The sequence below is a fragment of the Sciurus carolinensis genome, chromosome 1 (assembly GCF_902686445.1).
Source record: "Sciurus carolinensis chromosome 1, mSciCar1.2, whole genome shotgun sequence".
In the NCBI taxonomy this organism is placed as follows: domain Eukaryota; kingdom Metazoa; phylum Chordata; class Mammalia; order Rodentia; family Sciuridae; genus Sciurus; species Sciurus carolinensis.
Window position 1 is genome coordinate 190,766,638 of NC_062213.1, and position 138,587 is coordinate 190,905,224.

Genomic DNA, 138,587 nt, shown 5'->3' on the forward strand with positions numbered 1-138,587 from the left:
GAATGCAAAATGCACACATTCACATACTTACATATACATAAATATATACATATATGTTTCCTTTACAAAGCTTCAAAGGTTGCATTACCAGCATGCAAACCTCTTTTTCCATGGAAATGCCTAATACTGACAAGGAATGTCTAAAATACTTAGAGACATATTTCCAAAAAACTGGACTCTTCTCTTCTTGGCTCTTAGGGAATTTTCCTGACAAACTTCTACCAATGATCACTTAAAAAAAAAAAAAAAAAAAGTTTACACCCACATTGGTAATACACATTTAAAACGTACTAATAAAATGGCCAGCTCGAATTAAGAAAAATGAGAAGAAAAAAAGAATCCCACAATAAAATCTAGACCCTTACAAGGTGGAGTTTAGCTTTTTGTATTCTTTTTCAGCCATATAATGTTGCATCACTTTAAATCAGAAGCAGCATATCATCCAAGATATTTGCAAATAATATGTCACGTTTCCCAGCTGCTATCTTTAAATGCAATTTGTACTAATCTGAGTTCTAGTTCAAAAGCATCTGGACGATCCTGAGGGTTTGCGGCCAGCATTTCTTTAATCAGTTGTTTCATTCGCCCATTCATAGACTTTTTCTTCACAGGAATTAGAAGTTCCATTTTGGGATTTTCCAAAAGTGCCTCCCCAACTGGCACAATTTCAGTTCCTTGTTTTACATAACTCCCCAAGAGTTCCTTTTTTGTCTCTGTGTCTATGAAGGTGATCCTTTCCAGCATGGCCCAGATGATAATCCCCAGGGCAAAGATGTCAGCTTTTGCTGTATAGTGTCCCTCCCATACTTCAGGAGCCATGTAGAAATCTGTTCCACATGCCGTGGAAAGGAAACACTTGTTTACGCTGACAGGTTCTTCTGGGTTCTGCCCAGAGGCTGAACAAACTTTACTTAGACCAAAATCGGCCACTTTCAATGTGGGTTCCAAGTCACTGGTATCCAACCTGCTTTGAGAAATCAGGATGTTGTCTGGCTTCAGATCCCGGTGGATGATCTGGTTTTTATGCAAGAAGGCCAGGGCACTGCTCAGCTGAAGCATGAAGCTGGTGTTAGTTTTCCGATTGGGTTTCCTGGACAACAGATACTCATTCATATCTCCTCCGTCACAAAAATCCATCACAAACCACAAATAATAGGCGCTTCTGGGATCAAAGGCAATTTCTCCTTTTAATGAAGTCTCTACAAGCTGTAAGGGGACAAATGGATCACAATAATTTAACAGGTTATGTAATTTAATTATAGAAAAATAATAACTGATTCCAAGATTGAGTCTTCAGATTTTGTTTTGTTTTTGCAATGCTGAGCATTGAACCCAGGGCCTCATGCATGCTACTACACTGGGCTTTACCCAGTGGTCTTCAAGTCTTCAGTTTTAAGTGGAAATTCCATTTTTTTTCCTTTTATTTTTGTGATGCTAGGGATTGAACCCAGGGGCACTCTAACCCTGAGCTATATCCCACCCTTTTTTTTTGAATCAGTGTATTGCTTAGTTGCTGAAGAAGGCCTTAAACTTGTGATCCTCCTGCCTCATCTCTGGAGTAGCTGGGATTACAGGTGTGAGCCACCTTGCCTGGCTGTCAGGAATATTTTATTTGGTCAGTGCTTTCATATGTGTTTTAAACTTGAGTACTTCAAACTATCACTTTGTCCCTAATAAATACATATCAAATCTCCATGCCAAGAGGCAAAACTTTATTTTATTTTTTGGTACTGGGGATTGAACTCAGGGGCACTTGACCACTGAGCCACATCCCCAGCCCTATTTTATTTAGAGACAGGGTCTCACTGGGTTACTTAGCACCTCCCTTTTGCTAAGGCTAGCTTTCAACTTGTGATCCTCCTGCCTCAGCTTCCTGAGCCCCTGTGATTATAGGTGTGCGCCACTATACCTGGTGCAAAACTTTATTTTAAGCAGTTTTATTTTGAAAAGCTATGGCCTACGTTTTCTGTACATGTCAATGGAGCTGAACCCTACCCTTCACCTGGCTTATCATTTTATGAAAAGACCATAGTGCTTTAAAAACATTTGTTGCTTGGTGTCCTTTTCAGACCTATGGGTTTAAGAAAAAAAATAAAAATAAAGAGTTGTTGAAGAATGAGTGAATTGGGGCTGGGGTTGTGACTCAGTGGTAGAGTACTTTGCCTAGCATGTGCATCACATATAAATAAATGAATAAAACAAAGGTCCATCAATATCTAAAAAAAAAAAGTGAATGAACTGATAACTTTGCATTTAAATCTACTGATACTTCTTGTCATTTGGGCCTGCAGGAGCACAGAACACCCTTCCATGCCATCCCCCTCACAGCAAACCCCAGCAATTGCATTAGACTGCAGATGTCTCTTTTGCATGTGTTTTCCCTGTTACATGGGTTTGCCAGTGAGACCCAGAAAATGAACAAACAGAAAGATACAGATCACACTATTATTTACCAGGTGGTTTCCTAAACAGTGTTGAACAATGCAGAGTCCCAGTATTCAAATGGTTTAGAGAAAGGCCAGACAGCAAATATTTTAGACTTGGTAAGCATCATGCATTCTTTCTTCTTTCTTTCCTGTCCTTTTTTTCACAAGTCTTAAAAAATGTAAAAACTATTTTTAGTATCCAGGCTATAAGAAAACAGCTATGGGCCTCTAGTTTATAGCTACAGAAATACTGTACCTGACCTACTTATTTTCATGGGGTGGGGGATATTAGCCACTGGTTCTCTTGCCTAAAGTCCTTCAATGGTTTCCTTGTTCTTTCAAAATATAGTCCAAACTCTTTAACATGGGCTATAGGACGTTGTATGTTCTGGCTTCTGCTGACCCTTTTAGCATCCTCTCAAACAGTTCTTCTCTTTGTACACTACAGAATTACTATCTTCTTTCAGTTCTTAAAATGCTTCATGCTTTTTGTTTTAATACCTTAGTATGTAGTTTTTTCTGCCTGGGAAGCTTTTTTCAATCACTAATCTTGCTAATGACTACTGACTCTACAAGTTTTTTTTTTTTTTTCTAATTTTTTTTAACCCCACCTATTTTTTTTAAATTTATTTTTATGTGGTGCTCAACCCACTGCCTCACACATGCTAGGCAAGCATTCTATGACTGAGCCACAACCCCAGCCCTGACTCTACAAGTTTTAATTAAACATTTCATAATTCTTGAACCCCAGGATCATGTCAGGTTCCCTATTATATTTTCCTTTACATCCTATAAATGTCTCATCCTTGACATTTACCATATTTATACAGACTGGTCACTAAGTTCCTATGCATGGGACTGTATCCTCTGTTAATTGTTAAGTTCTCCTAGGCAAGGTTTCTAGCTATTATAACTGATTAAGGAAGACTGGAAAAACATGGAGAAAAATTAATATTTTTATAAAGAATGTAGAAGACCATGCATAAGGAATCTGTGGTCACACTACAAATTTATTTGTCTTTACTGGTCGTAAATATTGGTTGTTTTTACTACTAGATATCACTTTTTTGCTAGATATGTTGATGAATGTGTGGTAAACTACATAAATCCATAGAAAAGACAATTAAAATACAGGTCCCTATTACTGAGTACTTCCTATGAGCCAAGTATTATTTCTGTAGCATCTCTAATTTTTCTTGTTTTTTGGTACTGGAGATTGAACCCAGGGGTGCTTGAGGCACTTTACCACAAGCTACATCCCCAGTCCTTTTTTTTTTTGAGACAGGGTCTCATTAAGTTGCTGAGGATGCCCTTGAATTTTCCATCTTCCTGCCTCAGCCTCTTGAGTCACTAGGATTATGGGTGCGAGCCACCATGCCCGGTTCATCTCTAATTTTGACAACTCCCATGCAAAGTAAAAATTATTTCTACTATTTTACATATGAAGAAACAGATGTTTGGAAAAGTTGGGTTATTTGTCCAAGATCATTCTGACAGTAAAAAGTGCCAGGAGGTCTGTTAGGCTTTAAAAAAAGAGGCTGGGTGTGGTGGTATATGTCTGTAATCCCAGTCACTTTGAGAGGCTGAGGCAGGAGGATTGCAAGTTTAAAAGCTAGTCTCAGAAACTTGGTGAGGCCCTAAGCAAATCAGTGAGATCCAGTCTCAAAGAAAAAAAAAGAAAAGATAAAGGGCCAGGGCCAGGGATGTGGTTCAGTGGTTAAGTGCCTCTAGGTTCAATCCCCAGTACCACCACCCAAACCCCCAAAAGAGAAAAGAAGATTTACTAAACAAAAAGGCAATTTAGATTTAAAAAACTCATTAAGTCTGGTAGTACTTTACATCTTAAAACCTTGAAAGACCAGCTAATGCCTAGTTACTATAATGGTTGCTATCTGGATTTAGCACTAAGGTAAATGTTTAAATGTCTTTGCTTTTCCACCCAAAAGAGATTATTTCCTTTTAGTTTCTAAAACTCAAAGTTCTGCAAAGCGCTATCCACTTTTAAGAGGAAATGTGGTTTGCCTAGCATTTGTGAAGTCCTAAATTCAATCTCCAATACCACACACATACAAAAAGGGAATGTACTAAGAATGTTTCCAGTATTTTTTTTATCAATGCAACTTATATAATAAGCACTTTTAGAAAAGCCAACAATAAAATGAATAGAGGCCAAACAGTTGTGTTAATTCACTGTGCTGAGAAAACTGCAGTGTATAAAGTGCTAAGTTGCAATAGATATTCTTCAGAATGTTTGTTCACCATACAATACTTGCAAGTTTTCAATTAGACATATCAATTTTTTTTGTCATTCCTAGTCCAAAGGTTTTGTTGTTTTAAACACACTTTAATTTTTTATTTTAAAAGTCATATTTTTTTGTTTTTTATTGGTACATTATAATTACACATAATAGTGGAATTCATTGTTACATATTTGTACATGTCATGATATAACAATATAATTTGGTCAATATCGTTCCCCAATATTAAACACACTTTTTTTTTTTTTTTTTTTAAAAACACACTTTTAAATGGTAAAAGTCTGGTGGTCAATTCTGAATGTAGATATACTCGAGGAAAGTTGTTTCCTTTTCTAAGAGACTGGCCTGAAGAAATTCTGCTCTGCTCTTTAGCTATGCCTAACTTTCTTAACTATCTTTTCTATTCAGTGATTAGAGAGCTCTAAGAGATTTTGACTTTGGTAGAAGTCAACCTTAAAAAAAAAAATGCTTTTCAATTTTCCTATGCTACAAAAGAATAATCTGGAAGAGAGCATAAAGCTTTAGTTATCAGATAGTTTTAGCTAAACCAGGTGCAGTACTGCACACATGTAATCCCAACAACTCCAGAGGCTGAGCCAGGAGAATTACAAGTTCATGGCCAGCCTCAGTAATTTCAAGAGGCCCTAAGCAACTTAGCTAGACCCTGACTCAAAATTAAAAAATCAAAAGGTCTAGGGATGTGGTTCAGTGGTTGAGTGCCCTGGTTTCAACCCCTGGTATGGAAAAAAAAAATTAAAAAATAGAAGTCTGCTAAGTTCGGCTCCCAATCTGACACATGCTAGGTAGGTGACTGTGGATAAGTTCATTATTCTAAACCTTAATGTCTTTATTTGTAATAAAGATAAACTACCTCATAGGATTGCTTTGAGAAACTTTCCTTAAAGCACTCAAGCACAGAGCATGGAACCAAGTAGGGACCCAAATGTTAGCTACTGCACTGTTAATAACATTCAGGTGAGAAATCACATGCTTCATAAAAATTAACTGGAATTGCATGGGTTAGAAACCACATAACCCTCCAAAACATCAAAGGTTTATATTTATAACCATGATTTATAAAAGAGTTGTCCAATTACCTATGGGTATTGCTATTGGTGGGGAGATTTTCCTTTTTTTCAGTCTTAGGTTCTAAGAAAAGTTATTTCAAAAAAGTGAACTTATTAAACTAGTCTCAAGCATTTCTCCAGTTTCTATCTTGCCCTATTCCTATGCAGACTGGCAAGTACCATAGTGTAACAGGTGGCTTATGTTATTTTTAGGTATGTGCATCACAAGTTTAAATAAAACCTTGTTTTAAAGCAAACATCTATTCTTGGCAGATCTCTATCAACTCCTAACTATAAAACATCTGCATTTAAAGGGAGAAGTTCATCTGACCCTTTCATTCCTCTTCTTGGTGACCGATGTTATGTTCATATCTTTTCTATTTCCCATCCAATAATACATACCTGTAAGTAAAGGGAAGAATTAGAGCCATGGGACATCTTTTGCACCATCCCATCTTTTTGCAGGATGCATTCCTCCAGGTGAATCACATTTGGATGTTGGCTCTTGATACTGCTTAGTGCCCAGAATTCACGAAGTGCTAGTTCAACATTTTCAGGTGCGTGGCATCGAATTTTCTTCACTGCCACCCGTGCAGAGGTCTTTCTGATGACTGCTTCATACACAACACCGTAACTACCTCGGCCTACCTCCCGTATTAGATCGTACTTTGGCTGGCTACTCACCATCTTCAAGGTCGAGGTTTCTGGAAAAATCAATAAAGTGCTCTATTGAAATTAGGTACATCTACTGGCTGTGTTTCTTCTTGTATAGAGGGATTTATTTATCATCTGGCTTATTATCTGTAGTGCTTAAGGATATTTTCTATACTTTGGGCAAATCTAACTCTAATAATAAAGCTAACATTTAGGTAGTACTTACCATATAATAGGAACTGTTTCAAACACATTATAATATTATATTCATTTAATCCTCACATTATGGTCATTTTAGAAGAAATTAAAGCCCAGAGATATTAAGTAAAATCCCAAGGTCAAATAGCTAGTAACTGGTTATCCTGGACTTTGAAATCTGACCATCTGGGTCAGACATCCATGATTCTGACCACTGAACTATACTGCTTCTTCTATGAGCTGCTTGAAAATGTGATTGTTAAAAATAAATCCCCAAATTCAGCATTTTTACTTACTGATCATGAAAAAACAAACAGGAAGGCAAAATCCCAGTCTCTCCTTAAGACTAACCTACACACAAAAGATCATGAAACAGCAAAAACAGAAAACCCTCACAGTTAGAAATACAAACACCAGGCTTATGTTTTGGGACTGAAAGTGAACCAGATCATTTACAGAACTGAAAATGTTTTTATTATTTAAAAATAAATAGCCAAACCATATATGTTCATTTTTATTTGTTTCTTATATTATTTCCTTATTTCTTGCAAAATAAATGAAAATAAAGTTTGTGGAGAAGAGCTGTTTTTTAAAAAATAAGGCTACTAAGAATATGGCTACCTGCCCGGCTCTGTGGCGAACACCTGTAATCCCAGCGGCTTGGGAGGCTGAGGCAGGAGGATCGTGAGTTCAAAGCCAGCCTCAGCAACTTAGTGAGGCCCTAAGCAACTCAATGAGACCCTGTCTCATAAATAAAATACAAAAAAGGGCTGGGGATGTGGCTTAGTGATTAAGTGCCAGTGGGTTCAATCCCTGGTACCAAAGAAACAAAAAATAAAAATAATAATAAAAAAAGAATATGGATACCTTTTTTATTATTGTTAACAATAGCTATTTAGTTCTAGGTCATTTTTGCCAAAACAAACAAACAAACAAACAAACAATCCTACACATCAAGGGGAATTCTGACAACGTTCTTTTGAATTCGACTTGATAAATCTTTTAAAAGCAGGAGCAAAGGCCCTGCACACACATGCTCATGTATTGAATAGAAAAAGTTCAAAGCGTACCTTCTCACTCCCCATTCTCATTTGTAGGTTGTCACCATGGGCAAGGAAGATAACCTGAGATTGTACGATATTTATCTTGTACAACTGGGGAAACAAAAATCGACTGACTCTGGAGGCTGAGAAGTAGGAAACAGCCCCTTTATATCTACAGGGCAGATCTGGGGACGAGAACGCCTGCTTCTGCGACGCCCCAAGTCCGCTTCCTCAACCTGGGCAGCACCCTTCCAATCCCTCTCCGCCCTGGAGGCCGATTTCCTGCCCGGCACTGGGGCAGGCAGGCTTCTGCGCTGCGACCGCCGATGCGGCGCGTCCCCAGCGGCTCGCTCTCGGAGGCAGCCCTCCTCTCCCGCTGGGTGCAGTGACCCCCTAGGAAGCGGCCCCTTCCTGAATCAGGAACGAGGAAGGCGGCTTGAAATCCCCGCAACCCCGGGTCCAGAGAGCGCGCGGGCGCACGCCGTGCGAACCGAGGTGACTTACGCTGGCATCTCCCGGGCCCTCCTGCCTGCCGTGCTCACCCAGCGCTGGACGCCGGCCGGCCGGGCCATACACCTGCTGGTGCCGGGGGAGGGCCGGCCGGGGCCAGAGGTGCTGCCCGACGCGGCGGCTCGGGCCACGCTCCTGGCTAAGGATCGGGCCGTCCCCTCCGCGGCCGCGACCCGATGAGACCCTGCGGGGATCCTCCCGGGGCCCTGCGCCCCCGGAGCCGATCCCGCGGCGGCCTGCACTCCTCGGGGCTGCGGGCGGAGCGCCGGGGCCCGGGGAGTGGCCCTGGCGTGAGAGGAGGCCGCTGCCGGGGCCGGTGGCCTGAAGCGCGGGCCTTGCCCGCGATGACTCCGCTGTCAGGTCTGTGACAGGCCTGCGGGGAGGAGAGGCGCGTGCGGGGCCGGCGGCTCTGCGGCGGGACCTCCGTGCCGCGCCGAAGCGCCTGCTTTACCTCAGGGTAGCCGCCGCCGCTGCTCCCTCTCACGGGCTCTGCAGGCCGCCATTATCGGGCAGCTCGCGCCTCCGCCGCCGCCGCCTCCAGTCAGAGGCCGGCGCGCGCCCCCGTGGTGCGCGCAGACACACCCCCTCACGCCGGCGGCCCCGCCTCCCTCCGGCTTTCCGTAGCGCGCCGCGCCGCCGAGCGCCGCCTACGGGGCGAGCGCCGCCTGCTGGGCGCGCGCCCGGGGCCCGCTCCCCGCTCCCAGCTCCCCGTCGCTGCGCTCGGGTCCTGCGGCTGTGCGGAGCCCGGCGTCGCCCGAGGTGTGCGCGCTGCGGAGCACACCACTGGTGCCCCTCCCCGCAGGGGTGGTCGGCCCGGGAGACCGCTCCACGCCCGGCTCTGTCACCCGCAGCCGCTGCGGGCGCGCACGGCCCGCGGTCCCGGGAAGGGTCTGCGGCGGCGGGTCGCGGCCTAGCGGTGCGCGCGCCCGGGCCTGCCCGCCCCCTTCCGACCTACCGAGCTGCGGGCTGGCGTGCGGGGGTCGCTGGGGTGGGACTCCTGGTGCATCTTCCTCCGCTCCGGCCGACGGCACCTGGGGAACGCGGAGCTTTGCAGCGGGCTCGCGGGGAGGCGAGGCCCAAGCTGGGAGGCCTGGCGGGCGCCCCGCCGGGAGGGAGGCTGCACCTTTTGTCCGAGTCACTGAGCCATGTTTGCGGGCGGCGCAGTTGCCGAGGCGGCGGCGCGGGGCTGGGTGCGATCATCTGGGCAGACGCCGTCCCCTGCTCCGCCGGCGCGGTGGTATCTCCCTTAAAGAAGCCGGCGCCTCATTGTTCGCCGGCCGCTGGGAGTCGGGGCGCCCTGCCGGGCGCGGGAGGGAGGGCGCGGAGGCGGCCGCACCTGGCTGCAGCGCGCGCCAAGCCCGGCCTGGCGGGCTCTGGGAAAGGGTCCGGATCCAGCTGGGACGGCGCGCAGAGTCTGGCCACGGTCTGCCAGGACGGCCGTCCAGGGGACGAGCAGTCCGGGGGCGCTTGGCCGCCGGAGTCCTCCGGCCACCCCACATCTGTCAATCAGACCCCGGCATGCGGCCGGCCTGACAGCCAGCCCGGGCGGGCAGCCACTCAGACACCTGGACCGCTCGGCCATCCCCTAGTTACCCAGATCAGTGAACATCCTCCAGAGGAGTGTCCGCTCCTTCCCCGATTTTCCTGCTCCCACGGCTTGTGAGGAAGGTGGTTCTGGTTCCCAGTTCTGCCTAGGGCATAATGTGCAGAAGAATTCCTTCACTGCTCTCAGGATCTACCATTTTATTTTTTGTCGTCCATGTATGGCCCTCTGAGTCTGAGACTGGGTTAGGTCTTTTTGTAAATCATCTCTCTCAAGCCTAACCAAACCCACCAGGGCAGGCTTTGTTACTAACCCTAATTTTACAGAGAAAGAAGCCGACTTCTGCCTCATTTGACCAAAAGGAGTCAGTTTTGAATACCCACTTCCCTGGTGCAATAACTCCCACCTACCACCCAATAAACCGCATGCAGCAGCAAGAAACACCCCAACGTGGTGTCCTCTGTTCTGATTTTTGTCCTCAGTGCCTCCTTATACCCGTCTTCACCTGTTTGCTGGAAATACTCCAGCCAAAACTTGTTTCCTGCCCTGGAAAGTAGGTGGTGGCGGTGGTGGGATTATGGAAAACTCTGTAGACTGCTAGTTGGGTACTAGTGTGGCTTATTGATGGGAATCGGGCTGATCACTTGATCAGAGTGGCCTTTTCCTTTTGTCTGTCTCAGTCATTAAATATCATCGGCGCTTCTCCTCTCAAGCTCTCTCAAGCTGGCTGCAGAACAGTTAAAATCCCTCCCTCCACAAGATAGGCAGACTCTAGAGTCTGAGGTAGATTTAACTGTTGTGGAGCCTGAAACTTAAAATAATTGGGGATGTCCAACACATCGTTGGGACATTTGAAAGGGTCTCTGCAAGTGAGGACTCTGAAGCTTCAGTTTTATTAGCTTCAGAGTGAATCTGTCCCTGCTTATTATGGAATATCATTGTTTTGTTATTTGCTTTCTTCTAGACAAGAATTCCTGGGGACAAGAACCTTGTCTGTGATTCATCTCTGCAGCCTCCTCAATCTGATATGGTATAAAAAAAATGTATCTGAGGCCAGCATCTCACACTTTGCTGGTGAGAAGGCAAAATGATAAAATTTCTCAAGAAAACTTGGCAGATAAAACCATGTTACATATGTATTTACCCTTTGACCCAATAACCCTAGGTCAACTCTTAGACTTCTTGGAACTTATCCTAGCGACATACGCTAAAATACAGAAATACTTGTGCATTATGGCATTAGTTAATAGCAAATGATTGAAAACTGCTCCTATGTCTGATAATAAAGAACTAGTTTAATGTAGTACATACATAGAGTGGAGTACTATGCAGTCATAAAAAGATATAGGGAAGATTCATCTACCAATCATATTAATATGGTGTGATCTTCATATATATTGTTAGATGAAATAAGCAAGTTGTATATTAGTGCTTATAGTGTGCTTGATACCTTCTGTTTGTGGAATGGGGAGACAAATGTATTAATTACTCATATTTAAAAAGACAATGGAATATATCCCAAGTGTTGGGAGTTATCGACGAACCAAAACTGCTCCCCTTTACATCTAACTAACACCAAGTTTCTAAAAATGGTTGCCTACGTGCAGGGTGTAGATAAGGATGGAAATGAGACATTATAGTTACTATTCTGGAGACTTGCAAATGTTTTTGCATATTTATAAAATATTTCAAAAAGGGATAAAACACTACATGAAAATTAAAAACATGAAAACATGAAAATGAACTGTTTGTCTGTCAGAGTGGTGGCATAGCTACACCAAGGAAATCATTTCACATGACTGTAGAAGTATTTTGACTATATCTCCTATGAGATGTAGTCCAAGAACAACTAAATCAGCATAGAAATAAAATTGTATTGGTTAGCTTTATTCTTGCTATTTTAAAAACACATTTTAGTTGTTGATGGATTTTTATTTCTTATTTATATGCAGTGCTGAGAATTGAACCCAGTTCCTCACATGTGTGAGGCAAGCGCTTTACCACTAAGTTACAACCCCAGCCCATGATATTGCTGTTTTGAAACTATGATATTGTGAGATAAAGCAAATAAATAATTATGTTAATGGCATTGAGAACCTTGATTTTTCAGTATATGAGAAAAAGTTCCAAGTATAAAAGAAGCTTAAGGTAAATTTATATCTGAATTAGATAGTGGTATAAAATATACATTTTTCTTTTAAAAATGTGTTTTTCAGCTCTACTGGATAGGCCCACAAACAATGACCAACTCAGTAGTAATGTACACTCTTCAGGAACAGATTTGGACTCTAAGAACCATTTTCTAGTTTAAAAAAAAAAAAAAAAAAACAGAAAATCAAGTCTTTGATAAATGTCAGATTCCAGATATGGAACAGGAAAGATGAATTTGGGTCATCTTGTACCTGGAAGCCAGGAAACTATCATGACCAAGGAACCAATTCAAGGGGTTCCCCACTGACCAAAGATGGAAAAATTTAAACACTAAGAGAAAAAGAATTGCTTCAGTAGATTATAACACATAAAACTTGTAAAATCCATTAACTTATAATTACTTAAGGAAAGCAACTCATTTGTTACCACCAGCACAAGGGGAAATAATTACTTTTCTGGCTTGTTAGGTATAGTATTCCTGGCAACCAAATAGTAGGTAAGAAAGGGTTACTTCTGTAGAAGAATTCCAACTTGTGAACAAAGAAGAAATGATAGGACCATAAAAGCAGTTTTTCAAATGGTGATGAAATAATGATCTTTAAATGATGCTAAAACAGTTGGGTGAAAGTTTTGGGGGAACTTTGTAGAGTTTAGGCTGATGTTTGCTAAATCACTTAGCTGGGGATATAGTTGTCTCCGTGAGATATTCTTGCCTAAAAAAATGAAAGAATCCAAGCCTATCCAGCCAAAATCTGATTACCTGTTCAGAAGAAATATGGAGGATAGACAGAGACCACAATCAGGCAAACTCTAAATGTGGGACCTCCTATAGGACAAGCCTGGTTTCTCCAACACAATCAGGGCATTAAGTTACAAAGGGAAAGTAGAGTGTCAAAACCTGAAGCTCGACAGACTCATCAAATGCCGTGATGTCATTTGGATCTGGATTCTAGTGAACCAACAGTCAAACATCTTTGGGACACGTTAAGCAATTTGAAGACAAACTGGTAGATTGAATTCATGGTGCTTGTGGAAGTGAGTCTTGGACTGGTGCAGCACTCTGACACAGGTCGGATGGAATCAGGCCTGGATGTACTTTAAAATACTCCACAAGCAGCACAGAAAGGGGAAGATTGGCAAAATAGTGATCGTTGTTAAAACATAGTTATGGGTACATGAGGTTCATTATACCATTCTACTTTTGTGTGTTTGAATTTTTTCTAAAAGAAAAAGACAATCGGGCTGGGGAGATAGCTCAGTCGGTAGAGTGCTTGCCTTGCATGCACAAGGCCCTGGGTTCGATCCCCAGCACCGCAAAAAGAAAAAAAAAAAAAAAAAAAAAAGAAAAAGACAATCGTTCAAAACATGAAATCCCTGGTTTGGCCAAGTAGGAACTTAGACGTAGCAATCCTGCCCTCTTGTGGCAGATTGCATCAGTGCAGTGGGGGCCTATGCTTTAGTAAAGCAGGTCTGAATTCCCAGGTAAGATCAAGTCCCTTTTTTTATCTCACAAGAACCCAAGAAGTGAATAAGACTAGCATAACACTTTACAGCTGAAGAAATGGAGACTCGGAAGGACTCAGTAACTGAGGTTACCAGTAAGTCAGTGGCAGAGCTATGCTCCTGGAACCTTTGAATTCCAGGTCCCAAGCCCAATAAATGACTGAAGCTTTCTTTATCTAGCCACAAGAACAGTCACCTGGGGCAAATGGAAATGCTCCCAGTTGGAATGGATCCACAGGAATCAGGTTGTCAAGGAGTCATTTCACACATAAACTGTACATAAATTAGTAGAAGTAGGTAATACAAATAAATGTTTATATTCAGAGATGGTCACCTCCAGCTTGGTACCCAGGTGAGGCCAGTGGGGATGGTTCCCTTTGTCATCTCCTCTAAGGTGATGCCGCACCCTTGTTCTGGGGCTTGAGAGACTCTGGAGCAAGGGCAGGGGTTCTCTCTTGGGCAGGAAGGGGCTTGTGGGGCTGGATGTCCTTGGCCTGCATGCAGAAGCTTCTCTCTGGGTGTTCCTTGATTGGCCACCCATATAAGGCTCGCCTTCCTGTCCCACAAAGTGATTGACCAGTAGAACAAGAAGAGAGCTGGGCCATGTTCAGAGTATGACAATGTCAGGATCCTAGGAAACTGTTTTTTTTTTTTTTTCAAATTTTAAAATTCTTTTTAGAGATGCATGATAGCAGAGTGTACTTTGACATACATACATGAAGTACAACTTCTAATTAGGATCCTATTCTCGTGGTTGTACATGATGTGGAGTTACACTGGTCATGTATTCATACTATGAACACAGGAAAGTTATGTCCGATTTATTCTATTGTCTCTCCCGTTCCCATCCTCCATTCCTTCTCTTCATTCCCCTTTGTCTAATCCAGTGAACTTCTGTTCTTTCCCCTATTGTGTTAGCATCTGCATATCAGACAGAACATTCAGCCTTTGTTTTTTTTGGGATTGGTTTATTTCACTTAGCATGGTAGTCTCCAAGTTGCTTCCATTTACTGGCAAATGCCATGATTTCATTCTTCTTTATGGCAGATAATATTCCATTGTGTATATATACCACATTTTCTTTATCCATATCAACCTAGGTGTTGAAGGACACCTAGGTTGGTTCCATAGCTTAGCTATTGTGAATTGAGCTGCTGTAAACATTAGTGTGGCTGCATCCTACTAGTATACTGATTTTTTTTTCTTCTTTTATTTATTTATTTTTTTGGTACCAAGAATTGAACTCAGGGGCACTTAACCACTGAGCCACATCCCCAGTCCTTTTTAATGTTTTATTTAGAGACAGGGACTCACTGAGTTGCTTAGTGCCTTGCTAGGTTGCTGAGGCTGGCTTTGAACTTGCGATCCTCCTGGCTCAGCCTCCCAAACTGCTGGGATTACAGGCATGCGCCACTGAGCTCGCCTATAGTATGCTGGTTTTGAATCCTTTGGATATATACTAAGGAAAGGGATAACTGGGTCAAATGGCTGTACTCTTCCAAGTTTTCTGAGGAATCTCCATAGTGCTTTCTAGAGTGGTTGCACCAAGATCCTGGGAACCTGTAAAATGCACCCCCAAAACTAATCAAAGCTTCCATGTGGCTTTGAGACTGGAAGGGAAATGAATCGCAGCCTTGTATCCAAAAGAAGAAAATGGGTTGGAAATGGAATGTTCACTAATGACTGGCACAACTTACTCGATGCATCAGCTGCCTCTATGCCCATTAGCCAACGTGGGAAGTATCTATGGGACAGAAAGTTGAGAACCGTGGGAGAGTCGCATCTGTCTCCCTGGAAAGGGGAAATGGAACTTTTCCCTATGAAGAAGGGCTCTGCGCTGCTCTATGTAATAAAATGAGCTTCTTTTGAGTCTGAAAAAAAAGTTAATATTCATATTTCTTCCTGTGCCAGGCTCTGTGCAAAGTGCGGTCTGTTGGTGACCTCAGGACGTCTGCAGTTGCCCCCTGAGGCATGAACTACTCACCTATGACTGAGGAAACCCACGTCCTAAGACAGAGGACTCATCCAAAGTCACCTTGCTTGGAAATGTCAGAACTGGGACTTGAACTCGGGTCTGGTTCCAATACATATGTGGTACGTTGATGTGGGGGTTTGCCTTTTGTTTTCGAGAGGGGATCTTGCTCTGTTGCCCAGGCTGGACTCTGAACTCCTGAGCTCAAGGGACCCCCCTACCTCAGTCTCCTGAGTAGCTGGGATGGTACAGGTGCCTGCCACCCCTCCTGGTTCCATGTGGGATGTTTGTTTGTCAGTGTGTGTTTAGAGCTGGAAAAGTTTATTTGGGGTTGACCATTTCAGAAATCCCAGTCCATAGATGGCCGACTCCATTCCTTGGGGCCTGAGATGAGGCAGAACATCATGGTGGAAGTATATGGTGGAGGAAAACAGCTCAGGACTTGGAGGCAGGAAGCACAGAAGTATGCTTTCTAAAACTTTATTCGTAGAGCAGTTTGTAGAAAAATTGAGTGGGAATTACAGAGAGTTCCCATATACCCCAGTCCCCAAGGCACATGTTAGTTCCCGTTCCCGCCAGACTGCTAACTGCTCTGTAGAAATTCTGGAGGTCTCATTGCTTTGTTAGGGACCTAGTATCCTCAGAGCCAGTCAGGAGGTGTTGACAAAGTGCCCCAATAAAATGATGAAGGACAAGTGGCTGGGCCTGCCAGTTAGTGTTGAGGGAGCAGCTCCTCCTCAGTGTGCCCTGCTCCCTCCCAGCCCCAGAGCCCCAGCCCCATCTCTGCAGCTGTCTGCAAAGTGAGGGGTTCTGACTACTCATCTCTAAGGCGCTTTCCAGCTCTGGCCTTTGGTTCTTCAGTCTGCCCCTCCCCTGTGCTTGTACCCCAAAGTCTGAATGTCTATTTCTGGTGCAGCCCCCAGACAAGTGAAGCAGGGGCCCAAACAGGTCGTGTGCCAGATTCAGCGTTAGCTTTGGAAGGGTCCCGGTGACAGCCGGAGCAGATGGTCACGGCCCAGCTCTGCATCTCCCGACATGGCTCCAAGAGGTGCTGGGAGTGTCCCCATCTGAAAACCACAGCGATGAAGGGTTAAAGGCTGCAAGGGAGGGTCCCAAGGGCGTCCCAGACAGAGGAGGCAATGACTCCTCAGCAGGTTCTGAGAGGCTTGGGCCTCCTCCGACCTTTCTGTCTTCTCTGGATGTTTCTGTCATAAGGACAGGATTTCAACTCCAGTTGACTTCAATGGAATGCTTGGTACACGTGCCTGAGAAGAATGGAGATGGGAGGGCTAGCTTCAGGAAGGGTTTAATTCAATGGCTCATATGTCTCGAGTTAGTATCCTCTCTTCCACCTCAAATGATTTGACCTCTCTTAAGGCTAGTATATTAATCAGTTTTTCATTACAGTAGCAGAATACCTGAGGCAGGTTACTTTATAAATAAAAGAGGTTTATTTTGTCTCATGATTCTGGAGACACAAGGGTATGGCACCGGCTCTAGTGAGGACCCCCCTGGGCTGCATCACATCTTGGTAGAAGTGCATGGGTAATTTTGTGTTTTTCCTTTTGTGACTGGCTTCCTTCACTTAGCATAATGTCTTCAAGTTTCATTCATGCTAGAGAAGGTATCAGAATTTCATTCCTTTTAAGGTGGAATAATATTTCATTTTATGTTCATACCACATTGTACTTATCCTTCCATCCACTGATTTTTGTTTATCCATTTATTCCTCTCCAGAAACACCACCCTCCAGGAGCTGCAATATGTTTGGCTACCTGGAAGCTTCCAGAACTCTGTCCTTTGAGTTTTGTCTTTTCTTTTCTTTTTTTTTTTTCTTGATTCATTGTACACATATAGGGTACAACTTTTCATTTCTCTGGTTGTACACGAAGTAGAGTCACACCATTTGTGTAATCATACATGTACATACAGTAATGATGTTTTTCTCATTCCATTAATCTTTCCTTCCCCCGACCCCTCGTTTCCCTCTACACAATCCATCTTTCCTCCATTCTTCCATTACCCCCTTCCCCCTGTTATGTATCATCATCCACTTATCAGAGAAAACATTTGGCCTTTGGTTTTTTGGGATTGGCTTATTTCACTTAGCATGATATTCTCCAACTCCATTCATTTACCTGCAAATGCCATCATTTTATTCTTCTTTGTGGCTGAGTAATATTCCATCATGTATATATACCACAGTTTCGTTATCCATTCATCTATTGAAGGGCATCTCGGTTGGTTCCATGTCCTTTGGATTTTTATGGAGGCTACATTCATCAGACTTCAAAATCTCTGCTTTCTAGGGAGGACAGCCTGAGGTACCAGGATACTTTCTGATAGTCATTTGGCTTCCCGTGCCAGTCTTGAGGCACACGTGGTCTAGTTTCCTAACTGCTCCTTTTTCTCTGTATTTCCTGAGCCTGACACTGCTCTGTGATCGAATCTGACTCTGTGGCTTGGTTATTGTCAGTCCCTTGATGAGAGGTGAGGTCCCTCTTAGCGTGCGTGCTCAGAGTCAGCGCTCTGACGTTGCAAAGTGAATCCCAACTCCCTGTCGCCGTGACTTCTCCCAGAGGAGCACAGCCCCGTGTGTCCTCAGGCCCTTTGGACTCCTTGTGGAGGTGCCCTTCTGCACCACTGGGTCATCCGGGGAGTCCCGCAGAACCCCGGGCTGGGAGGGCAGGTGCTGGAGCTCAGTGGACTGGTTCCACCGTGCACCCAGCGCTCGCTCTTCCCACTGCACACCTGTTCACTGCTGGCCGGCCGCACGGTCCTGTAGGTCCTGTAAGAAGCCCATCTGTCCATGTGGACCAAGAACCGTCTCAACAGCCAGTCCCACTTCCGAGAGTCTAGCATGAGGAACAAAATGTGACATTCAATGTAGCGTTATTGATGACGAGGAATTACGAGCAAAATATGTGCTAACAGTACACTTGGCCCTCTGTGGCCGCGGATTCAACCAAAATATTTGAAAAAGTTCCAAAAGCCACGCTTCAAGCACTATGCTGAGCCCTCGTGAATGCAGTGACGTGCCTGCAGACCCTTTGGGAGCCGCCTGCTGGCCTCCTCCCAGCTCCGAATTTCTCCCTTGTCCCTAGACGCTCTGCAGTCAGGCCTCCGACGGCTGCATCCGTACTGAACACGTCCAGAGTGTCCAGGGTTTTTCCTTGTCTTTCTCCCATGTGACACTGTCGACGTGTCACTTAGGTTGCATTAGGGATCACACATAACGTAGAGATGGCCTCGGGTACAGCGAGGACATGCCTAGGTCACCCGCGAACACTATGCCCTTTTACCTAAGGGACCTGAGATCCGCAGGGTGTGGCATCCCCGGGGATCCTGGATCCCATCCCTCTGATGCCAAGGGGTCATAGGGCCACAGCATCAAGCAGCCCTTAAAGCACGGGCATCCTCAAAGGAGCAGAGCTGTTCGTACAGCAAGATCAGTTTGTCCGGAAAACTCACCGAGGCTGGTGGAAGCCAGAGGGGGCGGGTGGTCATTGCCTGGGACGGGCGGACACCTTCCGAAGCAATGGGAGTGTTCTGCTTGTACCCAGTGGCAGTTACAAGGTGGCCGAGTGATAGAAATGCACCCAACTCACCCTTGGTGCTGCTGCGGTCCCTCTGTGTGATTTAGACCTCCGTGTCAAGGAGCAGTCCTGTGACCAGGACCCGAGGGCCGGGGCAATGGCAGCCCCCGGAGGGAAGAGCGAGGCCCGGAGCGGAGCCCTGACCCGCACGTGGCAGAGCCTCAGTTAAAACCTCCAGAACGGGGACAGGAAAGCGCTGGTGACAGGTCAGCTGAAAGGAAGAAGGCCCGCCGTTCTAGAGCGTTCCAGCGAACTGCGCAGGGGCGCTGTGGGAGGGAAGGGACGGAGGCACTCGGCTGCGTGCAGCCTGGGCTGCCGTCGGTATGCGCTGCGGGGGCTGAACCCAGGGCTCAGTAAGCCTCTTCTCTGAGCCCATCCCAGCCCTAGGCGGGGGCATTAGAAGGGATGGTTTCTAGGACTACTTTGGTGCATATCAATTTTCCATTTGTCCAGTGTCCTGTGTGCGACTTCACTTGGAAATAGCAGCCGACAGGCGCGGTGTGTGGTTACTCCACGCCGGGCCCTCTCGCTGCGGAAATGCACTTTACACAGCAGCTTATGTAATCGCGACACCAACCTGTCAATAGGTGTTCTTACCCATTTTACAGATGGAGAAACTAAGGCAATAGACGTTAAGGAACCCGCCAGAGGCCACACAGCATTAAGTGGCAGACCAGGAAGGTGGCCCATGAGCAGCCTGGGTCCAGAGGCTGCAGGCTAACCACTGTCACACTGCTCCTCAAAAGTGCATGTCAAAAGCCTTGATCTGGGGCTGGGGAGATAGCTCAGTTGGTAGAGTGCTTGCCTTGCAAGCACAAGGCCCTGGGTTCAATCCCCAGCACCGCAAAAAAAAAAAAAAGCCTTGATCTGAGGCCTTGGTGACAGGCGAGGCCAGGACCAATGCGCTTCTCTGCCCTCCGCTCCCTGTGATCGGCCCTGGCTCCTGGGAGACTCCAGAAGTGAAGCACCTCTGGAGCTGAGGGCCGGAGGCCGGGCGAGTACTGAGCTGAGACTCCCTGGGCAGGAACAGATGTCCCGACATCCGATGCCCGGCTCCAGGAGCCTGGGGAGGGCCCCTCTTCCAGACTGGCCCTGTCCCTGCCCCCTGGGGTTGTCACAAGACCTGAGCCAAAGGGCTGGGTCCTGCCTGTCCTGGGAAAGCCAGCTTCCTGGAAGCCGGCCCCCCCCCGCCCTCCCCCAGGCAGCGGTTCCTGGAAGTTCAGGGATCTGCGCTGCGGAGCGAGGGGTGTGGGGCGCCAGGCCTGAGCGCCTGTATTCGGAGGGGAGAAGACAAGGGCTGATGTCGCTGGCGGACAGGACTGGAGTGTCCCCTTCACGGCTCACCTGTGGCCTGGGTCAAGTTACCCGCCTTCTCAGGAGCCTCACTTTCCCCAAATATAAAATGAGACACTGAAAGATCCGCAAGGCGAGCCATAGGATCGAGTGCAACTCTGTCCCTACAGCCGGGTGCCCGAAAGCCCTCAAAACAAGGGAGCCATGTCTCATCCTGCCACCCTCCTCCTCCTGGGGACACAGAGGCTCTGAGAGGGGCCGAGGGCCTGGAGTCTTGGCCCAGTTGTTAATACCCACGCCCACCAGCTTCGGAGTGAGCCTTCCAAAGGCCAGGTGCAGAGGCGGGAGGGCGGGGCGGGAACAGGTGGCAGGGCAGGACAAGGAGCCGCCGCCGGCCTCCTCGGGGTGGGAGCAGGCCTCCCCAGCCTCCGCAGAGACCTGGCCCCTCTCCCAGACACCCTCCACCTGCAGGCCAGGGCCTGGGGAGGTGTGAAATTCCTGTGTGAAGTCAGACTCGGGGCAGGCGGCATCTCAATCCCCTTCCAGGGATCCAGTGCCCAAGAGAGCAGGCCCTGCTGGGCACCCGGAGGGGACGAATCCGCTCCTGGAATTGTGGGCTGTCCAGGTAGACGGGGCTCAGGGAGCCCTAACCTGTCTCAAGTGGTCTTGAACTTGGCCTCTGGACTCAGACCAGAGTGACCAGGAAAACCTGTGTCAGAGCTCTGGCGGGGAGTGCAGCCACCCCAGCCCCAGCCCCAGCCCCAGGAGAACAGAAGTAATACCGCGGCTTTCCTTTGGCTGCCGAGAGAGCAAGTGAAATCACGTGGGCCCGGGAATTAGCATGCAGGTGGTCCCACCTGGCGGGCACGCACGGCTTCTTCACGCGTCTCCCCGCAGGAGTGGTGGAACAGGGCTCCTGGGGCTTCCCTCTCCTCCCCACTGAGCCAACAGTCACACTGGACAGTGCTTCTTTGTTTTCTTATATCAATATTTTAAAAAGGAGTAGCCCTTCATTATTGATAATATTAAATATCATTTACTGAAGCCTCAAGATCAAAAGAACACCTTGCCAGGTGGTTCCACTTGCATGTAATTGCAGTAACTCTGGAGGCTGAGGCAGGAGGATCACAATGGGAGCCTTGCTAAGTTGGTGAGGCCCTAAACAACTTGGTGAGACCCTGTCTCAAAGTAAAAAATACCAAGGACTGGGGATGTAGCTCAGTGGTAGAGCACCCCGGGTTCAGTCCAGTGCCAACCCCCTCCCCACATGCCTTCTGTGCATCATCTCATTTAAACTTCACAACACTCCCATGACATAGTAATTATTGTTCCATTTTAAGCCAAGGAAAGCGAGTCCTAGAGCAAACGAATCAGTCTGAAGTTCATCACTGCAGTAGGCTCCTCCTGAGAACACGCAGGGATCAAGGTGGCCGCATCCCAAACTTGCTGTGCGGGGACTCATGAATCTCAGCTGGGTAGAGCTCGGTGGGGGCAGTTCGTGTCGTCTCCCCATGGATTCTGCCAGGGTGGCTGAGGTCGGGAGCTTCCTGAGAGCTCATTCATTCATGTGACCGGATCTGTGGAGCTGTCAGCTGGACTATCTCCCTGCAGCATCTCTGTGTGACCACCGTGTAGTCCTTGGGTCTTAGGTCTGAGCTCATCTGACTTTTCCTCTCCGACCTTCAGACTATTTTCTTTAACCCTGGGGGTTGATCCAGTGATGCTTTCCCACTGAGTTACAGTCCCAGCCCTTTTTTTTTCTTTCTTTCTTTCTTTTTAATATTTTGATACAGAACCATGCTAAATTGCTTAGGGCCTTGCTAAGTTTCTGGGGCTGGCCTTGAACTTTCGATCCTCTTGCCTCAGCCTCCTGAGTTGCTGGGATTAGAGGTGTACATCACTGCACCCAGCTATCTTGTGTGGTTTGGTTTTGTTTTAGTACTGGGGATTTAACCCAGGGGTGATTAACTACTGAACCACGTCCCTAACCCTTTTAATTTTATTTATTTATTTATTTTTTTTAAATTTGAGACAGGGTCTTGCAGAGTTGCTCAGGGCCTCACTAAGTTGCGGAGGCTGGCCTTGAACCTATGATCCTCCTGCCTCAGCCTCCTGACTCTGGCCACTGTCTGCTTTTCTTGATAGCATTTGTTACATCGGAAATCATCTTTACTTCTTTTTCGATCTGTTTTATTCCACCAGAACATAATCTCCATGAAGAAAACATGAACTGTCCTCTCCTGCTTGCTCTTTATCTCCAGTGCCTAGAACAGTGCCTGGCACATAGTAGGTGTTCAACAAACACTTATTTAATTGACTTGAGAATCAGCACAGTTGATTGAATTGGTCACTGACGATCATTTTTTTGTTTTGCTTTGCTTTTTACTTATTAACTGATATTTTAATAGACATCTTGAAGCTGGGGTGGCAGTTCAGTGGCAGAACGCTTGCGTAGCACGTGTGAGGCCCTGGGTTCATTCCTCAGCAACACGTAAAATATATATATATATATATATATATATATAAATAAGCATATTGTGTCCATCTACAGCTAAAAATGTTTTTAAAATAAACATCTCAGGGAGTCAGTATATCCAGGGGTTTTGGAGGAAGGTTTTGGGGTGAGACTTGAGTTTCTCTCTCACCTCTGCCGTCCACTACCTTTGTGATGTTGGCCCGTATATTTAACTTCCCTGCATCTCAGTTTCCTTATTTGAAAGGTTCGTTTTGAGGCCCGAATAAAAACAAGGCATGCGCAGTGCTTGGCGCCGGGCCCCTGCTGCGGCCGTGGCCGCCCTCGGCGCCGGCTGGGTGCCGCTCGCCCTGGGTGCCGTCCAGGTGTGGGCTGCCGCCCTCCACAGCAGCCTGTCGGCCGTTACTCCACCAGTGCTCGCTCTGCGGGAAGTTCACTGAGTTGCACGCTCACTTGTGTACTTTTTGTATCAGGGTTATGGTTGTTTAAAGATCCACTGAGCAAGGTGAGCCTCATGCAGTAGGAACCTGCATCATTACCATTTTGCAGATGAGTAAACTGAGGTTCAGAGAGGTTCCGTCGCTGGCTCAAGATCACAGAGTAAACGCTGGGCAGAGGGTCTGGAACCTGGACTCTTCACCACCGCTTCCGTCCTGCTCCCTGCCTGGCATGTTGGAGCGCCCATCCAGCAGAGCTTTTATTATTAACATCCAACCTTTCTGTTCTTTTAAAATTTTTCTTCTATTTTATTTTATTATTTATTTTTTTTTTTTTGCGGTACTGGGGATCGAACTCAGGGCCTTGTGCTTCTGAGGCAAGCACTCTACCAGCTGAGCTATCTCCCCAGCCCTCTTCTATTTTAAATAATGCTTTATAGTATACTTTGGGCATTTTTTGGTTTTATCTGCTTTCCAATGATCTCCTTTGGATGGTGTCCCAAGGGTGAAATTAACTGGGAGAACTGGAGCCCAGGGAGCTGAGGTGCCTTGCTGAAGGTCACATTTAAGCAGTGGTGGTTGAAGCAGGGTTGCCCTGTGCGGTTGTATAGGTTGTTCACCTCACAAGGGCTGTGGGCTTCCCAAAGGAGGTCCACTAGGAATTCAGCCTTGGTCAGGGTGCGAATGGCCAGGGCTTGGAACGCCAGGAGGAAAGAATGAGATGGATGTGATGGGGAAGTGGTGGGAAGCCTATGTCAGTGGCACTGAGAAGCAAGAAAGAGGGTATTAGAAGCCAAGTGGGTTGGATCTTCACTCACCCACAAATATAAGCTAAGCTCCTACTGAATGCAGGTGCTGTTCCACTGCGGTACGGCCCTGAACTGACCCATCTGACCCCTACTTTCATTGATGGACGCTTTCTGGCATGGCTGGGGAAGATAGTTGAAGAACAAAGAAGTGGAGCAAAGCAGTGATGGACTGTACTAAACACAGGAAGGAACCAAACAGGTGCCGAGCCCAGGAGGGAGGCTGGGCACGCACCCCACGGAGGGGGTCGGAGGCTTCGGTGAAGAGCTGACATCTCAGCTGACAAGGCAAAGACTTTTAGGCAGAGCACACGGCATGTGCAAAGGCCCTGGGACTTTTATTTTGTGTACCAGGGATTGAACAGGAGCGCTTAACCAAGCCACATCCCCAGCCCTTTATATACATTATTGGAAACAGGTCTCACTGAGTTGCTTAGGGCCTCGCTGAGTTGCTGAGGCTGACTTTGAACTCACAATCCTCCTGCCTCAGCCTCCCAAGTCACTGGGATCACAGATGTGCACCCCCATGCCCTGCCCGAAGGCCCTGAGGTAGGATGCTGGCTTTCAAAGCCAGGCAGAAAAGGGTTTTGAAGGACCATGAGTTCAGAGTCACTACGGACAGTCGAGAAAGGGTTCTTCCCCCTCTGCTCGTTCTCTCCTGTCACCCCAGATTGTCGCCGAGCACCCCAATTCCTCCTTCCTCATCCTCTCACGTCCGTCCCGCCTTGCCTGCCTTCCTAGGCTGGGGTGGTCAGGCAGCGCGGGCTCCTGGGACCACGCAGCGCTCAGACCTGGGCTCAGGTCCCAGCCCTGCCATCCGTGCGCCCCGGGCTGCTTCCCGGCCTGTGAGGGCAACGCTACCCGCTGGGGTTTCAGAGTCAAACGGGGGCGGCACGCGGTGGGTGTCTGACAAGCCACAGCACCGGCCCTCTCCTTAGCTGTCACAGGGGCTTGACTTGTTTTCCCTGAAGCTCTTTATATTTGGGCAGCAGAGAGGCGGTAAAGTTCCGGGGTGACCACTGGCTCCTGGCTAGCTCTCAGGGGGCCAAGCCCCCACCTACCCCATTCCTCAGACTTTTAAAGAGAGTTTAATTCACAACCTAACTCCCGTCATTAACCGAGGGCCTATGACGCGCCAGCCAGTGCGCCAAGCGACTCCTGTACGTTCTTTCCTGTCATCCTTGTGACACCCCCCAGGGAAGTTCTGTGGTTATCTTTGTGTTACGTTCAGGAAACTGAGGCTTAGAAAAGTGAATTGACCGATTAACAGTCACTTGTCTAGCTAAGGGAGGAAACTGACCCCAGAGCCCACATTTTTCTGTACCCAAAACCTCTGTGCCCAGTCTCCAGGCTGTCCTGCCTCACGGCCACCTGGCCCAGGTCAGGAGAGTCTGCGGACTTCGTTTCCTGTGCCACTAGAAGCGCAGAGTTCCATGATGGACGGGCCTCCGAGTCCGGCCTCGGCGGAGGAAGCTGGGAGGTCTGCGACTTGGGGTGGCCCAGACCTTGCCCAGAGCTGGAGGCCTCCCCGGAGCAACAGGACCCGGCAGAAGGCGAAGCTGAGTCACCGAGTATTTATAGACCGGCCTCTCCTCTCCTCTCCTCGGCGTGGCCAGGACTTATCAGGTTCACTTGGGGCTCAGAGGGTGACAACCTGTTTATCATCCAAGGTCCCCAAGCAAGCTGTTGAGACATCCTCTGAGAACGAGGTCTGGAGGCCTGCGGCGTTAGGACCTGACCTGACCCCACGTCCACCCACGCTGGGCAACCCTCCCCACGCCCGTTGTTCCGCCTTCTTCCAAATATGCGGCCCCTCCTCAACCACCCCTACCCAGGGCAGGCTGGCCTCCGGTCAAAATGGGGCGGAGGTGCCGCTTCTTCCAGGAAGACATCCTGGACTGACCTGGGAAGGTGACAGCCTTCCCTGGCCCTGCTGTTCCTAGGGAGTGAAACTTGACATTGGTCAGATGGTTAAATCAACCATAAGACTCGGACCTTCTCTGGAAGGTACCCAGGATTGAACCCAGGGGCTCTCGACCGCTGAGCCACGTCCCCAGCTCTTTTAAATATTTTATTTAGAGCCAGGGTCTCACTGAATTGATTAGGGACTTGCTAAATTGCGGAAGCTGGTTTTGAACTTATGATCCTCCTGTGTCAGCCTCCCAAGCCACTGTGAGTGCAGCACCACATCCTGCAAGAGTTTCAACTTCATCTTTTCAGTCCTCACTATATGTATATATGTATAAAATATACGTGTTATATTTGTATGTATGATATTTGTGTACGTATATATATTATGTACATATATATTATATATGCATATTATATTTATGTGATATATATCATTTTTTCTTTCTCTTTTTTTTGTATCCAAACCAATCAACTAAAATCCGTCTTTATTTTTAGTGATTCTTTTTTTTTTATTTTTTTAATTTTATTGTAAGCAAATGGGATACATGTTGCTTCTCTGTTTGTACATGGCTCTTTCTCTTTTTTGTAGTGGGGATGGAACCCCAGGGGCACTTTACCACCAAGCTATATTCCCAGCCCTTTTCACCTTTGAGACAGTCTTGCCAAGTTGCTGAGGCTGGCCTCAAACTTGCCATCCTCCTGTCTCAGCCTCCCAAGTCACTGGGATCACAGGCCACCACACCCCACCCTCCCAATAACTTTATAAATTATTTATTATTAATTTGGTATCTATAGACAAGGAAATTGAAGCTTGGAGCAGTTAAGTAACTTGCCCAAGACCACCAGCTAGTAAGTAGCAGGGCCAGGCTCAAAATCTGGATCTTCCTTGACTCCAGAGTCCAGCCAGGCAGCAGGTGAACTTGGGCAAGACACTTTCCCCTGAAGCCTCAGTTTCTTTGTCTGTAAAATGGAGACACTGCTACCAAAGTCCCTGGTGCTTCCCACCCCACCCCCTCACAGTTGTAGAACTGAATAGGCCTGGTAAACAGTAGGCGCCCCACTGATGCTATCTCCACCCCTTCAACTTGTAGAATCAGTAAATTATCTTGTTCGGAGCTGCTGAGGACAAATCAGCCAGGACATTCCTTCCTCTGAACTTCAGGGACTTGAACCCAGGCCCCAGGCTACTCCAGCCCCCACTGTCCCACTGCCCCAACCCTGCTTCTCCCTAAGAGCCGGCTGTGAGGGCCGGGGCAGGGGAGGGCGGGAGGAGCGGGAGTCGGGGCGAGGGTGGCAGGGCGCAGAGGCACAGTAGACTGGCCTGGCTGTCCCTCAGGGGAGCTATTTTGGACGGGGCTGGCCTCCAGGAAGCTGGAACCCGAGGTGTCAGTGCCGAGTTAACAGAGCGGCCCCTGGGGCCAGATTTAGTGGTTGAGCCCTGACCCCAGATGGCGGTGCGGAAGCAGGCACAGAGCCACACTGCCTTCTGGGATTCCTGCCTTGGTTCCGAGTGCGCCCTGCTCCGCCCCGCCAGCTCCAAGCCTCCTCCCCAGGGCAGTTGGGAGCAGAGCCCCTAACTCGGGTCAGACAGGTCTGGGCTCAAGGCTTGGATTGGATGTTCCATTCAATACTGTGTGACCTTGGGCAAGGCACTTAATGTTGTGTCCTGAGGGTTCTGATGGTTAATTGGGGTCCCCCACCCGCTTAGGGCTTGGTGAGGGCAGGGCTAGTTAGTTCTCCTGTCCTCACCTCCCTGCAGGGGCCTGTACGCCCCCTGCCCCCAGGCCTTGACCTGGCTGCTCCAGGGGCCCTGGGGCTCACAGCACTTCCAGAAACTCTGATCCTAAGTCCCTTGGCCTTCTGGCCAGGGCCCATCTCAGACAGAGGTGAGGCCCAGCCTGGCTGCAGCCGAGCTCAGGTTTCTTGCTGGGGCTCATGAAAGGGCTTGGTTCAGGAGCCCGGGCTCTTTGGGTTCTGATCCATGGCAATAGAGCCTTTGAACAGTTGGGGATTTCTTTCCAACCATTTTTTTCTGCCTATACCACATTTATATACCTACCCATATAATTTTAAAAATAGAACAGGATCAGATGGCATTTAATTGGCCTGATTTTTTCTACGTGTGCTTAGTGATCTATCTCTCTGACATCTGACAGCTTTCTCTATTAGTGTTCAATGTGGAAAGCTTCCTGGAACTTTTTTAAACTGGAGGAATATTCATGTATGTATGTGTGTGTGTGTGTGTATGTATTTTTCCACATGGACAGTTGGAAAGCTTACTGGGATTTGCTTGTTTTATTATTTAGTAAACCTTTTCTTCAAGTATAGTTAAGTGTATGATTCAAGGCATTCTCACTAATTAGTGCACCTGGATAACCCACACCTGGCTCTAGAAACGGACCCGCTCCACACTCCCAGAGCCCACCAGGGCGACCACTGTCCTGACTTCCGGTAGCTTGGCTTAGTTGGCCTTTTTTGAACACCACATAAACAGAATCATACTCTTTGATCAACATTCTGTTTATGAGATTCATACACGTGGCAATGTTTGTTTATTCTCATTCTGTATAGTATTCCACTGTGTGGTCACATAGCCGTTTATCTGTCCTATCGATGGAAATGTGGGTCACTTCCAATGTTTTGCTACTACAAACAGCATTGCAAAAACCATCTTTGTACATAAATAGATCTGCATATCTGAATCTATCTATCCATCTGTCTATCTCTGCCACCTTTCTAGTTTGACGGGCTAGATTCCTGAGAGTCACCTGCTGAAGCACAAATTGGAATATGTTACATTTTGACTTTATCAAATGGCACCCTGACCCAAGCTCTAGAGGAGGCAGTGCCCCCGTCCCTACAGCCCCGCCCTCCACCTGTGATATTTTTGTCAATCTGATAGAAAAATCAGATTTTATTGCACTTTTAATGTGACTTATCACTCCAGCGAGGACAAGCACCTGCAGGTTTCGTTTTGGTCCGGGGGGCTTCGGCATGCCGTCTTTTCTGAATTGACTTTCTGTGTCCCTCACTGGGCCTGAAGATCTGCTTGCTCGTGGACAGGGACACTTGGTCTTTCCACGTGCTTCTGATGCTCCCTCCCTGCTGGTTACTTGTCTTTTAGCTTTGTTTATGGAGCAACTGCTGGTTTAAATATAGTCTGTTTTCTCTCCTGCTCCTTGTTTATGATCTGGATAGTCCCGGAGGGTGTGTGTGGCAACCTCTAGGTTCAAGTTGAGGGGGGTGGAGAAGGGCAGCCGCTGGGCCCCCGCAAGACTGTCTCTCTGGGGTACAAACAAAGGAGCACCCGGTCAGTGGGAGCCCCTGAGCTGGAGTTTGTCTCGGAGCCGTCTCTGGTCCAGTTTCCAGGTCTTCCCAGGGCCCTCAGGCACCCCTGCTCAGGGTCTCCCCTCAGTGGGGACAGTCTCTCACTTGGCCCTGGGGCCAGGAAGGGGGGTGCGGGGGGGGGCAGGGTCAGTGGGGGGGGCAGGAGAGGGAGGCCTAAGGACAACAGCTAGGCAGCCCCGCTCGCTCTCTAGATAGGGTTCGAACCCCTGGAGTTTAATGCCTGTATCTGTCTGCTGCAGCTGACATCACAAAATACACAGATTAGACGAATTCAACACTAGAAATTTACCTATCAGTTCTGGAGTCCGGGAAGTCCAAGATCAGGGTGCCGGCAAGGTGGACCTCATGCCGGGGCCTCTGGTCTTGGCTTGTGGGAGGCTGCCATCTTGCTTTGTGCTGATCACAGAGCCCCGCCTTGGTGTGTGTGCAGGAGGGAGAAGGGGCAAGTTCCTTTTGATAAGGCCACTAATCCCAGAGGACCAGGGTCCTTCTTCATAACCTCAACTAACCCTACTTACCCCAAAGGTCCCATCTTTACCTTCCATCATGCTGGGAAAGGTCTTCCACACAGGATTTCTGGAGCACTCAGTCCCCCGGAAGTCTAGCTTGGGGGGAGTCACCAGAGTGCTCTGTGAAGTGGCAGTGTTAACGGTACCGACTCCATGCTTAATAAGTCAATACCCACCTAGGACAGACTGTGATTGCCAGGCTCAGAGAAGGTCCTCAGTAATCCGTGCCTCCTCACGCTGCGCCAGGGCGGGTCTTCCATCCCAGGAGAATCCAGAGTTGGAATGGTGGTGGCTGCCTTCTGGGCTAGATCATAAAAGGCACTGCCATTCCGTCTTGCTCTTTTGGATCCCTTGCTCTGAGAAAAGCCGGGTGCCATGTCACGAGGATGCTCAAGTGGCCCTGTGGGGAGGTGCCTGGGCTGAGGCCTCCCACCAACTTGCCAACCCTGTGTGCGCCATCTTGGAAGCAGATCCTCCAGCTCAGTCAAACCCTCTGATAAAGATCCCCACAGCCCTAGCCCACATCATGACCATAACCTCCTTAGAAAACCTGAGCCAGAGCCACCTGGCTGAGCTGCTCTTGAACCCCTGAGCCACAGAAACTGTGTAGGATAATAAATGTTAATTTTTTTAAATTGGGGATCGAATTCAGGGATGCTTTACCACCGAGTTGCATCCCCAGCCCTCTTTTTATTTTTTATTTTGAGATAGGGTCTCGCTAAGTTGCTTAGGGCCATGCTACACTGCACTGCTGAGGCTGACCTTGAACTTGCCATCCTCCCAGCCTCGACCTCCCAAGTTGCTGGGATCACAGGTGTGCGCCACCATACTAATAAATGTTGATTTATTGAATGTTGATTAAATAAATGCTGATTTTTGGTTTCAGCTGCCATGTTTTGGGGTAATTTGTTATGCAACAATAGATAATCCATAGATGGCAGGCAGGGTGGCACCTACCTGTGGTCACAGCTGCTTGGGAGGCTGAGGCAAGAGGATCATTTGAGCCCAAGAGTTTAAGGCCAATCTGGGCAACATAGCAAGACAAAGTCTGAGGAAAAAGGAAAAAAGACAAAGTCCACAGGCCACAGAGTTATCCACAGAAACTGCCCCGAGGGTGGTGGTCACTCCCTGGACTCTGCTGGGCATGTGCCTGGCAAATGGTCCCGCCTCTGTGTCGTCAGTTCTCAGCGAGGGAGAGGGTGCCGGGGAGACGGTCACCCAGACCTAGACTCCCAGGGTAGAAAGGCCCAGAGCGACCGTCGCTGTGCCCCGCTCTCACTTACAGATGAGCGACTGGCACACACAGGTCCACCCTCCCTGGACCTCGGAGCGGAGACCTGGCCTCAGATCAGCTGGTCCTCGGGCGGGTGGCCTCCTGGTCGTTGCTCCGTGCTCTGAGGGTCTCAGCTAGGTGTGGCCCTGCCTCTTGGTTCACACAGCACGTTCACCGTGTTATTTCGGGACCCTCAAAGCGGAGCCCCCTCCAGACCTATTGGCTCTCATGTCCCCAGGACATTCTTTTTCTCTAAAGTCTTCACAGCTTCCCAAAGTCCTTGGAGCTGACCACAGTGCCGTCTAGACCTGGGGACAGTGGGAGGAGGCCGGGCGTCTCCTGGCCCAGGCCTTGAACGACGAGGTCCCGGGACACTCTGCTCCCTTCTGGGGCACGTGAACCAGGCCCGGTAGACCTTGTCCTGGCACCTGGGGCTGCATCATGCCCCAGACCCCATGGATCTGCCTCTGCCAACTGCCCTGGTTTTAGCCACTGGATCAAATGACTTGGGTTAGGTCCTGTGATTTGGGAAGGTTCTTCAATGAAGATGGCATCCAAACACATGGCAGAGATCTTGGCCCCTAGGAAAAGCAGAATCTGTGCCACCCACCCCCATACCTGAGGGGAAGCCAGAGCAGAGGCCAGGCGGACGCCAGCCTCCAGGGGCCGCAGGGGGTGCGGGGAGAGCAGGCACGCGCAGGTGAAAAAGATCCGCTTGCTGATGTGCCTGGGATGTCCCTGGGAAGCCTTTCAACCACCCGGAACCTTGTGTGTGGGAGAGGAGAAGACGGTGAGTTATTTCCTCTCCAGAATCACCACCCCTGGGGCTGCGTCATCACGGGCAAGTCCCTGCCCCCGACCCGGCCACCAGGGACAGGGAAGGACCCTAGGGATGATCGTCTCCTGCAGTTGTTCCATTTGGCAGATGAAGGAACCGAAGGTGGGTGTGGCTGCCAGCATCGCGTTGCCAGTGTCCACAGAGAGGGAGCTGGAGTCCAGGCCCCAGGCCAGGGTTCTACCCCGAACCCAGAGGTCTCAAAATCTCAGGTTTCCGAAAAGTCCCTCCTGTAGTGACAATCAAAATCAGCATAGACGTAGGGGTTAAACAGCCTATTCCAGCCGGTGCGATGCGGTGTGCACGCCTGTGATCCCAGCGACTTGGGAGGCTGAGGCAGGAGGATCACAAGTTCAAAGTCAGCCTCAGCAACTCAGCAAGACCCTGTCTCAGAATTAAAAAGAGAAAGGACTCGGGTTGTGGCTCAGTGGTTAAGCACCCCTGGGTTCAATCCCTGATACCAAAAAAAAAAAAGAAAGAAAAGAAAAGAAGTTGGGCTTCTTTTGTTCAGTGTGATAATAGCACAGAGACCATGTAAAAAAAAGTCGTCAGAAATGCACGCGGAAGTATTTACATGTCAGATGAGTGTCTGACATTTGCTTTAAAAATATTTCAGAAAAAAGAAAGTCCCTTGTGGTATAGATGGAATCAGTTTGGGAAATGTTGAAAGAGTCGAAGTGGCTTGGGTTACAGGAGTGCATCAGCCTATGCTCTCTTTTATATGATTGAAATTTTCATTAACAAACAGTAAAAACAAACTGTTTACATAAATAGAATTGCAGAGAGGGCGACAGTAAAATGTAGTGATTGAGAGCCCTGGTCCGGACACAGCACTGGTATTCTAGTCTCTTCACTGGCCCTAGCCTTACTGCATTTCTGATACCCGGTGATGGAGATGGTTTACGACTCTCTGGTTCTGATTCTGCTTCTGTCACTCATTGCTGGTGAACATCAGCTGAGTGACTTAACCTCTCTGAACTTCTGTAACTCAGCTGCAAAACAGGAAAAACCATGATCCCTGCTTGAGTTATTTGGAGGACTAGACTGCAGGAAGAATGGACAGGACTTAGCACAAGGCCCAGCACATAATAAGCACTCAATAAATGCTTTAGTGGAGGAGCGCAGGTTTAGGAATCAGGCTACTTGGATGTGAACACACACTGGTTTTTTTTCTGTCACTTGTGTGACTTCGGCCAAGCCAATTAACTCTCTGTACCTCATTTCCTCTTGGGGAAAGAAAAAAAAAACCAAACAAACAAAGATCCTCATGCCTTCCCTACAGGGCTGTTGGGAGGATTAAATGACCAGAAGTGTTCTGATGCCCGGGCGGACCACGTGGGCACTTCCCTGCTGTACCTCTGGACTTGCGGCAGCGCGGTCTTGCCAACGCCCAGGCTGGAGTCGATCCCACTGTCCATTTGCTGGGCACCTGGGCTGCCAAGTGCGGCTGGAGAAAGTCAACAGGACCACGTGCATGGCCCCTTGCAGTGCCGGCTTGTGCTGGGACAAAGCAAGGACCTTCTGCCCCTGACGGCCCTCCGCCTTCTCCACGCCTCCTCCTGCGTCCCACGTCCCACGCTGGAGGGTCCAGACCTTCTCCACCATCCCCTCTTGCTGCTCTGGGCACTGCTTAGCCTGGGACGGTGACCTCAGTCGCCCTTCCTCCACCTCCCAGCGCTCCGGCCTCCCTTCCCTCCCTTCCTCAAAGGTCCCAGTGTCCCTCTCCTTCCCAAGGCTTTAGATTTTACTCCCTCACCCCCACCCGGGCTCCAGTACTTTCTTTGCACTGTTTGTACCGCCTCAAAAAATCTTGCTCAAACACCTCTCCCAAATCTGACCGCCACCCAGGTCCGCCCTTATAGGAAAGTGTGCGGGACCTCCCCAAAGAGACAAGGACCAGCCAGCCCGTGGTCACAAGGGCTGAGCGGCCAGCCTCAGGAAGGGAAGGGAAGGGGAGAGGGGAGGGGGCAGCCCTGGAGGAGGAGGAGGGCCCTGCTCTGTCCCAGCACACTCTCACCCCGCCGCTCCTAAGAACCCCAGATGCATAGAGACCGTCTTTGGATCTTTGCGCTCAGTCTTCAGAGTCCCGGTGGCGAGTGGAACTCACAGGCAGAACTGGAGACAGGACAGCTGGACTGGCTGGGTGTGCAGAAGAGGAGGGGGCCCTGAAGGGATGGATGCTCAGCTTCCTGCTCGGTGCACATGGGCGGCTGGTAGTGTCGCCCACTGAGGCAGGAGACAAGAAAATAGTCAAGAGTTACAGGTTGGATAAATCGGCAGCACAGTGGTGGCGTCAGTGACCCGGGACTTTTTATAGTTCCCCTCTGCCATCTCTGAGAGTTGACACCTTCCTCAGACCTGAGCCCTCATGGATGCAAAATGGCTGCCTGCCCTCTCGGGACCCGTTCAAAGGCATTAGTGAACTTTCTTCTTGCTTTATTTTTGGGAGGGGTGGGATACCAGGATTGAACCCACGGGTGCTTAACCACTGAGCCACATCCCCAGTCGTTTTATATTTTATTTAGAGCCAGGGTCTCACTGAATTGCTTTGGGCCTCACTAAGTTGCTGATTTTGGACTCACAATCCTCCTGCCTCAGCCTCCCCATCCACTGGCATTACAGGCGTGCTCCACCGAGCCGGCCTTGCATACTCATTTTTATCAAGGAGGAAAGAATTGAATTTTAGCCAACAGACTTCTCCTCTCTCTCTCTCATCGGTCGTAACTACATCCTTAGGCAAAAGGGAGTGGGAATTACCACCTTAGGCTTCCAGTCTTTGCGACTTAACCCGGTGGCAGTCAGAAGCCCACCTTCCTGGGGCACAGGGCTGTCAATGTCTGAAGAGTCCTGGGGGCCTGTGAGCAGGAGGAAGCGATGGTCTCTGCTCACTGTTCACCTTCTTCCTACCCCTGGCTGGCTAGCAGGGTCGACTTGCCCCAACACAGCAGAGCCCGGAGGAGCTCGGGCTCGGGCTCCAGAGGCAAGCTCTTGGATTCACGTCCCAGAGCCACTTCTTGCTGTGTGACCTTACACAGTTGGTTTACCTCTCTGTGCTTGAGTTTCCTCCCCTGTGGAGTGGGAATACGGTGGTTCCTATATTGCAGGTTGGTGAGATGATGAAATGAAATAACGCCTCAAAGTGCTTAGTGCTGGGTGTGCGCGTGGTAAGCGATCGCCAGAAACCAGCCTCCTCAAAACTGCCCAGTTGTGTTCAAGATCTCCCCTTTCCATGCCTGGTTCCTCTTCGCCTCCCCTTCCTTTCCCTTCCCGAGGTTGGCTGCTCAGCCTGTGACTGACCTGCTAGTTCTTGCCTCGGGGCCTGGTCGCTCTCTTTCTGGAGGTCCTGCACACTCTTCCCATGAGTTGCCAGACCTCCTAGACACCCTGGGGCCAGAGGCCGCTGCTCCGTCTTCTGCCTGGCACCGTAGACCAGGTGACCCAAGGTGCCTGCATGAAATCCTACCTTAAAAACAGCCATCGGGCCAGGTGCGGTGGCGCACGCCTGTCATCCCAGCAGCTCAGGAGGCTGAGGCAGGAGGATCTCAAGTTCAAAGCCAGCCTCAGCAGCTTAGCAAGGCCCTAAGCAACTCAGCGAGACGAGTCTCTAAAATTTGAAATAGGGCTGGGGATGTGGCTCAGTGGTTAAGTGTCCTGGATTCATCCCGGGCACAAAAAAACAAGACAAAACCCAGCCACTCGACCTGCTGTAACGACTTCTGCCTGCCGACATGAAAAATGTCCTACAAAACGTGAAGAAATTTAAGATTCGTGCATGGAGCCAAGGGGAGCTGGCTGAGGGCTCAGTTCAGGCAGCGCTGCACGGCACTGCGAGATCATTCCCATCTGTCCCCCTTCCTGAACTATGAGCATCTAAGAGAGGGAAATGGATCGCTCATCCTTCTGTCACCTTGGTGCCTGCTGTATACTTAACACTCAGAAAAATGCCTGATGATGAATGAATAAGGCTCCGGCCTCTCCACTTCCTTTCTAAGCAACTTTTTTCTTCTTCTTTGTTTTGTACGGGGTGCTTAACACTTAAGCCACATCTCCAACCCTTTTTATTTTTTATTTTGAGACAGGATCTCATAAAGTTGCTTAGGGCCTCACTAAGTGGCTGAGGCTGGCCTTGAACTTGTGATCCTCCTGTCTGAGCCTCCCAAGTCACTGGGATTACAGGTGTGCGCTATCCCACCGGGCTTCTAAATGACATTGAACAAGATCCTTTTCTCCTCTTGACCTGTTTTAAAAATCTGTCAAATGAGGGACTGGGCTATGTCTCAAGGGAGCCCTTTCAGTGTAAGTGCTATATGTAGGCAAGGGATGGAGGGACAGGTTGCCTGGGGTGGCGTCTCCAAGGTCTTCGACAGAATGCTCAGAATGCTCAGACTACGCTCAGGTCTGAGGCAGAGGGACGGGCGGAGAGACAGGGCTGCCCTGATCCCTCTTCTTGGGAATTGCTCATGACTGTAGGAGAGGGGCTGGAATCTAGGTCCATTAGGTGGGTGACGGGGCACTATTAACCCCTTGTGTCCCAGTGGCCCACTCTCTGGGTTCCATCCCCTGGTTTAGCAGCCTAGCCAGGGGGAGACCAATTTCTGCAGGAAACTCTGGGTACCCAACCCTCCCCTAAGCCTGCCTCCGAACAGGCTGTTCTTGTTTACGCCCCCCGTCCCAGGGGAACAGCGATTGCTCATCCCCGCCTGTGATTTGAGAGCGCCAAGTCTTTCAGGCCTGGAGGAAACTCAAGCCCGCCAGCCGCTTGGCATTGGAATGCTCAGCTGGCCCTCCTGGGGCTCATGTGACTGCAGCCCAGCTATAAATACCAGAGGGGCCTCAGCCCAGGACAGAATTCGGGCGCCAGGAGGAGAAAGCAGAGAGGATCCCAGCGAGCTGGTGTTTGGTGGCAAAGGCCAGACCCCCCAGGTCCGCAGAGAGCAGGCGGCGCTCCGACGGTATGGATTATAAGTCAAGCCTGATCCAGGATGGGAACCCCATGGAGAACCTGGAGAAGCAGCTGATCTGCCCCATCTGCCTGGAGATGTTCACCAAGCCGGTGGTGATCCTGCCCTGCCAGCACAACCTCTGCCGGAAGTGTGCCCATGACGTCTTCCAGGTCGGTGCCGGACCTGGCCTGTCCTGGGGCCCCAGGTGGTTCCTTTCCGCTGAGCCGAGGACCTTTCCAGTCAGGACTGGCTCTTTCTCCTCCAAAGGGAAGCTGAGCAGAGGGCTCAGAACTGGGCGGAGGGTGCTGGGGTGGCTCTGGCGCCCCGGGCCTTCTCCATGACGCAACTCCCCTCCCAGCCTGCCCCAGCTCCTGTTGACTCTTCAGGCAAGAGTCAAATGCCTCCAGCGATAAGTGGGGGAGGCCAGCGGGAGGAGAGAGAAACCAGACCCCTGGGGCCGCAGCCAGCCCTGGTGGCAGGGGGCCCAGAGCTTTGGGAGGAGGGTGACAGGCAGGCCCTGGCGGTAGAGGCATCTTCCCTTGGAGGTTGTCTGGTACAATATGGGGGCAGGAGGGGCTTCATCTCCCTGAGAAAGAGAGGTAGATGTCCTGGCTGGGAGGCAGGAGTCGGAGCACCCAGGGCCACTGTGCGAAACGCTGCGGCTCTGTCACCTTTAAGTGGTGGTCCTAGGAGCTCGCTGCAGTCATAAGGCCCATCTCATGGATGGGCAAACTGAGGCATAGAGAGGTAAGGCTGCTTGCCCAACGTCACGCAGAATACACGCGACTTGAACCCAGGTCTGCCGGCTCCGGGATGGATGGGCTGCCGGGAGCGCAGGTCCTCTGGTTTGCCGGGAGCCTCGGGGGTGAGCGGGGGAAGGCTAGGAGACCAGGAAGGGGGCCACTGAGGAGCAAGCCCAGGTCTCACCTCTGCCTTGGCCACCTGCAGGCTGCAAATCCCTACTGGACCAACCGGGGAAGCTCGGTGTCCATGTCTGGTGGTCGTTTCCGCTGCCCCTCCTGTCGCCACGAGGTGATCATGGATCGTCACGGGGTGTACGGGCTGCAGAGGAACCTGCTGGTGGAGAACATCATCGACATCTACAAGCAGGAGTGCTCCAGGTCAGCGCGGGGCGCCGGCCGCCTCCCTCGGGCCTGGCATCCAGGCTCCCTCCCCCTCTGCCCCTCAGGAGGCAGCTCAGAGCCACCCCTTCCTCAGGCAGGAGTAGCTCCCCCCATGCTGGCCCTCCAGCTGGCCAGTGCCTGGAGGGGCCCAGAGACTAGGCTGCCCTCTTGGGGGATACGGAGACGGAGATGGGGGAAAGGTGAGAGGTTAGGAAAGGGGACAGGAGCCAGCCATGTGGCCCTGGGTGGCAGAGAAAGCCCCGTGAGGACATGGCCAGCTGTGCATGGTAGCCAGGGTGCTTCTCCCGCCCTGCGCTGGGCACCGGGAAGGCTCCATCTAGGCGCCTCACGGACCGGGCCTGCCATTTATTCTCCCCATTCCATGGGAATCTGAGGCTCCCAGAGGCAAAGTCGGCACCCAGGGTTCCCAGCTGGGCAGCTGGGTCAGCCTCAGGCAGGACTTGGGAGTGGGGGCGTTGCACAGTGTCAGGCCTCAACGTGGACAGAGGCACAGCTGTGGGGAGAGCTTTTTGGAAAAGGATGTCCTGGCTGGGGTGCAGCTCGGTGGTGGAGCGTGCGCTTGGCGTGCGGAAGGCAGGGTTCAAGCCCACCAAGGAGAAAGGTCACCAGTTCACTCTGACCAACTGGCCGCAGGTCTTTATGGTCCAAAACCTTATCCATGCCCACAGGAGAGAGGCCAGGCCCAGTGGGGGAAAACTGCTCTGCAGGATGGTACATGCTCTTCTGCTTCTGTTACTAAGGCATTGGGACCTCTTGGTGAGGATTTGGGGTTTCATTTTCCCAGTCTGCACAAGGGGTCAGATGGCAAGATCCGTTACTATAGCTGGGCACAGTGGCCACACTGTAATCCAGAGTCTCAGGAGGCTGAGGCAGGAGGATAACAAGTTCAAGGCCAACCTCAGCAATTTAGCAAGGTTCTGAGCATCTTAGTGAAAACTTGTCTCAAAATAAAAAATAAAAAGAGCTGGGGATGTGGCTCAGTGGTGATGTGGCTCATTGGTAAAGTGCCTCTGGGTTCAATCCCCAGTATAAAAAAAAAAGAGAGGAGAGAAAAAATCTATTATTGTGATAGTCAAATAGGATATTGATGGGAAATGTTAAAAATCAAATATTCGTTGAGAATGTACTATGTGCAGGCACCGTACTCAATGCTTTTTATACTGTGTAATCCTCATAGTAACCCTCTAAGGAATTCTTATTTCCATGAGGAAATGGATGGTCAGAGAGGGTTAGAGGTTTGTCCAAGGTCACACAGCTAATAAGGGGTAAATTTGAGAGAGGGTGTGACTGATTCCACCATGAATATTCTTAACTCTTGGGCTATCTTGACCCTGGCATTGCTAGAACTCAATGCTACAACAATACAAACATATTGTTGATGAATAAAATTATAAGACAATCGATATTGCACCAAACACCTGGTCCACCCAGCACGGACCCATGAGGAGCATGTCCTGTCTGAACCCTTTGAGGCCTTTGCATAGTTGGGTAACGACGGCTGCCCTCACAGAGGGTCTGCCCGGGCCCCGCGCAGCATGTTCTTACACAGCTTCTGCCAGGATCAGTAGATCTGAGAGAGACTGAGGCTCTGAGAGGTGAACTCACTTGTCCAAACCCACACCGAATAAGCGGCAGAACAATCTGGACTTGAATCCAGATGTTGAAACCTAAGCCCCTGGAAGGGAGGCGACCCCCCGGGATCCTGCCTCACCTCTGCACTGCCGTCCTGAGGCTCCTTTCCCAGGGCGTGGGGACAGGTGGCAAAGGCGGACCCTGCCAGCGTGGAGACCCTAGGCTCAAAGATGCAAAAAGACAAGTCTGGAAAGACTCTTAGTCCAGGACTGGAGGGGACAAGAGAGCCTGGGTGTGACCAGCCAGTCACGCAAGGCTGTTGGAAGGTGAGGCGTTGACCCGGACAGGGGACAGTCATCGTTTGACGTGGGTGGGGTCCCGTGATGCTAGGGGCTGGGAACCCGAGGTGGCCCAGCCTGCATGAGAGCCTGGTCAGGCTGGAGCCGTAAGGCCTACACTCGAAACGTCCAGTCTAGGCTGGGAAATGGCCAACTGTACCCAGTGAGAGGTGCACAGAACATGCCAGAAGCCCTAAGTGGACCAGGCAATGAAGGCCGTCTAAGAATGTGTTAGAGAGGAACGAGGAAGCGGCCGCTCTGGACCCTGGAGAGACTCTGGGAGCCGAGTCGAGGCTGTGCCGGGTGCTGAGGACGCTGGGCCACCCCTCGCTGAGTGTGTGACTGGGGCACGCAGCCTCCTCTCCGGGCCTCAGGCTGTGCCTATTGATTTATTCTTTCTTCCTGGATTGAATCCCACCTCCGCCATGCCGGGTGCTCCACGCTGTAGGTTCAGGGATGAAGTGAACAGGCCGGCTTCTAGGCTTGGATGGAGGATACAGTCTGGAGAAGCAAATATAGAAATAAATGAGGCCACCAGTATAAACTGCTTAGTTCCAAGCCCAGTCCGCAGTCACCAGGAGCGGCAGTGACTATAATTAGAGCTAAGGCGCTCTAGCCTCCCTTGCCCTGACAGGCGGGTGACCTTGGGCAAGTCCATTCACTTGGGGTGGGGTATGTTTCCTCTCCTCCAAACCATGTCCAGGTGAACTCTCTGGAGTTCTGTGACCTTCCTGTGTCCTCTGCATTGGCAGAGCCCCAAGCCGAGCCCAGCTGTCCAGTTTGAGTGCTAGGATGTGGGGATAGGTTTGGTGACATTGTTTCCCTGTCTGGGCCTCCTTGATTGCAGCCAGGGGAGCAGACAGGGACTGGGACTCCCCTGAACTGTGACTCTTCCCCCTCCAGCCGGCCCCTGCAGAAGGGCAACCACCCCATGTGCAAGGAACACGAAGATGAGAAGATCAACATCTACTGCCTCACGTGTGAGGTGCCCACGTGTTCCATGTGCAAGGTGTTCGGAGCCCACCAGGCCTGCGAGGTGGCCCCGCTGCAGAGTGTCTTCCAGGGACAAAAGGTACTGGCTCCAGCCGCCGCTACCCCTAGATGATTCAGGAGGTGGATTTGATCCTCGCTGATCTGCTGAGCAGGCCTTTTAGGAATAGTGCCTCTGGAGGGACTTCCCAGTCCGCAGGGACATCAGCCCTTGCCTTCCTGGGGGAGGTGGCTGAGCTCATGGGTTATACTTAGAAGCACTTGAGAGCCCCTGGGTGTGGCCACAGGGAGAAGCCAGACCCCACCGCCAGGACACCAGGCCCTCTCAGGCCATGGCTTCTCCATCCTGGGTACTTCGGGCCCCAGATATCTTCACCTGAGCCTCACCTCTCCCAGACTCCATGTTCCCCCTCCAACGGGAGGCAGTTTAGAGCCGTCTCCTTGGGACCCCTGCCTCCCCGACTACCCTGTCCTTACCGTAAGCTGCAGCCCCTCTTTCCGTACTCTTTCTTCCCCATTTCCCATTCTTCTCTTGGTCTCTCTCTTTTAGAACTTTCCAACTCTATTTTCTCAGTAACTAGTCTCTCTTCAGCTAGTACCTTGCTGTGTGTTTTGGGCAGTTCAGCTGCCTTCTCTGGGCCTCATCTGTAAAATAAGGGGTGCAGTATCTCTCTGATAGTCTCTTCTCTGGACCCGAGTGGCACTCCAGAAAAGCTAGAGACCCTTTCCCGCAGAGAGGGCAATGAGGGTGCCGGGTTGCTGGGCCAGGCCTGAGTCTGTTTCTGCCTCTGACTCCTGATTCCCATCCCCTCCTCCCACCTAGACTGAACTGAGTAACTGCATCTCCATGCTGGTGGCGGGGAACGACCGGGTGCAGACCATCATCACTCAGCTGGAGGACTCCTGTCGAGTGACCAAGGTGAGGGAACACAGCAGCCCTGCCTGGAGGTTTGAAGTCCCCAATAAAACTGGCCTCTGGGGAAGACTCGCCCCTGGGTCGTGAATAAAGGCTGCAGCTCGGAGCCCCGGGTAGTCCATAGGGACGGCAGGGGAGGGACTAAGCCATCCCTCTGCTCACTCAGCAAATGCCTCGTGAGCACAGCTGCGTCAGGCATGATCAGGACAGACCTGGTTCCCGACCAGGGAGTGCCCGCCAATCATCCCCAGCAGTTATTCAGTACTAATAATTTTTAGAACACTGTTCTCCAGTGTGCGGTGAACCAAAGCTCTCGAACTTTAGAGGCACCCCACTCTCCCCGGGATCTGGTGAAAACTCAGGCTCTGAATCAGTAGGTCTGGAGGGAAGCCCGGGACTCCGCGTTTCCAACAAGCTCCCAGGGTTTGCCCAAGTTGTGAGGCCTCCGGACCACACTTTGAGTAGCACGGCTACAGAGGGCAGAGGGGAACGTTGCCATCCCTAAAGGAGCATCCAGGATTCCGGTCTCCCCTTGAGGCGGGGTGCTGGAGATGAGCCGGGGAAGGGGCCTTGTAACTGTTAGTGGATGAAAAGTTGTGGGTAGGGTGGGTTCAAAGGAAGGAGGAGGACAAGGTTGTCACTGTAAGCTCAGGTGGGCTCGGTGGCGGGACCAAATGTCAGTTCGGCGGGCTTGGCAGGCACAGTTAGTGGCCAAATAAAATCAAACAAAAAGTGGCCAGAGCAAGCTTTATTGGAATTTGGCTCTCGGGCGAAATTCCCAGACCCCCGGGGTATAGGGACCCGGAGAAAATCGCACGTGGCCCTGGCTGCCCAGGGTTCTTATAGAATGGGATGGGAGGGGGTCCTGTTGAGTGACAGATAGGTGTGAAGGGTCAGTGGAACTTTCCATCCACCTCGCTGCTAACTTTCTGGTCACCTTTTGGTGGGCTGGTCTTTGTTCCAGCTGCTCAGCTGTGCCCCCTACAGTCGCCTAATTTCCCACCTAACAATCACCCCTGAGAGGTTCCAGTCTGAGAGGTGTGACCTACCGTCATATCCATTCTGCAGAGCAGGTAGCTAAGGCGTGGCGTCTTGGAGAGAAGGGAGTGTGCCCCTCCTCTAGGGAGGCTGCTGGGGAGGCTGGCTTCCACCTCGCCAGGACCGGAGCGAGGTGGACCTTCCTGACTCCAGCCTCAGCCCCAACCCAATGTAGAGGGAAACGTGTGACTTGGGGCCCGAGAGGCGTTGCCCTCTGTGACCTGAGTCTCTAGCTGTCCTCCGTGATACCAGCCTCCACATCTGCGAGACCCTACTGGGTCTTCCTTCTCATTGTCCTTCCTTGTGCTTCTGTCAGATGGGGATGTCATGAAGCCTCATCCAGCTTGAGATTGTTGGCTCCTGGGCACACCTGTCCCAGGACGGTAGGTAGGAGGACGCCACAGGATGTGACTCTGGGATTTCTGTCCCCAGGAGAACAGTCACCAGGTGAAGGAAGCGTTGAGCCAGAAGTTTGACACCCTGTACGCCATCCTGGACGAGAAGAAGAGTGAGTTGCTGCAGCGGATCACGCAGGAGCAGGAGGAGAAGCTGGGCTTCATTGAGGCCCTCATCCAGCAGTACCGCGAGCAGCTCGGCAAGTCCACCAAGCTGGTGGAGACGGCCATCCAGTCCCTGGACGAGCCGGGTGGGGCCACGTTCCTCCTGGTGAGTGGGACTCAGAAGTCCCAGGCAGGTTCAGGGTGTGCCTCACTCACAGGCCCTTGGACAAGTCATTTAAACCGGAGAGCCTCAGTTTTCTCATTTGTAAAATGGGCACGCAACAAACTACTTTCCTCTTGCTGATTTTATCAGGATGAATAAGAGGACGGTTGTGAATGGACTTTGGAAGCTACAACATTCAGGGTTCCACATAGAGGCAATTAACTGAGCACCTACTATAGGACAGGTGCTGAGGTGGAAACATGGACAGGCTCAGCCCTGACCCAGAAGAACTTGTTGGGGGTGTGACAGAAAAGTCTTGGCCAAGAGACTTCAGAGTTCCAGTGCATTAAAAATCCCCTCGGGGGCTGGGGAGATAGCTCAGCTGGTAGAGTGCTTGCCTTGCAAGCACAAGGTCCTGAGTTCGATCCCCAGTACCACCAAAAAAAAAAAAAAAAAAAAAAATCCCCTCGGCTCCTGTGGGCCAGCCTTTTGCTGGACTTTGTATCTGGAAAGGTGACGAGGCCACTTCTGTTTGGGAGACTTAGGTTTTAGGAGGATTTGGACTGTTACCTTGAGAATCCAGGCTTCCTGCCAGGAAAACAGGAGGGCCAAGGGTGCTGACCAAGACGTGTGCAGACCCTAGACAGAGGGGAAAATCCAGGTTCTGATCAGCGCAGGTGGGGAGCGGGCCACAGCGGGGCTAGGGAAGGGCACCCAGCGCCCATCTGCAACGCCCGGTCACCGTTTCTGCACACTCCCTGGGGTCACTCCTGCTGCAGCCCTGACCCTCTGTTCTCTCTTACCCCACAGAGTGCCAAGCAACTCATCAAAAGGTCAGTGTCTCCCTGGGGCCGCTGGCCTCATCCCTCCACTGAGCAGGGCCTCTGATGCCTGTCCAGGGGACCCTGTGCACTAGGCCTGCAGGGAGGGGTCCCGGCTGCCCTCCCGGTCTTCTCAGCCCTTCCTCCCATCTGCATGAGGCTGGAGAGGAGATGCTCCGCCCCCGGGGGCGGGCTCACCGAAGTGGGGGCGTGAGCCTGGCCTGGAGCTGCACTGCTCCACGCGGCCCCGCACCGAGCCTCCCCGGCTCACCCTGCCTCTCTCCCTCGCAGCATCGTGGAAGCTTCCAAGGGCTGCCAGCTAGGGAAGATAGAGCAGGGCTTTGAGAACATGGACTACTTTACTGTGGACCTCGAACACATAGCGGACACGCTGAGGGCCATCGACTTTGGGACAGGTAAAGAGGGGGTGGTGCCACTTGTCTGTCTGCTTGACCCTGAAAGCCAGCATCTCTCTCCCGCCAAGCCACACTAACAAAGGCCCCCCGCCACAGCTATCAAGCCAAACTCATGCAGTCGACTCCTAGATGAGTCCAGAGCCCAGCACAGTGCCTGGGAAGTAATCGTTGTGCAACGAATTATTTATGGATCCGGAGATCATAAGTGTACGGAATCAGACAGACCTGAGTTTAAATCACGATTCTGCCATTTGTGTGTCATCTGTGTGACCCTTGACAGAACCCCCCTCCCCACCCCTTTGAGTTTCATTTTCTAACTTTAAGAACTAGAGTGAAGTCGGGTGTGGTGGCGCACACTTGTAATCCCAGCGACTTGGGAGGCTGAGGCAGGAGGATTGCAAGTTCAAGGTCAACTTCAGCAATTTAGCAAGACTCTGTCTCAAGAAAAAAAAAAAAAAAAAAAAAAAAAAAGAAGGTGGGGGACTGGGGATGTGGTTAAGTTCCCCTGAGTTCAATTCCTGGTGCCAAAAAAAGGTCCCCAAACTGAAACACCAATGGACTTGGATCCATCCCTTGCTGTAGATGACCCCTGGCTCCAAGGTTTAACCCCTGAGCTGAGGTGTTCAGGAGTGGGTCCTACGTGTGAACATAACCTGTGAAGCCTTCAGTGCCCTTTGTAACTTCTCTCAGCCTCAGTTGCCTCACAGGTAAAATGGGAGAACAATAGCTACCAACAGCCACCGTCCACTAAGCCTATCATTCAGTACAACTCTATGAGATAGGCTCTATTATCATCTCTATTTTGTAGTGAAGGAAACGAAAACTCAGAGAGGGTAAGCAAGTTGTTCAAGGCCACACAGCTAGCAAGTAGTCCACTGAGATCCCACTGCGGGTCATCTGGCTCTCAGGACCCTCATAAGGATATACGACATGTGTACACAGTGCTTAGCACAACTTGGCTTGGCAAACAGTAAGTCCCCAGCGAAAGCTACTGGGAGCAGTGGTTTTGATAACAATTAAACAACAAACTCCCTGGCTTGCACATGAATCCCATGTGCAATTGGCTGGAATTTTGACTGTGATTTTTTCGAGGCATTTGGGGTTTTTTGTTTGTTTGTTTGGTACTGGGGATTGAACCCAGGGGTGCTTAACCAGTGAACCGCTTCCCCAGCTAGTTCATTCATTTTATTTTGAGACAGGCTCTTACTAAGTTGCTCAGGGCCTGGCTAAATTGCTAAGTCTGGTCTCCAACTTGCCATCCTCCTGTCTCGGCCTTCAGAGTTGCTGGTGTTACAGGTGCGCACCACACACCAGGCTTCGGAGGCATTTTGGAGACACTTCTGGCAAATGCAGACGGTGCAACCCCTCAGGGGTCCCCCAGGATTAAGGAGGTGTCATGGTGGTGAGGGGGGCACGTGTTCCCTGTTTGGAGAGCTCGAAGGTGACACCCCAGGATGACAAAATGGGGTCACAGCTTGCAGCTTGGTCACTGTCCCTCTGTGCTGAGTGTTAGGAGCAGAGCTGGCCCCAGACCTGCTTCCCTTCTCACATCCTCCCCTCTGTGGGCTGAGGAATGAGGACAATGTCGGGGTCCTGAGCAAGCAGATTTCAAAGGCGAGTGACTTGGTCTTCAAGGACTCTGATCCCTGAGAATGAGGAGTCTGTCCTGTGCTCCCCAGGCAAAGGCTGTCTGTCTGAGATGTGCAGAAGCACGCACGAGGGCTGCTTCTCCCAAGTCCCCGTGGCCACAGGCCACCAGCAATAAACACTGTGACTGGAGGGGGAGGAAAGAGCCCAGAGGAGGCAGGAACCCGGGCAGGGCCTGGCGAGCTGGCCCCGGGTTTCTGCTGTCTCTGGGTGGACCTCAGAGCCTGAGCAGGGGGAGAGGTGCTCGCTAGCCTGGCTCCCTGCCGGCAGCTGCTCACGGAAACCAACCCCAGCCCAACACAATGGTCTCTGTCACAGATGACGACGAGGAAGAGTTCACGGAAGATGAGGAAGAGCAGGAAGAGGAAGTGTCCACAGAAGGGAAAGAGGCAGGTGAGAAGCCCGGTGTCTCCATCCATCCCTTCCGTACCAGCATGAGGTACCTACCACACGCAGAGTGCTACACTAGACCTTGGGGGTGACACCTGGTTCTATTCCCAATGTGTGTCTCGAACCCATTAAGGGTAACCAGCCAGGCTCAGTGGCGCACGCCTGTAATCCCAGAGACTCGGAGGCTGAGGCAGGAGGATCTCAAGTTTGAGACCAGCCTCAGTCATCTGCAATTTGGCAATGCCCTCAGGAAATTAGCAAGACCCTGTCTCAAAATAAAATATAAAGAAAAATTTAAAAGGACTGGGGTTGTAACCCTGGGTTCAATTCCCAGTACCAAACAAATAAAACCCCAAACTTATTCATCATAGAAGGCTTCCCTTTTATAGCTAAGTGACCCTCCTCAATGGAAAGTAATACTACACAGAGAGGGAAAAGACAAGGGGCCATAAACTAGGCTGGGCCCCCTGAGATATATTAATTGGGCAGAGTAGTGCTCAAAGGTTTTGAAAATTCATTGCTAACATTTTAAAAATTAGGAGATATTTATTTTATTTTTTTGCATACCTATGATCAAACAGAAGGCCTCACACATGCTAGGTGAGTGCTCTACCACTGAGCTGCACCCCAGCCCTTCTTAAGTTTTATTTTGAGTCAGAGTCTTGCTAAATTGTTGAGGCTGGCCTTGAACTTGTGATCCTCCTGCCTCAGCCTCCCGAGTTGCTGGGATTACAGGTGTGCGCCATTGCACTGGGTTCCATTTGGTTTTAAAAGGGAGAAACCAGGAAGGAAATGTGGCTCGATGGTTTTATTTCTAAGTCACTGCATTTCTTAGCCCTGGGTCCCTCTGAGTCCCTATCTCACCATGTGACTCTTTTTTTTTTTTAATTTCAGGACACCAGTAAGGAGCTGGATGAGTGAGAGACCCTCTGGATGCAGAGAGACTGGGGACGGGGACAGGCCCACCTACCTTGGTGACAGGCCTGGATGGGAGGGGTCGGGGCCCCGAGGGGCAATAGGGAAGTGTGTCTTCTCTCTGCTCAGAGAGCAGGGACTGGCCTAGGACCCACTGCTATGTCCAGCAGCGACTGAACCAGAATCGAAATCCTGCTTAAAACAACCACAAAGGACACTTTTCTATTGGTGCAAAATGAAGTATTTTGTACATTTTTAAAATGTGATTTTTTTTTTTTGTATATACTTGTATATGTATGCCAATTTGGTGCTTTTTGTAAAGGAACTTTTGTACGATAATGCCTGATGGTCAGAAAGAGGGGGAGAAAGCTAGGCTGATGGAGCCACCCCCGTCCTTCCTTCCTGGGGAGCCTGGGCAGCCCTCAGGGGCCTAGGAAGGGACAATGTACTGTATTTCAGGTCCCATCCTCACCTTGGTGGGGGCCAAGTTCGTGGTCTATGTTGTTTTAATAAATGCACACCGCTCTCTTCCTGTTATGACAAACCCTCTGAGTTTTCTTTCATTCAGCCTCACTTCCCTGGAGAGTTCAGCCAGACTTGTACCCACCAAAGAAGGGCTTTTTTTCTAATGTGGTGGGGGGTCCTGGGGATTGAACCCAAGGATATTGCAATCCTCCTGCCTCGGCCTCCCAGTTAGCTGGGATGACAAGCGTGTGCCACCACCCCTGGTTAAGAAGGGCCTTTCGACCAGCATTTCCAGTGTGAGTTCATGGAAATCTGGCCCTGAGATGATCCTCGCAGAACAGGTTCGGTGTATTGTTTCTCTGGTTCACCAGAAAACAGGCCTGAGAAAAAGTCCGGATGTAGCTGAGCGTGTGGTGCACACCGGCAACCCCGCAGCTGTGGAGGATCACAAGTTCAAAGCCAGCCTCAGCAATTTAGCAAGGCCCTGAGCATTTCATTGAAACCCTGTCTCTAAATAAAATATAAAAAGAGCCAGGGATGTGACTCAGTGGTTAAGTGCCCCTGAGTTCAATCCCTGGTACAAAAAAAAAAAAAAAAGTCTGAATCCTTTAGCTGGCAGTCAAGTCCAAGGGTAGACAGAATAAAGGAAGATGGAAGCAAGCAGATGAAGAGGCACATGCACAGGGAGGCTGCACCACCAGTGGGCCACAGCACACCAAAGCCCCGGCAGTTGCTTGGTCTGGGATGTTCCCAGGAGGCCACATTGAAAGCTGCAGGGCCCCCTGGGGCAGCTAGAAGGCGTCCCATTGCTCACACCCTGTGTGAGGCTAGCCTCCAGTCTAGAAGTGGTGGCAGGAGTCCAAGCCTCCCTGGTCCAGTTGGAACTGGCTCGGAACTGTTGGGTTCCGTGGCCGAGGGCCTTGGCACACCACCAACCCGCGACCTCAAAGTTACGAACGCTGCGGAATCTGACCAGCTTTCAGACGCACACACACAGTGGCCAGGTGAGGTCCGGAGCAGTCCTGCCGTAAAGGAAGACGATGAACTTCAGAGAGCACGGTCTTGTCCGAGATGCCTGGGGGCCTGCCTGACCCTGAGTCTCTCATTGCTTTTGCCTCTCATTGCTTTTTTGGTGGGTTGGATAAGTTAACCCATCAACCCCCAACTTAGCTGCTCAAATGAGTCCTCCAGAACTAGTCGATGATGGAACTCCCTTTAGGAGCCTGCGCTAGACCTTCCCACCTCCACCCACTTCCTAAGGTTAACTTGGTCCCTAACTCGGAATTCCAAGGAATTGGTCTCATTTCTAGTCCTTTCTCAATATTTTAATTTTTAAAAATTTGTGTAGCACACACATAAGAGCATCAAAGTAGTTACAAGGTTAATGGAACCTGGGTTATAAGGTAAAAGGAAACCGTGTTACTAACACTCAGGCCAAGGCAGAACACTGCCAGCCCCCAGGGCTGTCCTGTCTCCCTCCAGCAGAGTTCCTCCTACCTGAGATCAGACCCTGTCCTTTTTCAGACAATCATTCACTTGATTTTCTTGAGTTTTATCTCCCAAAGTATCTTCCCACAGAAGACCAAAAGAATTTGAAGCTAGAAAGACATCGTGCCCTTGAAATCGCAAGAATCAGTCATAACCTGGGTACATTCTGTCTCCAGATGGCCTCTCCAAGTTACTGATTACATGGGAAGCAGACATTTCAGTCCCATATCTGTAACTTATGGGGGCAGGTGGAGGTCAGGTAAAGCTCTGCAGTCAGTTCCTTTAAATTCCAGGAAGAGCTGAGTGTGGTGGCCCACACCTGTAATTCCAGCGACTAGGGAGGCTGAGACAGGAGGATGGTAAATCGAGGTCGGTCTCAGCAACTTAGTGAGGTTCTGTTTCAAAATAAAAAATGAAAAGGTCTGGGGATGTGGCTCTGTGATAAAGTGCCCCAGGGTTAAATCCTTAGTAGGAAAAAAAAAAAGATATCTGTTCATTGCAAATAAGAGGATTCCTCATTTGCCAAACAAAAGGCTTTTCCTGTCCTTGCAAATTTGAACAGTTGAGACTGGTGTGTTCTTTCTTTGTTGCTGTTTTGGGTGTTGGGGATCCAAGCCAAGACTTCTTCTCACTTGCTAGGCAAGCGCTGGACCGCTGAGTTTCATCCCAGCCCCTAAGGAAGGAGTCTTTTTTTTTTTTTTTTGGGTAAGGAAGGATTCTTGATCCGCAAACTTTCTTTAAGATCCTGTTGCAAGAGAGGAAAGCTGACTTGGGGGGTTCTTCCATGCATCTCGAATACAGTTCCATAGGCTGCTGCATCAGAATCACCAGGAAAGTTTTTTTCCCCCTAAATCTTTAATTTTGGGAAATTTTTTAAATATCAAAAAGTAGAAAGAATAGAATAGTGTACTCCCACGTACCCATCACTCACTTTCTTTTCTTTCTTTCTTTCTTTTTTTTTTTTTTTGGTATTGGGGACTGAACCCAGGGGCATTTTACCACTGAGCCCTTTTTATCTTTTTATTTTGAGGCAGGGTTTGCTAAGTAACTAAGACTGGTCTTGAACTTGCGATTCTCTTGTCTCAGCATTCCTAGTCACTGAATTACAGGCATGCCTCAGCATTCCTAGTCACTGAATTACAGGCATGCACCAAAGCGCCCGTCTGAAGTTTTGATTAATGACCTTTTTGGTTAGTTGAACTCTTGCAAATTGATTACAATGCATTCTGAGGATATGGGGGTGGGGGACCAACCTGGAACTCAGTTTCACTGTTACACTCTCACAACAGGCTTCTTTGCTGCATAAACCCAGCAAGCAATTGATTCTGCAGTAGAAACCAGCTCTGGGTGTCTATACAATTCAACTCTAATACTATCTGCCTGGAGGACTCAGTCCCTCCAAGACTACCCTTCCCCCCATTTAGATGTCAATCACAAGCCCCAAATTGTTTTCACCTGTACTTCTGACCGCTGACTATAAATTGGGGTTCCCACATCTGCTCCTTGAGTTTGATTAATTTGAGCAGATTTACATTTACCAGTTTACTATAAAGGATGTTACAAAGGATACAGCAGATGCCATAGCAGTCCAATTTATGTTTTGAATATAGCCCTTATGCCACTGTGATTGACTTTTTTTTTTTTCTTTTTGGTGCTGGGGATTGAACCCAGGGCCTTGTGCATGCAAGACAGGCACTCTACCAACTGAGCTATCTCCCCAGCCCTGTGATTGATTTTTAAAACAGACAAGTTTCTTTCTCTTCCTCTCTCCCTGCTCCTCCCTAATCTCAGGGGAAATAGGATTACCTTTCTTCCCCATTTAGGCAGATTTTTCTGTCCTTGAGCACACACCCTCCATAGGAATGAAGTAATCCAGACTTTGGGGATGGCACCAGAAGAGCTCAGGAATGACTGACTCCCAAATTAACAAGTGAATTAACAACTCCAACAGAGAACACATGAAATGTAGTTTTAAATCACCTCTTTAAAAGCCCTTGTTCCTGCAGAATCACAGCCCCTGGGACTGGAGTCCCCTGTGCTCCTTTACTAGCAAAGCAATAAATCTTTATTCTTTTTCTTAAAACCATGTCCTCGTTATTGGATTGGCATCAGGGACAAGGACCGAGCTTTTGGTAACACAGAGACACACAGGGCAAGGCGTGTGGGAAGGGGTTCTGAGTTTCCACGCCTTCTCCAAGCACGCACCCTCTAGGAGTCTCCAAGTGTTTGGTTATCTGGAAGCTTCCTGAATCCTGTCCTTTGGGGTTTTATGGAGACTGTTTTATAAGCATGATGAAAGCCTGCATAACCATGTAGAAATATGATTGAGCAAAATAGTAGTGAACTGGAGTTTTGAGATGAGATTAGATTCCCCACCTCACCAATTTCCTTCTGGGTTCTTGTATCGCAAATTTTGAAGAATAATCTCTGCGGACAATCAAGGAAGGAAGAGTAAAAGGAGCAGGATTTACTTAAGCGAGAAGAGAGAACTCCCCTCGTGCGGGAGGGGGCCTGGTAGCAGAAAAACCCATTTCGGTGTGTAGCTTAGGAGTTTACATATGGTTCTGGGTAGAGCTTGGAGCAAAATCTATGTAGAACAGGCCCTGAAAAAGTGTCAAGGCTAAGGCCTCCCCACGACCTCCAGGAGTTCACCCCCATCTTCCGTTTTCCACCTCTGAGGCAAAGGAGTTGGCTGGAGGTGTTCCCACAGGGGCGCCTCAAGGTCTTTTACATTTGAAATAGGTCTCGATGGTGCTCATTAATATGTCTGCCGGGTAGCTTCCGGGTGTGTTCCTGTGTTTGAATAAGATTTACCATTGATATTATCTTTTTTTGTACTGGGGATTGAACCCAGGGGCACTTAACCACTGAGTGACATCCCCAGCCCCCCCCTTTTATTTTTGTATTTCATTTAGAGACGGGGTCTTCTTGCGTCGCTTAGGGCCTCGACCATTGATATTCTATTCAGTGTGACCTGATGCCACCAGACTGGGCAGGGGAAACCCAAAGCATCCTGGGGGCTTGGATACTTGTTGGCTTCAAAACAGCCATAGCATTCCTTCCTCTAGGGTATGGGGCAGGGCCTGCTGGAATCGAGTGGGTCTTGTGACCGACCGTCAGACAAGGGTAGGTCAGAGAATGTTTTTATTGCCAGCTTCGAGGCAGAGAGGTGGGGAGAGATTAGAGTTTCTTTGTCATACCTCGTGGAAGGGCAGTTCTAGTTTCTATGGTTTGCCTTAAGAAGGGAGTTATGAGTCAGGGACAGTGGACAAAACCCAGAATATATACGTACATCATAATATTACGTGCACTATGTAGTGACTTAAATCTGCTGTAAAATTTTTTATAAAATAAATGTATGGCCAGGTGTGGTGACGCATGCCTGTAGATCCAGGGACCCAGGAGGCTGAAGCCAAAGGATCACACATTTGAGAGAGCTTCAGCAATTTAGTGAGACCCTCAGCCACTTAGGAAGACACTGCTTCAAAATAAAAAGTAAAAAGGACTGGGTACTTTGCTCAGTGGAAATTAACAGCGGTCCACCTAATGCTTTGAATACAGCCCTTCCTGCTCTGCTACTGCAACTTATTTATTTTTAGTACCAGAGATTGAACTCGGAGGCACTCAACCACTGAGTCACATCCCCACCCCTATTTTGTATTTTATTTAGAGACAGTTGCTGAGCACCTCCCTGTTGCTGAGGCTGGTTTTAAATTCAAGATCTTCCTGTCTCAGCCCCCCGACCTGCTGGGATTACAGATGTGTGCCTCTGTGCCCGGCTTGCAATTTTTAAAAATTGACATGTTTTTCTCTTCTTCTCTCCCCCTCCCTAATCTCAGGGGAAACAGGATTACCTTTCTTCCAATTTGTAAATCTGCATTTACTGAGACTTTACAATGTGCTTCCCGTTATCCAGAACAGAATAAGACTAAAAAAAAATTTTTTTAAAAAATTCTGGTATTGGGGATTGAATCCAGGGTCCTCTGTGACTGAACTTCAGTCCAGCCCCCACCCTTTTAAAATTATCCCAGATTTTTGTGTGTGTGTTTTTCTGACAGGGGCGCTTAACCACTTAGCCATATCCCCAGCCCTTTTCATATTTTATTTAGAGTCAGGTTCTTGCGGAGTTGCTTAGGGCCTCACTAAGTTGCTGAGGCTGGCTTTGAACTTTCAATCCTCCTGCCTCAGCCTCCCAAGACACTGGGATTATAGGTGTATGCACAGCTAAACACTTTTTATTTTTTATTTTGAGACAGGATCTCACTGTCACTTAGGGCCTTGCTAAATTGCTGAGGCTGTCTTTGAACTTGTGATCCTCCTGTTTCAGCCTCCCCAGTTTCTGGGATATCAGGCATGCACCACCCTGCCCAGTATCATAGCTGTTATTTAAATTTCATTTTGAGAAAGAATCTCATTAAGTTGCTGAGACTGGCCTTGAATTTGAGATTCTCTCAGCAGCCAGCCTCAGCCTCCAGAGGACCTGAGATTACAGGTGTGTACCACCAAGCCCAGTTATGATCGACATTCCTTAACTGAAGAGTCTTTTATTTCCTTAATGTAAATTCCTGGTAGTAGTGTTATAGGTGAACATTTTTAATTGATGGTTTTGATACAGAGCTGAACTGAACTGTCACCAGTACCAAATTCATCCCTGCTCTTGAAGAGTTTATAATCTAGTGAGGAGGACAGGTGATTACCTGTCTGAGATGACCTGCAAGACTTAATGCAGGGATCCTCAAATTTTACTATGCAGAAACCAATTCCCATGGGGGCAGAAGGGGGTTCTCTATGCAGAAAGAACTTGTTGGAGACCTGACCGGCAGGGAGGTAGCCAGCAAGAAATACTTTCTACCTTGAAAGCCCTCGTAGGCCAGCATGGGGGCCACAGGAATAATTGTAGTAGGGCACTGCCTTAAGCGTCCTTAAGCGGGTGGGGCACCATGCTTGGCTCCTCCTGCCTGCGTCTTCCAGGAGTTTGCTTGTCCGATTTTCTGGGCTCCTGGTGAGGGGGCTGGGTGGAACCGAAGAAGGGATGGTTCAGTTCTGCCCAGGTGGCAGTTGTTAATGAACGCGACACTACACATCTGTGATGCCCAAGCACGAATTCTGTAGGGTTGGTGGTAAAGCCCTTCACTTCGGATTCTAATCAGGGCGGGTAAAGAGAAGATGCACTAAGTCGGACGCGACGGTGCATGCCTGTAATTTCAGACTCGAGAGCCCGAGGCAGGAGGATTGCAAGTTCAAGTCCAACCTCAGCAATTTAGCATCATGCTCCGCCCTCAGGATTAGCCTCCACCCGAGTTGGAGGGGAAGAACGCACGACGACTTCAGAAGTCACCCCCCCAGGAGGGGTAAAAATGATCAAGCCCAGAGCAGTCTCCAGTCTGAGTCGGGGGAGAAACGACCGTAGCCCCCGGAGTACCTATTCCGAAGCGTTGAGCCACATTCCTGCTCTCAAAGTGGATTTCTAGAAACAAAGACCCCATAACTTTTCCGTGGGGCGGAAGAAGGCGCGCAACTGTCACCTAGTCCTAAGCAACACCAAGCAACCGCGCCGCGCTAAGCCGGCTAGGCTTTTTGGTCTCAGGCAAGGCAGCTCCTGGGGGCTCAGGGGCGCTGGGAACCGGTGCGCCCGACAGCGCCGGGACGCCCTTTGCAGCCGGCCCCTCCCCCTCCCCGCCGGTTTTGCACACGACGCTCGGCGGGCTGCTTCACACGGGGTGGCAAGAGACCGGGATAAAGCCGGCGGGCGGGCGCGGAGCGCAGCGGCTGGCTCGGAGACGTGGAGAGCTGGCGCCCTGGGCGAGAGCGGCCGCTGCAGGGGACGGCGGGCGCGGCGGCAGGGACCTCGTGACAGGTGGCAGGGTGCGGTGCGGCCGAGACCTCCGCGCACAACTTCTAGAGCTCACGGCTTCAGGACCCAGTTCGGGGCGCGCGGGTTCCCATGGAGGCCATGGAGAAGCAGCACCTGTTGGACTGCAAGCGCGAAGTCCGGTAAGGCGAGAACCGGGGCGAGAGGGGAGTCGGGCGGCATCAGACGCAGCTCCTCCTTGGCCGCCGGCTGAGGTTGGTTTTGTCGGCGGCTGGGACTGGGACCACGTGGGAGGGGTGGAGTGAGGCAAGGGAAGGAGGCCGTGACTCTAGGGCCCAGGGATCACTTCTCTTCTCCTGGGAGAGTTCGGTACTGCTTGACCCTTGCCTCCCCGTGGGGGAAGGTCGTCGGATGTTGGGGCCCCACCCCCCAGCCCAGCACTTTGCCCCGGGGCAGACCCGCTCCGAGCGGGCTCTGAGCAGGCCCCGCGTTCCCTAGTACGCTGGAGTGGGGGAGGCTCTGCCTCTGTCCCTGAGACCCACCTCCCTTCTTTCTCCTCGCTCGACTGGACGGCCTGCCCCTTGGCCAGTTCCCAAGGTCACTACTCCAGGCCTTGGAAAGGATGGGGGAGGGAACAGTGTATTCACCCCCACCCTCCGCCAAGGCCCCTAGACTCCCATTCCCTTAGCATCTCCCTCTGAACACGGCCTTCCCACCTTTTAGCCACCCACAGGGACTTCTGAACCTGGAGTGGCTTTAGCTAGTGTTCCCTTCATCACGTTGGAACGCCAAGGCCCCACAGAGATGAGCTGGAGTCAGCCCTCCTTGCCACCACCTCCCAGCTGAGTGTTCTCTCTTCCTTCCTCCCTGGCCAGGTCATACTTAGGATCTCTGTGGCAGGATGGGACTGGCTGGATCTCTCTCCCCCAGCCTGGGCTGAACTTGCAGGCTGTTGAGCTGGTCACCAGGAGCAACCATTACTGCCATGCCCAGAAGGATCCTGACCTTCACTGTGACCCCAAGAAGGAGCGGGCCCGGCGCCAACTCTATGTGGCCTCTGCCATCTGCCTGGTGTTCATGATCGGAGAAATCATCGGTAAGGACTTCTGTGCTTATTAAATGAAGCAGGCAAGTGGGCAGTCTGGTTGTTCCCAATATCACCCTCGCCCCAGGTACTGAGTCCTCTGTGCTAAGTCCTCTACGTGTACGTTACCTATGCAACCTTGGCTATCATACATGCTGTTATTCTCCTTATTTTACAGGTAATGAAACTGAGGCATGTTAGGTTAAGTAACCTTTCAAAGGTCACACATCTCTAGTAGATAAGGGAAGGTCTGAATGCCTCCAGGGAAAAGAGCATTCTTCTATGCTTTCCAGTCCCTATCTGAACTTGATTTTCATACTCACCTTCTAAGATGTTAACACATCTTTTCACAGAGAGTGGAAGTTGAGGCTCAGAGTGTAAATCCCTTGCTTGTGGTTGTACAGTTAATGTGTGGAGAGGTCTTGAACTTGGTGTCTTTTTCCAGAACCTGTGGGTCTCCCTGATGCACAGCCCAGGGAGTTGGCTCTTTGGGGGACTGATCAGGACCCTCACCCTCCTGGTCTTGCCCTTGTAGGTGGGTACCTGGCGCACAGCCTAGCCATCATGACAGATGCAGCCCACCTGCTCACTGACTTTGCCAGCATGCTCATCAGTCTCTTTTCCCTCTGGATGTCCTCCCGACCAGCCACCAAGACCATGAACTTCGGCTGGCAACGAGCTGGTGAGGACCCCTGTTGGGCTGGAGATGGGGTTGAGAGAGGGCGGGTCAGAACAGGGGTTCTTAGGGTGGATGCCTGAGTAAAGTCCGGAGGGTGACTTGGATGGACAGAGAAGACGTCAACCATGGCCTCTGTCCTCTGAGAACTCCCAGTCTGCTGGGGTAGCCCTGGTTCCAGTCATCCAGTAGCTCCTCGTCTTCAGGGAAGCCACCTTCACCTTCTGAAGGAAGCAGTGGCTCAGGGACTCCAAGAACAAATGACAATGGCATTAACGCAGCACATAACTCCTTGGATCAACTCAGGGAGGGGAAGTCGGCAAAGCCTGCTGGAAGACAGGCTTTAAGCGATCTGCCCCCTTTTGGCAGCCTCCTCATTTCCCTCTACCCGGGGGATGGCCCAGCCGCCCCTCTCAGAAGTCTGTTTGACGGCTGAGCAAAAGGAAGTATTTTCATAAATCGGTTTCTTTCCATATTAAAAGAACAAGGCTGACCCAGATGGGGATTGTTTGTTTGTTTTTTCCCCTGGTCCTGGGGGTTGAGCGCAGGGGCACTCAATCACTGAGCCACAACCGCAGCACTCAGAGGAATTCTCAGTCGGCATAATGGCGTAGGTCTGCAGAGACCTCCCGGCTACTTGAGAGGCTGAGGTGGGAGTGGATCACAAGTCTGAGGCCAACCTGGCAATTTAGCAAGACCCTGTCTCACAATAAGTTTTAAAAGTGCTGGGGCTGTAGCTCAGTGATACTGTGCCAGCCTACCACGTGCGGGGCTCTGGGTCCACCCCCAATCCCACAAATAGCTCTGACATTCTCAGATATATGAGTGGTGGGAAAGGTGCCCGCCACCCCTTCTGTGAAGCCCAGTGGGACCCAGGCCCTGGCCTTGCAGAGGGGAGGGGAGAGCATGGAGCTCAGCCATAGAGCCCCATGCTTAGGTTGGTTTTGGGGGTCGGGTTCTTCTTCCCCAGAGATCCTGGGAGCCCTGCTGTCTGTGCTGTCCATCTGGGTCGTGACGGGGGTGCTGGTGTACCTGGCTGCGGAGCGACTGGTCTCTGGGGACTACGAGATCGAAGGGGGGACCATGCTGATCACGTCAGGTTGTGCTGTGGCCGTGAACATCATGTGAGTGTGATTCCCTGTGTGTGGCCCCTTTGTACCTTGGCCTGTTCTTGGCGGAAGGAGGCCATGCCACGGATCTCCCTGCAGTGGGAAGGGATGAGTTTGGTTGGTGCAGATGTCCCTACGGGCATAATCCAGATCTTTTTTCAAGCTGATGTGACTGAACCGGTCTCAGTGGAAACAGTGTTGTGTAGAGTAAGGGAGTGTCATTTGGGCTCACTCCCTTGTGCAGTGGCCTCGGTTTCCCCATTTGTGACATGGTGGTTGAACTAGATGATCCGCCTGCCCTCCTGTTCTGAGCTTGTCTTTGGGCATTGCCATGCCCGGACTCAGCCTGGCATTGGAGCCGAGCCCTTTCTCGTGCTCTGAACTGAGACCACACGGGCTGGGCTCTCACTTGGCTAGAGTGTGGGGGCTTAAGATTTTTGCCCCGCAGTTTTGGGTGATTTGAAGCCTCTGCTGCTACCTCGGTGAGCCTCGGGCTTTGTCTCCACTTCTGTAGAATGGGGTTGACACTTCACCAATCTGGCTATGGGCACAGTCACAGCCATGGACACAGCCATGACGACGCCAACCAGCAGCAAGAGAACCCCAGTGTCCGAGCCGCCTTCATCCACGTGATTGGGGACTTTTTGCAGAGCTTGGGTGTCCTGGTGGCAGCCTATATTTTATACTTCAAGGTCAGAGCCGGGAACAGGAAGGAGGGTGGGGCAAGGACAGGGGAGTGTAGATCACCTGGGGCTCCTCTCTGCACCTGGCCCTTTCCAGATTCTAGCTCCTTCCTGGCTTGTGGCAAAAGGCTGGGGAGAGAGAAGGAATGTTTGTCCAATGCCTGCCAAAAATCAGCACCTCTGATCTTCACGCAACCCTGAAGGGTGGTTGGTGGTAGTGTTTTGTGCAGCTCAGAGTGTTTTGGTGATTTGCAAAGTGGCACACAGCTGGTTAGTTGTGGAACCATGTTCCAGCTCGGGACTGTGTGTTGCCCGTCACAGAGGCCACGAGGCATTGTAGGAGGGCCAGGCATTTGATTTGAAGCTGTGTAATGCTGAGCGAGTTGCTTACTCTCACTGAGTCTCAATTTTCCATCTGTAAAGTGAGGGCGGTGGACCGGATGCTGAGATTGTTTAGTTTTTAGCTCTGCCCATGTCTCAGCCCTTCAGGGAAGGATAAGTAGGAAGGGCCTGGGCCTGGGCCTGTGCTGTGGTCTGTCCTGCCTGTTCTGGAATATAGAGGAGAGACTGGGAGGCACGTCCATCTGACAGGGAACCCCTCTCCCTGACAGGGCTGGGTCGGAGGGGAGAAGGGAAGCTGAGGAGGTGGCTGAACCCCAAATTTGCCTTCTGCTTCTCTTGTAGCCAGAGTACAAGTATGTGGACCCCATCTGCACCTTCCTCTTCTCCCTCCTGGTGCTGGGAACCACCTTGACCATCCTGAGGGATGTGATCCTGGTGCTGATGGAAGGTAACTTGGATTTGGGGCTTCCTTTTGGCGCTTGGCTCTCAAGCTTTAGCAGCCTTAAATGGGGGGAGGGGGGGCTTTGGCACCTTGTTGGCAGCAGAATCTGGACCTTGTCATTCCGTGGAAATCTTCCTGGGGCCCCAGGTTGATCTTTGGCCTAAGCTGGGCCCTCAGGTATCCCAGTTCCTGGAACTGTCCCCAGCCCAAGGGTGCCTCCTCCCCCACTGGGCATGTCCCCTGCCTACTCAGGTGGCTTCTGGGTGATGTCTGTAGCACCTAGAGTTCCAGGCCAACCCCAGGCACGTCCTCCGTCTCTAGTTACCCTCCCCAGGAAGAGAGGGCCAGGTTGTGCTCCCACGGCTCAGGGGCCAGACGGAGGCTCAGAAGGGGATGGTCAGCGTGGGGGACAAGGCCCCTGCAGGCCTTCCCTGCAGCATCACAGGGCCCGAACCTCGCCCTGCCTCTGGAGGGGGGCTGCCCTGAATCACCAGCTCTTCACCCAGGCTGGTGCATGCTTGTGGCCTTGGGTCCTGGGCCAAGGTCGCAGGTGTCTATCTGGTCAGGGTCAGTCTGGACTGTCTGGGTGCTGACCTGGGGTTGGCAGGAGTATGAGACTTCAGGTCAGAGTTTGTAGCCCAAGAAGGTGACTGATCCAGATAAAACTGGCGTGGTGGTGCCACCTCAGGTGGTCCAGGGGTTCTCAGGTTCCATTCTGTCCTTTTTCTCTTCCTCCCATTAAAACCCAGCCCTTATCAGGCACGTGCAGTGGCACACATCTGTAATCCCAGCGACCTGGGGAGGCTGAGGCAGGAGGACTGAAAGTTCAAAGCCAGCCTCAGCAACTCTAAGCAACTTAGTGAGACCCTGATTCTCAAAGTAAAACATAAAGGGCTGGGAATGCAGCCCAATCCCAGTACCAAAGTGAACAAGCGCTGGTCCAGGACCTCCTGTGCTCCAGGTGCTGTTCTAGGGTGAGCAAAAAGCTCGGTTCTACCCTCGCGGAGTCTCCTAGAGGAGGAAATAAATGAACATGATTATCTCAGAGGAGGACTGAGGAGGAAGACAGCAGGGGGCATGAGTTTGGGGAGGTGGAGGCAACACTGGACCTGCTGGCCAAGGAGGCAGCAGGGTAGGAGGCAATTTCCTTTAACCCCTGTCCCTGCCATCCTCAGGGACGCCCAAGGGCGTGGACTTCACAGCTGTTCGGGACCTGCTGCTGTCCGTGGAGGGGGTAGAAGCCTTGCACAGCCTGCATATCTGGGCGCTGACTGTGACCCAGCCCGTGTTGTCTGTCCACATTGCCATTGGTGAGTGCTGGGGACTCGGTGGGGCAGGGGATGAGGTGGCCAGGGCCCTGGGTCAGTCCCCAGCAGGTCTCAGGTCTCCCGGGAGCACCTCATGAACATTAATTCATTTGATCATCATGATCTCATTTATCCTTGAAAAAAACTGAGGCCGCGGTGCCCTGGGGGCAAGTCCTTCCTTACCCAGGCCTCTAAGTGAATTAACCGGCAGAAGAAGGCCGGGATTTGGCCTTACGGCTGCTCCTTTCCCTGCTTTCAGACTTGGGCTAGGGCTGGGGCCTGGGGGTTGCCTGGTGCAGGAGTGGAGTCCAGGGCTCTCCGCGTTCATGATCCTCTGCCCTGTTCTGCTGGGGTCAGCATGAGATTGGGGCTCCGGATCGTTCTGCAAGGCCAAGCGTCCAGTAAACAGTCTCTGGTGTCTCTCACTCCAGCTCAGAACGCAGACGCCCAGGCTGTTCTGAAGGCGGCCAGCACCTGCCTCCAGGGGAAGTTCTACTTCCACACCATGACCATCCAGATCGAGGAATACTCTGAGGACATGAAGGACTGTCAGGCGTGCCAAGGCCCCTCAGACTGACTGCCTAGCCAGGCACCAACGGAGCCATGGCCAGGACCTGCAGGCGGCTGGACTGAGCGTCCCGCAGGCTCCACCAGGACTCTGCCTACCCCGCTGTGTTATGCAGTAGGTTTGTAACACCTCTTTCTGCTCCTGGAGCCCTGCCTACTCCAGGGGTGGGCCTCTTCCTGGCCGCCCCTGTTTGACAACAGCAAGCCCGAGGGTGGGGACTCAGCAGGTGTAAAGCCAGTGTGACCCAACTCCTGCCCCCCCTGGGTCGGCTCCCGAGAGGCGCTAAGGCACAGCCTGGGACAGCAAAGGGGAGACTGGCCTCAAGGGGCCCTCAGTGACCTGCATCTCCCACCTGCGTGATTGACCTTTGCCTGTGAATCTATAAGAAGCCCTGGAACAGCGCCTCTACCTCTGCCATCACAGTATGGTTTAAGGCCAGGGGCATGGGGGAGTTGTGAGGACTCCCTACACCCCTAAGAGTTCCCTGAGAGGGGAAGCCAGGGGCCACCTGAGGCCTGTCTGGGCCTTAGTCACTTGTGCTATGGGCCAGTGTTTCCCTTCCTGGAGGGGCAGACTTCTTACTAGGTAAGAACCTGATGGTTTTCTCTTTCCTTATTTCCTAACCTGGGAAGCTGTGCCAACACAGAGAAGGCCTTGCCACAGGTGGGGGCGGGCCCTCACCTCCCCAGGGCCACTTCCCTGCCCTGATAAGCAGGCTGTGCAAGGATTGCCAACCCTGAGGTCAGATTGAGCCATCTCTGCTGCCCACATGGCATAGCCCAGGGGCCTGGCTTCCTGGGATGTGTTGGCTTATGTTTACAAGATGTGAGAGGGAGACCCGTCCCCTCTCACAGAGTCCACACACTAGGGAACCTCAGGATCTAATGTCTACAGCTGCCATGATGAGTAGGTGACCTTGGCCAGTGGGCCTCTCAGTGCCTCTTATCTGGGGACCAAGAATGTAACACCCACCTCACAGGGGCTTGTTGTGAGGACAGCGTAGGCTGCCAAGCACCAGTGGTTGCTGGAGAGTGGTTCCTTTCATCGTCCTGGAAAGAGGGGACTTGCTGCTGAGGTTGCCTGTGAGAAGCCACCTGGGCTTCCAGTCTCCCTGGGGGCAGCACGGAGCTCAGCTGTCCTGGCCAGGGGTGGGAGGAGGGGCTGGCCAATTGCTTGTCCCTCTGAGCCTCTCCCCATTAATAAAATGACTTCTTTGCACCTGCGCTGGTGATTTAGGTCAGGGGTCCTTCAGCCTCTCAAGATTTGTGGAATCAGGGTTGGCCTGGAAGGGCAGGGGGTGCTGTTGGCAGCTGCTGCAGCTGATCCTGAGAATGCCCACTGGACTCCTGCAGACCCCAGAAACCATCTTGGGCTTCGCTGGGTACCTATTCCTTACACTGCTCTAAGAGACAGGCACTGCTGTCCTCCATTTTTATGAAGGAGAAAATGAACTCAGACTAAGTTACTTGCCTGGAGTCACAGCCAAGTGTGAAGAGGGCTAGGATTTCTGCCTCTGTTCCCTAGACCACCCTACAGCAGGGGCTGGGGAGGGCCTCTGAGTTGCATGTTGGTACAGTGTGAGCCCCTGAGTCCAGGGGTGGCCTCCTCACACGCACAGCCATGCCAAGGCAGTTCCGTGTCCTGGGTACAGAAGCCAAGACTGGAAAGGTGCCTCTCCCTGGCTGGGCCCCTGCTGGAAGCCCTCCCATTCTTGGAAGGTTGCCTGGGTCACAGCTGTGTGCTTCCTCACCCACCCTCAACAGCTCTTGACCCTGGGCCAGACTGCCAGCCTCCCCACCCCTGCTTAATTTCCAGACCCTTTCCACTGCAAGCAGCTGACAGTCTCCCAAGGACAGCCCACTCTGCGGGCCCAGCTGTGACAGGCCCCAGAGAGGACCTGCGTCATCCAGAGGCCAGAGGTCGACCTAAAAGCGGTGGGAGGCTTTGGAGAGGCCTAGGGGACGGCGTGTTCTGGCCAGCAACCTGGTCACGGGAGTTTCCAAAGCTGCAAGGCCATCAAAGCAGGAAAATACCAGACACCCAGAGCCTGGCTGGACCCCTCCCTCTGGAGTCGCCCCCACTCCGGGAAGTCCAGATTCCCCCACCCCCCCACCTCCCTCCTCGCCGCCCCGCAGCAGCTGTAAGGGTATTTATAGCCTGAGCGTGAGGGGGCAAGGACAGGCACTTTATTTCGGAAGTGATAATTCCAGTTCCAGGTGGATGAATGGGGAGAACCAGCGTCCCCTCCCCCTTTCCACCCTCACCTACGGGCCGCTGGGGCATCCCTCCTCCTGCCCAGTCCACCTGCAAAAAGGCCCTTCTTAATGATTTCCAAGTGCTCAGACCAACGGGGTGATGCTATTTCAGAGTCCTTCCCGGTTTTCTGATTCCGGGCTGCACACACCATTGACCCTCCACGCCCCCTGCCCGCCCCCTCACCCGCTGTGCGTGTGAAACTCGGTTCCCTTCGGAGCAGGGACCGCGGGGAGGCGCTGACCTCTAGTGGCCCAGGTCGGTAATGCAAGGCGCCCGACTGAATCACAGCCTAGGGTCGTTGGCGAGGTTGGGACCAACTATCTGCGTTTCCATCCCTCTAAACTCTCCGTACTCCTGGCTACTCCGGGGCGCGAGCCTTGAGCCTGACAACCTACGCGTCTGCGGACAGCTGTCTTCCTCTAGGACTAGGAACCCCAGGGAGACCTGGAGGACGGAGCTTTGTCTCTCGGTTCACCCAGTTCACACTCGCCACGCCAGCCTACAGTCAGAGTCGATCTAGGCGTCAAGTATTTGCGACGCACCTGCCAGACCAGAGAGAAGAGGACACGACCCACCCTCCGGGGCTCCCAGGCGGGTCTTGAGACCCGACGGTGTACCCACAGCCAGCCAGCGCGCACACTGCCGGGACTGCGCGAGTTCTAAGCAGGAGACCGAACCCATCCGGCATGAAGGGCAAGGACCTGAAAGACAGGTGGACATCAACTCGGCGGGGAAGTAAAGGCAGGCATTCCAGGCACGAGAACGAGCCTGCGCGAAGGCACAGGAGCAGCGACCGAGTGGGGCGCACCCCCAGCCCTGCAGGACTGAAGGGAGGGGACGGGAGGGGACGGAAGGGGAGGCCCCGCCCCTCGGGGCGCCCTGGCCGTGATTGGCGGAGCCAGATCTGACATTTGGCCGACTGTCCGTCTCGATTGGATCTCCGCTGTCCCGAAGGCAGGTGCAATGCGGCCCGCAAGCTGTGGTCTCCTAGGGTTTCTCCAGACTGCGGTACTTCTTGCGCTGCACCGACACCGGGTCCTTGAACAGCACCGGGTCCAGACGTACGCGAGAGGATACCAGGGGCATGTGACCGAACTCTGTCGCCATCTGGTTGATGCAGTCCGGGTCTGGGGGCTGCGACTCTGTCCCGGGACCAGGAGCCTAAGAGGTGGAGGAGAAAGGCATGGATGGGCTTCTGTGCCCTTTCACACACACACCCGCCTCCGCAGCAAGAAGCATTTGGATTAGACCATGAGAGGGACTCCCTCTCTCTCTCTCTCCCCGAGCCCGTGCCCTCCCAGGGTCGACCGATCCTTCGCGGCTCCTCACCAGTGCTGCAGCTCCCAGATGCTGCTTGCTATAGGGCACCTTGATAGGGGGCAGCTTGGTGACTGCTGCTACTAGGAAGTTCATTAGGACGTCTGCACAGGTGGGTGCCTCATCTGCTAAGGTCTTCATTGCCTTGGGCAGGGAGTGGGTGAAGAGGGTGTGGTAATACCTGGGCAGGGGTGGAGGCAGGGAGAAACCGCGGCTGAGTTCATCCCCGCCCTCCTAACCTCCCGTCTCCCTTCCTCTCCAGTCTCCAAACCTCTTTCCAAAGCCCTGTTCCCAACTCTGGCTGCCCCAGAGAGCACCCATTCCTGGTATGAGCCCCCACTCCCCATGTGTGCTGCCCGTGGTGTGATCCTGCCCTGTCCCCATAGCTTGGTGCCTACGGCCTGGGCTTGAGGTCAGATCTAAGGCAGAGCCAGACTTGGGGAGGGGGTGGATCAGGCGGTTCCAAAATTATCAAACATGGCACTCAAAGACCAGTCTCAGGAAGGCTGTGGCTTAACCAGGCTGATGCTGTGCTGTCTGACCCTTGCTTCCCACCACACCTGAGTCCCCAAACAGGACAAGCTGGGCCCACCCTACTGAGAATCCCCAGCAGAGCTCCTGGATAAATCACAGATTCTGTTTGCGCTTGTTTAAGAGGCCCTCCAGAATTCAGTTCCTGCCCCAAGACTGAGGTGCCTCGGGCAGACACCTGAGCCTGGGATGGTCCCTGGTCTATCACACCCAAATTTATAATCAGGACCATTTTCTCATCACATCACCCCCAACAACCCCAAATATCCTCTTTACCCTCTAACAATTCTACTTAACACCAGCCATTTGTTGAGCATCTGTGTGCGGAGGGCGGGATGACGGGGTGAACATGTCCCGTGTGACAGATGAGGACACTGAAATTCAAGAGAAGTGGGGAGTCTTGCCCAGGGTCACATAACTGGCAGATCTGAGCTTTGAGCTCTAAGTCGCCCTACTGCTGGTTCCGTGAGGGGTCTGTGGGTCTCTGATCTGTGGGCCAGGCCCGTGTTTGTACCTATGGTAGAAGGCAGCTGTGCTGAGGACCATGGAGAACTCGTTGGCCATCTCAGCAGTGTAGCCCCAGCCGCCCCTGGCCTCGTCCCAGAAGTGGCTCCACGTCAGAAAGCCCACCATCCGCTCTGGGAAGCTCTGCCACACCACAAAGGCAAAGTCCACCTGGAGGGAGATTTAAGTGAGCTGTGAGGAAGGACTTCCTGACCAACTTGGGACATCCTCACATCCTATGGAAGCAAGACCAGTCTGGCTGAAGCGTTGGGACAGGGCTCAGGGGAGAGGGGATGGGAGCCATTACTTGAAGTGGACTAGAAGTATAGGATGGTTGTTTCCAGGGAATCACAGGGAACCTTCTCATAAGGGAGCCACAAAAGCAATGTTCTGAAGAGTCAGTGGAGGGCTTCTCTTGGATTTCTAAAGAGGAGCTTGCCTGACTTGTTCCGCTGGTTTCCAGCCCCTCAGGAACTCAGGTCCTCCCAGCCCTTGTAGTCTTAGGGGCTACCCGTGCCCTGGCCTCTGTCCCCACCCAGGAATCCTTGGGCCTGGGCCTCACCTCACTTGTGGAAAGACTGACATGGCCCTGGAGGCTGAGGATGGCATCCGTGCTGACAGCGCTGTACGGGAAGAAGCGGTCACTGACCTGCAGAGGGTGGGAAGGCAAGCGACTCAGCCACGGGAAGCCCCAGACCGAGTAGGCAGGAGTGCGCCCAGCCCGGCGTGGAAGGAAGTTTTCCCTTCGGTGAAATGGAGCAGTTGGTCCGAGGGGCCGGTCAGGTTTGACCTCTCAGCTTTCCTCTGTCCTCCTATTACACACTCACGTCAACCCTGGAAGCTGTCAAACTTCCCTCCAGAGCTGAAGGGACTTGCCCAGGAACACATGGCAAGCAGGCCGTCACACCCTGCTTCTCAGCGGCCACCCGCCCCAGTGTGCTGCCCTGTGTCCCTATTTCCCTAAGGTCCCAGGTTTCTCCCCATCCCTCACTGAGACACCCACACACTCCTCTGCCTTCCCCCACCACATCATACTCTGGAGTCACAAGGGCCAGGAAGGAAGGGAACCATTTCTATTAGACCTGCCGCTGGAACCCGGGGCTGGTTTCTGCAGGCCTGCGTAGGAGTCTGACTTTGGCTCAGACCCAAGTAAAACCCTCGTGTGCGCCCTCCCCAGTTCCCGGACAATCCCACCCCTCACCTTTCTGTGCCCCTCAATGACTGTCAAGGGCACTGCTGTCTCGGGCCACCTGGATGGGACTGGCCTCTCGCTGCTCCAGAGAACCAGAATCTAGGAGGGAAGGGGGATTGCTCCTGAGGTCTGGGGCCCGGGGCAGAGAGAGGTCCCAGGAGCAATCTTCTCAGGGTGGAAGGAACCTGGGAGAGCCACTGTGTATGTGGGAGTGAAAGGATGGCTTAGTTGGATCCCAGGTCCTTTCCTTGACACCCTGTCCTTGCCTCTGGGCTTCGGGAAGGCAAGAATTCTGGTGCAGTATGGTAGCCCCTAGCCTGGGCCGTCTTGTGCCTCATCCTACCTTCTCGCTAGGGTTCGCTTTCTCCTCCTCCAGCAAATTTGCCCTGCCCTGCCCTGCCCCGCCCAGCCCCACCCAGATGTCCATCTCTGGAGCTGTTCCTTCTGCACCCTGGCCAAGCTGCTTCCTCCTTTGGCAAGAGAAAATGCTAACTGAATCCTAATCCTGGGGGCGGATTCCTCTCCTGCTTTCTCTTTGCATCCTCAGCATCTATCTGAGGCCTGACCCTGCAAATGACCGCAGAGTGAGGGAGTAAGTGAATGGACGAGAGCATGAGTGAATGACGCAGGACTTCTCAGCCTCTCCAGACCCTCAGGGCCTTTATCAATCCCTCTGGAGTTGGGGGAAGGGAACAAGAAACTTGGAACTTTAAAAAAAAAAAAAAAGTCGAGAAGATCCCTTGGAAATCCTCCCCGTGCCTCTTCCCCCAAAATGTTCATCCTTGGGTCCAGGAGTCTCCCAGGGCCCCCACCCTGGGTACCAGGACTCCAGCGGGTCAAGGGGCCGGACCTGGGCACAGTGCTGGGAGCCTGCCACCGCCTGGATGAGCTTCAGGGGGGCCTGGCCAGGGGTCCCGACCCAGATCAGGGCGCTGAATCTGCCCTCAGGGCGAGAGCCTGGGAGAAGGAGACAGGCGTCAGGATGGGGGGAGGGGGACCCTCTGCAGAGTGACCTGAGCGGGGACCCCAAGAGCCAGGTGAGGTGTTGGGGATTCAGGGAGGGGCTTGCAGGGGCTTTGTGGATGAGGTAGGGACAGACGTGGAGAGAACTGAGGGGACAAGTTGTCCCTCCAGACATACCTAGTTGCAGGTGGTAGAAGGGAAAGTCCTGGGGGCTCAGAGAGAAAGTAGGTAGGGCCAAGAGTGCTCCCGGGGGGCTGTTCCACAGAAGAGAGGGCTGAGCGGGTGCTCCCGGGATCCGGCCCTGGATAATCTGTGAAGTGAAGGTTGCAGAGCGGGCAGGCCCTGTGGGCGGGTCTGGGAAAGTGACCTCCCTGCCCAGCCCCGCTTCAGGCCCTGCGGAGCAGGAGCCAGGTCACCGGGCCCCTGGGAACAGAAGGGTTGAGAAGCCCAGCGTCACTAACCAAGGTCATGACCTTCTCAGAATCCTGAGAGGTCTTGAGATTCTCCCAAACCAGCACCCAGGCAGCCACTGCCATTGAGGGGGAGAGTGAGGTCGAGATTGGAAAGACGCGGGTCCAAGACCTCACGGCTAAGCCTCAGGTTCATTCCAGATCCTCAAGGAAGGGCCCCCAACACCGGGAAGAGGAGCGTGGCGGGGCGGGATGAACAGGAGCCCAGGGTCAGGCCCCTGACCGGTGAGCCCTCACCTCCAGAGTGGTCCGGATGACCTTCTCCACCGAGGAGAAGTAGGCATCCCACAGAAACTGGCTCTGCTGACGCAGGGCGAGGACCCGAGCAGGGGACATCTCCTGGAGGGCAGCCAGGACCTGGGCACAGAGGGAGAAGAGGAGGCGGCCTGGGACCTCGCTGGGCTCTGACTGCCCCTGCCAGGAAGGAACCTGTGTTGGAGATCTGGAAACCAGAGGCCCTATCCTCATGGCTGTCAACAGCCGTGCTTGGACAGATCCCAGGTAACATGGCGATTGAGTTCAGGGGCCACACCCAGCTGGGTTTAAAGGATGCTTCGTAGCCATGTGGATTCGGTCAAGCTACTTAACCTCTGAGTCTTAGTTTCCTCATCTGTTAAAACAGGGATAATAGGACCTCTGTCCTAGGATGGCAAGGGTTAAGTTAGAGGGCGCCTACTGAGTGCTTGGCGCACTGTAGCTCAGTGAATGCGTGCTGTGCATTCCTACGCTGTTCTCACTTCTCAGGGGACTCAGGCAGGCTCACATGTTTTTCTGAGCTGGGCAAAATTAGTAACATCAGACGGCACAGTCGCCCTGCATCCCTCTCCCCTCCAAGCCCACAGATGCCTTCTGATTTTGGATTGTTTGGAAGCTCTTCCTTTAACTGGGTGTTTAATCAGACAGGAACCATTAGAGCTGGGCCCGGGAAAATCCTCCTTATAGAGACGGGTACACAGCGGAGGTACATGCTTGCTCTCAGGGCCCAGCAGGGTCTCCTCCTGATTCTGGGGGAACCCCAGAGGAAGGCTTGGGGTTGGGAAAATTACAAAATTTATGTAGATGGGGGACAGGAAGGAGGACAGAGGCCAGCCTGGGGGGCCAGGATTCTGAGGTCCCTCCCATGCCTTGGGTCTAGTCTCCACCCCGCATGCAGGGCCCTGAGCTACCTGAAGCAGGAGCCTGTCATCGGCTACAATGGCGGCCTTGGTCCAGTCAATGACCTCCGAGAAGGGCAGCTCCCAGCAGGGACTGAGAAGCACAGGAATGCAGCCAGCCTGGGGGCAGGGTGGCCGCTGGAGAAGCGAGTCCCACCAGCACACACTCCCCACCCAGTTCCAAGGCAGTCCCTGCGGCCAGGAGGACTGGACTCGGTTTTGTTCTGCAGATGAAGTGTTTTGCAGAGGATGCGGTGACCTGGCCACAGGCAGGCACATCTGAGCCCCAGTAGAGAAGCGCCCTTCCCAGAGGCCTGCATGCCTGAAGCTCCTGGGGACTGTGGAGGAGGGGTGGGCTGCCACATTGGGGTTGTACCTGCAGGGCTTCCAGAAAGCGCCAGGCTTCAGTGCGGAGGCCAGGGATGAGGCAGAACGTGGCGTTGGGTGGCCTTTCCCCTGGGCGTGTCCTAAGGAGGCGCAGGAGACTGAGATACCTCACCCCACCCGCTCCCTCGCAGCCCCCAGCACCCACACCATCCTCCTGAAGGCAGCCCTGCCATCGGGCCCCCACGTGCTGACCAACCCTCTTGGCACACTGACACACGCAGGCTGCACACTCAACCCTGGTCTGCTCTTGGACCAGGAGACAGGAGCCCTGGGTTCTAGCTCAGCCTTAGGCCCCTCCCTTCCTTCACCCGGCCTCAGTTTCCTCACCTGCAAAATGGGAGGCAGTGGGACCTGAAGTTTACCAGGCCCTTTCCACTTCCACTCTGCCACACAGACGCCCAGGCATCCCTCACCTGAGTGGCTGCCATGCCCGGCCCTCCCCCACCCGGAGCCCAGGCCCATGAAAGGCCGCTCTGTCATGCGGTGGGCTGGGCCCCCAGCCTGGAACCACACAGGAAGCTCTTGCCCAGCGGCCCCCTTGCCTGGAGGACAGGCCTCCTCTGTTCCTCCCACCCCCACCCCCACCCAACCTCAGGCCACACTCAAGCTGGGCCTGCCTGTGGGGGAGGGGAAGAAGTCAGAGCCACCTCCCTGGGATTGCTCAAGACCCAGCTTGGGGAGGGAAGATGGGTAGGGGGACCAGGACCCCTGGGCTCACAGGCCCTCGGAGTAAGACTGATGAATAGGGCTCCCCAGAATCCCCAGCTGCAGCCTGACTGGTTCTGAGCCTGATCTTCAAGAAACAGGCCTGAAGTATTAGGCAGCCTCTGGACCAAGCCCCACTGAACAGATGGGGAGACCGAGTTCCAGGGAGGACTAGAAACCTGAGAAGTTCCTGCTACTCCAGGTGAAGGAGTGAGCGCAAGCACCCCCTCCGGGATCCCTCTGGATCTCCCAGCTGACCCCGGGGCCTCAGTTTCCACATCTGTTAAATGGGGCACCAACACTGTACGCTCCCCTTCTTAAAGTCGCTGTGAGAAGATGGGAATGGTGGGTGAAGCACTTAGAACTGAGCCCGGAGCTCAGCAAGGGTCAGTTTGGGGTAGGAGCTGGGCGTGAGGGCAACGCGGGAGGCTCAGGGAGGAAGGTCTCAAGTTCACGGCCAGGCTCAGCAACTTCGAGAGGCCCTGTCTCAAAGTAAAAAGGGCTCGGGGTATGGGGATGTAGCTCAGGGGTGAAGCTCCCTGGGGTTCAATCTCTGCTACATTAAAAAAAAAAAAAAAAAAAAGGAGGGGACCAGGGCCCTGTGTTCACCAGGCATCATGCCCAGAGCTTCAGAGCTTCGGGAGAGACAAGCCGGGAGCCGCCTGGCTGCAGGAGGAACCCTGGGTGTGAGGGGGCAGGGCGGAGGGAGACCGGGCTTTTGACTGCGTACCCTTGTATGCCTTTGGGATTTTGTGCCCTGTAAATGAATCACCTATTCATAATGATGAATAAATAGCAATTTACAGGGGTGGACCCTTCTTCCAAAGCAACGCGAGCCGGGTCGAAGCCTGGGGCGCCTGGTCAGCAGGCTCCCTTGTCACCCGAGGCCCTTGCTTGGCTCCCTCACTCCCCTCTGAGCCTCCGCCTCCTGGGCCCTGACGTGGGGGCAGCAAGGCCTCCCTGGAAAGGTACTGGGGAGATTAGCCTGGGAGTCGAGCCTGGCTCACACCTGGCCCGCAGCGGGCCCTCCAGGCTGCCTCCTCCCGCCCTGCTGCCGGCTGAGGGAATGTGGGACAGTGGCAGGGACTGTGACTCGCCTCTCTCTGTGGCCAGTGCTTGTTTATTCAGGCCACCTTCTCGAGGCCTCCCTCTCTTCCTCTGTCCCTATACCGTCTGGCTGGCCCAGGCCTCTGCCTGGTACTTCTGAGAAACTGAGGCTCAAGATACCCCAGAGATGAGGTGCTGTCCCCTGCAGGGAGGCAGAAGCCAAAGGTAAACGCCTGGGATTTCCGAGGACAGCGAGAGCCTGCCAAGCTTCACACCTTGGAAATGAACTTATTAGAAACGCGAACCCGAGGGTGACCCAGGAGGATGGAGAGCCAGACCCCAGCCAGTCCTGGACCACGTTAGAGCCATCAGTGAACAGTCAGCCAGCACCTACCTGCCGGCTAAGTCAGAAAAGTGAGAGATGGCATGGTGACCGGGAACCTTGTCACCAAAGACGAGACAAAGCTGAGCTGAGTTCTGAGTCTGAGGGGCCTCAGGGGAGCCCCTACTCCCCCTCGGGCTGCCGCTAAGATACTGGGGACAGGTCCCCGCTGGAGGGCCGTGGGAATGACAGCAACTCCCTCCTCACCCTGGCATGGGCGCCCAAGGCCTCCTGGAGCTTCAGGAGGTGGTGGGATTATGTTCCCACGGGAGCCCTGTGGCTGGGAGAAGCCCTGGGAGCCCCAAGAGGAGGCCAGATTGGAGGCTGGCCACGTGAAGAATTCCTGGGAGGGAAGCAGAGCTCGGAATAGCCATGTTGTTCCAGCAGAGAACAGAAAGGGAGAGGAGGAGGGGCCCAAGGGGACACCAGAGTGACAGTGTCCCGCTCAGTTCTGCCCCAGGGGATGGGAAGGAGCCCTCTGCCCCAGGGTCCTGGACAACCTCAGAGGGTCTCCGAGTCTGGCTGCACAGACAGCTGCTGGAGACTGCTGGCCTCCTGGAGATGCAGGGGGCTCAGGAGCTCAGGCGTTAACTCCTTGATCGCCCGGGGTGTGTCACCCCAGCCAGCCCAGGTGAAGGGACGTTTTGGCAGAAGCATGTGCCACAGGCCCCCTTCCCCTTGTCTATACGTAGGCATTCTCACTGGCAGGAAGTTCTTCTTTAGATCTGACCTAAGATGCACATGTTTGTTGTAATCAAAGGTGTTTCCTTGAGAAGTTAAACCCAAGATTAACCACAGGTGCAGCTTCCAGCTCTGACCAGCCACTAATATCTCAAACTTCTGAAGCATCTGACAAGGTCAAAAGTCAGAATTCTTGGGGTTGGGGGCATAGGTCAGTGGTAGAGTGTGTGCTTGCTTTGCACGTGTGAGGCCTGTGATTCCCAGCATCGCCACAAAAAATGAAACAAAAACAACAACAACCCAACTCAGAAATCTCATACAGAAGACTTTGGAGACAGGCAATTTGGGATTAAAGTACTGACAGTGCTCATTCTGGCTGGGTGACCTCAGATAAGTTACTTAACCTCTCTGAGCTTTAGTGTCTGGTATACAAACACTTAAATGATAGCAATTAGTATTATTTTATTATGCATAATCATTTATAAGAGAGCTTAGCACAGAGTAAGCACTATAGGAGTGTATAGTTACATAAAATGTTAGGGTAGGAGGAATTGGAATAACGAAAGGGAAGAAGCAGGAGTGAGTCATGTTTTGTTTTTAAGATCCCCAAGGGAGAACTACAAAATCTGCCTTTGACACCCCTGGAGGCAAATCACCATCTCGATGAAAGTACTCCCTGCTGTCTAACCTGATCTCCTCCTGCTTCAAGCTGAGACCTAAACTTGCCAGGACTCTGGGTTCTCCATCTCAATCCTGCCCTTTACTCTGGTCACCCTCCCATCCAAACCCCCCAAAGAAGGTTCACTTACGGCTCAGGTCCAGGGTCCTGCTCACAGTGCCCATCCCAGCCCCAGGCAGGGGAGCGGATGTCTGCCACCACGCGCCACCTGCCCATCTTCTCTGCCAGGGCCAGCAGGGCGATCCCAGGCTGGGGGCTGTGCTGCCACAGCTGGCCAGGGGCCCCACCTCGCAGTGGGTGAGCTTCAGGGAGAAGCGGGAGGGCCACGTCGAAGCGGGGACGGAAGGTGTCCACCTTGGGGCTGGCCTCAGCCACCATGGCCTGTCCCAGCTGGGAGGCCCCGGGGCAGGGGGCTGGGTGGAGACGGAGGACCAGATGGTTCCTGCCTGCATTCCAGGGTGGAGGCCCTGGGCTGCACCGTCCAGCCGGGCTGTCCCAGCAGAGGAGGAGGAGGAGGCAGGCCTCGGCGGGGCTGGAGGTGAGGAGGCGGGAGCCTTCCAGGGAGGCCAGGACCCCGCGGTGCCTCTCCGAGGTCAGTCCAGCCGCTGGGTACGCAAACACCGTGAGGCCATCCTTGCACCTGGAGGTGTCAACGCAGGTGTCCCAGGTACAACTGCCACGGCGGGGCCCTTGAGGACGCGGAGGGGCATCTCCCGAGGGCTCCCCAGGCTGGGAGAAGCTCTGCAGGAGCGCTGCGTCCAGCCAGTGGGGCCAGCCCGGGGAGGCCCCCGGCTGAGGTCTGGAGGGCACTGCCAGGCGGAGAAGAGGGAAGACTCCCAGGAGGACCAGGAGGAGCCAGGAGGCCGACAGCGCCAGCCAGAGAGACTTTCTCCTCAAGGGCTGCATGTGGCCCCCGCAGCCAGGGCTGGGGAGTGGGCAGCCGCCGCAGTCACACAGCGGGAGCGGGCCTGAGGTGGACCTTCTAACCCCGCGCACTTAACCTACAGATGGGAAGACTGAGGCCCATCGGGGGCAGCTCCCTGCTAAGGCCAAACGGGGAGTCGCCGGCCACACGCGAGGAGGCCAGGGAGGACCCAGCTTTCTGGACTTGCTTCCCTGTGCTCGGGACTCTGCTTCCTGGGCTTCTGGACCCCAAGCCAGGCTTTGCTGTCCTCGCAGGGCCCCCTGCTGCCAGGCACGGCTCCGGGTGATGCAACCCTTGTCCAGACAGTAAGACTGGCCCTCTACCCTCCCGGTCGCAACCCCTGACCCTGCCCTGCGCTAAGAGGAAGGCCGTCTGCCAGGCCAGGGAGGGCTGTTCAGGGCCATGGGCGGCCAGGCTAGGGGTAAGGGCTGGAAGGAAGGAGGCTGGCCTCCCCTACCCACCCTCCCGCACCGCTCCCGAGCAGCCCTGGCTCCCCCTGTGCCCGCGGGCAGGCACTCCTGGGCACCAGCTACAATTAGCCCCTGCGCCCATGTGGGCCGCCCGAGTCCCTGAAGGCAGGACCTGGTGCTGCCAGTGCCCTGCCTGGGGTCCAGGGGGACTCAGGGTCCTGGTCCTCTTCCACCCTGCCCTGCCCCAGCCCCAGAAGTGCAGCCCCCTCCCAAGCCTGTAACTGCCCGGCACCCTCAGGCTTAGAGCTGTCGAGGGCAGAAACCAGGACCCGGCAGAGCTCCTGCCCCAAGTCCCCCAAGCCCTGCCAGCGTCGCCTCCTGCGCCCTCGCAGCATCGGACGGACCTAGAGCTCCGTCCTAGCAGCGGCCTGGCTCCTCCCCTGCCAGCCTGATTGGCTCCCAGCTGGGAGGCAGGGTCTCCAGCTTAACCCCTTCAGGCCAGTTTCCCGTATGTAGTGAGGACCCAGGACAGGTGCGCGGCGTCGCAGAGGGCGCGGCCTTCAGTCTCTCTGCGTCCTCCAGCCCCCAAGGCAAAGGTTCCACCACGATTTCCCACAGAGAAGCCAGGCTGTGAGCGGGAGGGGATCTTCCTCAGAAGGCCCAGCTAGGAAGGGTCGGGTGCAGAAGGGAGCTCCGACCCTGGTCCCCCCAGCTGGGGGTCTGTGGGTGGGGGGAGCCCACACAGCAGCAGGTGGGAAGGAAAACAGGTGAGTGAAGAGTTGGGTGTGGTGGGCGGTCAGGGAAGCACCCCCCACCGTCCCCGCCACCATCCGGGTCCACCCTTTGTCCTAGTCCACTTCCCATCAGCTTTCCATCAGCTCTCGCCCCTTTGAGGGATCCCCGCCTGGTCTCTTGGTCTGTGCTCTGGGACGAGAGTCGGAATGGGTGATGTCATCCCCCGAGGGACTGCAGAGGCGGTGGGGAGACACAGGAGTCCCTGTCTGAGGAGAGAGGGCACAGGGCCGGACCTCTGCCTGGAGGCCGGAGGCACTGGGGCTCTCTGCTCCAGGATGGAGAGCACCCCTATGGGGCGGTGGCCAGCTGAGACCCAGGCCTCTCCCCAGGAGGTCCCCTGATGAGGGGCGGCCTCCTTTCCTTTCCTTGCCTCCCCCTGACCTCAGAGGGCCGCTGATCTGATGCAGGAGCCACCACCGGAAACTGAGGGTGGGCACAGTCCACGCACCCAGGCCTGTCTGGAAAAAGTGCCCGACCAAGGAAAACTGGCCTCTTGGCACCAGTAGTCGGTCGGATGACCGTCCCTGTAGGCACCAAGTCCTCTCCTGCTAAAAGAGGCCACCTTGCTGGCCGCCCCTTCCTCCTGCCTCAGGAGTCCAGGGAAGGCCCTGCCTGCAGGAAGCTGCCTCCTCCAGGTCTCCTGCCATTCTTCACGCCTCTGCCCGCGCTCCTTCCCTCCCACACTCCTTCATCCCGCAAATGCTTGGGAGTCTTAACTCTGGGCCGGGGTCCTGCGTGGCTCTGCTGAATGGTCCTGGAGGCAGTGCTAAATGTGCGACAGCCACTGGGGAAACCGAGGCCTGGGGAAACCGAGGCCCAGGGAACTCGGGTAGCTTGCCTACATTCCCGTGGCTTCACCAGGATCCAGGCCATCCATCCATTTAACCGTCACACATTCCACCTGAGACGGACACGCCCTCACCCTCCTGAGTTCACTGTCCAGGGAAAGAGAGAGCAGTGACCAGCGGTCAGATTGAGGGAAGGAGAGAGGCGTGCAGCGAGGGACCCTGAACCCAGGGGGCCAGAGGAAGCTTCTGGGAAGCCAGGCTTATCCTAAAGCCAGAAGGACCCCGATGTGGCGTTTTGGATTTTGGTCTTGTGTTGGTGTGTGGTGCTGGGACGGAGCCTGGGGCCTGCTCTGCTCCACCAGTGCACCCCCAACCTCAGTCAGCAGTGTGTTTTTAAGAACAGGCAGGAAATGGGCAGGCATGGAGCTTGGTCTGTCAACCCACGAGTCACTCATTCAAAAGCTACTCAATGAGTGCTGTTGAGGTAGGCCAGCGGGTCCTGGGCACAGCGAGCAGCTGGGGAAAGCTTGCCCTCAAGGAGCCTGGTTTCCAAGGTGGGGAAGGAGGCGGGAAACAGACAAACAGATCTGTCTCCGGGCTGTTGGTGCTAGATAGCTTGGGGAGAGGGGGAGGTTTGCAAAACTGGGGGTGAGGATGAGGGCCCGCTTCACTGAAAAGCTGGCTTTTGGGTAAAGTCCTGAAGAGGTGAGGGAGGCGTGGAGGGCATTTCTAGGGGAAGGGTGAGCCAGGGCATGGCTTCTGAGGCAGGACAGTGGCTGACCCTGCTTTCCCAGCACCCTGCAGGGGGCCTGGGAGAAGAGATCAGCTGCAGGGGCTGGACAGAAGCTGGGAGCCCTGCCCGGCCAGGCCTTGTGCCAGGAGTAGAGGGGTGAGAAGCCACTGGATTTGGGAAATGTCATGACCGGAGCAAAGGGCAGGTTTGCTGAGGGATCAGGTGAGATTTGGCTTGAGCCACGGGCAGGATGGATTGTCACCCACTGAGACAGGGAGGATTAAGAGGTGGGGGCACTTGCAGGGAAGATCAGAGTCCAGTTTCGAGACTGGTTAGCGATCAGGTCTGGTCCATCGGCAACCCCCAGCACTGATGCAAACCAGCCCAAGAAGGGCTTGTTGGACAAGTGAAGGAGCAGATGGAGGGAGAGAAGCAGGGTGGCCAGGAGGCCAAGGCCACGGGCCACGGGCATGGTGCAGGGAGACCCTATCCTGCTCCCGCTGCCCTCCCAGCTCTGGACCCGCAGGCCAGCTCACGCCGTGCCCATGCCGTGCCCATGCCGTGCCCATGCCGTGCACATGCTGTGCCCACACAAGCCCTCTCCTGCCTGCACCCCTGCAGGGGCAGTCCTGGGCCTCAGGCCGGCCTGAGCTTGTCTGGATTGACTCACAGGCTTGCCAGGCTTGGATGGAGGAGAAGAAGGTGGGGCCTCCAGCACAGAGATCTGAGCTGATCCCACCCAGAAAACAGATCCCTGGGATCTATCAGGGGCTCCTGGGCACCTGCCCTCCTGTAATGGGGCTCCAATCCGTGGGACAGAAGCCAACACGCAGGGGAGAAGGGAGAGGCACCAGGCAGGAAGCAGCAGGCAGCGGTGCGGAGGGGAGGAGAAAGCCTGGCCAGAGGAGACTGGGTAAAATCCTGAGAGGCTTCCTGGAGGAGGCAGGGCAGGACTGAAGCAGGCCCTTCTGTGGATTTGAGGCCAAGGAAGTGCTCTGGAGGGGATCCTGGAGCGCTGAGCACAGCAGTGTGTTTCACCCTGAGCCTATGGGCTGCCTGGTTATGGAGTTGCTTCCTGCATATTGGCCACTGTGCTCAGGAAGAGGATGGTGCTAACACCTCCATGTTTGATGGGAAGTATTTCCTCCCTGCACTCTTCTTGGGTCTCCCTCCCTCCTTTCCTTCTCTTCAGGCTGGGCCTGAAATCTCCAGAAGGAACAACTGTAGTTTTCAGGCAGGAAGAGGCCCGGAACACCGAATAGTGCTGTGTTCTTAGTACCCACATGTTCTTAAGTTGTGTGTTTCTGTGCAAGTTATTGACCTCTCTGTGCTTCTGTTTCCTTATCTGTAAGACGGGGTTGCTTGTAATAGTTCCTTCTTTAAAGGCTTGCCAGGGAGGGAGTGAACCAATAAGTGCAGAGCATTCAGCACCCTATGCCTGGCAGAGAGCAGACCCCCAACAAACAGCATCCTCCCACAGGGCCTCAGACACAGGGGGGTGCAGCGACTGCCCAAGGAGCACCGAGCTGTCCGTGTGCTTAGGTCAAGACCTGGACATAGGATCGTTCTTACTGCTCACCACCTCCATCCAGGAAGAAGCGCTCAGGCTGCGGGTGAGCAGCATGGAGACTAGCCTGCTATTCTTTTTTTTTTTTTTTTTTTTTTTTTGCGGTGCTGGGGATCAAACTCAGGGACTTGTGCTTGCAAGGCAAGCGCTCTACTGACTGAGCTATCTCCCCAGCACCAGCCTGCTATTCTTGACCGCTGCTCTCTGTTCCCCAGTTCTGGGCCCTGGATTAGTAAGTGTTGAGGTGCTGAAGTTTTGGGGTGCTGAAGATTTTGGGAGGCTCTGTGGTCTCAACTCTCCCTCACTTAAGCACAGAGAAGCCCAGACTGGTGGGAATCTTCACAAAACTCTGCAATATCCATCAGCTGCCTCGGGACCCCAGCAGGACGCACAGCAGTCCCTGTCTGCAAAGCCAGTGGCCCTGTGGCCCGACCAGGGAACCACGCAGAGCCCCCCCCCCCCCCCGCCGCCATCCCCCCTCCCCCCGTGGGAGTTGGGAAAGTAGGTTCTGGCCTCTGCTCTTCTCCCAGGCATGGTTGTGTGACCTTGGACAAGTCACACCCTATTCCTGGGCCTTTATTTTCTTATAAGTCTCAAGTGGTAGCAGGACTTGACTTTCCAGAACAAAAAGTTCTGGAATATTCTTTCTCAGAAGTAATCCTGACACAGGTTGGAAAGTCCATCCTTCCATTGCCTAGTACTTGACTTTGTTAAGAAAAATGATACAAAACTTGGAAATGCTGGGCAGGGTGATGCACACCTGTGATTCCAGCAACTGGGGAGGCTGAGGCAGGAGGATGGCAAGTTCCAGGCCGGCCTCAGCAATCCCTGGTACCAAACAAACAAATACATGCACACAGACTTGGAAGTGAGGCAAGAGGAGACAGTTGTCTCACAGACCCCCAAAGATCAAGCGACCCCTAAGGGAGGGTCACTTATTTGACTTTTTATCCCCCAGGCATTAGGGCCCAGACATTTTTATAAATCTAAGGTGCTAATTTGCAGAAAAGAGAGACGATAAAAAGGATTCTGTCTGGCGGTGATGCAAACCATATGTGACTAGCAGAGATCACTGCATGGGTTCTAAGTCAGGCACCATTTGCATCTGCCGGTTGGGGATCTCACCGGCCATCTTTTTTTTGTTTTGTTTTGTTTTTTTTTTTTTGGTGATGGGGATCGAACCCAGGGCCTTGTGCTTTCAAGGAAAGCACTCTACCGACTGAGCTATCTCCCCAGCCCCTCGCCGGCCATCTTGTTCCAGCATCTTCTGTGTGTCGTGGCTCATCGATGGGTCCTCTGAACTGTCAATCAGGAAGGAGTGAAATGCAACTTTGTTCTGTGGGCTCAGGGACCTGGTGCCTGCCAGGCAGGTGCTCTACCATTGAGCTGCGCCCCAGGCCGTGAGTCCTTTAGTTCAGCCAAGTCTGCCTTCCACGCACCCACACCTCCACATGGCCCAGGGAAGGGGGTTTCTGCGCCTGGAGGAGGGGTTTCTGTTATCCAGAGAAAGCCAGGGAGACTGATGGAGCAGAACAGGCCTCACCCAGGCAGGGCAGCGGCCGTCAAGCTGCAGGCCGAGCTTCTAGCCCGACCCCTCTTTTGGGGCCTGTGTTTAGGCGTGTGTTGGGAGCTGGGGGTGCAGAGGTCTGGGTAACAGTGGGACTGGCTAAACTAAAGGAAATTCAAACCCTGATCCTGAAGTCGTCCTGGTTTTGTTTTGCTTCATTTTTTTGTCGTGGTGGGGACTGAACCCGGGGTCTCACACATGCTAGGCAAGGGCTCTACCACTGAGCCGCATCCCCAGCCCCGTCGTTTTTGTTTTTTGATACTGGGGATTGAACTCAGGGGTGCTTTCCCACTGAACTACGATCCAGCACTTTTTATTTTTTTATTCTGAGACAAGGTCTTGCTAAAGTGCAAGGTTAGCCTCGAACTTACCATCCTCTGGCCTCGGCCTCCTGAGTGCTGGGGTTACGGTGCTACTGCACCCGGCCATTCTGGTTTTTCTTCCAGGAGCCTTCACCTGACTTTGACCCTCTCTGAAGGCTCCAGAAGCCATGCCCAGCCTCCCTCCAGTCAGTTCCTGGACCCTCCCAGAGCAGCCAGCATCCCTGCAGCCCCGGAAGTTTTGCCCAGCAAGGGGCTGCTGCGCGCCCAGGTAATGAGCCGGCTGCTTTCCACAGTGGCAGAAGGAGGGTTTCTCTCTCCTCCCTCCCCGGGATGCTGCTTGGCAGAGCGAACACGGCTCTCTGTTGACTGGTGAGATGCCCCACAGAGGGGTGGGAGCGGGGGCACAGGCCAGGCCTGGGGGAAGCAGCCCAGAGGTGGCCCTGAGAAGCAGAAGAGGACCTCCTTGTTTCCTGAGTCTGCCTCAGGCTGACTCCTTCATCTGTGGTCACCGCTGTGACGGAGGAGCCACTGCGGTGCTGGCCGGGCTCCTCACACACAGCGCCTCGCTTGGTTCTGGGGACCACTGGAAGGGCGGGCGCTCCTCTGGGTTAGGGGATAGAGAGAGGTGATGTCCCTCCTTTAGGGTCACCCAGCTGGCGGGTGGTGGAGCGCAGATGCGAACACAGCCTGTCTGATGTCAGATCTGCGGGGCTTCTTACTTCCCCTCATGGAAGAAAAAGTTGTTGTGTGGAGTCGCCGTCTGTGCTCCGTTGATGGTGGGCACTTAACTCCATCTCGGATCCGGGAGGTATCCTTTCCCAGAAGCCCCGAGAAGGTGCTGTCCAGGCGGGGGAGGGAACAGAGACGTGGATCCCAGGCACAGAGCAGGCTGGGCCTCCAGGCGCCTCTGGTGATCCCAAGGGCACCCCCTGGGTGTTCCGCATGTCCTGTCCACACCGCCTCCAAGCCAACCTGAACCAGCCTCGCCCCACCTGCCCTGCCCCTGCGCCCTGCAGAGCTGCCATTACTTGGCCCTGGATCATGGTGTTGGCCTCTGGTCTGCCTTCCTCTCGTCTCTCGGAAGCACTTCCTCCTCACAGCAGCCGGAGGATCTTGTCAGAACACAGACTCTTTCCCTTCTTGGCTTTAACTCTCTACTATGTTATTTTATTTTCTGCATTTTGATGCTTTGACACCAGGGTCTGGCTGACCTCAGAATGTCCCCTGTCCCTAGGGGATCCCTACGGATGGTCAGCAGCGGGCTCTGGAGGGCCCCTTGCAAGCCAACCAGTCCAGAGCCCGCTCCCGGCCCCTCCTCTGTTGGCTCTCCCACACGGGACCACTGTTCCAGCACCCTGGTCACCCCAGGGCCAGGTACCCAACAGCTAGGGACAAGCCCCTGTGCCCAAGACCTGCCGAAATTATTCAGACTGGCCAGTCCTAACTGTTCCCCCTGCCTGGCCCATCTCTTCCCAAGGCTCCTGCCCGCCTCTCCCTGGCCCCGTCTGCCTCCTGACGGCTGGACGCTCTCTGGTCTTCCCCTCCCCGGGGCCTGGGCTGCCCCCTCCTCCTGGGATTTATGAGTAAAGCAAACAATCTTTCTTTTTTTCTGGTACTGGGGACGAACCAGGGGCGCTTTACCACTCAGCCACACCCCCAGCCCTGATTATTGGTTTTATTTTGAGACAGAGTCTCACTAAGCTGCTAGGGCTGGCCCAGAACTTGGGGTCCCCCTGCCCCACTGTCCTGAGTCGCCGAGGTTACAGATGTGCGCCCCCGGAACCTGGCAAAGCGAACCATCTTTTGGATGGCAGTCTTCTGATCCGGGGTGTTCTCCTACCTAAGTGATTTGTGTGAGTGTGTGTGTGTGTGTGTGTGTGTGTGTGTGTGTGTGTGTGTGCGCGCGCGCGCGCACGCGCACACGGTGCTGGCGACGGAACCCAGGGCCCTGGGCATGTGGGGCAAGCACTCTACACCTGAGCTGTAGCCCCAGCCCCGAGCTAAATGATTAATGATAACAACATTAATCAATTGATAAATAAATGAAAATAAAGTGTATTTATTGTCTATTGTTTATTTTTGTGTGGATCTGGTGACTGAACCCAGGGCCTTGCCCACGAGGGGCGAATGCTCGACCACCAAGCTACGGCCGCAGCCCACAAAGCCTGTGTTTTGAAGTGCGCCTCCAGTGGCTTCCATTGGACCTTGAATTAAACCCAGGCTTCTTCCCGGAAGGCTCAGTGTCCACCTGCTGCTCCTCAGACCTGCAGCGCCTCACGGGGGCCCAGGGCTCCTCGCTCATGTCACTCTCTCAGAGAGGTCTGTGAGCGGCCACCATCGAGGAGAAGAGCCAACACTTCCTGGGGGCTTTCCACGTGCTGGACTCTCTCCCCGCGGGGTCACTCTGAATGGTCACAACCACCCTCTAAGGTACAATGATTTCTGTTTCCACTTTGCAAGTAAGGAAACTGCAGCTCAGAGAGGCTAATAAACGTGACTAAAGTTTCACAGCTGGGCTGGGGTTGTGGCTCAGTGGTAGAGTGCTTGCCTAGCACGCATGAGGCCCTGGGCTCCATCCTCAGCACCACATAAAAATAAAATAAAGGTATTGTGTCCACCTACAACTAAAAACTTGGAATGGACCCACCATTTGACCCAGCTGTCCCACTCCTCGCTTTATACCCAAAAAGACTTAAAATCAGCATACTACAATGATGCAGCCACATCGATGTTCATAGATAGCTGCTCAATTCACAATAGCTAGATTGTGGAACCAACTGAGATGCTCTTCAATTGATGACTGGATAAAGTATATATACACAATGGAATATTACTCAGCCATAAAGAAGAATAAAATTATGGCATTTGCTGGTAAATGGATGGAGTTGGAGAATATCATGCTAAGTAAAATAGACCAAGCCCAAAAAACCAAAGGAGGAATATTTTCTCTGACAAGTGGATGATGATATATAATGGAGGGGTGGTAAGCGAAGAATGGAGGAACTTTGGATGGTGTAGAGGAAAATGGGGCGGGAGGGGGTGGGGGGAGGAAAGATAGTAGACTGAGACAGACAGTATTACCCTATGTGTATGTATGGTTACATGAATGGTGTGAATCTACATGGTGAATAACTACAGAAATGAAAAGTCACACCCCATTTGTGTACATGAATCAAAGTGCAGTCTGTAAAAATAAAATAAAAAATAAATTTAAAATAGTTTCACAGCCGACAGGCAAGAGACCAGGGACTCAAACCAGCAGCCCTGTTTCCTAGTGTGGCACGAGTTCACGATAAAGAGCAGTTATTGCTTTCACCCACCAATTTTCTTTAATATAGAATTTGAATTCCTCTTACTGGTCCGTTGGCCGCAGTCCCTCCTGCTTCCTAGTCTTACACCAATTTACCTGATTTGCGGGGACCCCGATGGCACTCACGACGGCAGCCCCTGCTTTGGTGCCCTTCCCCATCGGCTCACTCTTGTGACCAACGTCCACGGTGCCAGGCTGGCCTGCTGGGGTGAGGGCGGAGGCCTCCGGGCCGGGAGGCAGACCTGCCTGCAGGAGGCTTCACTGAGGCCCTGGGGACCGCAGGGGGTGCTGGGGAGCAAGGGCACAGGGGAGTCGGCTGGAGAAAGCGACTTCTCTGCTGGATTCTGGAGACTGGCAGGAAGCAGAGGGGCAGGAGCAGGTGCCAAGGCAGAGCTGGCTGCATGCGCGTCTGGGGACCAGCAGTCTCACTGGAGGCCGGGAGCTGTGACTGGCTGGCGGGAGGAAGTGGATCCGGCTCTCAGAAGGCCTCTGAGCTTCTGGTTTGGGGGCTGCACGCATCTCCAGAAGGACTTCAGCAGAGACCCCCTCCTGCCCCTCCCCCATTTCCCAAACCTGCACTTTGCAGGGAAGGCACCCAGCTCCCCCGCTGCAGGTCTCTGATGGGCTCCATGACAGCGAGGCAGGAGCCAGGAAGAAGCTGAGAGCGGGAATTCGGGCCTGCCTTGGCTCTGGCACCCCAGAACTGGCCCAGCCTCCACAAATCATTTTTGATGAGAGGTTCTGGGAAGCAGGATGTTGACAAGGCCAAGTAAACTCCCGGAGGCCCGTAAGGAGACAGAAAGCAGAAAGGATAAGGCCCTCACCAGCTTCTCTCCGCTCACCTGCTTCTCCTTCTTCTGAGCTATATCCCCAGTCCTTTGAATTTTGAGACAGGGCCTCCCTAAATTCTGAGGCTGGCCTCAAACTTCCAGTCCTTCCATCTCAGCCTCCTGAGTAGCTGGAATCACAGACCCCAGCTGGCCCACCCCCTTTCCTAGCAGGTTCCGTAGTCCCTCCTCCTCCCAGCGAGGGACCTGGCAACTACCTTGGGGATGTCCTCCCAGCTTTGGGTCAGGCCTGACCAAGGAAGATTTTGAAAGCAACCTATGAGACCCCAGTTCCTATTCCCTCCCCTCCAGCTAAGCTTCCAGGTATGATAGCAGAACAGGCAGAGCAGAGGGATTTTGTTTTGATTTGCAGTATTAGTGGCGCTCTGCCAATAAGCTACCTCCCTCCCTTTAAAAGCTATGCTCCCCATATCCCTAGCCTTTTTTACTTTTTATTTTGTGACAGTCTTGTTAAATTGCCAGGCTGGTCTTGAACTTGCCAGCCTCCTGCCTCAAGTAGAAGGGATGGCAGGGGTACACCATTACACTCAGTCGGTTTTTTTTTTTTTTGTTCTAGGGATTGAGCCCAGGAGTGCTTAATCACTGAGCCACATCCCCAGTCCAGCCCTTTTTAATCCTAATTAATTTATTTTTAAATTAATTGATTATTTTGGGGTACCAGGGATTGAACCCAATTGAGCCACATCCCCAGTCCCTTTTCTTTTTTTATTTTGAGACAGGTTGCTCACAGCCTTAAATTGCTGAGGCTGGCTTCGAACCTGCGATCCTCCTGCCTCAGCCTCCCGAGCTGCTGGGATCATTTAATCCTGGTTTTGCCAGTCATTAACTATAAGACCTTGGGAAAGCTGCCTGGCCTCCGCGTACCTTGGTTTCCCGCCTGCCAACTGGGGATGGTGCTACTGGCCTTTCAGAATTCTTGTGCCTGTTGAATGAAGTCAGGAATGCCAGGCACTTGGCATAAGTAGGGTCCCTCCCAGCACTGGACGCTGGTGTTTGGAGTCCACGGTGGAGGGTGGCAGGGCAGGAGTGAAGGTGGATACTGGGTGGATCATGCAGTTTCAGCACCGATCTCTGCAGAGCAGATGGCACGGGCAAAGGTTTGGATGGGCGATGGCATAATCAGAGATTAGGAGGTCCCCAGGCAGTTTTGCTGTGCCTGGAGCAAATGCTGGAGGAAAGAGGGAAGAAGAGACAGAAAAATACCAGCGGGGATGAGGATGTGAAAGGCCCTGAGCCAGGACGAGGGCTGGGGCTCCATCCGCAGTCCTGCTGTCGTGTGGCCTAGCAGCCTCAGCTGTGGAATGTGATCCAGGTGGACCTGGATTCGAGTTCTGCCCCTCGGTGGCTCCTTGGGCAGGTCACTGTCTTAACTTGAGTTCCCGCTAGAGAAGGCCCTGAGACTTGAGAGCTGCGCCTAAACTCGGGAGGTGACTTTAAGAAGCAGAAGTGAGGGCTGAAGAAAGGTAAGGTGGGCAAGGGAGGAAAGGCAAGAGGGGGCCCATGCGTGTGCAGCTGTCTTCTCACCTGAAAAGACAGGAAGGGTATTTTCTCATCTGAAAATGGAAAGACGCACTTCACAGGAGGATTCAGCGAGGGAAAGTATTTGAAAGGCCCTAATGAGACAGGTGACATACAGTAAATAATTAATACGGGTAGATGCAGGGCTCAGCTCAAACACCAGCTTCTCAGACTCCTCCCCTGACGTCCTATTGAGAGTGGCTCAAACCCCCCCACACCGTGTTCTCCACGGGGCGTCCTGTCTTCTGTAGCGAATGCGCAACAGCACGTAGTTGTCTTGGTTAGGTGTTTTTTTTTTTGGGGGGGAGTACCAGGAAGTGAACTCAGGGACACTCGACCACTGAGCCACATCCCCAGCCCTATTTTGCATTTTATTTAGAGACAGGGTCTCACTGAGTTGCTTAGTGCCTCACTGTTGCTGAGGCTGGCTTTGAACTCGAGATCCTCCTGCCTCAGCCTCCTGAGCTGCTGGGATTACAGGTGTGCCCCCTTTTCCATCTGTCTTTTGTCACTAGCATAAAAGCAGCACGGTTGCAGGGAATCCATCTCTCCCATCCACTGCTTTACACCCAGCCCCGAGCCCCGTGTCTGGGGCATACTAGGTACTCAATAGAGTTTTTGAATGGAAGAATCATTATAGAAAAATTAGAGAAGGGTAGTTACTGTTCTTATCTGTTCAAGTGGGCTGGGGATGTAGCTCAGTTGGTAGAGTGCTTGCCTCGAATGCACAAGGCCCTGGGTTCAATCCCCACCACTGCAAAAAAAAAAAAAAAAAAAAAAAAAGTTCAGCTGACCCGGTCAGTTCCTGCATCCTGGGCACTGGCCACTACTTCCAGGCTGTGTGCAAGAAATCGTTAAGAGCAGCTTCAGGACATGGGTGTTTGGGGAGCACTTGTTCAAAGGTAGAATTTGAAAAAATAAAGCTATTGTATAATTTCGCTCTTTCTGACCATCAGAGTGGTGGGAAAGCTAGTGAAGTTTAAGCTTCAGAGTTCCTTGAATGTGTTCACATCATGCTCATGTGATTTGCAAATGTAGTAAAAATAAGATATTTAAGTTTTCTTTTCAATGGTGGGGATTGAAGTCGGATGCAGTGGTTCATGCCTGTGATCCCAGCAACTCGGGAGGCTGAGGCAGGAGGATAGCAAGTTCAAAGCCAGCCTCAGCAACTTAGTGAGTCCCTAAGCAATTTAGTGAGAACCTGTCTCTAAATATAATATAAAAAAGGGCTCAGATGTGGCTCAGTGGTTAAGTACCCCTGGGTTCAATCCCCGTTTATCAAACAATAACAACAAGAACAAAAACCTCGGGATTGAACCCAGGTACACTCACTGAGCTACATTCCCAGTCCTTTTTTATTTTTTATTTTGAGACAGGGTCTCACTAAGTTGCCCTGTCTGGCTTCAAAGGTGCAATTCTCCTGCCTCAGCCTTCCAAGTAGCTGGAATTACAGGCGTGCACCAAGGGGCCTGGTTTAAAATTCTTTCTCTTAAAGAGCGTACTCTCAAAATTATACCAGCTTCAACCCCACAAAACCTAGAACCGCTTCTGTCTCCCGTCAAATCCAAATACCAGAGGTTCATGGGTTTTAGTCCATTTCATACTTGTAATAACTTCACATGGGGAACTTATCCCAAAGGAAGAAATGGAGGCTTAGACGTAGTCCTCGCCCGGGTCTCACGGCCAGCAGGTGGCGCCGCTGGGCAGTAAACGCTCTGCGGGTTGGGGTGCTCTGCAGGCAAAGGCCCTGGGCTCCAGCCCCAGCACTCAGGAAGCCTCAGCCTCTGTCTCCAGACCTGACCCTTAGTTGCCCACTTTCCCCCAGGACACAGGACAAATCACTTCTGTACCCCTGGCCACCAGCCCAGGGGAGACATCAACACAGGTCGATGGGTAAGAAAGGGAAAAGCCGGCACTCAGCAGACTTTTCTGCTCCCCTGCTGAACACAAATTTCACAGAGTATCAGTGGCAGGTAAGGCCACTCAGCGACTGTGATGGGTCATGACACCAACAGGACTCTGTTACCATGTCCAGCATGGACAAAACATGAACATTGTCTAAACCACAAAAAAAGGATTGGCCAGACCTCTATCCTTGCCGATTCTCACCTGAGACAGTGTAGGCCTTGGTCCAGCCCTCCCTCCTTCTAGATGAACTTAGAGATACAATTTTTTTTTTTTTTTTTTTTTTTTTTTTGTACTGGGGATTGAATCCAGGTGCACTTGACCTCTGAGCAACACCCCCAGCCCTTTTTATTTTTTATTTTGAGACAGAGTCTCACTGTGTTGCTGAGTATATTGCTAAGTTACTGAGCCTGGCCTCGAATTTGTGATCCTCCTGCCTCAGCCTCCCGAATCACTGGGATTATAGGCATGTGTTGCTGCACCTAGTTAGAGGTTCCTTAAGCTCCTCAGTAATGGAACTCCTCCTACTTCTTGACAGCAACCAACCCAAAGCAAAGCCCCGCTTCCTTAACCCTCCCCCAAATTACCTAACGAAAGCTCCAATCCCATAAGAAACCCTTTCCAACATCCTCTTACCGAGGTGCGCCTCCTTTCCCATCACGTGCATTCTCCCTCAGTGCCATGAGAAGGGACGCATAGTATGACTACAGGTATGTTCCTGGTGGTCTGTGACTGAATGTGTAGAGGCAGGTATCATCCTGTAATGAATCACTGAACACAAAATATCATTGTCCAAAGTTGCAAAATGTTGCTCCCCAAAACTGGTTGATGACGGGTGACAGAAAAATAGCAGTTCCCTCCGGGGGTGGTTGGTTTTAAACTGAGAAGGCAACCTTTCAGGATACTGGAAATGTTCTATTTTGAAGTAGGTGGTAGTTCCAACAAGATGTTGAAAAAAAAATTGAGCTATGCACTTAAGATTGGTGTGCTTGAGGCTGGGTGCACGCCAGCGAATGGGGAGGCTGAGGCAGGAGGGTCGCAAGTTCGAGGCTAGTCTCAGCAATTTAGCAAGATCCTATTTCAGAGAAAAAAAAAAAGTACTGGGGATGTAGCTCAGGGGTAAAGTGTCCCTAGATTCAATTCCAGTACTAAAAAAAAGACATTATATATATATTTATATAATATATATTTTATATATATATACAAAGAAAGCAAGTCTGACTAAAAGAGGACGCACACCTATTGTATCTTGATTATAAAAAACACTGTCTACCACTTCAGCAGTATGGGAAAGAACAGGAAATCTAAAGCTGGTACCCAAATACCAATTTAAAAAGGTAAAGGTCAGAGTTGGGATGGTGGCTGACTTGAAGGTGAATCTTGGGCCACTAGAGACTGAGATCGATGATGAAAAGGGTGATGGAAAATGGATGACTTACTGAGAACTTAAAGGCATTTTGGTGACTCATTTCAGAAAAGAAAATATAATCGAATGTAATCGTTTTATTTTTCAACAGGAAAGAGTTTGGAACCAAGGAAGATCTCTTCCTAAACATAACAAAGGAGATTGTCACAGTCTGCTGTGACATTCTCACCCCTGGGAAATTTTACATTCAGCTGGTCAGCAAATGACCCCAGTATGCCTTGATCTAGGAATAGAAGATTGAAAGAAATGACCTCCAGCTGTCCCACTCAGGACAAGTGACAGAGTACTTGGTGGTACCAGGGTATCTGGTGGAGGGAACAGTATGAGTTAGAGAACAGCGATGCATCCCGAAAATGGAGAGGGGAGACTAGCTGGGGACAGGGCAAGGCAGCGAGGAGGGGATTCCTGTCTGGGAGGAGCAAAGGCAACGCTGACAGGGTCGGGGAGGACCTTGAAGGCCAGGCTAAGAAGTTGGGACCTCATTTGTAGGTGGTAGAGTTGTTGAGTTTTTGGTTTGGGTACTGGGGATTGAACTCACGAGCACTGGACCACTGAGCCACATCTTCAGCCCCAGTTTATATTTTATTTAGAGACAGGGTCTCACTGAGTTGCTTAGCGCCTCGCTCTTGCTGAGGCTAGCTTTGAACTCGTGATCCTCCTGCCTCAGCCTCCCGAGCCCCTGGGATCACAGGTCCGCGGAGACCTGTTGAGTTTGTGAGCGGCATGAATGACCGACGTTTCTTGAGGAAGTTTGCCGGACCCCGGAGGGTCCACTATACCTCCCCCTTGCGTCCCTCACATTCCATGCTCTGGCCAGCACTGAACTGTCCATGCGCACCGTCCGAAGCCTTCTTCGCGCTCCCTGTACTCCCGGCTACGCCCTTTCCTCTAGGTCTCAATGCCACCAGCTCTTCCTCTAGGGAGCCTGGAGGGCTCAGCTGCCTTTCCCCAAGCCTGGGCAGGTGCCCCCATGGAGCCTCCCGCTCCCGCTGCTTCTCCCATTAGAATGCGCATCGCCCTGTTGCCACTGTTCCTTTGTCTGAATTCTCTGCTAGACGGATTCTGTTGAGGCTAGGACAGCACCTCGTTCACCCGCGTGTCCCTAGGAATCGGCACAGGGCAGTGAAACGCGGGTGGATGGAGGGGTCGGGACGAGGACCCGCGGACCTCCAGGCTCCTCCGGGGTCTGGTCTCAGGGAGTCTGTTGAGCAGGACAATGGAAAATCACAGGTGTCAACAGGGGTGGGCCGGCAGGAAACATGCCCTTAATTTGAATGATCCGTCTCATGTTCAGCAAGCAAAATGTATGGAAACAAAGAACCTCCTCCCCATCTCCCAGAGAATAAAGCGAGGCCAGGGCTGTTTCCAGGCACGCCCGGGAACTATTTGAGAGACCGTCAAGCGGAGGGTTACTTACTGGGACTGCAAACGGTAACCCTCCGCTCAAAACTACATCGCTGCGATTTCTGCTCAGACCGCCAGGGGGAGGAATCGCACCGCACCCCGGGTCTTGGGCGGTTTCACCCAGCCGCGAGCGCGGAGGGCGCTGGGAGATGTAGTTCTACGGTTGTGATGCCCGGGACCGCGCGGTGCCCACCGGGAATTGTAGTTCAATACAGAGAGGCGGGAAACACTTTTTAAAGCGCCCATGTCGAGTCCTGGAAACTACAATTACCAAAGGGCCATAGGTTCCTGGGCGGTTTCTCTTTTCCATCGAGTGAAACGTCTGAGCTTGCTTCTGAGGGATCACCTTGACTGGGTAAGTGTGGTTGGAGAAAGTTCTCGTTATGAACTGAGCTGTCTGCAGACTTTTTCGTACTCCAGCCCGTGTGGGGCTTCCTTGTCTCTCCATTCGAACTGCACATCGACCTTTCATCTTGGTGCTCGCGGTTTCCTATTCAGACGCCTCCGTATCCACCTACCCGCAAAGCCTCGCACTGTCAGTCTCGCGCATTCACTCCGGCGCCCCGAAACCATTTCTCTCCGCGCCGCCCTCCTCGCGCAGCCTCACCTTCCCGGAACCTGGGCCGCTTGACTGGTCCCTCTTCCTTTTTCCCTTTGCCGTGAACTTGAGGTCAGCCAGCGTGGTTCATAATCCAGCCCTGCCTCCCACCCTGTGACCTCGGGCAGATCCTACGGCCTCCCTGGGACTCACCTTCTTCCTCTCTAGAATGGAGATGACCACCAGCCTTAGGGCGAGGTTGTGTTGTAGACCTAGTAAGCTGAGAGGTATGAGAGTGATTTGTGAACTAAGCTCTCCACGAGCGACATTTATTAGTACTCTGGAACACCCTTATCGGGGCTGCTTTTCTAGATCTGCCAGCTGGCTTGTTGCTCAAGCTCGTCTTTTTGAACTCACGATGACTCCATCTAAGAACAGGGTGGTATTTCCTCACTTCCTCCAAAGACCAAAGATCAGACAGACCCGTGAACTTTTAGTGCCCCAGCGGCTTTGTCTGAAAGGAAGCTGCTAGAGAGGCGCTTATCTTGGACTCTGTCCTGAAATAGCCAGTGATGAAAAGTCCACACAGCTGGCAGAGAGGCAGTCTCTGCTCACTGGAAGCAGGGCCCCAGCAGGACAGCTGCACTGTAAGCCCTATCCATGCCCTTTGGGCTCTCTGGGGCCTGTTTAGTAGACTCTGGCTTTGGTAGGGTGACTCAGACTTGAGAAATCCACTTTGCTGAAGGATATAATCCAGGAAAAATGAAAGAGACCTTGACTGGGTTTGTTGAAAGAGAGACATAGCATCGTTAATGAGTTAGTTCCTGATACTTTATGAATATATTTTATTTAAAATATACCAGGCCCTAGGCAATATCAATTTATTCATTTAAATTTCACTTATGAATTGCCGCCATTTTACATATAAGAACCTTAGGCTCAGGGAGGCCACGTAGTTAGTTAAATTAATGGTGGGTGTAGCTACCTTCCGTGGCTACAGTGCCTTATGTCAGGTGCTTCACATACATTATTTAATCCTCTTCAACAGCTTCATGAATAGTTGTTATTTCTAGCATGTGGATTAATTCTTAGGGTTTTAGAGTTTAGGGAACTTGCTCAAGATCTCATAGTTGCCAGGTGTGGTGGTGCACACCTATAATCCCCGGGGCTCAAGAGGCCGAGGTAGGAGGATCACGTGTTCAAGCCGGCCTCAGCAATATATCGAGGCCCTAATCAACTCAGTGAGACCCTATCTCTAAATAAAATATAAAAAAAGGGCTCTGGGGATGTGGCTCAGTGGTTTAATCCCTGGTTAACCCCCCCCCAAAAAAAAAAAAAAAAAAAAGATCTCACAGCTAAGGCTTGGGATGTAACTCAGTGGTAGAGTGTTTGCTTAATATGCATTTAACCCTGGGTTTGATCCTTGGCACCTCATTAAAAAAAAAAAAAAAATTCTCTGCTGGGCTTGATGGCACATTCCTGAATTCCCAGCAGCTGGGGAGGCTGAGGCAGGAGTATCCCAAGTTAAAAGCCAACCTCAGCAATTTAGTGAGGCCCTAAGCAACTTAGCAAGGCCCTGTTTCAAAATAAAAATAAAAAGGGATGGCAATGTGATCCAGTGGTTAAGCACCACTGGGTTTAATCCCTAGTACCAAAAACCAAAAAAACTCATAGATAATAAGTACCAGAGGAATTCAATTACCAAAGTCTTTCTTTTCCAACTATGCCATGTAGTCTTATTTTTAGATAAAATTCACAGATTAAAAAAGAATTGAGGGTTGAAGTCAAAGCCAAGGAAAGGAACATTCATTGAGTCCCCACAATGTGGGGAAAACATGTGGATAAATGGTTTGGCCTACAAAGTATGAAACAGTTTTATCACTGGAATATATTTGAAAAGGTTAAAGTGTGAGAAAATTTTAAATAGCATTCATTGAATAAATTATTGAGACAGCTGTATACAGGGCTCTGCATTAAGCCTAGTGACTGGTAGGAACATACTTTTGGGTGGCCATGGAGATTATACCCAGTGAAAGCTTAGTCAAAAAACGGGATCAGAATACAGGGTACCCTCAACATTCATTGCATGTGCACAGATCTGAATAAGAGGAAAGACCTTTCATTACCTGAACTAGATGATCAGAAATACCAGGAAGCTTTTAAAAAACTAATTGGGGGCCGGGCGTGGTGATGCACACCTGTAATTCCAGTGACTCCAGAGTCTAAGACAGGAGGATCCCAAGTTCAAGGCCCTAAGCAACTCAGATCCTCCCAACCCACCCCCCCCAAAAAAAAAAACAAAAACGAATTGAGGACGGGTGTAGCTTAGTGGCAGAGTGCTTACTATGGTTCCATTCCTAGCACCTCAAAAAAACACATTGGCCTCTGAGAATGGAGGCCCAAGAGTATACTTTTTTTTTGGAACCCAGGGATTGAACCTGGGGGTGCTTAACCTCTGAACCACATCCTCAACCCTTTTTATTTTTTTCACTTTGAGACTGTCTCACTAGGTTGCTTAGGGCCTAAGTTGCTGAGGCTAACCTCAAACTTGGAATCCTCTTGCCTCAGCCTCCCAAAGCACGGGGCCTACAGGTCTGGGCCACCATGCCTGGCTAGAATATACATTTTTGAAGCTTCCTGTGTGAATGGGATCTAGGCTGATGAATATCTAAGCTGGATGTCACATGCACCACCGTGGGAGGCAAGTCAGTGTTGAAAACTTCCGGAAGAACTCCCTAAAGCAGCCTGTGATTGGATTCTAGATAAGAGATGGGGACTGTGCTCAGAAATGGAGAGGAGGAAAGCTTGGAAAGGCTCGGACAACATCCCCAAAGGACTTGGTGATCTCACTGGGCCTGGGTGGGTGGAAAAAGCCTGCTGTGAATTGTTTAGACAAGATGAGCAGAAGAAGTAGAGACACCTGCACTGATTTCCCTGGAAGAGTCCAGTGTGTTTTAGAAAGGACTGTGGACGCTCTGTGCAGCTGTGTCTTCAGCAAAATTGGTCAGGTTGGGTCTTTCCGTCTCACTCTACCTGCGCATCCGGGTGAGCGCAGGGAACACAGGATTCATTTTCACGTTCGCCTCGCTCTGGCTAATGATCTATTTTCTTTTTTATTTTATTTCCAAGCAGAGTTTAGTTGATGACCTCAGAAATTTGCTGGGGCTACCAGAAACGTCTGCTCCCCTCCTTGTTGCTGTTTTCAGATCCACTTATCTTGACGCCTGTCCCATGCACTGCTCCCTATGTAGGATGAGACAAAAATCTCTTCCCATAAGAAGTTACTGGTCATTGAATCCTGAAACCTAACTAATCTTTGGCCCTTCCTTCTCCTCTGATTCTCCAAACCCATTCAGTTGCCAGGTCTATGCAGGGGAGAGGTTGGTACTGGGGATCTGACCTAGAGGCACTCTTGTAGAGCTGTGTCCCCAGCCCTTTTTTTTTTTTATTATTTTGACATGCAGTCTCGCTAGGTTGCTGAGCCTGGCCTGGGATTTGCAATCCTCCTGCCTTAGCCTCCCTGCAATAAAGAATTTCTTTCTTTCTTCTGCAGTGCTGGGGATGAACCCAGAGCCTCACCCATGCTAGCCAAGGGCTCTACCACTGACCTACTCTCCCAGGCCTTTCCAAAACCCATTGCTTTTCAATCAACAGATATTTCCTGTAGATACTTGCTAAGAATCAGGTAGTATGCTAGGTGTTTTGTGTTGTGTGTGTGTGTGTGTGTGTGTGTGTGTGTGTGGTGCTGGGGATTTGAACCCAGGGCCTTGTGCTTGTGAGGCAAGCACTCTAACAACTAAGTTCCAACCCCATGCTAGGTGTTTTAAGTGCATTATTTCACTTTATCTCCTCCTGTCCCTGTGAGGATGGCAGGATTTTTGTTCGCAGATGGTGAGTGAAGCTTTCGAGAGGACAGATGACTTGTCCAGGGGAAGCAAGCTAGGCTGCAAAGGAGCTGCACCCCAAGACCGGGTCTTTCAGATGTGGTTTCTTGTGCAACCCTTCCAGAGCAGAGTCCCACTCCTTAGCCTCCCCATCAGGCCTGCCCAGCTTGCCCCGTCCCCTTCCGTCCATCATTAGCCACTCCCCATTCCTCGTCCTCAGCACCTGCCTTCGTCCACTCTTCTCCTTTCCCCACTCCCGCTGCCCTCGACGCCCAAACTCAGAGCATTCTGTCCCCTCAGAGCCCCTACCGTATCTTGTCTGCCTCTTTTATGACAGTTGGAACTTGGCAGCTGCTTCACTGTCACATGGGCGGCCCGCGTCTTGTGACCCAGCCGAAGGTCTTAGGTCTCGTGTGTGTCCATCAGTAACAAGGGCAGAAGCCAGGGCCTGAGGCTAAGCGGCTCTCGGCCTCCTTCACTCTGGCCAGATAGTCCGCTGACCGCTTCAGGAGCTTAGCATCCTTTTAAAGAGAATTGGGTGGATTTTTAATATTTTTTTTAGACAGCATCTTACTGTGTTGCCCAGGCTCACCTTGAACTTCTGGGATCAAGTGATCCTCCCACCTCAGCCTCCTAGAAGTGGGATTCTTTTTAAGATTTGCTTCAGAGAAGCAAAATGGAGTTAAATACATGATAGAAAGAAAATCAGACTGAGGGCATAGCTAGTGTAGTGATAGAGCACTTGCTTAGCCTGAGTTCCATCTCCAGCACTGTAAAAAAAAAAAAAAAGAAGAGAAAATCATTTATTATCTTCTAAAGTTAAATAGAGTGATATTTGGATTATTTGGGGGTTTTCATTGGACTAGGCAGTTGGATGTTGGTGACCAGGACATGTGTGTTTAATAATTATTCTGCTTGTGACCTTGAGCAGCTCACATAATCTCTCAGGACCTTGGTTTCTTCATTAATAAAGTGCATGTATGGACCAGGCAGGGAGGGGGAGTCGATGGGGGAGGACTGGCAGAAGCGATCTCTGAGGACTCTTCTTGCCCAGGCATGCTTGGACTTGAACTCTCAGAACAGAGCATCTCGCAGGAAGCAGAGTAATGTAATAATTAATAACGAGGAATGCTCTCAGATGCTCTTGATTGCAAGCAATGGAAATCTAAATTCTGTTGGTTTATTACTTCTTGTTTTTGTTTTTTGTTTTTTTTTCCCAATGGTGGGGATCAAACCCAGGGCCTTGTGTGTGCTAGGCAAGGCTTTACCACTGATCTGCACCCTCAACCCCTTAAATTGTGTTGGGAATTTATTGCCTTGGATAATTAGAAAGTCCAGGAACAGGTCAGGTTTCAGGTACGGTCTAATCCAGGGATTCCTCTGTTTTCACCAATATGACTCATTTCCCTGTGGTTTTCTCAGCTCCACCATCTGTAAAGAAAGAAGCGAATGAAGGAAATAGAGAGGAGAGACAGCTCAGCAGTGACACGGGGAGACTGAGCCCGTCTTCCACTCACAGCCTGGGGCAGACAGCGGGGCATGAGCGAGTGGGGGGAATTTTTGCGGTTAGGCCATTGCTAGGAGGTTGTGAGGGAAGGGTCCTTTTGGTTGTCACCTCTGTTCTTTGAGGTGGTCACTGTTCCACGTCGAAGCAGGTGTTTTCAGGATTGTAGTCGCAGATAGTCATTTCCTTTCTTTGTGTGATGATGAAGTATTGTCTGGGGCTTAAGGTCAGACTGAGTCAGAGTGATCATGACTTAAGAACAGACCGCTCACCACTGAGAAGTCCGAATTTGAGAGTCTTTATTAAGCCGGCCGGCTGACTGTCTCATACAATGCCCCAAAAAATGGCTGTTGGGAGAACAGCCCCGACCACGGGGTTGTAGGGGTTTTTATACCAAAAATCACATCAATCATAAGTGTCTGTTGCTATGATTCAAAGTTACAAACTAACATCATGAGCTCATCGACAGAGGGGGAAGTGGGTCAAACTGACCCTTACCTAGGTACAAACTAAAGAATGGTTGCTAACACCCACACAATCAACATTCACATGGTACATTGGTTACTACATAGGAGTTGTCATTGTATATTATTAAACATGTCACACCAAGTGACTGATGATGGGCACAGAGGCGGGGTGTTTCCATGGGAGAAACTTATTTCCTACATAACATGGAGTCTCAGTGCAAAATGGAGTCTGTTTAGTCATTTCCCTTAGAGTCTGGCCTAGAACATTCTCATGGAGCCAGATCTGTCAGCCCATCACACATGAGGTGACTCTTACTCTAAGACATATTTCAAGATGGCATTGTTTGCATCAGGTTGTACCTAACACCATCCACCTTGGGTAGCTTCGTTGGCAAAGTAGCTCAAGGCCGGTGACATGTGACATCTACATTTCACACTAGTGCAAAGCAACAAAGAACTTTACTCCCTCAACCGTCAAACCAAACTAGCATCAATAGTTTACTTCAACGACAAGGCTCCCCCATGAGCAGGGGCAGTCACGGTCAGGAGGTCAGTGTCTGGCTGGGCACAGTGGCGCACACCTGGGAGCCCAGTGGCTCGGGAGGCTGAGGCAGGAGGATCTCGCGTTCAAAGCCAGTCTCAGCAACTGAGTGAGGCCCTAAGCAACTCAGTGAGACCCTGTCTCTAAATAAAATGCAAAAAAGGGCTGGGGATGGGGCTCAGTGGTTGAGTGCCCCAGGGTTCCATCCCTGGTACCAAAAAAAAAAAAAAAAAAAAGAACTCAGTTCTGGCTCAGACAGACCTGGTTGTTGTCCTAAGCAGGTAACTTGGGAAAGTCGTTCAGCCTCTCTAGCCTTAGTTTCTCACCTGTGTAGGGATCTTAATACTGCCTACCTCAGAGACTTGTGCTCCAGCGTGAAGCTGCATCCCCAGCTCTTGGTGGGTGTGAGGATGGAAGTTCTTTCTCCCCTTACCACCATCTCCTCGCCTCACCAGAAAAAAAATGCAGCCCCTCTACCTTAGCAAATGATTTAATGAGTGACTGGCAGGGAGGATGGGGTGACGAGGGGTGAGGGATGTAGCTGGAGTGTCGCGTGACCCATGAGCAGCGGAAGCCAGGAGGAAACCAGCAAGAGGCTGTTCTGTGTTCCACCCTCCAGCCATCAAGCTCAGCACCGCCCCATCCCACGATTCAGCTGCCATCGAGATGGGGACCAGCCAGTCTGTGTGCTTCCCTCCGGTCTCAGGACCCCACCTTGTAGGCTGTGGGGATGTGATGGAGGGTCAGAGTCTCCAGGTAGGTGCCTGCATCCCCTGCAGGTCTCCTCTGCTTCTGCCTGTGCTGAATCTTCTCCCGTGCCGTAGGTTTCCGCTTCTTCAGTTCCTCTGGGATGCCTTTACCTTCTGTGCAGCCTCCTCTTCTGGTTTAGGGACAGTGTGCTCCTTTTCAGTGAGGATCATCTGTACGTGGCAGGGGAGCTCGGGCGTGGGTCGGTCCAACCACGAGCTCTGTAAGTATGGTGGTGCACCTCGGGTGCTTTCTTCCTGGATGTGTTAACAACCAGGGCTCTCCATCTAAACCCTTCAGATCAGCATTGCTCTCTGCTTTTAAACGTGTGCACCAAAAATTCAGCATTCTGTTTGGGCCACCGACCCTGTGTCCAGCCCTGCTTGGCCTGGACCCACCTCCCATCTCCACCTTGTAACACTGGAATGGCATACATTGCTTCTTTAAAGTGTCTTTCAGGGACTTGGTGGCTTTTTAAAAAAAATTATTTATTTACTTATTTATTTATATGCGGTGCTGAGGATGGAACCCAGTGCCTCACACCTGCTAGGCAAGCACTTCACCACTGCCCACACCCCCAGCCCCTTGGTGGCCTTTTGATATGCATACCCTTGATGGCCTGTGTGGGTTCATGAGTGTTATTGATGCAAACACAATGATCTGAACCTCTTGATTTGCATGGTTTTGTGGGGTTTTCTGGGTCAAGAGAGTAGAGAACCATTTTCACAGATCATCTCAGGCCACTTACAGGACAAGCTGTGCTGGGTCTTAATGATCCCGGGTCAGAGTGCACAGTTCCAGGTGGGGGAAGCTGGGCTAGAGCTGGTTTGGCTCTCAGCCCCCGGTTCTGACTTCCTCTTATCAAATACCAGAAGCTTCCCATTCGACAGAGACGATGTGTTCTTTCTTCAACTCCGAGGAAAAGGGGGCTGTAGCTTCAAAGGCGGCTCCCAGCTCCTCACCTGTCTTGAGGGCAGATACCTGATCCTGGAAAGGTTTTCCATTTCATCCTCACACGAGTGAGAGGGAGAACCGTGAGCCACATGCCGTTGCCTTGACTCCCCAACCTGGGCACGAACATGGTCACCTCATCTCTTCTGCCTCCAACTGCTCCTTCTGGACTTTCCCTCCACCAGTTTCTAGGTTTTTGTTTTTGTTTTTGTTTATTTGTTTGTTTTTGGTACCAGGAATCAAGCCCAGGGGTGCTTAACCATTGAACCACATCTCCAGCCCTTCTTATTTTTTATTTAGAGACAGGATCTTGCTGAGTTGCTTAGGGCCCCCCTACGTTGCTGAGGCTGGCTTTGAACTCTCGATCCTCCTGCCTCAGCCTCCCTAGTCACTGGGATTACAGGCATGTGTCACCACGCCCAGCCAGTTTCTAGATTTTCTCTGCTGGCTCCTGGTCTCCTCTCCCTTATGAGAGGCACATACTTTAGTATCACTCACCCTCTCCTGTGTAAGATGGGTATGTCCTGAGAGCCAGCCTAGAGGCGGAGCCTCTGGCACACACTGATGCTGCTGATTTCCGCACAAGGGCAAATCTCTAGCTCCCATGCCCCGTGTCTCCTCCAGGCCTGGACTCAGGACCAGATTGAAATCTTTTGATGTCCTGAGCTTTCGAAGTATTTTGGCACCCCCCCCCCCATACTATGTAATTCAAAATACTAAAAGTGATTTGAAATAACATAGGTTTTTCAGGTATGCTAAAAATAAAATTGTTTCCTTTTTTCCTAAATGTAAAATTTGGGTATGTCACTGAAGCTTAAGGTGACCCGTGTCGATGCCCTGCCTGCCTGGCACTCCTAATGGCTGCCAGGTGTGTTGCCGGGAGACCCAGTGCCTGGGCTTCTTGCTCTGAGCGGCTGCTCTCTTCTTTCCTACAGGGAGCTTCTTTCGACTCTTCTACCCCTGCCAAGAGGCAGAAGAGACTGCGGAGCAGCCCCTGTGGATTCCCCGCTCTGAGTACTGTGCTGCCCTGGCCGATTACCTGCAGTTCAATAAGCGCTGGGGCGGGTTGCTCTTCAACCTGGCCATGGGTAAGGCCGGTCTGGTGCTTTCCTGTTTGCTTGGTTTTGTCCCTAGGAGGTTCCCAGGTAGACAGAGTCTAGCCCTTTTGCAGTGGATGGGTGTGAAGAGCTGGGAGCTCTGTCACTGAGGAATGCTCTCCTGGGTTCGAATCCAGGCTCTGTAATTTACTAGCTGGGGGGCTTGGGCAGATCCCGCAACTTGCCTGAATACCTGCCTTTGCAGGGTGGCAGTGTGGGGTGTATGTGATCAAAGCCTCTCGCACAGTGCTGGGGACCTGGCATGGCCTGCGTCAGTGGCGGGTCTGACGCGTTTGCCCTGCAGGCCTTCCTTCCCGCTCTGTGTGTGGATCAGACCTTCTTCACTCTCAGGGAGCAGTTCTCCTCCAGCCTCCCCTCCTCAGGGCCGAGCTGTGCTGAATCACCCGCTTCCTCCCAAGGGCCGCCCTAGTTCCTCATCCACTGCTGAGATGCTAAGACCTGTTCAGCTCCGCCCCTGGGGGTGACTTTTTGTCCTTTCGCCATTTGCTGCCTGGGTTCTTGCTCATCTGGGTGCTCCACCACCTAGCTGCACCCCCGCCCCAGCCCTTCGATTTCTCTCCCTGTTTTTTACTGTATTCCCTCTCCCTAGGGAAGGGAAGAGGAAAGAACAGGAGGGGCGATGATTGTCCTGGGACGCTCAGGGGCGGGTGGTGGGTTCCCCAGAGGGAAAGAACACAGATGCCTCCCCTGCCTATGCTGGCTGCCCTTGGGATGACCGCCTTGGGCAGCCAGGGATTCTATAGCCTGTGTCTCTGCTAGGATCTTGTCGCCTGCCTGTTAGCTGGAATGGCCGCTTTAAGACGAAGGACTCTGGCTACCCCTTGATCATATTTTCCCATGGCCTGGGAGGCTTCAGGTAAGCGCTTCCATCCTTGCCTGGGGAGACTTCGCCTAGTGACGGCGACAGCTGCTGAGTCTCCACTTATTCTCAAAGGGCAGAATAACAGACATGTCCATCTGCTAGCTGTCGCGCCTCCGTCTGCTCCGTGCCGTAACACCGTGTCCCCTTCTCTGGAAGACCCTTCCCAAGCCCTGTCACCCGACGGAGGCTTTGGGCAGCCTTCATCAGGGCAACACCCTGCGTTGACCACCTGCCCTGTGTGTGGCACGGGCGTGTCAGGGAGTGAGACGGCTTTCTCCCTGTGCTCCCAGCCACAGCTTCACCCTGAACCCCAGCCATGCCACTTGTGCCCTGTGTGACGTGGGAAAGTTAGGTAACTCTGAGCCTAGGTTTGACACCTGCCAAAGGGGGTGGTGTGTCCCGGACGTGCTGGCGCACACGTGTAGGTTCTCCTTCCCTTTCTCCACGTGGAGGGACGTGATGGCAGACTTGACCCGAAGACCTCTTTCGCCAGACTCTGAGCTCTGGCTCACCGACACCCATTCAGCATAGACCCGTGCGTTCTGCTCCCACCCCGTGGTGGGACCGGGCATGGTCGTGTCCTCACTGAGCTCCAGGACATTCTCTGCTCGCCCGTCAACGTGGCCCGGAGGGTCACGCATCTTGCAGGTTCCACCACCAGACCCTTGACCACGAAGCCCCTGACCACGCTGTAGCCAAGGAGACATTTTTGTCTTTGTTTTTGATGTGTTTCAGTACTGGGGATGGAACCCAGGGACACTCCACCGAGGAACTACATCCACAGCCCTTTATTTTTTATTTTAAGACAGGGTCTTGCTAAATTGCCCAGGCTGGCCTTGAACTTATGATCCTGCCTCAGCCTCTGGAGTAGCTGAGTCGCAGGCGTGGGTCACCTCATCCTGCTGGGACAATCTCTTTTTTAAACCAAACAGGATCTTGTCATTCAGCACCTTGCAGGGTGCCTGCCTGGGAGGTGCTCGATAAACATTTGTTGAATGAATAAATGAATGTCCCTCCCCTAATCAGGACTTTTAAAAGCTCTTTGAACTTAATTCACTTCTTTTCGAGGTCTTACCAGGATGTAGGTCCAAGACAAAGTTTCCATCTTCATGTCTTACTATTTACCCATTCCAGCGCTCCAAACAAATTGGCCTTTCACTTACTTAAAAAGCACGTTACTTAAAAGTCGTGTTATTTCCTGCCTCGGGGCCTTCATCTGTGGTGTACTTTGAGGCCCTTCCATTTGAGGCCTAGAATATTCACTGTTCTGCTCATCCTTTCCTTTCCCTGCTCCCTCTCGCCTGGCTAATTCCCAGTTACCTTCAGGGTCCTCGTTTAGAGTCACTTCCTTGGGGACACCCTTCCTGACCCCAGCCTTGCGTCTATACTTCTCGGCACCTAACATGATTGTGATGCTCTTCTTACTTATGTTAACTGTCCTTTGATGGCTGTCTTCCTATTGCTAGATAGCAGACTCCATGGCTGCAGAGACCCTGTCTCTCTCCTATCACTCCCAGGGCCTGGAAAAGGGTGGTCTCCAGAGAAACACTCAGCCAGTGACAGCGCCGCTCTGTGGCTGGGTTCTCATTCAGCAGACATCTGTGGGGCACCTGCTCTGTGCCGGCTTCTTGGCACGAGGGGAAGGTTATTCCTAAACAGGGACTCGAATCCCGGAGAGGAGCTGGCACGTAGACTTAGCCCGGAGCTGGAAGTGGAACGGAGATGTGGAGGTGAGGCTGGCAAAGCCGGTGGGCAAACGGAGTGCCGGCCGCCTGCCAGGGTGAGTGAGAGTCTGCCTTCAGGGAAGCTGTGGTCCGGCAGGGAGAAGAAACTAAGAGCCATCCCCCTGAGCCACCATCTCAGTGAGCACATGACTTCGAAGGTCGTCTTTGGAGTCAAGAATCTGCATTAAGGGCTGGGGCTGGGGCTCAGCGGTAGAGCACTTGCCTGGCGTAGGTGAGGCACTGGGTTCGATCCTCAGCACCACATAAAAACAAATGAATAAAATAAAGGTATTGTGATCATCTACAACTAAAAAAAATATTAAAATGATAGAATCTGTATTAAGGTGTCACACCTCAGGGATCAGACGGAGCCAGTTACCAATACTCTTCACTAACCAGAGTGAAGTTCCAAGGAGGGAGGGCCAGGGACCTCGTTTCCTCCCCATCGCCAGTTATTCAGCTCTGGAGTCCTTTCCGTGGCCACAGACCCGTGGCCTCCCAGGGAGGAGCCTGTGCAGCAAGCCTTTGTTCACGTGGCCACACAGGCCTCCAAAGGGGCAGGCGGCGCAGGTGGTTTTGGTTTGGTTTCCTTTTGGCCATGCAGGGATTCAACCACGCCTACTGGGCAAGCGCCGTACCCCCGCGCCGCGTCCCCTCCCTGCGGATGCGGTTCTCTGCGCTGAGCAAACAGGTGTGAGCGACAGGCTTGCCCGAGGTTGCCCTGCGTTACACAGTTCAAACCAGGAAGGCATTAGAAATGTCTCCGCCTCTGAGGTCCAGCTCCCTGCCTCCCCTGGGAAGCGGGAGAAGGTGAAAGGAAACCCAGGAAACTGACCTTTTTCTTTTCTCTTTCAGAGCTAGAGGTAGACAGGGTTGGTTCTGTAGTTCCTTGAAGTTTTCAGAGAATCAGACATTTTATCATTTTGCTCTGCCACATATGGCTTCCATTTCTAAAGTTGTCTCATGACCCAGGGTGGCTGCTTTAGCTCTTGTCATTAATCTGCATCCCAGGCAGTAGGATGGAGCTTTATAAAGGAAATTGTAAAGGAAGTTTTATGTAACACAACTGCTTACATCTCATTGACTAATCCTGCTCTGCCAGTTATGGTAGTATCAAGCTGTCTGTGGCTACTGAACCCTTGAAATGTGGCCAGTCCAAACAGAGAAGCTACAAGGCCCAGGGTTCAAATTCCCAGCACCGCAAAAAAAAAAAACAAAAAAAAAAAAAACAAAAAAAACAGAGAACCTGCAAGTATGAAATATATGCCCATTTCAAAGTCTTAATATGAAAAAAGAAAATAATGAAAAATTTCATTAATAAGTTTTTTGACTCTAGATTGAAATTATAATAGGTTAAATAGGTTGTCATAGATTGAATAAAACATAATAAAATATGATTAAATAATGGGCTATTATAGATGAAATGAAATATATTATTAAGGTTAGTATCTTTTTACTTTTTGAAATGTGTCTACTGGAAAATTTTAAATTCCTTATAAATTCAGCATTACATTTCTGTTGCACCATGCTGCACTAGAACTTAACTACGCAAACTTTAACATCTGCAAGGGAGGTGAGGAAATATAACACTTCAATGGCATAAAAGTGTCGTTGGCCAAAAATCAGGTTCTATTATTGAGGAGGAAGGGAAAAGAGGAGTTTGGAGTAGGCAATCAGCAGTGTCCGCCATATGTCTTTGCTTTCCTTCTCCTGGACAGGTAGAAGACAGACCAAAAATCTGCATGTTAAATCATATTTAAATTGCACATTAAAGAAATTAGGTGCATTCCTATGATCCCAGCAACTCAGGAGGCTGAGGCAAGGGGATCGAAAGTTCAAGACCAGTCTCAGCAACTTAGACCCTGTCTCAAAATAAAATACAAAATCGTTGGGGACATGGTTCAGTGATTAAGCCTTAAGTGGTTCAATACCCGGTACTAAAAAATGAAATAGCCAGAGTTCCTGTCCTCCAGGAGCTTAACAGCTAATTTGGGGGACATATAGTATATGACAATAAAAATGCAATTGAAGCAGTCAAAATATATTTTGGAGGTGGGGCCGGGCTAACAGAGGGGTCAGAAGGCCCTGTGGGTTGGTTTGCAAACACTTCCTGAAGGAGGAGGCGGGAGCCTGGTGGGATCCTCATCTTGGAAACAGCACCTGGAGGAGGGCTGCGCATGGGGATTTCCTCTGCTTAACCCTTTGAGATGGCCACCAGCAGAGCATGGCTGGACTGGGATGAGAGCTGGGCCATTCTTTTGACCCCTCCTCCCTATTCCCTTCTGAATCTCTAGGACTTTGTATTCAGCCTTCTGTATGGAGCTGGCCTCCCGTGGCTTTGTGGTTGCTGTGCCGGAGCACAGGTGAGGGATGGCAGTCACCGTGAACTGTCATGGAGTGGGTGCCTGCAGTGAGCTAGGTGTAGGCTAGTCCCCTATAAATGTTTTCTTTTTTAGCCAGGTGTGACGGCACACCGTCATCCCAGCGACTCAGGAGCTGAGGCAGGAGGTTTACAAGTTCAAGGGCAGCCTCAACAACTTAGTCAGGCCCTAAGCAACTTAATGCGATCCTGCCTCAAAATAAAAAATAAAAATGGCTGGGATGTGGATCAGTGGTTGAATGCCCCTGGGTTCAATCCCTAGTACAAAAAAAAAAAAAGTTTTGTTTTTTAGATTTTTGTTTTGATCTTTGCAGTGCCGGGGATCAAACCCAGGGTCTTGCACATGCTAGGCAAGTGCTCTCTCACTGAGCAAATGTAATATTATCCCTCATATATTATTTCTAATACTCCCAACAACCATGTAAGGCAGGTATCATGCCCATTTTAAAGAGGAGAAAACCCAAGTTCAAAGATGTTAAATAGCTTGCCAAAAGTGACACAGCTGAGTCAGGGTTCAAACCCAGGTCTGTCTAAAATTTGTGGTTTTCCTCCTCTTCTTTGCATGCCTCAGACCCTTCCCTGCTAGCAAAAAGGAGCCCACATGTCTTGGCCCGAGGGAGGAACTGGCGAAAGGGAGAAGTGAGTTCACGGTGTCTTGTGCTTTCTCCCTGACGGCATCCGTATTTCAGAGACCAGTCGGCTGCGACTACCTATTTCTGCAAGCAGGTCCCGGAGGAGAATCGGCCCACCAAGGAGTCCCTGGAGGAGGAATGGATCCCCTACCGTCGAATTGAGGAAGGGGAGATGGAGAAGGCATTCCATGTTCGGAATCCCCAGGTAGCTTGTGCGACTGGGGAGGGAGCGCTCCTGAGCCTGCTTCACTGCACTGGCCAGCTTTCTGTCACTGCCATGAAATACCTGAAATGATTAGCTTATAAGAGCAAAGTTTATTTAGCTCATAGTTTTGAAGGTTCCAGTCTAAGATTAGGCGGACCCATTGCTTTGGGCCTTTGTGGTCTACATGGCAACGAGGGGATGGTGGCAGAGCAGACCCATTCATCTCATGAGCCTGGAAGCAAAAGTGAGGAAGAGACTGAGGTCTCACAAGGCCCCACCTCCTAAAGATTTCACCACCTCCCAAAGTGCTACTCTGGAGACCATCTTGAATACATGGACATTTGGGGAATACTCACCCAGGCCATAGCTTTCAATCAGCAATACTTTTAACTTTCTAAATCTTAATCGTAGTGGGAATAAACGGGGTATTAATCAGGACTCTTAAAATTGTCAGTATCAGAAACCCAACTTAAGTTTGCGAACTGGTCAGCTCACATAAGAAGACTCCAGGAAGAGCAAGTCCACTGGAAGCAGCTTCGAGAGCCACTGGGACTTGCTCTCAGAGAGAACTCGCTCGCCTCTGGCTCTGCACACTGGCTTACTTCCTGAGGTTGGAGCCACAGCCCTCTGCAGCTCTGAGCTTGCACATGTTCAGCTGTTCGGGGTTGCTCCCCAGTCCCCTACACTTGTGCCAGGCTGGAGTTCGAAAAATCCTGGAGAAGAAGCCCTAGCCTGAGGAGAAGTGCCTCAGTGAAAGTTCCCACCGGAACTGCATCGTTAGATTTGGGGTGGGGTGGTCCTCATCTCATCTGATCCTCCTGACCCCCTGTGGGTAGGTGGAGTCGGAACAACAGGGCTGACTCCCTTGTGCTGTTAGCTGGTGCCTGTGTGAGCTGCAAGGGCCCGGCTGGCTGAGGTGTGGGGTCAGACTTCCCCGCGTTCTTCCTTGCTTGGCTGTGTAGCTGAGATTCCTGCTGGGTGGTCATGAACTGTTCCGGCTCCCACTGGTCTGTCTGTTGCAGGTGCATCATCGGGTAGGGGAGTGTGTGCGGGTATTGAGGATCATGCAGGAAGTCACTGCTGGGAGGACTGTCCTCAACATCTTGCCTGGAGGGTTGGATCTGATGACCTTGAAGGTACGGAGCAGCTGGTATGACCCAGAACCCACGTCGTCATCAGAACTTCCTTGGTTACGCCTAACTAGCTGAACTCACTAGCTTAAACCAAAGAGAACCTACTGGCTGCATATCTAGCAAGACCCCAGGCAGACTTGAGGCCAGTTGAGGGTCACACTGTCCTCAGAGCTCTGACCTCTCCCTCCTGGATGAACTCTCTCTATGTGGGCTTCTTTCTCACCGCAGTCTCTGCTTTTGGCAGGAAAGGTGGTTACTGGCAGCCCAGGCCTGTGTCTCAACTCACAGCACCAGAATTAAAAAGAAAAGAGACTCTGAGTTTCCAGGCTGTGGCCCTGTGTGGTCTGGGCCTGTTACTGCACCAGAAAGAGAGAGCGTTCTGATTGGCTGCCTGGGCTACCCTACTTCTGGGTGGGGACTTGAGCGGCAGGATGCAGGTCCCACCAGGGCCATGTGGACAGAGGAGGCCTGCCCACTGCAGGCTGGCTCCTTCCTCTAAGGGAATCCCAGGAGTCCTCCGGGAGAGGATGAAGCCATCCCGCCTTAGACTGGAGAGCCTAGGAAGGTACCTCCCAGCCGCACCCCATCTCCCCACCTCCGCCTGATTTCATAAGTAGCTCAGGCTCTATTCAGAGAACCAGGAAATCACACAGAAGCATGAAGAGAAAAGAAACAGTTTTTTTCAGACATTTTGACTTTTGTCCTGCCAGTTATTTTAAAACACATTAACACATGTATTTTATTTATTTGTTTATTTTTGGGACAGGGGATTGAACCCAAGGACACTTAACCACGGAGCCACATCCCCAGCCCTTTCTTATTTTTTTATTTTGAGACAGGGTCTCGCTAAGTTGCTTAGGGTCTCACTAAGTTGTTGAGGCTGGCTTCAAACTTGTCATCCTCCGGCCTCAGCCTCCCAAGTCTCTGGGATTACAGGAATGTGGCACCACATCCAGTTTATACATATATTTTAAAACAATAATGTTATTATTTAAAACAAGTTATTTTGTGGCCTTTTTTTTTTTTTTTCTCTTTTTCCCCCACTTAGCAAAACAGTCTATCTTCTCATGCTACTCAGTGTTTTTGTGTGGCATGATTTTTAGTGACCATGTGATATTCTGTTGTCAGAGTAAGCATGTCACTACATTACTTCCCAGATGACCTCCTCACACAAATTGAGGAAGTCGGCACTGTTAACCTCTGCACATCAAAAGAAAACGGGGATCAGAAGAGCTGAGGGTCTACCCAAGAGTACTCAGCTCAGTGGTAGAGTCACACTTTAAACTGGGACTTTTTCCTCCTCTAGCCTGTGCTGTGTGCCCCAAAACCGCTTCAAAAAAAAAAAAAAAAAAAAAAAATCTCCGTTAAGCCTCTGGTGGTGTCCTCCCGGGAGGAGCAATGCTGGATGGCTGGTGGGGAGACAGGACCTGGAATCTGAGGGTTTTACCAGCAACTTGATGTGTGTGGTCCGCCCCTCTGGAGAAGCAGGCCTCTGAGCACCGAGCTGCAGGCCTACGTGCCTGTGCACCTGAGGGGAGTGGCCGCCACGGTCCAGTGCAGCTATTTAAGAAGCAGCCTTTTGGAAACCCAGAATGAAAAAACCGAAGTAATTGTTCACCCATCAGACTAAGTAAGCTCCAAAAATTGATTATTGCCTGGGTTGACAGTCCACGGGGAAGTAGATATCCTCCTAAAAGGCCAGAGCGAGTAGGGACTGCCTGTGGAGAGCCATCAGGCGTAGCCGTCAGCAGGACAAATACACACATGCTTTGATCCAGCCATCGCCAGCACACGTGAAGTGTGATAATGTGCAGTTACTCGTTCCCATGTTGATTGTAATGGCAACAGACCGATGGCAGCCTGAAGGTCTACCAGTAAGCGATGGTTAATGCTCGTGCAGCAGTGGCTGTATTGTTTGGATAATGCTTATTGCTGTAGCACGTAAACCCCACATCTCAGTGACTTATACCAGAGAAATTTGTTTTTCTTCTATGTAAAGTCTGTGAGGTATTCCTGAGCAAGAGGTAGTTCAGGGATCTGGGCTTCTTTTATCCTGGGATTCTGCCATCTCAATGAATCCCAGATTTGTTGAGTACATTAAACCACTTAGCATGGGAAAGGGCACGGAGGTCTGTCTGAAAGTCAGTGTGGCCAGCCGTGGCAGTGGAGATGGCTCGTCTGCTCACGTTCTGTTGGCCAGAACTTGGTCACAAGGCCTCATCTGACTGCTGGGAAAGAGTCTGGCTGTGTGTCCAGGAACCAATTTGGTGGTTAGCCAGCTGCCTCTTCCATGGGGAAATCAAACGTAACTGTAAGATAGGATGAGGAAGCTCTTCTGTCCTAGTATTGTTACACCAAACAGCTCAATACCGAGCCACGGGTATAAAAAGAGGGTGACGAACACATTCCTGTTTGCTTATGTGTGCAGAAGACGTTAGCTGTCTGGTAGGAAGTGGGCAGCCTTGTGGAAAAGATATGGGGAATGGAGAGACCGCTCTATGGACTTCTGGTTTGGGGTTTTATGAATGTATTGACCTTGGCTGGGGAGATAGCTCAGCTGGTAGAGCGCTTGCCTCGAAAGCACAAGGCCCTGAGTTCGATCCCCAGTACCGCAAAAAAAAAAAAAAAAAAAAAAGTTTGTATTGACCTATCTTTTAAAAACCTGAAGAGTCCATCCAGCCCAGTGGCCAAGCTGAAGGAACTGAGTGAAGAGGGGGAATTTCGGCACAAAGCCTTTGGAGGAGAGCAAGGCTTCAGGGTAGAGGCTGGGCTGCAAAGCCCGGAGAGATTTCCAGAGCCCCTTAGTAGGCAGCTGGGGTGGTTTTTTTTATATAACTATGCCCCGAAGGCTTCTGGGGACGACCAGAAATAGATACTTCCAGATCATGTTAGAAGAAACAGATTCTTTCTCTTCCCCTGGGCTTTGGATAAAAATTAGGACAGATATTCAAAAAGGAAGTAGAACCTGAGTTGGTGTCTGCATAAACAGTCTAGTGCCAAGTGGAAATGCCACAGGAGCACCCTCTCCTCTCCTCGGCGTGGTCCGGGGGGATCCCCGGGACCTGTTCATAAGGCAGGACCTGTTCATAAGGCAGGACCTGGTCATCCTCCTGGAGGCTGGAGAAAGCCCTTACTCTCACCGTGCTCAAAACTGACAAGCCAGTGTGGAGCCGGACAACATATGTCCATTCACTAATAGGTTTTTTTTTTGTAGTTGTAGATGGACAGCATGCCTTAATTTTATTTGTTTTAATTTCGTGTGGTGCTAAGGGTCAAACCCAGTGCCTCACGTGTGCTAGACAGGTGCTCTGCCGCTGAGCTACAGCCCCAGCCCCTATTCATAGGTATTTGAATGTCTGCTCTAGGCTGGATATTGGTAGGTTGGTAGGTGGTAAGATTACAAAAATAAAGGTGAAATGAAAACATGGTTCTCAGAATTCCTGCCTGCAGAAGGCCGTTCACGCCTAGGATCGTCTGTCTGCCTGCTGCTGGGATCAAACCTAGGGCTCATCCATGCTAGGCAAGTGCTCTCCAGCAGGTCTCAGTGTGGTTTTGGTGGGCTTACTCTCTGTATCAAGCCCTCCTCTTCCCTCACTGTTTCTTCCTCTTGCCATTGAGGAATTCTTTAAAAAACAAACAAACAAACAAACAAAAAGCCCCTAGGGGTTTCTGGCTTGGCTGAGTTCTCTGCTTCCTCAGGGCAGCATTGACCTGAGCCGCGTGGCTGTGATGGGACACTCATTTGGAGGGGCCACCGCTGTTCTGACTTTGGCCAAGGAGGCCCAGTTTCGGTGAGTTTCCTGGGGACGCGTTTCCTCTTAGCTTATTCATTCACCGTTGCACTTATTTATTCCATAGGTGAGTGTTACGTTCGGGTGTGGTTGGGGGGCTGGAGAGTCAGTGGTGACCAAGGAGACAAGGTCTCTGCCTTCGTGGAATCGTGTCACCGTGGGAGGGGGCAGCCTCGTTAAGACGCTGAGGGACAGTAAAATGCCCAACGCTGAAGTGCCAAGAAGAAAAGGAGACGGGCTGAGAAGCTGAGCGTCTCAGGCTTCTCGGCGAAAGAGACATAAACGAGACCAAAGGCAAAGAAGCCAGCCATGCAAAGGCCCAAAGGAAGGTCCTCCGGCCAGTGGGAACGGCTAAGCCAAGGCCTGAGGTGGAAGCAGGCTGGCCGCATCAGTATAGGTGGAGAGTCGTGAGGGGCAGGCATCGACGACAGGGGCCGAGATCGCAGGACCTTTGGCCGGGGTAACGAAGTTTGGATTTTATTCTAAGCATGAGGGGATGCTAGTTAAAGATCTTAAACAACAACAGCAAAACGCATCTTGCTTCGAAAAAGTATGTGGCTATATGGCTACCGCGTGAAGAAGGGATCGTATCGGGACCAGACTGAAGGCGAGAGGCGACTGTCAGCGTGAAGCAGAGGTGATGGATCTGCATGAGGATGCAGGCAGTGGGGTGAGAGAAGTGACTGGAACACAGGATGTGTCCTAGAGTTTTCAGGATTTAGTGTAAGTGAGCCGAAGGAGAGGGGAAGGCGAGACTTTCCCCTTGGGTGTCCATCATTTGAGTAGAAGAGGATCGACCCTTGCTGAGATGGAGATGGAGGTTGGGGTGGCGACTGAATCTTAGGGCCATAGATTTGTGCTTGGCACTGAGGAGGTCTTCCTGACCTCCCCTGCCATGCAGGCCCTGTGCTTTGCCCCTTGTGAATTGGGGCACTGTTACCTTGTCTCTCGCTCTTCCCTGCTGGCCTGGGAGGTCTTGAAAGCAAGAGCTCTGTTGTAAATGTGCAGAGCACAGGGTTAAGCAGACAGCAGGCACTCAGCGAATGCAGAATGAAAGAAAGGCTAAAGGAAGCGCCACTCTGCGGAACTGGCGGCCGTCCCCCAAGAGTAGGTCCAGAGAAGGAGAGCTGATCCTTGCTCTCGGGGAGGATCTCGGGTAACTGGTAACTGGTAAATCCAAGAGCCTAACTGAAGGGTCTGGGCCCTGGTACCTCCTCCCTGGCTTCCTGAGCCTTTAGCTCACTGGAAGGAAGCACCCCACCCTCCCACACCACCCTAAATCTTCTTGCCGGGGTTTCCGAGTAGCAGCTCCAAATATCTGGTCCTCTTCCAGATGTGCTGTGGCCCTGGATGCCTGGATGTTTCCTCTTGAGCGTGACTTTTACCCCAAGGCCCGGGGCCCTGTGTTCTTCATCAATACCGAGAAGTTCCAGACAGCGGAGAGTGTCAACTTGATGAAGAGGATTTGCACCCACCACGAGCAGTCCAGAATCATAACTGTCCTGTGAGTGAGCCCCACGGGCAGAACCTCATGTCCTCTCCGTTGTCTCCCTTGATCTCTTCTGGATTATCTAATAATATCCGGTATCAATAGAATACCAGAATAGCTCCTGAATTCCAAAGTCTTAATTCCTTCATAATTTCTTTCTGCCCGTCTTCTCCACTTGGCTCCACCCGCAGGGATTTCTTCAGCAGTTTGCATGACTTTATGACAAGATTTACCTGATGCTTTCTGGTAAAAGAGTGTCGTGGGGTTGTGCGTTGGAGAGGCGGGGCTGTGAGTCTGGTGAGCTCCGGAGATCTCTGTCCTCTTTGGGATTCTGTTGGGTCTTTGAAGGGTGCGTATGGGAGACCTTTGACATTCATCCACTGGAAGATTCTTAGCACTTTCTTGGACATCAGAATTCACAGATATCACTCCAAAGTGCTTATTTAAAAATAAACCTATATTCTAGCCAAGAGAAACCACCTTCTCGTCACTTTCCTCTCCAGCACCATCATTCGGTTTTCTCCCGGGAGCACTTTTCATGGAGCAAACAATTTCTGGTGACTTAAAGACAGTGACTGTGTAGGAGGTGACGAGGAACAACAGAGACAGGGCTGAAACGGCCCTGGCTTGGTCCTGCCCTGTGCGAGCCCAACAGCACACCATCAGGGGTCCTAGTCCCCACCACAGGAGCAGGACGTGGCTACATGCCTGGACCTTCAGAATCACTTGGTGGTTGGAAAGTGCGGGCGCCAAGCCCCCGAGCATCAGTCTGTCTATAGTCGATGGCTTCTCCCCTGCCCGTCTTGGCCCAGGCTCTCCCCTTGGATCACCCTCTCCTCTTTCATTTTGATTTTATGGCATTGGAGAGGACAGGACTGCTGGAATATTTGTCCAGGCTAGTCAGACTGGAATGTTTGTGACCACCAGGGAAAGGAGGGGAGAGAAGTCGGCACAGAGTGTGCAAAGGGAACTTGACTTCTGGTGGGTGTTGTTTCTTAAACTGAGTGTTGGCTACCCAAGTGAATTATTCTGTTCACTTTTTTGTTTGTTTGCCTTAAATAATGCATTTTTTCCACATTTTTATTGGTGCTTTATAGTTATGCATTTTGATTGGATTTGTTGTTATGTATTTCCATATGCACACAATGTAACAATGTCGTTTAACCAGTAACATTCCCCAGCATTTTCCCCTTCCTCCCTCTTCTTGGTCCCTTTTTTCTACTGATCTCCTTTTGATTTTTAGAAGATCCACCCCTAACTTTGTTTTCCTTTTTCCTCTTATTTCACTTAACATGATAGTCTCTAGTTCAAATAATGCATTCTTTTTTTTTTTTTTTTTTTTCCCAGTGCTAGAGATAAAACCCAGGGCCTCATGTTCTACCACTGAGCTACATCCCAGCCCAAATAATGCAATTTTTTAAGAAATCAGTTTTTCTGCATGATATCATACAGAAACATAGCATTTAGACTTTCCATTCCTCTTTGAATTGAGTAGTAAATTTAGTTATGAGTAATTTAGCCCAAAATGAACCTACTAGTAAGGATGTCACCTGGGAATTAAATGTATGTAGAGGGCTGGGGGTGGACTCAGTGGTAGAGTGCTTCCCTAGCTCGCACAAAGCCTGGGTTCCTTCCCCAGCACTGCAGAATGAATGAACAAACGAGTGAACGAACGGATGAATGTGTTTAAAACCAAAGGACTTAATCCAAATTCAATTTCTGTATACCTTGCCCTCACTTTCTTTTCTTTTTCTTTTTACAGACTGCATTTTGATTCATTGTACACAAATGGAGAACAACTTCATTTCTCTTATTGTATACGATGTAGATTCACACCATTCGTGTAATCATACATGTACATAGGGTCATAATGTCTGCCTCAGTCCACTATCTTTCCTTCCCACCCCTTCCCTCCCCATTTCCCTCTATACAATCCAAAGGTCTTCTGTTCTTCTCTTACTTCCCCCACCCCCTACCCCCATTGTGTATCATCATCCACTTTTCAGAGAAAACATTCAGCCTTTAGTTTTTTGGGATTGGCTTATTTCACTTAGCATGATATTCCCCAACTCCATCCATTTATCAGCAAATGCCATCATTTTATTCTTCTTTATGGCTGAATAGTATTCCATTGTGTATATATATACCACAGTTTAAACTGAGGAGTGGGATAGCCAGGTCAAATGGTGGTTCTATTCCAGGTTTGCTGAGGAATCTCCATACTGCTTTCCAGAGTGGCTGCACCAATTTACAACTCCACCAGCAATGTATGAGTGTGCCTTTTTCCCCACATCCACACCAACTCTTATTATTGCTTGTGTTCTTGATAATAGCCATTCTAATTGGAGTTTATGAACTCTTAGGGTGGTTTTGATTTGCATTTCTCTAATTACTAGAGATGATGAGCACTTTTTCATGTATTTGTTGATCACTGGTATATTTTCTTCTGTGTCATGTCTACCCAGTTCCTTAGTCCATTTATTGATTGGGCTCTTTATATTTTTGGTATAAAGTTTTTTAAGTTCTTTATAAATTTCAGAGATTAGTGCTCTGTCTGAAGTGTGTGTGGAAAAGATTTTCTCCCACTCTGTAGGCTCTCTTTTTACATTATTGTTTCCTTTGCTGAGAACACCAAACTCATTCTATGAAGCTAGTATCACTCTGATACCAAAACCAGATAAACACACATCAAGGAAAGAAAATATTAGACCAATATCTCTGATGAACATAGATGCAAAAATTCTTAACAAAATTCTGGCAAATCACATACAAAAACATATTAAAAAGATAGTGCACCATGATCAAGTGGGATTCATCCCAGGGATGCAAGGTTGGTTCAATATCAGTAAATCAATAAATGTAATTCATCATATCAATAGACTTAAGGTTAGGAATCATATGATTTTTTTCAATAGATGCAGAGAAAGCATTTGATAAACTACAACACCCCTTCATGTTCAAAACACTAGAAAAAATAGGGATAGTAGGAACATACCTCAACATTTGAAAGGCTATCTATGCTAAGCCCACAGTCAGTATCATTCTTAATGGAGAAAAACTGAAAGCATTCCCTCTAAAAATTGGAACAAGACAGGGATGCCCTCTTTCACCACTTCTATTCAACATTGTCCTTGAAATACTAGCCAGAGCAATTAGACAGACCAAAGAAATTAAAGGGATACAAATAGGAAAAGAAGAACTCAAGCTGTCACTATTTGCTGATGACATGATTCTGTATTTAGAGGATCTCAAAAACTCCACTAGAAAACATCTAGAACTAATAAATGAATTCAGCAAAGTAGCAGGATATAAAATTAATATGCATAAATCTAATGCATTTCTATTCATAAATCCTCTGATAGAGAAATTAGGAAAACCACTCCATTCACAATAGCCTCAAAAAAAAATAAAATAAAATACTTGGGAATCAATCTAACAAAAGAGGTGACAGACCCCTCTACAATGAGAACTACAGAACACTAAAGAAAGAAATTGAAGAAAACCTTAGACGATGGAAAGATAGCTCATGTTCTTAGATAGGCAAAATTAATATTGTCAAAAAGGCCATTCTACCAAAGGTGCTATACCGATTCAATGCAATTCCAATTAAAATCCCAGTGACATTCCTCATAGAAATAGAGAAACCAGGGTTGGGGAGATAGCTCAGCTGGTAGAGTCCTTGCCTCGCAAGCACAAGACCCTGGGTTGGATCCCCAGTACCGCAAAAAAAAAAAAAAAAAAAAAAAAGAGAAGCCAATCATGAAATTTATCTGGAAGAATAAAAGACCCAGGATAGCCAAAGCAGTCTTGGGCAGAAAGAGTGATGCAGGAGGTATCACAATACCAGACCTTAAACTCTACTTTAGAGCAGTAATAACAAAAACCACATGGTATTGGCACCAAAATAGACAGGTAGACCAATGGTACAGGATAGAAGACACAGAGACAAACCCACATAAGTACAGTAATCTCATACTAGACAAAGGTGCCAAAAACATACAATGGATAAAAGATAGCCTCTTTAACAAATGGAACTGGCAAAACTGGAAATCCATATGCAGTAAAATGAAATTAAACTCCTATCTCTCACCCTGTACAAAACTCAACTCAAAATGGATCCAGGATCTAGGAATTAGACTTGAGACCCCTCACCAAATAGAAGAAAAAGTAGGTCCAAGTCTCCATCCCGTTGGCTTAAGACCAGACTTCCTCAACAAGATCCCCAGAGCAGAAGACATAAAGGCAAGAATCAATAAATGGGATGGGTTCAAACTAAAAAGATTTTTCTCAGCAAAGGAAACAATCAACAATGTGAAGAGAGAGCCTACAGAGTGGGAGAAAATCTTTACCACTCACTTTTTTGATTATTTAAATAAAGCAGGTAATCCCTGGCCCCGCTTCCTCTGTCACAGTTCTGACAAGGAGTCCATGTGTGCTGTGAATGTTCGGCTTTGAGTCTGATGATAACACTGGATTCGATTCCTGGCTATGACCCTGTCCCCTGTGTGACCCTGGGCAGACCACTCCTCAGACTCTGTCAAAGGAGAAAATACCTCCTCAACAAAGTCGCTGTGGAACTCCCTGGGCCGCTGCGCGGGAGCCCCTGACCACACAGGTGCTGGACGCCTGCGCTGACCTCCAGACCCCTCCCTTGTTTTCTTCTCCTCTAGTGGTTCTGTTCACCGGAGTCAAACTGACTTTGCTTTTGTGACGGGCAGCTTGCTCGTGAAGTTCTTATCCACTCAAACCCGTGGGAGTCTGGACCCCTATGAAGGTCAGGAGATCATGGTGCGGGCCATGCTGGCCTTCCTGCAGAGGCATCTTGGTAAGGAGAGCTCTGGGACCCCCCGGGCAGATGCAGGGTCCCTTAGGTTTCACTGCAGCGTCGCGGTCGGTACTGACATGGCTGGGCCCCAGAGATTTACGGCAAATGGGAAACCCAAGAGAAGGCGTTACCTAGGGTTAAAGAGAAAGCACGTGCCTGAAAGTCTGGGCGACCCCGAGTCTGGCTCTCACTGGGTGAATGAGCCCTGGTTCCTCCCTGCAAATGGTGCACGCCCCTCTCTGCTGCACCCCCGCCATCCTGACCCAAACTTGTCGTCACTTATTTATCTGCATTGTGAGGGAGACTGTGATTCCTGGGCTCAATATATGGAAGTTCCTTAAAGAAACCAAGCTTGGAAGGATTGTGACTGATGACATGAATCACCATCAGCTCCCGGCAAGGCCTTTAGAAGTTTCTGATCTCCTCCACCCAGAGGTGATGTCTTCCCCCATGTACCATCAGGGAGCTCGTGTGGTTTTAAGAGTTGACATTCTAGGCTTTTGTTTGCAAAGACTGCAAGTTCGCTTACTTACCTTAAGAAAAAAGTGAAATTCATTTAAGAGAGTACACCTGGACCAGGTGGGTGGTCCAGCTACAGGAGCCAAGATCACTTGCAGGACGGTCCCCTCTTGCCGTCTGTCTGGTGAGCTCAGCCTCTGTTCTGTCCTCACGAGGTCCGTTTCTCTTCTCCCCAGTACGCCCTTTTCTTTCTTTCTGCTGTTTTTTCTCGTGCTGATCGCATCTGTTCCTTCAGCTTCTGCTCCCTGTACCCTCCCTGGACTTGAACCCCTCATGACTTGTTCTTTGCTCCATGGGTTTGTCTTTCCTCGTCAGCCCCACTGCTCTCTGCCATATTTTAAATATTTCTTAGACCAGATTTTCTAGAGAGTCGGTTTAATCATATCAACACATCTTTGCCTGCCAAATCAAATCGTTGGCCACTGTCGATCTAGTCCTGGGGCTCCCTGGATCAGGTGTCCGATTGGAGTCTACCACTACCCACGTGGGGCTGCCTCTTACTGGTGCTGTGTGCAGGGCACTTTCCATCAGGAGGGCCTGACTCCTGAGGTTTGGCCTGACTGATGGGAGGGGAAGAACAGCCAGGAAAGGGGTGTCCTGGACAAAATGATGCTCGCCTTTGATCTTGACGGGTGAAGAGAGTTCACAGGCTGGGAAGGGGGGAGGGTCCCTTAGACAGTGGTCCCGGTCAGTTTTGAGAAGCTCTCTAGTGTACCTGGAGCTCAGGAGTGAATTGTTGAAGCCTAGAGGTAGAGAAGGAGGTGGAAGGCAGACGTAGAAGCCCATGGATTTGCTGAAGTAAGTCTGAATTGGATTCCACAGACTACCAGGAGCCCTCCGTGGGTGCTAAGCAGGAGAATGTCACCATTAGACTTTCAATGTAGTCTTCCTGCATCCTGGAGGCCGGGTGGGATGGGGTGAGTTGAGAGCCAGAGAGCCCAGGTAGAAAGAAGGCTCTTTAGTAATCCAGGTGGTAAGAGACAGGACAGTCTGAGTGAAGGCCAAGGCTCTGGGCCAGGACTATTAGCTTGATACAGAGAGAAGAGCTTTTTGGTGGCCACACAGTGTATTGTCACATGGGAAGCTAAAACAGTCTGTAGGTGGCTCAGCTGCCTCCCACTCCTGAAAATACCTGTGAGCAGGCCACACATCCTGCTGATGCAGGAGGTCGCCTTCCAGGAAGGAGGTCGCCTTCCAGGAAGGAGGTCGCCTCCCCTCCATGTTAACCATGTTAACCGTGTGATCCTGTCTCCAGCCCTCCACTTCCGCCCACGCCCCTGGAGGACTGTTTCACACCTTCCTCTTCCTCCTCAAGCCCCTGGCACCTCTTCTCTCAGCCTGTCTCCCAGCGCTGCAGCCCTGCCTCCCACCTCACAGCCGCCCGTGGAGGCGACCAGCGCTTCCGCAGAGTCCCGCCACCCCTCCCGCCCCAGGGCTGGCAGAGGGCCATCCTCTCCTGCCTGCTCAGGAGGATCACAGAAGCTTCTCCTCTACTTTGGATCATCCATTTTTTCCTTCTCTACTGGTTTATTTCATGCCAAAGTTTCTCTTATCTTAAAAAATAAAGAAATAGGAAAAAAACAAAAAACCAGCCAGGTACAACGACATATGCCTGTAATCCTAGCAACTTGGGGTGCTGAGACAGATTGCAAGTTTGAGTTGAGACAGCCAGGAAATGCGAGACCCCGTCTCAAAATAAAAACTAAAGAAGGGCTGTGGATGTAGCTAAGTGGCGAGAATCACTGGGTTCAATCCTCAGTACCCCAAGTTAAAAAAAAAAAAAACCAAAGGCCGAATGTTTTCTCTGATAAGTGCATGACAATATATAACAATGGGGGGGGTGATGGGGGGGAAGAGAAGAATGAAGGAACTTTGGATGGTGTAGAGGAAAAAGGGATCAGAGGGGGTGGGGATGGAAAAACAGTAGAATGAAACAGACAGTATTACCCTATGTATGTATATGATTACATGAATGGCGTGAATCTACATAGCGTACAACCACAGAAATGAAAAGTTGCACCCCATTTGTGTACAGTGAATCAAAATGCATATGTAAAAATAAAAAAAATATTTTAATAAAAAAAAAAAAAAAAAAAGGAAGAAAAGGAAAAAAAAGAAAGAAAGAAATTCCAGGAGCTGGGGTTGTGGTTCAGTAGTCTAGTATGTGTGAGGCACTGGGTTCGATCCTCAGCACCTCAAAAAATTAAAGAAATATATATGTAAAAAAAAAAAATAGAAACTCGTGGCTGGGGTTGTGACTCAGTGGGAGAGCACTTGCCTAGCATGTGTGAAGTTGTGGGTTCAGTCCCAGCCCTGTTAAACAAGCAGAAAAGGAAATCCTCCCGACTTCCGTATCCCCTCCAGGTACCACTGTTCCCTCAGGCTCCTCAGAACTCTGTCATTACTTCGTTCTCATTCTCTCTTAAGCTCATTCCAGTCAGGCTTCTGCATTGTACTACTTCATCAAAACTGCCTAGGTCCAGGTCCTCAGTGACCTTCACATGCCAAATCCTTAGCCAGCTCCTGTTCCTCCTCTTACAGCAACTCTGAGCAGCTCCCCAGAGGGTTGATACCGCCCTCCCCCGGGAAACACTGTCTTTGCTTCAGACACTATAGATTGTCTCCTATCTTGCTGTCAGCTCCCCCTCAGCCAGCTTTGCCACTTCCAGAGCTCAGTGCTCGGACCTTGGCTTAATCTGTTTTCCGTGGCCATAACAAAATGCCTGACGCTGAGACTTTATAAAGAAAAGAGATATATTTAGCATCTGGAGATTAAGAGCATGGCACCAGCTCCATCCTTATAGTTACTCTGGTCAAAGAATTGCAAGTCTCTTCTAGGAGACCTCCCATCCAGTCCCTCCAAAATGGGCTGTGGATGTAGTTCAGTGGTAGAGCACTTGCCTCGCACGTGTAAGGCTTGGGTTCAATCCCTAGCACCACAAAAAAAAAAATTTTAATTCTAAAAAAGGAGGGAATCTATGTCACCAGGCCCACAGCCCCATCCTGTCCAAGTCACCTCTCACCTCAGTTACTACCAGGTCTCCAGCCTGTCCCTCTCCCCCCCCCATTCAGTCTTAATAGAGTAGTGAGGGCTGGGGAGATAGCTCAGTTGGTAGAGTGCTTGCCTCACAAGCACAGGGCCCTGGGTTCGATCCCCAGCACTGCAAAAAAAAAAAAAAAAAAAAAAAAAAAAGAGCAGCGAGAGTGGTCTTTCAGGAAGTAAGTCAGATCTTGTCACTCCTTTGTTCTCAATCTAACAATGGCTTCCCATTTCTCTGAGAGTCCATTACCCTTCTGGGCCTGTCTGACATGGCCACCTGGTCCCTCCTGGCCTCTGCTCCTGCTGCTCTTCCCTTGGCCTACTTTACTCTCACCACATGAACCTTGAATGCTCAGGCACACTTCCACCTCAGGGCCTTTGCACTGCTGCTCCCTCTTCCTGGAACACTCCTCCCAGATAGTCTCATGTCTCACTCCTACCGCCTTCAAGTCTTTGCTCAAATCTCACCCTTTCCACCTTGACTACCCTTTTTACCACACAGTACCCTCACCCGCCCCCACCACTTACTCCCTTTTTACATCCTCCATAATTTATTTAGTTTGCGTGTCTGCCTACTAGGTCAGGAGCTCTCTGAAGATAGGGGTTTTTGCCTCTTGCTCTTGGATATATTTTAAGCAGCAAGAACAGTGCGGCACTTTGTGGCTGTGTTCAGTATTTTTTGAGTTAGTGACTATGTGCTGATGTGTTGAACAGTCACTGTTCCATGCCAGGCACTGGGGACCCAAAGAGGAATGAGAGTTGCCCCTCCCTCTGTCCCAGGTTCTATTTGTCCTAAGCAAGGACACCGTTTACCCATTCAGCTGAGGCCTACTTCCTCAGCCGAAGAGCTTAGACCCTTTCTTTTTTTCTGGTACTGGGGATTGAACCCAGGGTGCTTTACCACTGAGGTACATCCCTAGCCTTCTAATTTTTTTATTTTGAGATAGGGTCTTGCTAAGTTGCCGAGGCTGGCCTTGAACTTGGGATCCTCCTACCTCCACCTCCAGAGTCACTGGGCTTGTAGGCATGAGCCACGATGTCCACCTGGCTAGACCCTTTCTGACTGTTCTTTACATGTAGTTAGACCCATCTGCATGTGATCCCAGGGCCTTGTCTTGAGTCACGCCCAGCGTTAATGCTGCTCTATGGTGTTGCTGCCCTGTTGCTTCTGTCCCAAGGTGACCCTGGAATTGCTCCCACTGGCCAGGGTTCCAGGGATCTCATCTTGCTTAGCAACATCCCTGAGCCTGGAAGTAGACGTTTCATTTTCTCTGCTTTTCTGACCTGGGTTTAAATTTTTGTCTTGAGCACTTATCAGCTGTCATGACCTTGGACAAATCAGGGAGCTTCCCGGGCCTCAGTTTCCTCAACTATAAAATAGGTCTAACAGTGGTACTTAGCCCACAGGGATGTTGTGAAAATCACAGGAAACAGTGTATGTGAAGCGTTCAGCACGGTCCCCAGAATGGACTCTCCTTCAGAGGAGTTGCTGTCTGTTACATCATTACTGAGTTGCTGCGGATTAAGTAAGTCATTTATAAAGGTGAGGAATAAACAGCAGCGATCCCTACTGCCACCACCACCACCACCACCCAGACCTCCTGGTAGCCAGGTGCTCCTCTCTCCAGGGCGAATCCCTGAATCCCTGACAGCTACTCTTTGGCCTAACTTTACAATGATTTGCCTGACCTTCCTCTTCTTTCCCCTTTCAGACCTGAAAGAAGATTATGATCAGTGGAACAGCTTCATCGAAGGCATTGGACCGTCCCTCACGCCTGGGGCTCCACGCCATCTGTCTAGTCTGTAGGCACAACTGGCCATTTGTGAAGGTCACTCGAGCTGAGCTTCCCAGGGCACCCATAACCTGTCAGGAAGGAAGGTCCACAGGACCCTCTTTCACAGATTGAGAGGATTAATCACACTGCTGATTGGATAGCTGGGTTCTTTAATGTCGGACTTGTTGATCTTAAACTCACATTGGGACAGGGACCATTAACTGATCGACAGACTCCTTTTCTGGGATCTGAGCCCTGATGGTGTGGGGAACAAGCAGAGGGGTGGAGCTAGGGAAGAGCCGGACCCCAGGCTGAGCCCTGTGAGGCTGGGATGTGAAGACTCAGCCTGCTGAGCCCGCCCCGCACCTTGGGCCAGCGTTGCTTCCTTTGTGGGAACGATGAAGCCGATGAAGCCGTAGGACAAATCTTCAGGGCCTCCTGTCCATCCTGGCACTGCCTCTCCCCGCCTCTCAAGGGCCACTTGGTGACTTCAGAAGCACTTTAGGTAACTTTCACGGATATGGGCCTTTACCAGGTTCGCCATTGATCTTCAGTTTCTCATTTCGTGAAGCACAGTACTGGGCCTCGGGTATACCTCCACCGTGGGAGGCAAACGGTATTGTTCTTGGTATTGTTCTCATAATACAGGGGGAGTCTCTGAGGCACAAAGGGGTATTGCAGAGCTCTGGATGTCTTGGGGGCTTTGCCAAAAGTGTGTCTCGACAGGGAGCAGATGGGTAGTTGATTTGGGCAGAGAGAAGAGCAGTGCGGTGTCACCTTCACACAGGTCCTTGTCACAGAGGGAGGAAGTTTGGTCAGCAGACTCAGGAGGCCACTCCTAGGGAAGTGCAGGATCAGCTTGGTTTTGCCTGTTACCTGAGATACCATGAACCGCCAACGTGCTCAGAAGCAGGGTGCTTTGGTCGTCTTTTTATCCCCCCCCATCAGACCCTCACCCCAATAAGTCAAGGTACAGATGAAATTTCTATTTGTTCCATTTATAATTCGAATGATATCGATATTCATGTTTGCCTAATGATAGGTTGGAATATTCTCTCTTTAATCTGCATTGGAGCAAGATGGGGAGCCATCTGGAAGTGACTTTTCCTTCTGTCTTTCTTTGTTCGCTAACCACGTGGACCCCTGTGAAACAGTCTTTATAAGGAAAGGAACACTCCTAGGAATCTAGTTCACCAGCCTGAAACTCCATCTCCCCTTCAGGGCTTCTCACCGCAGTCCAGGGAGGGGATCCAGTGAAGGCAGGAGCAGAAGGGAAACGAGGCTACACAATAGTCGAGGTCAGGGTCACAAGCGAGCTGGAGGTGGGGCGCCGTGGTACACACCTGTAATCCCATTGGCCCAGGAGGCTGAGGCAGGAGGCTTGCAAGTTCAAAGCCAGCTTCAGCAATTTAGACCCTGTCTCAAAAAATAAAAAGGGCTGGGGGGCCGGGGGTGTAGCACAGTGGTGAAACGCTTGCCTAGCACATGTGAGGTACAGGGTTCGATCCTCAGCACCACATAAAAATAAATGAATATAATAAAGGCATTGTGTCCATCTACGACTAAATGTGATTTTTAAAAAGCGGGGGTTGGCTTGGTATGTGACTCAGTGGTCAGGTGCCCCTGGGTTCAATCCCTGGTACCAAAAAACCAAAACAAAACAAAGCAAGTGGGAGGATCTGTGAATTCGGTGGAGCCCCAGGCGCATCAGGAGGATGTCATTAATCCCAGGGCTCTGGAGCTGCGCAGCCTGGTTTCAAGTCCTGACTCCAGCGTTGCTCACTGGGTGAGTCTGAGCAGATTTTGTTCTCTTTCCAGTCTCAATTCCTGCACTTCCAAAGTGAGGGTCTGCACTATGAATAGTTGGGAGGATTAAGTGAGGGGATGTATATAACCCACGGGTTATTAAAACGCACATTTCCTGTTTTCCAAACATAAGAGGGTTTTCTAGTTGTAGTTATTATTTTATAAATCAATTCCTTTGTGGTCAGAGAAAATGATGCACATGGTTTCCATCCTTCAGAATTTGTTGAAACTTGATTGTTGGCCACATATGAGGTCAATTTTGTAAATATTCCATGCTTAAAAAGACTGTATTCTGAATGCGATGACACGTTCTTCCTCAACAACACAGCACGGATTTCCTTTCACAAGAGCGTGTTCAGATACACAGTGGGGCCCCCCACCCCTACCTGGGGACCAGAGCCCCTCAGCACCCACAAGACCATCCCTGGACCAGCCCTGAGGAGCTGCCACCCTTGTGCTGGAACTAAATGCAGGAGCACTTGAGACCCATAAATAATGCAGGTATGTTTTATAAAGCCCTCAAAGAACCATCTGGGACCTCCCAAAAGAAAGGAATGGTTGGAAACTGGACCCTCTTCTCCATGCAGTTCAGTTCTGGAAATGACTCACTCATTGGATGAGGCAGATTTTCCATTTAAATAAAAATTATCCTTTAAGTCACAGAATATAATATTGACTCTTAGGAATGGGTATTTACCAAAAAGATGACACACACGTTTAAAGTGAACTGACCTCATTTAATCTTCTAGGATGTGGCAGGATGGACTAGGTTATATGGCAGTAGCGGGCAACCCCCCAAAGCAACAAAAGCTCATTTCTTGCCTATGCTGCTCGTCCTCTGTGGGTCATCTGTAGGCTCAGCTCTGCCATTTTTATTCCCACTCTGGGACCCAGGTGGGTGGAGCTGGAGGAAAGCCTTGTGAAGCACCGAGCAGCTCCAAAAGCTTCTCTCTAGAAGTGACACTGTCCATTCGTGTGTTGTAAGCCAGAGTCCACCATCTGGCCATTCCTAGCATCCCATGCCATCCCCAGAGAGCCCACGTGGTAGTGATCGGGTCCCGTGTCAGAGCGGAGGTGCCCTCTGGTCTCTGGTGGTATGTTTGCACCTGCACTCTGGCTCCCAGCTACCGTCCTTTTAGTTCTCCTAATGGCTTTTCAGAGTTTGCATTCTTTCCCTGTGTTCATGCCGCAGTCGTCACTTCTCCAAACCTTTAACGTGCCAGCCACTAGCAGCCTCCCTCTTCACATCAAATTCGTGACTCCTGATGTCCAGTGGACTGAGAAATCAGCCCGGATATTTGAAACAGTGCATCAAGGAAAGCTGGGCAGACCCAGAGGCTTTAGGGACTCATGCAATCAAAGCATGTTGCCTGTAGCGCAGGGGCTTTGTGGTCCCCTGACTGCTGGGGAGGGATATCACAAGGCCTTTTGTCATTTGTTCTGGTTTTTGTTTAGCTGTGTCCCATCATTGCCAGATGCAGAGACCAAGTGTCACTGGCCATAACTGTGGCAGATTGACAATGATGATCCCAGCAATCATAGCCAACGTTTCTTGGGCCCTACTGTGTGGCAGGGACTGCACTCGGTGCTTTGAATGCATTGTTTACTTCTCACAGTAACCCCACAAGGTCGGGAGCATGAGTTATATTTTATGTACGAGGAAACAGAAGCTTAGAGGAGTGATTTCATCGTGTCAGCAACAATTTGGCAAAAGTAGGTCTTGGCATCCAAATTCAAGCTCCCAATCACAGAGTCATAGTACCTAAGAGACATACTTGGTTTTGCACTTGCTTCTGCTTCTTCAAACCGTCAGAGTATGGGCAACTAAATTTCATGATAGATTGACCCAGAAATGTCAAGGTCTCCAGCAATTTCTATGTGGCCCATATGGGGTTTCAAGGGATAACAGTGCTATTGAGAAGGGGGCTGGGGGAGAACTGAGCCTCACTGAGACCTGTTGGCAATGCTCTGTTGATTTCCTGTGCAGGAAAAGCCGGATTAAGAATGTGGTCTTCACACTGGGCGTGGTGGCACACGCCTGCAATCCCAGCAATTCTGGAGGCTGAGGCAGAAGGATGGTAAGTTCGAGGCCAGCCTCAGTAACTTAGTGAGGCCCTAAACAGCTTAGACCCTGTCTCAAAATAAAATAAAATGGCTGGGATGTGGCTCAGTGTCTAACACTTAGCCCTGTCTCTTAATGCTTCTTCATCAACTTATGTGACTGTATTTTCTCATTTGTAAAATGCAACTTCTTTCCTTTATGTGTGTGTGTGGGACTGAGGACTGAGCCCAGGAGTGCTCTACCACTGAGGTACATCCTGAGCCCCTTTAATTTTGAGAAAGGATCTTGCTAATTTGCAGAGGCCAGCCTTGAACTTGCAATCCTCCTGCCTCAACCTCCTGTGTAGCTAGGACTACCTGCTGTAAAATGCAAATCCTAACAGTGTTTATCTCATAGTATGATGTGATCGTTAAACAAAATAATGCATAATAATCACTTAGCACAGTGGATACATTAAGGGCTCAATAAACATTTGCTCTTACTGGTGTTGTTTCATTTGATCCTCACAAACCTATCACGTTAGGTGTAACTTGCCCTGGCACTAAATGGTCCGGCTGGTCTTGGGTTAAATTCTCATCCTAGCATCTAAGGTTTCATGAAACCTTCTAACTGCCACTCAACTGCTACCATAGTGTTCTCATGTAGGTGGGGCTAGGTGAAGAGAGACAGTTTCCCATTCTCTTTGTTCTGGTTTCCTTGCTCCTAACATCAAAAACTGCAGCTGGGCATTGTCATCCCAGTAGCTTGGGAGGCTGAGGCAGGAGGATCTCAAGTTCAAAGCCAGTCTTAGCTATTAAGTGAGGCCCTAAGCAACTTAGTGAGACTGTGTCTAAAAAAAGGGCTGGGCACGACCAGTGTAACTCCACATCACGTACAACCACAAGAATGGGAAGTTACACTCCACGTATGTATGACGACAAATACACTCTACTGTCATGTATATCTAAAAAGAACAACATTTTTAAGAAAAGATATTTGAGGAAGAGAAAAAAGAGGGGGGTGCTGGGGATGTGGGTCATTGGTTAAGCATCCCTGGGTTCAACCCCTGGTCCAAAAAAATCAGAATTCCCATTCCAGCCCCACAGGCTCTCTACCACCAGGAGAACGCCACACTCAGGCTCTGGTCTGGATTTTAATTTCACTGCTGATCATCCACATGCCTCTCTGTATGCACCAGGTACAAACAGAAGGTCCTAAAATGTCAACTGGGAGAAGCAGGAGAGGCTCTGGGTAGCATGTGGCCAGAGGGAGGGCCTGGACAGGAAGCTGGTAGTAGAGGCCACTTGGCGTTGATTTTTGTCTGCCGCCTTCAATCCTGGGGGCAGGAGGCTGGGGGGTGAGGTGCCTTGTGTCCTCAGGAAAAATCCCCCAGCCTCAGAGTGACCTGGGAGTGGCCTCTGCACGGTCCCGCCTCTGCCTTGACCCACTTCCTGCCACGCCCCCTTGCTCCCTCCCGCGCTGGTTCTCCGCTGCCTCAGCCCGCTCACCATCAGCCAGCCCCGAACTCAGGTTTGCCGGCTCGGGCTGTCGCCACTTAGCACCCCGCACTCTGCTGCCAAGTCTGCCTGGACGTGGCTCTTGTGTAGAGTGCCAGCCTGGCAGAGTGGGCTGACGGAAACGGACCACACTAGTTTCTTGGAGCCCTGGGCTCTTTTTCATTCCTTGTCACCTCACCTTCTCTTGCCCTGAGATTCTGTGTGTGTGTGACTCCTGACTTCAGCTTCCCTGTCTGTAAATGGGGATGTGAGGCGGCAGTTGAACTGGCTGCTCTGTGAGCCCCTTCAGCTCTGGTGTTTCTGTCATTGGGTTGTTATGATTGGCAGGAAGCCAGGAGCAGTGGCACACGCCTGTAATCCCAGCAGCTCAGGAGGCTGAGGCAGGAGGATGGCAAGTTCAAGGCCAGTCTTAGCAATTTAGCAAGATCCTGTCTCTAAATAAAAAATAGAAAGGGCTGGGAATGTGGCTCAGGGGTTAAGATCTGCACGGATGCTTCTTTCCTGGGGCATTGCTCCCAGTTTCCTCACTCTGCCTGGGCTTGTCCTTCCTCTCCTGCCCTCTATTCTTGCTGAGTGCTCTTTTCCACCGTCCCCTTCCTGTGCCCTCCCATCGTCTCAGCAGACATTTACCCCTTTCTCACCACCTTGTTCTTGCTTTCTGGTCTCCCGACCTCCTTTCTGTATATCCTGCTAACACTCAGGCCCATTTCTCGTTCACCTCTTCTATGAAAGCGTCGTGATTAGATTCAGCCAGCATTTGACCTCTGGCCCCCTGCTTCCCAGGAGAGCCACAGTCTGTGCCACCTTGAGCATCGCACATGATTCCATTATTCCAGAGCAGGCCCATCTGTGGTCGGGAAAGAGCACCCTCCTGCTGGCTGACATGGGGGGTAGGGGTCCTTGATCCCAGTGCCCATGAGTTTCTTGTTCCCTGGCCAGACTTGGGGCCAGCTGGGGTTGGCCCGGCCCTCCGCTGTCTCCAGCTGCCCCTGCTTCCTTGCTTTTTGGTTTTCCCAGATCCCAGCTGTGGAGCAACACAGAGCCAGCAAGAGTTCAGCCAAGGGCAGCTGGAGCAAACTTCAGAGCTACATGGACAAGTAGCATTTGGGAATTAGAAACAGGGCAGAGCTGAGCGCAGATCACACCCGTGTTGGAAATGAGGAGAAGCAGTTTGCAGGCTTATTTTTCCCATCTTGCTTTCATCTAAAAAAAGAAACTACTTAGAAATACAGTCCCCCTCAGGCTGCTAAGCCAGATGGCCCCTAGCTGCTCAGCCTGCCAAGTGTGTATATATAATTATTCATCTTCGTGGAATCGCACCCAAGTTTGAATTCAGACACTGACACTTTTTTCCCTTTTGCTATCTGATCTACAGCCAGTGAACCCTTCTGAACTTTTTGTTTCTTCTTCTCTAAAATGTAGTTGCTAATGTCTGCTTTGTCCACCTCAGGCTGTTTTTGGTGAGTTTGGGTGAACCGAATGTAAAACATAATAGCACTTGGTAATCTACAAAGCACTAGACAAATCTCTTTTGCTGCTAATAAGAAAAAGTGCCATATTTTGTTTTTGTCATAATGTGCTACTACTTAATGAGCACTTACTCCGTGCCAGATACTGTCCTAAGTGCTTTATATGCATTGCTTCATTTAATCCTAACTTCATCTCCATTCTGCAAATTAGGAAGGTGAAGTTCAGAAAGATTCACTGGCCCAGCCACATCATGCAGCACGTGAGGTGATGGAGCCAGGACTTGAGCCTAAATTTTGGAGCTCCAAGGCCAGTGCTCTTAACCCCTGTATATTACTCTCTCTCTCTCTCTCTCTCTCTCTCTCTCTCTCTCTCTCTCGCTCACACACACACACACACACACACGTGAGGTCCTTGATCCTACATAGGCTAAAATAACCCACACGTTTTCCTCTGGCTAAATGCACTAACCAGTTGAGTCAAAGAGCTACTTTTGTTGAAGACCCCACTGAGTCTCAACAGTGAAGTGCTTTTCTCGCAGTGAAGACAGGCTCATGCACATCCTGTAAAGTGAACAATTCAGGACATTGCTGCTGTACTCTATAAACCATGGAGCCAACCAGCTGGCAGAGAAATTTTTAAAAATCTCTAACACACATGGTAGATTGGTGATCCCACGTCACTAATTAGCATGCTCTAGATGCACATCGGAATCATTTGGGAACTATGTAGAAATACAGATGCCCTGGCCATGTCTCAGAGATCTAGAGATGCTGGTTCCAGAAGGCTTAGTTAGCATGGGGCCCAGTTGCAGGTGTGGCAAGCTGGTGGTTTTCCTGATCTGCAGCCACGCTTGGGAGCCTTCACTAGGATTTAGGCCCTTTAGCCTATTTTCTCTTCTTTTAGGGAACAAGAGTCAATGCTAACTGGAAATAAAGAATCATTAAATTGTAGAGTGGGAAGAGCAATTAAATGATTTAGTCCATGAGGAAATCAGAACTCAGAAGTTCAGCAGGCAGTTAGCAGACTTGAATTAAAATCCAGAGCTGGGGGTGTAGCTCAGTGGTAGTGCACTTACTTAGCCAGGGCAAGGACCTGGGATCCATCACTAGCACTGCAAAAAAAAATAAAATCCAAGTTTCCAATTTGCAGTCTAGTGCTTTTATTTTTGTGGGATTGGGGACATACTGAGGATTGAACCCAAGGGTACTTTACTGCTAAACTACATCCGTAGACCTTCTTATTTTTTATTTTGAGACAGGGTCTCACTATTTCCGAAGCTGGCCTCAAACTTGTCATCCTGCCTCAGCCTCCCGAGTCACCTGGGATTACAGGTGCGTGCCACTGCACCCACCTACAGTCTAGTGCTCTAAATCCGTGGATGCTAGGATTTTGTCCTCACGACCCAGTCACCATGACACCCATGATTTCCAGTAACCAGACCTGGGAGTTTTTGTAAAAGGAGGAGGTGTGGCCTAGAAGGCCTATGAGAGTCGACTCAGATGGTTGGCGGGTGTGTTTCTTTGTTCTATGAGGGTAAGGATAGCCTGTACCATGGATGGCCCTGTCCACATGGAATCGAATCTAGAGGACAATGAAGGCAAGTCACCATGTGATGAGTGTGGGATGTGTGCATTGCTCAGAAATGGCGCAGGAGCACCAATTCAACGTCAGCAAAGGGAAAGGAGTAAGAGGGCTTCGCCAAGTGCCATATTCTTGAGTTTCGTCCTTTTAGTAATTATATATGGCTGCATAATAATTTATCCCCACATTTAATAGCTTAGAACAACAAACATCTCACTCTCAATGGCTCAGGAATCCTGGAGCGGCATGGCTGGGTGGCTCTGATTGAAGGTCTCCCCTGAGGTTGCAGTCAAAATGTCAGTTGGGCACCTATTTAGTTGGGGCTGGGGAGATAGCTCAGTTGGTAGAGTGCTTGCCTTGCAAGCACAAGGCCCTGGGTTCGATCCCCAGCACTGCAAAAAAAAAAAAAAAAAATGTCAGCTGGGAGTCTTGATTGGCTGGAGGACCCACTTCCAAAATGGCTTGCTCGTGGTTATTGGCAAAAGGCCCCAGTTCCCACCACAGGGAGCCTCCATAGGACTGCTACTCAACGCTTGGCAATTAACTTCTCCCAAAGCAAGCAGTCCAAGAGAGGGTAAGATGGAAGCCACAACCTGTTTTATGACCCATGTCTGGAAGTTCTCCATCATCGTTTCCCCACTGCTGTGGACCCAGGTCTGCCCTATCTTGTGTGGGAGGGGACTCCACAGGAATATGACTATAGGAGGCAGGGATCACTGGGGCTACCTTGGCGGCTGGCCACCCACAGTGTTGAAGATGAGTAGACTGTTCTAGAAATGCATTGCAGGCAGAGGAAATAACACATAAAGTCACAAGAGTGTAAATAACAAGGTGTAACATGTTCAGGACATTGTAACTGGTGTGGGGAAAATGAATGAAAAGGATATAAGCGATAACTGGAGTCAGAGAGGGCCTCCAGTACTAAGTGCATGAGTCAGGCCTTTATTCTGAAGGCCAGCAGTTTTCCCTTCCAGTGCCGAAGTTCCCCCATCAATTAAGTCAGAATCTCTGAGAGTGGGTCCTCCACATGGGTAGTTTTCAAGAACTGCTCAGGTGATTCCAAAATGCAGCCAAGGTTGCCAACCAGAGCTGTAGGCAGCATGAGGCAGCTGAAAACCTTGAAGCAGGAGACTCCCGTGATCCCATTTCCAGTCTTCTCAGTGATGGAAAAGTGTGACTATACCTTCTTTCTCTGCTCAACCAGAAAATGCCATATTAGAACTGGGAAGTCCCTAGCATCTGTGCTCACCCCCTCACTCAGCCATTGTAAGTCTCAGCATCTCTACTACCAACAATGAAGCAGAAATAGCGAACTTGTAGCAGCCCCAAGTAAGTCCCCAACACCCTAAATTGCCTATTATTCACAAACCCAACTTTGATGCCTCCATTCTTACCCCGTCCTAGTCAGTCTTGGGTCTTCTCTCACTGAACACTGGGGTTCCCAGGTGCTCCTGTCTTGCTCATACTCTCTCATCCCCCAGTTTGAGACAGCAGAGTATAAAGTTAGGGTCGTAGGCTTCTGAGTCAGGGCCACCTCTGGATTTGAGTCCTGATACCATTGCTTACTAGTCTGGTGACTTGACTTCTCATGGCCTTGGTTAACAGTTAATTTATCTAAAAAGAAAAACAAAATGGGACTGGGGTTGTGGCTCAGTGGAAGAGCACTTGCCTCACACACGTGAGGCACTGGCCTCAGCACCGCATAAAAATAAATAAAATAAAGGCCCATCGACAACTAAAAAAAATTTTTTAAAAAGTGATAACACCTACTTCAGAGGATTCTCAAGGTTTTTGAGTGGAATACTGCATGTAAGGGCCTCCCCCTCCCTAACCTTGACATGCAGTTAGTGCTCCGTACATGTTATCTGTTGTCCAGTGTGGGCCCTGTCCCACGGAAAGAGACCTACATGGTGTTCTGTCACAAGACGGAGGCACCAGCCAGGATCCTTGGGGACTAAGGCCCGATGCCCCTGTCCTAAGACAGTTCTCCTGTGGTTTGTGAGCCTGTCGCCTCCTGGGTTTGCAGAATTGCTTGTTACTTTCTGTTACCGACCGATAATCTGCAAAATAGGCTAGTTACTGCTCACACAAGGCTTGACCTTTAAGGTGTATGGCTTGCTTAAGTGCAAGCATAAAAGACAGTGTTATAGGCAGTAAAGGCAGAAGCAGCTTCCTACGTGACAAGTGCTCCATCTCCCCCAAATAAAGCTCTTCTCCTCAGATCTTTTTGCAGACTGAGTTCCTTTTTTCATTGTCGCTTCGGTGTTGCAGACTAGGAGGGTGCAACACCCCGGTGACCCTTCAATATTGCAGATTAAGAGAGCGCAACAAGTGACCGACCCCCACGGCGTTGCAAACTAAGACAGTGCAATGATCCAGCACGACAAATCCAGACGGCCTTGCGAGCTTCTATTGCGTCAGCTTACCCGGTCCGCTTTGTTTTCCCCGTTACCAGGTGACTTGAACCATTTCTAGTTTTTAGCTACAACGTACATTTCTTTGTATAGATTGGTAGGTTTCTCTCTTCCTCCTGATGTGGAAACTGAAGACTAGGGAGTGAAGTGACCTGGCAAACAAAGATCACACTGCTTTCAGTGACAACCAGGCCTGAGCCTGGTTCTCTTGTTCTCACCCCTTTTCCCTGGAGATCTGAAGACGGGCCCTCCGAGCCTTCTCTTCTTCAGGCCGAGTGGTTCTGGTCTCCCATGGTGTCCTCTGACATCTCCCCTCCACCCTTTCATCATCCTACAGGTCCCTCATCAATCCAGTATAATTGGAGCAGCATCCCCGCAGGTCCCCTGGGGAAGTGGAAGCAGACGATGACTAATGCGTTGGGGACCTGGACTCATCTCTCGGCGCCTCTGGATCTCCATGGGTTGGTGTCACGCAGTCAGACAGGGACAGGAATCCTGTCTGACTCAGAGACAGCCCTTTCTCCTACCCCAGAATCCACCCTCCTGGAACAATGGAACTTAGACGAACCAGAGAGATCATTTTCTGACCCTGATCCTGTTCTTGAGAAAAGGAGAATCCTAGGCTCCAGTGGTGCAGGTTCATCGGCGGCAGACGTGGGCCCCAAGCTGCCTGACTCCCAGGTGATGCTGGGAAGAGAGCCCTGGAGCTGGGAGGCCAATCTAGGCAAACGAGCCGAGCGATGCTCAGTTTCCCCTTGTGGAAAAGGACGGTACCCAGCTCAGGGATTTTAGTGGGTAAATGACATAATGTGGAGTCTGGATGCACTGGGCTCAATAAGTGGTGGCTATTGTTCCCTAGAGCAGAAGCAGTTAAGAGCCTGGACTTTGGGATCCAGAGAATTTGTCACATCCTAAACACCCACTTACCCGCTGTGTGATCTCAAATAACTTAAGTTACTTATTGAATTGACTTGTTTCAGGCATTAAGCGAAGGATCTTAGAGATTATTTCATGTAAATTTCTCAACAATTTCGAGGTACTGATTTCATGAATGAAGATACAGACATGGATTTAGTAATTTTTATGTAGTCATCCCATTTCTTTTTTCCTGATTATTCTCCAGCTTGCAAACACACCCATCTTCTCTCCCTCCAATGCTTAAGAATCCTCTCTTGCTTTTAAGCTTTGGGATAGGCCACAGACTCTGGCAGGCTGGCTCATCTCTCCTCTTCACCAGGTTCCTTCCTCCCTTCTGTTCCAGCCTTGCAGACTCCTCCCGCTCTGCCAGCCTGTGTATCTTCTCCCTCCTGCCTGTGAGCTTCCTTTGTGTGTGTCTCCTATCTGGGTCCTTGTTATGCACCCTGCTTTCCCCTAACACAAAGGATTTCTTAAACATACCTCTCCCTGGCCCACTGGATGCAACCAACATGGCTTGACTGCATTGAGTAGAGAATTCTAGGTGTAAAATCATTTTTACCCTCAGTATGTTCAGGAAAACATCCCTTCTTTGTTTTCCAGCATGCAGTTCTGTGGGTAAGGGATCTGATGCCAGTCTGAGTTCTGGTGCTTTATTTCTGGAAACTTCGAAGACTGATCTTTATCCTTGAAGGTCAGACTTTTTCACTAAATCTGTGTGCCTAAGATAGGCGGCTCTTTTTGATGCGAAGACTTTGATGAATAAAAGATTTGGTTGGTTAATATGGAAAGACAGCTGGTGCAGATTTCCTCAGAGCGTATGAGTTTTTCTCGACACAAAGGATCTCTTTCCTGAGAGGAAGGGCTGACTGGGCGTTGGGTAGGCGAGCAGCGCCTGTCAATAAGCAGGCTCCTCGGCCAGGTGTGATGGTGCTCTGCTGTAAGTCCAGCAAATCAGGAGGCTGAGGCAGAAGGATCGCAAGTTCAAGGTCAGCCTCAGCAATTTAGTGAGACCTTGTCTCAAAACTAAAAATAAAAAAGTCTGGTTGTAACTGTGTGGTAAAATACCTCTGCGTTCAATCCCCTGTAATCTCCAGTACCAGAAAGAAAGAGACAGGAAGAAAAAACAAACAGCCTCCTCTTGAAGCATCTTGGGATCCCCATACGTGCAAAAATAAGAAATGGAACAATTAATGCGTTAAGGGCCTGGTTGAGGCAACAGACAGAAAACAGACTTGATTCCATTTAAGCAAAAAGGGAATTTATCAGTGTAGGAAGTTGGAAGTGGGGTTGCTGAGTGCCCATATGGTGGCCTGGTGGTGGCCAGCAGCCCCAGACTCCCAGCAGTCCAGGATCCCACAGGAGGACCCTGGCAGTAGTGCCTCCAGGGACCAGGTTATTGGACCCTGTGACAGGAAGCCTGAGTGGCTTGGTGCATGTACACACCTCTAGTACGGGAGATAGGTACCGAGTGGCTGGGCTCATGCCACGCCCGACTCTTACACAGGCACAGCACCATGACTGCTTACCAGACCACATGGGACAGCAGAAGGACAGGCACACTGACCAGCCACACCCTGGTAAGGACTCTAGGGGCCTCATTCCAGGAGGGGCTGCCTTTTACTTCCCCCTCTGGGATTTGGGAGCATCCCGAGATCTTTCAGTTTGTATTGAAAACACTTCTAATATCTTTATTTACTTATTTATTTATCTGATACTAGGGCACTTCACCTCGGAGCTGCATGCCAGCCCTTTTTAATTTTGAGACAGCGATCCTTCTGCCTTCGCCTCCCTAGCAGCTGGGGTGACAGGTGTGCGACACCACGCCCAGCAACTCTGTAAGTTTTGGTTTTCGTGTTGAATGGTGCGTCCGCGTTAGACATCTTCGTTTGCACTCTGAGCCTCCTCTAAGCTACATCCCTGGATGGGATGCCTGCAACTGCCTCCCCAGAGCTGTACTTTCTCGCGTTAGGATCTCAGCTTGAGTCACTATTTTTACTTGTTTTTTGTTTTAATTTATTTGGTTTTACTTCCCCCTTGTGTCTTACACCCCACCCCCTCATTCTTGGAGGAACAGATGCTATCTTAATCACTTTACCCTACTACCCCTCAACGCCGCAGCCTGGGGGGCTGAAACAACAGATGTTTCTCACGGTTCTGGAGGCCTGGAAGTCCAAGGTCAGTGGGCTGGCCGGTCAGTTCCTGGTGGGCTGCCCTCTTCCTGACTTGCAGATGTCCACCTTTTTACTATCTCCTCACACGGTGGAAGGACATCTGGTCTTTCCTCCTCTTCTTCAAGCACTCTACCACAAGCTACACCCCTGCCCCTCTCTCTTCACGCCATCACAGGGACCCCACTGCGTGACTCTGAATACCATCACATCAGAGGTTAGAGCTTCAACATATGAACCGTGGGGGAACACAAATTCTCAGTCGTGACAGATGCTTGTCGTAGACATTTTTGAAAAATTCAAAAACATAAAATTGAAGGAAAGCACGAAGTATCCTACCATCTAAAGGTAAATAGGACTGGAAACTCCTAGCTTATATTTTTCAAATGCTTTTCGTCACTTTCTTTTATACATATATATATATATATATGTGATATGTATACACACACACTGGGGATTGAATCCAGGGGTGCTTTACAACTGGGATACATCCCCAGACCTGGTTTTTTTGTTGGTTTAGTTTATTTTGACACAGGATCTCACTAAGTTGCTTAGGGCCTCGCTGAATTGCTGAGGCTGGCCTCAAACTTGTGATCCTTCCAACCTCCCAAATCACTGGGATTACAAGTGTGTGCCATTGCACCTGACTTAAAAAAAAAGAAAAAAAAAAAAAAAACTGAGTAAAGGGTGTATGGGAATCTCTCACTATTGTTTCTTACAACTGCATGTTAATCTACAAATTAACTGAAAAATGATAAGTTTTAAAAACACTATCCTGAACATTTGTTCTATGTACATAGATGCCTCTCAATTTCTAATTTTTTCCTTTGAGTGGATTCCTAGGAGAGAAATTACTCATAAGAAAAATCATGCTGGGCGTGGTGCCGCCCACCTATAATCCCAGCAACTGGGGAAGCTGAGGCAGGAGGATCTCGAGTTCAAAGTCAGTCTCAGCAAAAGCGAGGCGCTAAGCAATTCAGTGAGACCCTGTCTCTAAATAAAATACAAAAGAGGGCCGGGATGTGACTCAGTGGTCAAGTGCCCCTGCATTCAATCCTCTGTACTGCCCCCACAAAAAATGAAAGAAAGAAAGAAAGAAAGAAAGAAAGAAAGAAAGAAAGAAAGAAAGAAAGAAAGAAAGAAAGAAAGAAAATTCAGTAAGAAGCTAGGCACAGTGGTGCACG

At 50.9% G+C, this 138,587-nt stretch overlaps 5 protein-coding genes and 1 long non-coding RNA gene across 30 annotated transcripts; 3 read left to right on the top strand and 3 right to left on the bottom strand.

The window, feature by feature from the left end:
* Window positions 1-266: 266 nt before the first annotated feature.
* On the bottom strand, window positions 267-9,262 carry Pdik1l (PDLIM1 interacting kinase 1 like). Of its 4 annotated transcripts, none has more exons than XM_047516040.1 (3): window positions 9,112-9,262; window positions 6,154-6,455; window positions 267-1,206 (listed from the first exon to the last, which is right to left on the bottom strand). In XM_047516040.1, exons 2-3 carry the CDS (start codon window positions 6,436-6,438, stop codon window positions 466-468), a joined length of 1,026 nt encoding a protein of 341 aa, XP_047371996.1. In that variant the 5' UTR covers window positions 6,439-6,455; window positions 9,112-9,262; the 3' UTR covers window positions 267-465. The 4 variants fall into 4 exon arrangements, with proteins under 4 accessions (XP_047371996.1, XP_047371990.1, XP_047371969.1 ...); XM_047516034.1 differs by having other exon boundaries at window positions 8,608-9,262; XM_047516013.1 differs by having other exon boundaries at window positions 8,151-9,262.
* A 19,174-nt stretch (window positions 9,263-28,436) lies between these two features.
* LOC124961977 (uncharacterized) lies at window positions 28,437-32,179 on the bottom strand. Of its 4 annotated transcripts, none has more exons than XR_007104395.1 (4): window positions 31,857-32,179; window positions 30,656-31,736; window positions 29,479-30,054; window positions 28,437-29,125 (listed from the first exon to the last, which is right to left on the bottom strand). It is a non-coding gene; the product is annotated as an uncharacterized LOC124961977 (long non-coding RNA). The 4 variants fall into 4 exon arrangements; XR_007104398.1 differs by having other exon boundaries at window positions 30,656-31,121; window positions 31,590-32,179; XR_007104396.1 differs by having other exon boundaries at window positions 30,982-32,179.
* Window positions 32,180-36,634: 4,455 nt separating this feature from the next.
* Trim63 (tripartite motif containing 63) lies at window positions 36,635-48,162 on the top strand. Its single transcript, XM_047521035.1, has 9 exons — window positions 36,635-36,919; window positions 37,698-37,870; window positions 40,708-40,876; window positions 41,618-41,713; window positions 43,181-43,414; window positions 44,222-44,244; window positions 44,524-44,648; window positions 46,614-46,688; window positions 47,580-48,162. Exons 1-9 carry the CDS (start codon window positions 36,761-36,763, stop codon window positions 47,588-47,590), a joined length of 1,065 nt encoding a protein of 354 aa, XP_047376991.1. The 5' UTR covers window positions 36,635-36,760; the 3' UTR covers window positions 47,591-48,162.
* A 5,851-nt stretch (window positions 48,163-54,013) lies between these two features.
* On the bottom strand, window positions 54,014-75,549 carry Extl1 (exostosin like glycosyltransferase 1). 16 transcript variants are annotated; one of them, XR_007104375.1, is made up of 17 exons: window positions 73,975-75,549; window positions 70,340-70,430; window positions 69,976-70,083; window positions 69,047-69,223; window positions 68,517-68,649; window positions 68,227-68,333; window positions 67,386-67,475; window positions 66,747-66,833; window positions 66,195-66,355; window positions 65,162-65,330; window positions 64,375-64,993; window positions 62,549-62,625; window positions 60,622-60,712; window positions 58,158-60,295; window positions 56,773-57,149; window positions 55,908-55,977; window positions 54,014-55,529 (listed from the first exon to the last, which is right to left on the bottom strand). XR_007104375.1 is itself a non-coding variant. In XM_047521008.1 (11 exons), the coding sequence occupies exons 1-11, from the start codon at window positions 74,748-74,750 to the stop codon at window positions 64,820-64,822; spliced, it is 2,016 nt and encodes a 671-aa protein (XP_047376964.1). In that variant the 5' UTR covers window positions 74,751-75,549; the 3' UTR covers window positions 63,750-64,819. The 16 variants fall into 16 exon arrangements, 2 of the variants coding, with proteins under 2 accessions (XP_047376964.1, XP_047376928.1); XR_007104373.1 differs by lacking the exon at window positions 55,908-55,977; XR_007104376.1 differs by lacking the exon at window positions 55,908-55,977 and having other exon boundaries at window positions 54,015-55,529; window positions 57,032-57,149.
* On the top strand, window positions 54,613-62,800 carry Slc30a2 (solute carrier family 30 member 2). Its single transcript, XM_047521019.1, has 8 exons — window positions 54,613-55,547; window positions 56,241-56,461; window positions 56,985-57,131; window positions 58,096-58,249; window positions 58,749-58,926; window positions 59,602-59,707; window positions 60,877-61,011; window positions 61,440-62,800. The coding sequence occupies exons 1-8, from the start codon at window positions 55,498-55,500 to the stop codon at window positions 61,583-61,585; spliced, it is 1,137 nt and encodes a 378-aa protein (XP_047376975.1). The 5' UTR covers window positions 54,613-55,497; the 3' UTR covers window positions 61,586-62,800.
* Window positions 75,550-91,604: 16,055 nt separating the features above from the next.
* Pafah2 (platelet activating factor acetylhydrolase 2) lies at window positions 91,605-124,945 on the top strand. Of its 4 annotated transcripts, XM_047555810.1 has the most exons (11): window positions 91,605-91,718; window positions 98,917-99,053; window positions 100,930-101,083; window positions 101,873-101,969; window positions 105,994-106,062; window positions 106,769-106,916; window positions 107,939-108,052; window positions 111,749-111,840; window positions 113,174-113,344; window positions 118,000-118,154; window positions 123,426-124,945. In XM_047555810.1, the coding sequence occupies exons 2-11, from the start codon at window positions 98,964-98,966 to the stop codon at window positions 123,518-123,520; spliced, it is 1,185 nt and encodes a 394-aa protein (XP_047411766.1). In that variant the 5' UTR covers window positions 91,605-91,718; window positions 98,917-98,963; the 3' UTR covers window positions 123,521-124,945. The 4 variants fall into 4 exon arrangements, 3 of the variants coding, with proteins under 3 accessions (XP_047411766.1, XP_047411770.1, XP_047411760.1); XR_007109124.1 differs by lacking the exons at window positions 91,605-91,718; window positions 123,426-124,945 and adding an exon at window positions 113,521-114,310 and having other exon boundaries at window positions 118,000-118,125; XM_047555814.1 differs by lacking the exons at window positions 91,605-91,718; window positions 118,000-118,154.
* Window positions 124,946-138,587: the final 13,642 nt, after the last annotated feature.

Excerpts from the sequence above, each read along its gene's own strand:
- Pdik1l (XM_047516040.1), bottom strand. The coding sequence starts at position 6,438 with ATGGTGAGTAGCCAGCCAAAGTACGATCTAATACGGGAGGTAGGCCGA. Across the intron at positions 1,207-6,153 it reads ATTCTTCCCTTTACTTACAG|CTTGTAGAGACTTCATTAAA; the intron begins GTATGTATTATT and ends GTCCCCTTACAG.
- Trim63 (XM_047521035.1), top strand. The coding sequence starts at position 36,761 with ATGGATTATAAGTCAAGCCTGATCCAGGATGGGAACCCCATGGAGAAC. Across the intron at positions 36,920-37,697 it reads GTGCCCATGACGTCTTCCAG|GCTGCAAATCCCTACTGGAC; the intron begins GTCGGTGCCGGA and ends GGCCACCTGCAG. Across the intron at positions 44,649-46,613 it reads GGCCATCGACTTTGGGACAG|ATGACGACGAGGAAGAGTTC; the intron begins GTAAAGAGGGGG and ends TCTCTGTCACAG.
- Slc30a2 (XM_047521019.1), top strand. The coding sequence starts at position 55,498 with ATGGAGGCCATGGAGAAGCAGCACCTGTTGGACTGCAAGCGCGAAGTC. Across the intron at positions 55,548-56,240 it reads GACTGCAAGCGCGAAGTCCG|GTCATACTTAGGATCTCTGT; the intron begins GTAAGGCGAGAA and ends CTCCCTGGCCAG. Across the intron at positions 59,708-60,876 it reads GATCCTGGTGCTGATGGAAG|GGACGCCCAAGGGCGTGGAC; the intron begins GTAACTTGGATT and ends TGCCATCCTCAG.
- Extl1 (XM_047520972.1), bottom strand. The coding sequence starts at position 74,750 with ATGCAGCCCTTGAGGAGAAAGTCTCTCTGGCTGGCGCTGTCGGCCTCC. Across the intron at positions 66,834-67,385 it reads TCATTGAGGGGCACAGAAAG|GTCAGTGACCGCTTCTTCCC; the intron begins GTGAGGGGTGGG and ends CACCCTCTGCAG. Across the intron at positions 65,331-66,194 it reads ACAGCTGCCTTCTACCATAG|GTATTACCACACCCTCTTCA; the intron begins GTACAAACACGG and ends ACCCCTGCCCAG.
- Pafah2 (XM_047555810.1), top strand. The coding sequence starts at position 98,964 with ATGGGGACCAGCCAGTCTGTGTGCTTCCCTCCGGTCTCAGGACCCCAC. Across the intron at positions 101,970-105,993 it reads CATGGCCTGGGAGGCTTCAG|GACTTTGTATTCAGCCTTCT; the intron begins GTAAGCGCTTCC and ends CTGAATCTCTAG. Across the intron at positions 111,841-113,173 it reads GCCAAGGAGGCCCAGTTTCG|ATGTGCTGTGGCCCTGGATG; the intron begins GTGAGTTTCCTG and ends GTCCTCTTCCAG.